This window comes from Mesocricetus auratus, unplaced genomic scaffold (assembly GCF_017639785.1).
Source record: "Mesocricetus auratus isolate SY011 unplaced genomic scaffold, BCM_Maur_2.0 Super-Scaffold_100006, whole genome shotgun sequence".
NCBI classification, from domain to species: Eukaryota; Metazoa; Chordata; class Mammalia; order Rodentia; family Cricetidae; genus Mesocricetus; species Mesocricetus auratus.
Window position 1 is genome coordinate 21591070 of NW_024429190.1, and position 144179 is coordinate 21735248.

General features: G+C 39.0%; 2 protein-coding genes across 5 annotated transcripts; one reads left to right on the forward strand and one right to left on the reverse strand.

The window, feature by feature from the left end:
• Window positions 1-15528: 15528 nt before the first annotated feature.
• Rab28 (RAB28, member RAS oncogene family) lies at window positions 15529-110833 on the reverse strand. Of its 3 annotated transcripts, XM_005068817.4 has the most exons (8): window positions 110700-110833; window positions 106424-106520; window positions 101390-101478; window positions 88950-89079; window positions 23588-23691; window positions 20845-20922; window positions 17558-17652; window positions 15529-16419 (listed from the first exon to the last, which is right to left on the reverse strand). In XM_005068817.4, exons 1-7 carry the CDS (start codon window positions 110772-110774, stop codon window positions 17563-17565), a joined length of 663 nt encoding a protein of 220 aa, XP_005068874.1. In that variant the 5' UTR covers window positions 110775-110833; the 3' UTR covers window positions 15529-16419; window positions 17558-17562. The 3 variants fall into 3 exon arrangements, with proteins under 3 accessions (XP_005068874.1, XP_005068873.1, XP_040602958.1); XM_005068816.4 differs by lacking the exon at window positions 17558-17652; XM_040747024.1 differs by lacking the exons at window positions 17558-17652; window positions 20845-20922.
• On the forward strand, window positions 110786-111832 carry LOC121140805 (homeobox protein Hox-C13-like). 2 transcript variants are annotated; one of them, XM_040747026.1, is made up of 2 exons: window positions 110786-111064; window positions 111516-111832. In XM_040747026.1, exons 1-2 carry the CDS (start codon window positions 110786-110788, stop codon window positions 111552-111554), a joined length of 318 nt encoding a protein of 105 aa, XP_040602960.1. In that variant the 3' UTR covers window positions 111555-111832. The 2 variants fall into 2 exon arrangements, 1 of the variants encoding a protein (XP_040602960.1); XR_005877726.1 differs by having other exon boundaries at window positions 110957-111359.
• The last annotated feature ends 32347 nt before the right edge of the window (window positions 111833-144179 follow it).

Here is a 144179-nt window from a genome sequence, read left to right on the forward strand (position 1 = left end):
AAACACACTGGCATCAGGCTGCTTTCTCTAAACATCAAAGCCAAGCCTGAAACACTTATGGTTAGAAGATTAGATTTCATAAAGGTATTAAATTTATGGTTTTTTGAACAGCATCACTGGAGGAGGCACCGTGGTTACAATTCTCTCATCTTGAAATAGACAGAGAGCAATTTCCTCTTTTGCTGGCTGTCAGCCTGGCTTCCAAATCATTCCCCCCAGACTTGGCGGAATTTCAATGACTCTAAAATTAATCTGTTGGCCAGAGAGTGTGTCCAGTGCCTTGAAATTCTGGGAGCTTTGCTGTGGTCTCAAAGTTGGTGCCGAGATGAGAGGTCAGAGGTGAAATTCCACTATTTTGTCCAATTGGGGAACACTGCAAACACATTTATCCCTTGACTTTCTAAAGGGGAATTCTATAAAATACTCTGAATTGGAGTGGAGACAGCTATGAGAGAATACTAAACCATATGGATGGTGTTTTTATTTATTTATTCAGTATTTGTTAAAATTCTCAGGGTAAACAGATAAACAATGGGTCTCCTCTAAACAAAATACATGTGCCAGATGTTGGGTCCCAAAGAATCTAGGTTGATAAGGCAATGTTTTCTACAATGGGTGAGGTTTGATGTTAGGTTTAAAGGGAAATGAACATGAGTAAGAAAGTAAGGTGAGATGTTATAGACTGAGGAAGGATGGGAGGTTATGTTTCAAGTGGTCCAGTTGTTAAACTTAAGTTGTAAGTACCGGAGAATCAGAATGGTACCAAAGTAAGCAAGGGCAAAGGGGAGAAGGTAGATTGGACATCATACTGGAAGCCGCATGCAATGGGAACTATCCCAAGTTTTATGCAGGGGACAATATAGGCACATTTGTGTTTACAAGCCATCCTAAGGTCTTGAGATCAATGAAGAGCTTTTTGGAAAAGCATATGCAGAAGAGGAAGATAAAGACTGGGGAGAAGACCAATACCCAGAGCCTGAAGTACTATGGACAGAGGTTGAGGATATTGTTCTTTGTTAAATTGCATGCCTTGCAAGCCCAAGGACCTGAGTTTGTCCCCAAAATCCCACTTCTTTAAAAAGCTAAGTGTATTGCACATGCTTGTAGTCACAGTGCTGGTGAAGCAGGGACAGGTTGCTCCCTGGGGCTCACCAGCAAGACACTCCAGCAAATTTGCAAAGAGCCATTAATATATATTTGTAGAATAGAAGCATGAGAGTCTGACTAAATGTCAGCAGAGGGTAGGTGACAGAAATATATCTGTAATACATTGTGGGGTTAGCATTGTTCTGTTTGTGATAGGATAACACTGTACATCAACATGAATGGGTTAAGATGTGCCCAGAATGTTGGCAAAACCTCACCTCTGAATGTTTCTACAAGGAAGCCTCAAGAAGCACTACACTCCTCACTGACATGGGTAGACATCAGCTAAGGATTGAAGAAGGGCAGATTCTCTCTTTTTTCTTTTTTCTTTCTTTTTTTTTTTGGTTTTACGAGGCAAGGTTATTCTGTATTGTTTTGGAGGCTGTCGGTCCAGCCTGGCCTCGAACTCACAGAGATCTGCCTGCCTCTGCCTCCCGAGTGCTGGGATTAAAGGCGTGTACCACCACCGCCCAGCTCTCTATTTTTTTCTTAAGCTGGATAACCATCACCTTCTGACTACAGACATTAGAGCTCCTGGTTTTTGGACCTTGGGGCTTTATGGCTTCAATTGTACAGGCTGTCAGCCTTGCACTGAATTTCACAACTCACTTGTCTGACTCTTCAACTTTAAGGCAAAATAATGTGGTACTCCTCTGCCTCCATTGACACATGAGATCAGTTCCCATAAGTGTCAGACTCTTTATCCCTCCATCCATGCTTTGATATCTAAAGAACCTTGGATAATAGATACATTGAGAATGGCTAAAGCCAGAATGAAAAACTAAAGAATTAGAAACTATCTGGAGTAAGAAGAGAGGCAATATCTTAGTTAGGGTTTCCATTGCTGCAATGAAACACTATGACCAAAAAGCAAGCTGGGGGATGGGGAGAATTTATTTGGCTTACACTTCTAGATCATAGTACATCACTGGAGGAAGTCAGAACAGGAACTCAACCATCACTGGAATCTAGAGGCAGGAGTTCATGCAGAGGCCTTGGAGGGCAACTTCTTATTGGCTTGCTTCCCCTGGCTTACTCAGCCTGCTCTCTTATAAAACCAAGGACTATCAGCCCAGGGATGGCACTACCCACCATGGGCTGGGCCCTCCCCCATTTATCAGTAATTTAAAAAATTCCATACAGCTGGATCTCATAGAGACAGTTCCTCAAATGAGGCTCCTTCCTTCTCTGGTGACTCTAGCTTGGGCCAAGTTGACACACAAAAGCAGCCAGGTCAGGCAACAAGAGCAACCTTTTGGGAACCAACATGAAATGAGTGGGCAAGAGAGACAGGAACCATGAGATGGGGCTGAAGAAACAAATACTGTAGAATGGATGCAGAGACCAAGGGCATGGGTCCACCATAATAAGGACATACCAGTTCCCAACACACACCCTAAGAAAGGCATCAAGGGTCCTGTGTGACTCTTTCAAGAATTGCTTTAGGGAGTTGGAGGAAATGGAAGTCAGAACTCCTTGTGACCTAACATGGAAGTGAAGTGTGAGACTCAGTACAGAGAGAAGTTAGGAGCACTCAAGGTGAAGGGTTTCAGAGAATAAAATGTACGTAATTTGATTTAAAAGCACAAGGGAGACGAGATTGTCTCCTCTATATAAAATCCCATAGGAGGTGCACGGGCAGAAGACAGATACCACAACACAGAGAATGGGCTGGTAAGCAGCAGCTGTCTGAGACTGGTAGCACCGCAGGCATGGAGACTGGCTTGTCAGTGTTGAGGGTGGACACTGACCATTTACCGCAGAGCTAGGAAAACCAACTCTGTGGGAAAATATCAGAAATGGTGTGTAATTATGACTTACAAAAGGAAACAGTCACATGCACAAAAGAACACATAATAGAGTCACACTCACTGAAAAGTTTGAAAGATGACAATTATTTTTAAAGGAAGTTTCAAATAAGTTTTAGAACAAAAGTACTAGAAAACCCATCCTCATGTCAAGGTAGATGGATTATTGTGGTTGTTTCCAACATATGTACGTGTGTGTGTGTGTGTGTGTGTGTGTGTGTGTGCACGCGCGTGCGTGTGTGTGGTTGGGTTTTGGGTTTTGGAGAAAGGGTTTTTCCATGTAGCCCTGGCATCCTGGAACTGGCTCAGTAGACCAGCTGGCGTCAAATATTTTATTTGCTACTGTTTTACTAGATTTGTCTTGGAAAGATTCTAAAAACTGAAGGTAAAAAAGGATGGACTTGACAGTCACCAGGTTTTCCATAAGCAATAATTCTTCTATGTTAACCTTGCCAAGAATCTGAGATTCTGATAGCCTTTTCCCCTCTCAGAGATCTCTCTCCCATCCATCAAATTAACATATGATGGGACCTTCCCTCCAACCTCATAATTCGATGAACTGCTGGCCTGAGGGTCTTTTGCCCATGGAAATAAGGCATCTCTATGGTAATGCCCACCATCAAGAATTGAGGGCGAGGTAGGACAATGAGAATCACATCTGGGACACTGGTGAGGACAGGAGAGAAAATGCTGGATGAACTGGCTTCTTACATAGTTTCCAACAGTGTCCTGGTATGTCTTAACACACGGCGCAAATGCACGCACCCTCTGCACACAACCTCTCATCCTTCATCCCTGTTCTCTAAGCCTTTTAAAGCTGGAGGACTCTCTGCACTTCTGTGGAATCTCTGACCCCACCCCCACCCCAGAGGCAGCATGAAGCTGAGGTCAGGTGGTGACACATGAGTTGGGAGGGGTATGGAGTGGGCTGAACTCAATGGAAAGGTCATCTGGACAAGCAGTGGGGGTTGTGGATAGGGATTCTAGGACAGGTGGTGGATGCCATTCATTTTCTTAGGTTGTATATGCTATAAGGAGCTTATCAAGGAGTGTTTACAAATGCAGGGACCTTGCTGTTTTAACAGATTAACTATAACATATTGGTTCAGTAACCCGACAGCCCATTTACATGAATGGTTAGTTTACACTTGACTCTTTTCCTGGACAGTAGGCAGATAAAGAGGCCATTGGGTTGATGGGGAGGAGGCAAGCCATGCCCAGAAGTTCCATTAAGCAGTTAAGAATGGGATATTGGTACTCTGTCCACCCTGAAATCCACACAGAACTCACAACTCACTCTGTCCTAAGTAGAAATAGAAATCTCCTCAGCCCTGCCTGGGCCCATTTCCAAACAGCTCCAAACACTGAGGAATTTCACCACTGACAAAAAATATCATAGCCACCCCACGACGGGCCAACTACATTTTCATTATTGAACTTGAACAATCTGTACCCCAGTAAAATTAACTACATGTGCTGTCTCTTCATCTCACCTCCATGATCTCAGCTATGTTGAAACATGAAATGTTCTAGACAGAGTTATGCGGTGAGTGCAAAGCTTCTACCTGCTAGCAAAGGATGGGGCTAAAGTAGAGGAGCATGTTCTGGCCCTTCCTACATTTTCTCTTCTGTGTTTCCACCTACCATGAGGTGAACAGCATGGCCAGTAAGTAACTATTAGGTACCCTGAGAGCTACATGCAACTTACCAAAACATACAGTGCACACCATGTAGAGTGCCACAGCATGCCTTTTCACCTCATTCTTTTTTTTAACTATTTTGTAAATTTTTCTCCTTTTTTAAAATTTAATTAGAAACAAGCTTGTTTCACGTCAATCCCAGCTCCCTTTCCCTCCCCGCATCCCCCACTGCCCTCCGCCCTCCAGTCCCCCCAACTCCCCACCCAATCCCCACTTCGCTCCCCAGGGAGGGTGAGGCCCTCCATGGGGATCTCTGGAGTCTGTCATATCATCCTGGGCAGGGCCTAGGCCCTTCCTCGTGTGTCCAGGATGAGAGAGCATCCCTCCATGTGGAATGGGCTCCCAAAGTCCATTCAGATGCCAGGGATAAATACTGATCTACTACCCAAGGTCCCGTAGATTGTCAAGGCCTCCTCACTGGCACCCAAATTTATGGGGTCTGGATCAGTCCCATGTTGGCCTCTCAGCCATCAGTCTGGGGTATATGAGCTTGCCCTTGTTCAGGTCAGCTGTTTCTGTGGTTTTCACCAGCCTGGTCTTTATCCCTTTGCTCATCACTCCTCCCTCTCTGCAACTGGGTTCCAGTAATTCAGTTCAGTGTTTAGCTGTGGATGTCTGCTTCTGCTTCCATAAGTCACTGGATGAAGGTTCTAGGATGGCATATATAAGGTCGTCCTCAAGCTCATTATTGTGGAAGGGCTTTTAAGGCAACCTCTACACTACTGTTTAGTTTGCCAGTTGGTGTCATCCTTATAATCTCTGGAAATCACATTAGTGTCACATCTCTCCTTAAATCTATAATGACTCCCTCTATTATGGTGTCTCTCATCCTGTTCTCCTCTGTTCTTCCCCCGACTCAACCTTCTTGCTTCCCCATGTCCTCCTCTCACCTCATTAAAATTACCTAGAGATAAATAGTGATGCTGACACCTTAAGCTCACACTTATTAAGAAACTGAAGCCTAGAGTAGCCAGAATCTCTTATCAAAAATACTGAAGTTCCTAAGTGGAAGAGCCAGATGCTAGTCCCAGTCTGTCAGGCGCTCAAGTTGTTTCCAGAAGACCATGTTGTTTCATTTTCTTGTGACTTATGAAGCTCTGAATGTTCACACGTTCACCCAAGTGCTTAACGAAGCGAATAAAAGGCATTTGTCATGGTAATCCCTAATGGAGATAACAGAAATATTAGCAAAGGCCCAAGTGAAAACAGTTCAAGTGAGGCCTAATTTTTTACAAGGCCAAAGAATGATTTACTTTATCACAGTAAAGAATTTTATTTGACAAACACATACTTTATCATCTCTGGTCTGCTGAAAATGTAAGTTTACATTTTTCCCAGCCATAAAATTAAAATAATTTTGGCTCCAGAAACTTAAAAGAAATCTCATTCTAGCTTTCTTTCCCTGGAAATGCAGATTCTAAATATGGAACCTGTAAAAGCATGAGTACTGTCAGATAAGGCAGATGCTTGTGGTAAGGGAGGCAAGTTCAAATCTCACTCTTGTCTCTTGCTGATGGAGTGACCTAGGACAAGACATTTGTCTCCTCTACTTCACAGCTTTCTGGTCTATAACTTAAGAATCTCAATCTCACTGTAGCCTAAGGCTACAGCTACATCAGAGGGCTCAGGTGAACTGCATGACAGAAGGAGCGAACTGTGGAGCTTGGCCATTATAAAAGCTGTATGTACCTAGCTTGTGGTACCTGGTGTGTTACAATTACTTGGTACATTTTCAGTTCTCCCGTTCTGCCTTCCCACCTCTTCAAGTGTCTGAGTGTTGGCCTAGAAAGACAATGCCAAAATCAAGGTGGGTTCTACCAACTGGTTGTGAAGGAGGTGAGGAAACACCTCAGTTTACTCAACTTTTTGACAACATTTTAAACCACCATTCCTGCCTCCAATCCAGCACAGAAAAGCAAGCAAATCCATTAGTGTGTCATTGGCCAATTTGGAAGACAAATTTGGGTGAGTCAGGACATAGAAATGAGAAGGCAGGAGGCAGGACCAGTGTGAGAAAATGGTTGACTCAGGTGCCATGACCTCTGGGAAGCTGGAAAGACACAACCTTCCTTGCCCAACTGAGAGTACATTTGGAGGAGACTCTAACAAATGAAGGGACTTCAAGTAAACCTGGACTGCTGGTGCAAGATGAAAAGGGCAGCGCCTCTCATGGGATTAAGTTTCCATAACAAAGAAGACCTTAGGTTGCTAGTGGTATCTGGTTTCCAAAATGACACTTCCAGTCTCACTGAGATAAGCAGACTAGCAGTTCACCTACTGATTTGGAATTAAGTCTTTTAGATCCTGAGTTCCACCCCCTCATCTCAACCCTAAGCAACTTTTAAGAAATGTCATCATGATCACTGTCCCATTTTACAGATTTGCAAACAGAAGCTAACCATTGCCAATACTACTGTGCATGTAAGGGAAAGGTAGACATAAAGAACTGTGCACAATGATCCCGGACAAAACCCAGAAGCCTGTGTCTAGGCTGAGCCCAGGGATTAATGGTATTTTCAGCTTCCCTGGAAATTGTGATCAAGCAGACCCATGACACTCTGATAATGCCCAACAAATTCACTGCAGGTAAAGAGAAAGAGGCTGGCAGAAAAAGAGAGTTTTGTTTCTAAGTCAAAATTTGTCCCTCTACTTAGTTTCCACAACAGAGCAGGCTATGCTCACTCCTAAACTCTGTGTGGTTCTTAATAGTCTGCACTGCAGACAGGTTTCATTTATTCAATAAACCTAAAGTATATATTGACCTTAAGGGAAGCAATAGGACAACTAGCCTCCTGGAAGCAGTGTGGTTCTATGGTTCTTCAAGAAGAGAAGACTTGGTATACTGGTGACAGGGAAAGGAAGGAGGTAGTAACCTCTGCCTAGGAATCTTCAGAGGAAAGACTATGACAATAAGGACAAAGGCTTCTTACATGCAACAATCGTTACTTCTGTTTCAACAACTACATGTCTGCTATGAATTTATTCAATACAAATATTTCTAAGGTATTTACATTGTATATAAGAATAGCATGACAATGAAATATTTTGATGTGACAACCTGATAAAAGAAGTAATGTCCTCACAGGCCTGGCTTTTCATTGCTGTTCCGTCTTCCTGCTTTTCCTGACTCTACTGTCGAATGCTAGCCTCCATCAACACTATGCAGAAGAATGAACAAGTATGCATAACCAGTAAGTCCGCAGAGCAACTTGTGGCTTTGAAAGGTGTTGGAAGTTATTATGTCCAGTGTATTAACATACAAGGTCATGGGGAAACATGTAGTCTTATTTGGACTGGCAAGACAAGTTAGGACATTACTTCTAGAGGGCAGTTTGTCAAAACTATGAAATTGCACATTTTCTAGCTAGCCTTATGAACAACCATTCTACTTCTAGGAGCTTACCTTAAAGGTAAATATATAAAAGTACACATAAAGCACTGCACAAAGATCTGGGCATCGGTGGCACACCCCTTTAATCCCAGCACTCAGGAGGCAGAGACAGGCAGATCTCTGTGAGTTTGAGACCAGCCTGGCCTACAGAGCGAGTGGCAGAGCAGGCTCCAAAGCTACACAGAGAAACCCTGTCTCAAAAAACAAAACAAAAAAACAAACTAACAAACAAAAAACATTATACGGAGCATGGTTTTTAATAATGTGAAGGCAAGAAAAACTGCCCACTGGTAAAATGAGTAAATGAATATTATCATATAACAGCCACTGACAATGATACTCATGGGTACAAGAAAATGTTTATAATGTTACCCATCAAAAAAAAAGCAAATCTCACTGCTTATTTAGTAGCATGTAACCTATATGTGAGTACAGCTTCTGGGGATGTGTATTTATGCAGATGCCTAGAGGATGGCACTTCCACCAAATGTTATCAATAAGGAGCAGAGGAAGAAGAGTTCTTCATTTCTTCCCTGTGCATCATTTCTACAATCAGAACAAATGATGGAGCTGCCTTTATTTGGAGAATCATTTTCTTAATTAGTAATAAGCCATAAGAAAATCCAACTTAATGGAGACCGTAGATATTTGTTCTATATCTTTAGTAACATCCTTATATGTGCTCATATAATTAGTTGCTCTAAGAGTCTGTTCATTCATTTGAAGCTATGTAATCAACACAAGTATGGGGACAGTTGAGGTCAGGCTGCTGCACTGCACAGTCTGGGTTAGTGAACACATAACTCACCAGCTTCAAGTCATGAATAGCTTGCCAAAATGTGCTAAGCCTCAGTTTCCTCATCTGTGAAAAACACTAATAGTCATTATTAGCTATATACTACTATGCAATAAGTTACTCTAAGGATTTTGAATTTTAAGCCACAATTACCTCTCCTAGTTCTATGGGTCAAGAGTTTGGGGTGTTCAGCTGGGAACTTATGACTTGGTGTGGTGATTTGAATAAGAATGGCCCCTATAGGCTTATATATTTGAATGGTTGGTCATTAAGGAGTGGTGCTACTTGGGGGATTAAGGTGTGGCCTTGTTGGAGTAGTTGAGGCTTCATTAGAGGGAGTCTTGTCACTGTGGATAGGCTTTGGAAGTTTAAAAGTTCAAGCCAAGCCCAGTGTCATTCTCTTCCTGCTCTTTTCTGATCAGGATGTACAACTCTCAGCTCCCATGTCTGCCTGTGCCAGTGGCCCACTGTGAGGATAATGAACTAAAACTCTGAAACTATAAGAAAGTACTTTCTTTTATAAGAGTTGCCATGGTCATGGTGTCTCTTCTCAGCAATAGGACACTGACTAAGACACTTGAGTTCTTCCCTAAGGTTGAACTCAGTTAGAAAGCCAATGCTGCAATTACATTAAGGCCTGCCTGGTGCTGGAGGATGTGTCTAAGCTGGTTGCACTAAAGGACTGTCGGCTTTGACTGCTGGTGGAACTTCTTTACAAGTCAGTGTGCTACAAGATTCCTCACAGAATGGTGCCTGGCTTTGCCCAGGAGCGATTCAAGAGGCTGTTGTGAAAGTGGCACTATCTTCAGTGGCCTGGCCTTGGAGATGAGTTATCACCATTTCTTCAGTTCATGGTCAAGGGGTTATGCAATTTAATGAAAAAGATGATACCAAGATGCGAAGAGAATCCTAACAGTCATCTGGAAGACATACGTAATGTTGGGAACATGCTTATAAATAGTATAGGATACCTGCATTGCACTAAATGAGCTACTGGGACAACTAACTCAGCAAATGGGTCCCTACAAGTGCTCTGGTCCAGTGGCTCTAGTTTCTTCTGATGAGAAATCAAGTTGGAGGGGTTAGGTGGTTTGACTGATCGGGAAGGCAGTAGGCTTTCTGACAAGTAGTTTCCCATCTGCTCTCTGCAGTGTTTCTCTTTGTCCAAAGGAAATCCCAATGAAGACAAGAGAGTGGGACCCACCTGTTAGAACAAAGTGCTCACCAGAGTTGAAGAACAAGTGCTTCAGCAGCAAGGGTGGGAAAGTTGTTAAAGGGTTCTGAATGTCACACTGGGGAGTTCACTTGCCTTTGATGCTGAAGGCCATATGGGGCCTTAGAGGGACTCTGAAAGAGTGACTTAAAGTCATGGGCAAACTCATTCCCACAGTGGTGTGTACTGGTCAGTGGTGGAAGCCTCTGAAGAGGCTTTTGGAGTAATCCAGGTGTCATAGACTGAAGGCTTCACTGGTGGACAAGGTGAGGCTTGAGAGACTTGGTATTAGCAAGTCGCACCACATAAAACCTGTGGGAGCCACTCACTAAGGATTAAAAGGGGCAGTCCCAAGGTAGAGCCAAGGGCAGCTAAATGTGGTGACGTCTGAGCATTCTGGTGGCATGTTCCTCCCACACTGTGTACAGATGGTTCTACTTCCATGTGCAGTGTGGGAGTAATGCAAACCACCTGGAATCGTGGAGGCAGTCTGTTGTTTTCTCATTCCTAACTTCCCAGCCCAAAAAGCTGGTACACTTGTAGGGCTAAAAAGGACACAAGGGTGAGAATCTAAGTGTAGGTACAAGACTGTCAGTGCATAGACAAGTTCATTTCCTATAGCAAAGGATGTGGAGAGGGGCTGTTGCCCTCAGGTGGCCATCACTTTTCTTCTCCTCCTCACCCCCGCCCTCCATTCAGGTAAACTCTCTTGCTGTACGTGGTTCAGTTTGCCACATTTCCTGTGGAAGGAGTCTCAGGAAACCCAGGATGACATAAGGCTACTCTAGCCCACATGATTCCTCCTCTAGCCCAGGAGTTCCTTGAGGCAGACACCTGTCTGTGTGTCCTGTGTCCCCAGCCCCAGGCTGAATATTGTGATTTTTTGCCTTCTGACAATGTTTGACGAATAATTTTCTCTAATGTCATCAACTTTATAGCCCAAGTCTGAAGTTTACAAGCACAGGGCTGCAACCTGATCTGCAGAGGTTCGTTCCAGGCTACCCACCAGGCCACCATCCACAACCCCAGTCTGCAGATACTTCAGTGGCCCTCCAGGACAGAAAAAATGTCTTGTTCCAATAAAACAGTTAAAAGGTTCCCCAAGAGACGAAAGTAAAGTGGTCTGAGATAGGAATGTATATTTTCTGGCTTCTATGAAGGTTCCATTTGTACCAAGAAAGGCCTTATTCACACATAGCTTTTAGTTGGCCAAAAGAATGTATTAAACTGAATTAGAAGACTTTTATTAATTACTTATCACTACCACTCCTCATTGTCTTATACTTAGTTTTTCTCATTCGTGTTACAAACATGCAATAGAGTGCAACAATACAAAAAGTAAAACTTCCATCTTTGGGAAACAAACAGTTGAAGGTTCTTTCCTAGACCAGACTGAATCTTCTCCACTTCGTCCTAGTCTTCCTCCTTCTGGAAGTATAGCACTCTTCTCCTAGAGCTCATTCTAATCTGTCTGAATACCATTATCTTGGCCATGTCACTCTGGCCTTGTCCTTCTATACTAAGTATAGTCTTCTTTCAACTATTTCATATGTCATCAAATCCCCTCAGCTTACTAACAATGTGCTGTTACCCTCTTAAAAGAAAAGCATCTATAAGGGGGAAACTGTAGGCACAGTCCAATCTCTTGCAAATCAATTGTAATCCAAAGACCAGCAGCATAAGCATCACTTGAGAGTTTACTATAAATGCAGAACCTCAAGCCCTGCTACCCAGCTGGCTCCAGACTACCCAAGTGCTCAGACTGAATGCAGCCTCAGATTACACTGATTCTTGATAACTGTACTATGCTACTGGTCCCGTTAGTAACTATCTTAACCCTGCTTTTAAGCACACTTCTCCTTAAGGGACATTTTATCATAATAATGGATTTTAAACCTTGATAAATTATGCATGTGCCTAGATTTAAGGTGCAAAAGATAAGATCTAGCTTCATGTCTGTCTGGGAACCCAAGCAAAGACCAATAGTACAAACCATTCTAACAGGAAGAAATTGTTTTAAAAGAAATAAATAGTAGACCAAATGATAAAGGAAAATTGACAAATACTCTTTTTTAAAAAAAAAAAAAGAAAATTGACAAATACTCTTATTAAACAACTCACAGCACAACTTGATCCCAGGATGCATTATTGCTCACCCTCCCCCATCCTGCTCCTATACAGTGAGTCCCACTCCTTTCCTTGTGCAGGTTTTCCCTTTGTGATCTCAAGAAGGCTACAAATGTCCCTCAGAGCTACATCCTTTTTCATCCTACCCCACTGGTAGGTAAAGAGTCTTCTGATATCTCCTCGGGTTTTTCTGTTTATTTGGTTGGTTGGCTTGGGATTTTTTTTTCTTCTTCTATTTCAGAAAGCTCATCAAACATCCCCTTGTTTGTTTAGTCCTGAAAATTAACAGCTTATCTCTGAGGCAACCACCAATACAAATGGAGTCTATATGCTAATGGGTTTAAGCTAATGAAGGTTCTAGAACTAAGAATGGCTGGAAAGGGGAGACTTCACCAAAGAACTGTGGCTGCTGCTGATGGACAGACAACTACCATAACAGACATGCATTTTTCTTTCCTTGAATCTTGAAACTGTTTGGACATCCAGCATCCATATTAACATAGGTTATGGGAAAGCGCTTTTCTATTTTAAACATCACCAACATTTAAACATTGTTATTTTATTTTATAATGCTCTATCACCGTTTCAGTGATCAACTCTAAAGGGCCCTGGCTTACCTCCTCCCAGAATAATAAAACAGTCACAAAGTTCTTCAGCCCACTCCAAAAACCACTCCAGAGCGGTTTGCCACACATAATAGAGGGTGCACTTGAGGGGCAGTAGCCAATGACCAGTTCTGGCTAAAGACCTTTGTGTTTTTCAAAAGTTCAATAAACAACTGAAGTGACCACAAAATGTTTGAAACATTATAGCATGTTCCTTCAAGAGACAAAGTGTCTATCTAAAACTAGATGGAAAAAACTTATAATTTCTTAAATTAAAAACTGTAGACAGGAGAGGTTAACAGCAAAAGTAAAATAAGCATGGATTCTACATTATTGTTTCATAAATAACCCTCAAGGTATAGGGAAACTCAGTAAAGCAGAATTCAGAAACCTGCTTCCCCTGTGTTGTTCTGCATGCAGCTCCTGTTTGCTTTACCTGAACTGAGGTTCTCAACACCTGGTCACTAGTCACACTTAACTGACATATAGAAAACCAATAGAGCTGAAGGTGGAGCGGGGGAAGGGAGCTAATTTATCTTCGTCTTAGTGGTCAAGACATGTGCTGCTGGTCAAGGTGGCTGGTGTGGACGGAGCCTCACAGGACAATCACCATTTCTCAAAAGAACCAGTAACACCCCAACCACCTGAATTTTCCCAAATGTAAAGGCAATTCTGTTTGTTCCCAATCAAAAACGTTTTGCACGGATCTTGGCTCTCCCATTTACCGAGGATACTGGCTCTCAGCTCCAGTTTCCTTCACGGCAGAGGATGACTCTTCTCTCATCAATTGGCATAAAACTAATACAGTTCATGTGACAAGTCCTGGAAGCCTCCATGACCCCCCAGCAAGCCTACAAAGTCCATCCTCTTCCTCTCCCTTATCATTCACAGCCAGTTAATACTTTACAAACACACGCAGAATTTCCACTGTCCCAGTCCTTTTTGATTGCTGCCCTTTGGTGTTCACAGTGCTCAGCTTGTATTATAAACTTCTGAATGCCTTCAAATTTCCATGTAAAAATAGATGCAAAATTGAACAGAAAAGAACCAAAGAGGCATGGCCTATCCCTTAACTAAAGGCAAAGCCTTAGCAAATTTAGTTCAGCCACGGGCTTCAATCAACCACAGAATTTAGAACAGCACCACCAACAAATATCTCTCCTAAGAGGCCCTGTGCCCGAATCCTTGAAGGTTCAGATCGCACTCATTCTTTATCTTCTCTTAAATGCGGTTGCCTACAAACATTAGGCACTTTCTGACAGGGATAGCAAGCTGGAAGAGGATAAAGGGATTATCACCTTGAACAGATTAAAAGGGTGTCAAATTATTTAAAAAATCAAAATAGTAATGAAATTTAAAACTAACAGATTAACCCACACCTAATCAGTAGAGTCAGAGGCAGACACAGATGGTCCACCAGATCTAGGTCTCACATTCCATCATCTTGGACAAATGCTTTTTCTTTCCTCAGTTTAGTTTCCTTAGACATTCAGGATATGAACTTTTCTAAAATTTCTTAACAGCTCTAAACTTAAGTGTCCAAAATTTCTGCACACACTTATAGCAAGTTTCCAGAGATGGGAAACTTATTTAAACTGAAGGACTTGAAGGAGAAGAACCCAAAGCTGTCCTTTACTGAATACTCTCAGGGGCTTATAAAAATAATATAAGACTCATAGAGATACAAAAATTGTGTCTTATGTTGCAAGACAGGAAGGGGAAAGAATCATCCTAGAGGTACTGATGTTAAGTTTTCAGCTGTGGAGTTGGGGCTAGCTTCATGTTTCTGTGGATTGAGGGTTGGCTCTTTCCTACCTCAGTAGTAAATATGTGCTAAACCCTGGAACTTAGCACCAAACACAGCACAATTATGACCAAGACAGAGCAGGCAGCAGGCACTGTGGGAGAAGGGGGAAGGGAAAGAAAGGGAGTAGTATGGTGATATATTATTTATGATTTAATAAAGCTTTTCTGGGGGATCACAATGCAAAGCAAGCCACAAGACAGCCAGCCAGGAAATGGTGACACACCTTTAATCCCAGCAGCCATACTAGCAAGCCATAGAGCCAGGCAGTGGTGGCACACACCTTTAATTCCAGGACTCAAGAGACAAGCAGATGGATCTCTGTTAGTCCAAGGCCATACTTAGCTACATGAAATTGATCCAGTCTAAAAGAGAAACAGCTCACACACACAAACGGTGATCTCAGCACTTGGGATCAATGCTTTTAATCCCAGCACTTGAGGTATATAAGATAGGAACAGATACTCAGGCTGGGGCATTTTGGTCTCCAGTCACATACAGGGCAGGATTGCTTCAACCTGGGTAGAGGTAAGAGCTACTGGCTTAGCAGCTTTGTTTCTCTGACCTTTCAGGCAAGCTTTATTAAATCATAAATAATATATCACCACGGGAAAGTAGAGAGGACAAGAGGGAAGGATTCCTGGCAGTGGGTAGAGAATGAGCCAATAGCTAGGAATTAGTACACAGTTTTATGTGTACAGAGGCAACAGTAGCATGAGCTAGGTAGAAAAAAAGAGATGGAGCTTAAGGAGCCCCAGAAATGGCAGGCTGTGGGTTCAGGACTATAAACAGGCCAACAAAATAAACTAGGAACTCTTAAATGACTTGACTGAACACTAGACTTCACAGGATTGCTACGCATGTTCAAATCTACTTTGTTTACTACTTTGTTTACTACTTTGTTTACTAAGAATATGGATGAATGAAAATTCCAGAAATGTAATTTAAATAAATTTATTTATGAAAGAAAAACATCTGAACATCAGGTACAATGTGATCGATCCACAATAATCCAAGGATGTCATGACTCATCTGGAAGCACTCTCATGCAGTCTGTAGAAGATCCATGTGGAGGATCAACTGAACCATTTATCAAAATTCATAAAGTCATCTAAGCCAAATATGATAAAATATGCAATGACCATGATACAGTAATAAAAATACAATATCAAATACTCACTACTTGTGAGATATAAGCTACAATACAAACAAGTTAGGCTCCTTTTAAAAATGAAAAAATATTTCTATTACAGCCTCATTTGAAGCACTTTCAATTAAATGCAGCTTTGTATATTTTACTCTTAATAGCCAGCAAAGGAACACCTTCTTGTGTAACTGGTTTCCCGTGCTCTGAAGTATACTTTCACACACAGGAGTTCAGATAGAAAATGATGATCAAAGCTTGGAGCATCTTCATATCTGGTATATATATATTTTTTTATATTCAGGAAAAAAGAAGCAAGCATGTAAGAAGCAACATGGTTCTTCTGGATCGAGGAGAAGTTCTCAGTCCAGAGAATGGACTCTCCATTTGGATTTCAAACGGTGTGGTCCCGAAGCCGAATTCCTTCCAGTTCAGGAGCTGCCTGCTACTGTGAGGCAGCTTAAGGATGAAGGAGCAGAATATGAGGAGAGTGTGAGCTGACTATAGAAATGGTCACTGATAAAACATGTTCTACACGGCCTGGGCCCAATCCTGGGGAAGAACAGCCAGAACTATCAATACAGTGGTGTGTTCACTGAACTGCACACATGGAACTCCGAGGTGGGTTAACAGTTCTTGACATGGGCTCCTGGTTGTAGTTTACAATATCTGCCTTCACCACCCTCTGCCATGAAAGAAAAGAAATATCAGGACATCAGTAAAAGCTCCTGAACATCTATTGTTTTCTGAGCTCTAGTGAACTTCTAAGGACAAACATTATAGATGAAATAGAAGTTGTTATTAAAAACAATTGAGCAGAACTAATAAACAGTTACATTTAGGGTTTTCTTGTTTGCCTTCTTTTTTTTTAAGGAGGCAATTCAGTTATGAGTCATGCCTGTTTCTTTTTGTTTGTTTTTAGCATTAACTGAGGTTATCACAAGTCCTATTAACAACTCACAAGTCCTATTAACAACTCACAAATCAATATGAAGATTTAAATTCGGGTTTTAATTTTAGTTAAAGTTAAATCATTCATGCAGGATAAGACATCAGCATTCCTAAGATTTTCATTATGTTTTAGTCTTTCATGATGATTACACTTGGCTATAACTTTACAGATTTGAAAAGAAGTGTATTTTGAAGGACCCACAAAAGTATCCCAAGCAACCCCACTGTTAAAAACGTTTCCAGTTTTCAAAACATTCCTCTCAAAATACTTCCAAATAGTTCACTATGGGTTAGGCATAATGACTCTAATAAAATATGACATAGTGAGGAATTTAGAAAGTCACCTCATACCCATACCTATATATCAATTTAAACCAAGACACTTTCACTCTTCCTTTCATTTCATACTCAGTCGAAAACAATGAATTTAGCAAAATGTCTAATACTCATATCTCTGCAAAAATTGAAATTAAAACAAACTATTGGTTTCAGCTTTTACTAAGTCTATGTACATATAGAAGAGCATTTCAAGCCTTTCTTTAAAGTAATTTTAAAAACCCTTTCAATTACCATCTATTTCAGGGGAAAAATGCTAAAGGAATTACTAAGGAAATAACCACTTCAATCCCCTGCACCGCATGTGTGATAAACACCCATAAAGATCAACATGCTTGAAAGTAATCAAAATGGTATTTTAATTTGATCTCAAATTCTTGTTTAATTTGTATGTTCCCTGGCAAAGGACCAACTTTTCAAAACTCTAAACCATGACTTATGCCATTTTATTTATAATGTTCTTTCATAAGGAAGAACAGAATAACATAACTAGCCCCCAACCCCTCCCCAAATGGCAGCAATTCACCCATAAGTACCTGCACTATTGTATTGAACAGACTCTACTCTGAGAAGAGTTGGGGTGTTGATTATCTTCTTCCGGGTACTTGACTATTTCTGCCCTGACAATACGCTGTCAATTCCATACAACATAAACAAGAGGAAGGAGAAAGAAAAAAAAGAGAAAAAGAGAAAGACAAAATGAAAAGCATGTTTAATGACTGACAATAGACGGGAACAGGAAAGAGAAAAAGAAAATTAGCACATGAATTTAACCATGTCACAAAAGAATCAGCAGGATGTTTACACATAAAAGGAAAGAAAAGTAGGAGAGATCCAGTAAGCATAATTCAGATGCCCCTGAATTTCTTGGTATTACAGAGGACTATGAAGAATTATTGGACTTGTCTATGCTAAAGGGCAATGGAAGCATTTGTTCATTTCCTTTGACAAACATTACTGATGCTCTACTATGTTAGTCACTCTGTGCTAGTCACTCTGTGCTAGTAAACCACCTGAAAGATTTATTCACATGTTATTATAGACCTAATGGGCAAAGAACACACAACCAGTTGTCACACAAGTGCTTTGGAAGTGAGTGTAATGCTCTAGGGACACAAAGGAGGACAGAAACTCTGTTGTTTCAAAAATCAGAGGAAGATGTGTTCTTTACAGCTTCCATTGTTATACTTATTACTCTCCCAGGGTTTCTTCTGCTGCTTACTTCCCACTCTTTCTAACCCCATATTTCCAAATTTCATATAGAAATCACTTCAAATGCAGTCGTGAGTCATGTAAACAAAAGTTCTCAAATACACCATTAAAGTACAACAGCTGTTTCAAGAGTTTTGCTAACTAAACATAATCACGGTACTATATGCTAGTTGTTCTCTCCTTAGAGTTAGGACTCTGTGGGATAACCATGTATAGACAAGTAAGAAGCGCCTCACATCTTTAGATGTCAAACCAGGAGTACTCTGCATGACTACACGGACCTGTTTCAGAAGGCTCTCCCTTCCTAACCTCTAGTATTCGTTTATTCACATGTACATAAAAACATACTAGCTGGAGTGACTGTGAAGACATGTCTTAAAGATTTGATAAACACTGAGAGGGAGTGAGCAGGACTCTGTAGTATACAGATGTGTGAAGGTAGCTGGGTTCTGCATAAGTACTATAGTGAGCAGTATTGACTTCTGGACAACAGTATTTACTTAGTAGGCACTTAGCCTGATGCATTACCAACTAACAGATGGAGTGCAAGCAGGGTACATCAATGAAATGCCATTATCTGACTCCCTCAACCTAACTGTTTCATGCCAAACTATGGATTACAATGGAAAGGGGGATTTTCACAGCCAGCAAATAAGTCATTGATCAGACAAAACACTGTTTTAAGCCCTATTTGTAAATACAGCCAGGTTACTGACCTGTGTGCAAGACACTGGAGTCAAAGTACTAACTAATATAAATGACTATCTTTTATCATTCATTTTGTCTGATTAATTAATAATCTACAAGGTAAGTTTTCCTTGGGGTCTTGACTGTTGGACATGAAGCTATGTGCCATATTTCTAAACCTGAAACATCAAAGACTACATCAAAGGCTTTGCTTATTGTGAGTAGAAAATTGTCATTTCCATATCATAAATGAACTATCTCTTCAGACTCATAAATGAAACCATGCACTGCTGATTAGAATATAAGTTATTCCAAACAGTCTGAAAATAGTATGGAGAGTCTTTAAAGAACTAAAAAATAGACTTACCACATGATTTAGCTATATTACGGTCCCTAAGGCAACATACCAAAGATCCCTGCACAATGAACTGTCTTTTTGGAGTCCATTCCCTATGGTGTAATATCTTGCTCAGTCTTGATGCCAGGTTTAGTTGACTCCCCATGGGAAGCCTTACCCTCTCATGAATTGGAGTGAGAGGGAGGGAGAGAGGAGATTGAGAGGAGGGGAGAGAGGAGGAACTGTGGTTGGTATGTAAAAATGAATAAAAATTTTATATAAAAATAGATCATTTATTCCTGGCATACAAATAGACTCTGGGAGCCCATTCCACATGGAGGGATGCTCTCTCAGTCTGGACACATGGGGAAGGACCTAGGCCCTGCCCTGACAGACTCTGAAAACCCCTCATGGAAGCCCTAACAGTCCCTGGGGAGCAGAGGGGGGATGGAGTTGGGTGGGGGGCTAGGAGAATTGGGGAGCCAGGAGAGGAGGGGAGGAAGAAGGAACTGAAAGTAACATGTGTAAAAAGTTAAATAAAAAAAATTACTATTAAAAAAAAGACTCCAGTATATCTGTGTTTACTGGTGTATGAATTCTAATCATTCTTAATAATAAAAACATGGAGTCATACATTAGGGAGGGGGAGCTGAAAGATCAGAAAAGCAGAGCAGCCAGCCACTAGCTCTTACCTCTACCTCAGACCTAAGGGATGATGATCCTGTCCTCAGACTGCCTCCTCAGACTGCTTCAGACTGACTGCCTCAGACTAACTGCTACTCAGACGGCCAAGACTGTCTAGACTGCCATGAGCTCCTGTCTCCTCCCACCTTATATTCCTATCTCCACCCAGCCAAATCCTTTTCTGTCTCCATCTCCTTAGTGCTGGGATTAAAGACCTATCACTCAACATGCTGGGATCTTTGTGTAAGCTCTGCTTCTCTTTTAGATTGCATCAATTTCATGTAGCTCAGGGTGGCCTTGAACTAACAAAGATCTGTCTGACTCTGTCTCTGGAGTGCTGAAATTAAAGGTGTGTACTACCTCTGCCTGGCCCCTATGGCTAACTAGTATGGCTAGCTTTGCACTCTGATCTTTAGGCAAGCTTTATCTGTTAGATCATAAACAAAAAATCACAGTTTACTGCAGCACTTTTCACAGAATATGTAATGAGGTAATCAGAGACATATACAGAGACACAAATGACCAGTAAATGCATGAAAATGCTTCCAACATCTGTAGCCATCCAGAAAGTGCAAATCAAAACTACACAGAGGCTACACAGTGAGGGTATCTCTCAAACAAGAAAGAAGAAATACAAAACAGTATTCTCTGAACCTTAATCCATTAAATAAGAACTGATAAAAATTTTATTCCTATTTTTCCACCAAAAGGGACAAAATAACAAGACTATTATTATTTTTAAAAAATTAATTTTCCATGTTTTTCAATAAACATTATACATATAATCTATTTCCAAGGTTTTTGGTGGTTTTTACGTAAAATAAATGGGAAAGAACTGATGCATAAAAATTAATGTCACAAGAAATTTGTTACTTTTTAAAATATAAATTTTAAGATAATCACCTGTGACTGTTCTATTTCTGCTTTGTTTAACTTGATTCCCAGGATTTCTGCAGCAACTTTCTGAAAACACAGGAAGACCTATATAACAAAATAGGTTTAAATGATTTAAAGCAGGTATGCTTCAGTTACCTTCAAATACACTAAATTTTCTAAAGAAGGATAAACAAGTACTCCAAAAATGTCCCACTTGTTAAAAATGGCAACACATAAAATGAAATCATTTTAAAAGTTTAAACCACAATTTGAAAATTCAAGTAATTCACTGAATTAGTCTAAACACACATTTATTACTAAAAACATTTTTAAAGAATTTTAAAGATCTATTCTTATTTTATGTGTTGGAGTGTTCTGCTTGCATGTATATATGTACTGCATATGTACCTGGTGCCTGTGGAAGTCAGAAGCAGGTGTCAGATTCCCTAGAGTTTATAGATGGTTACTTATGAGGCACCATATGGATGCTGGGAACCAAACCAGGTCCTCTGCAAGAGCAGTAAGTGTTTTAACAGCTGAGCCTTCTCTCCAAGGATTTAACATAAAAATCACAATGGCAAATGTAAAAAGCACACCAATGCATCTAATAGCATAATATAACCCTACAAATCTTGAGAAAAATGAAAATAAGTTCATATATACTTTATTACTCTAGTGTTTGATTGTCAGTTCTATGCTGGTCTCTTGAGCTGGCTTTACTCTGTTTTAACAGGTCTTTCTCTCCAAACTATGGAACAATTTTGATTCTCTTATCAATGTCAAAACTATCCATAATTCCCTAAGTAAAACAACTTGGTACTATTTACTGTATTTTATCAGTTTGGTGTAAAGGAGTGATAGAGTCCATTACAACTATACATTATGAGCATTTCTATAAACAGTCTTTCATAAGTGGCTGGCTTTCCCCAGGTCTTCTACAATCTCGGGAGCTTCAGGCCTAACTATTTCTGCTGACCATTTTCTGACCATTCCTGACCATTTTTGCTCCATAACTTTCCTACCAGGTTCCTACTCCAATTCATCTCAGGATTACTTACTGAATACAATCACAACTTTACTAACTTAATTATTTCTTGAGGATTGGAGGAGAGATGGTTCAGAAGTTAAGAGAAATTAAGAGAACCTAAGGTCATATCCCATCACCAACATGATGGCTTATAACCACAGACTAACTCCAGTTCCAGTGTATCCCATGCCCTTTTCTAGCCTCCATGAGGTCCTGCATACACGTGAGACACACAAAAAACAAACAAACAAACAAACAAACTTCAAACAGGCAAACATATACATATAAATTTAAAAATAAAAACCTTTAAGCAATTAATATTTTCTTTACAATTAACAGTCATAAGGAAGGCCCTGGATTTGAGCCCCAGCAACAAAAGGAAGGAAAAAGAAAAACTAAATCAAACAAAACCTACACACAGCAGCTGGGCATGATGACTCAGGTCTTTATCCCAGCACTCAGGAGGCAGAGGCAGGTGATCTCTGATTTTAAGGCCAGCCTGATCTAGAGCAAATTCCAGGACAGCCAAAGCTACATAAAGAAGTCCTGTCTTGAAAAGCAAACAACAATAACAAACCAAAAAAAAAAAAAAACTGGACAGTGACAAATAACAGTCTGTTATTGTCTATAATATGAGATGCGGACATAGTAAAACCAATGGAAAATATATGCTGTTAAGTAGAAAGTGAATAGCTAATAAAATTTTATAAATTTCAACCTAAACTCTCATCAAAGAAACTCAAGATTAGTGAGGGGTTTTACTGTTGTTATTGTTATGTTCTTATCTGTACTGATCTCCAATTTTAGCAAAGTTTTCAAAACAATTAAATCCTTATTATTCTTTAATCCCAGCACTCGGAAGACAGAGGCGGGCAGATGTCTGTGAGTTCGAGACTAGCCTGGTCTACCAAGCAAATTCCAGGACAGGCTCCAAAATAATACAGAGAAACCCTGTCTTGAAAAAAAAATCCTTAGTATTAAAAGAATTTGTATAATATTAGGGAAAAAATAGGTTAGTTTAGTTTTTCTGGTGAGCATGTGACAACATGCTTCAGTCCCCTGTCTTATCTAAAGGAAATAAAACATCAAAAGTTATTAACAAAATTTCATAACAAAACTCACGTTTGGTACCCTACATGTCCAACAACAATAGGGCATGATTAAGTATATTTTTGAGCATTTAGTAGATAACTACATCTATTTTATGACATTAAATGGCATGGAAAACTTTTACAGATAAAAATAATAAGAGCACACTATAAAACTATTTCTAGATTAGGCTCTGAATGTTTAATGAACATTTGTTATGGTTAAAATGGTGGGCCTGGAATATCACTGCTTGGGCTCACAAACCCTATCTCTAGAACATAATACCTATGTAGACTGAGGCATGTGACATGAGCTCTAGAAGATACATCTACAAAATAGAGATAATCAGAATAACATAACACCCATCACAAAGTAAGCAGCAGTAATTACAGTGAGGTCTTTGGACAAAGAACACTAAAGAATCCTATGGGACTCTGAATGGGCTTCTCTGGAGGCCAGGCTATGGGTGACTTGGGTATTTTATAATTCTTGTTAAATCAACTATAAAATTAATCAATCCAAAACAAGCATTTTCACTATCCTATTTATGTCTTCCAAACACATCCAGTGTTCCTTGTTAGGAAGCAGAAGTGTACTCCCAGTAACACTAAAAGACAAAGCATCACTTACAATACACTCTACTGTTTTACTTACGGAATCTCCTGTCTTGGCTGAAACAAAGTGGCTACTAAAACCATTTTCCTGGCAAAATCGTAAGTGTTTATCAGGTTTCACTGTTCGCATATGCTCCAAGTCAACTAGAAAACAAAAATGTTAAAGAACAAAAATCAATATTAGAATCAACAAAGGTATTTTTTTAACATGTTGAAATTTGACTTACTTCCCAATATCATTTCCCACTGTGTAATCCTAGGCAACTTTCTAATGTCTTTGTGCCTCAGTTTCCACATTAGTAAACTGTGAATAATAAATACACCTATTTAATATGTATTCTTTCAGGATTAGTCCATGAACAGTGAACAAAGACTGGCAATGTACTCAAAAATATGTGCTGTTACTATTACTACACCATCACCTATATAAATTCACACACCATGACAAAGTTCAAAACACATCTGCACAATATAGTACATTAAAGTACAATTATTAACTGAAGACAGGATGTACAAACATGAGGTGTTTGGCTAGAAATAGTTTAATTACTTACAAGATAATTTAATAATTAGAACAGTTCTGAAATATTTTGTATTACATAGCTACTTTAACTTATTCAAAAACACAGTTCACTTTCACAAAGAAGCACCTGTTTTCCAAATCATTAAGACCCACTTTGCAAATAATGAGCAAGATCCACTTTCTGGGCTTTAAAGCAATGTGTAGCAATAACTAAGGAATCAGAACACATGAATTTGAGGTAAGGGACATGTTGGGAAGAAGTGGAGTAGGAAAATGATGTAAATACAGTACTCATGTATAAAGCAATAAATCTCATCTTGTTTTCTCCCTTTTATTCAGTCCATGACTCCAGCCCATGGAATGGTGCAATCCACAGTGGGCACCTCAATCAGCCTAATCTAAATAATTCCTCATAGGCATGTCCAGAGATTAGTCTCCTAGGAGATTCTGGATCCCATCAAGATGGCAATCAAGATTAACCATCACATGAGGTATTAGAACTAATTATGCAGTGTGGTAGATTTGTTATTTACACTAAGCAGAGATAGTTTGAACAGGCCAACTTTAGGTATTTGCTAGATTCTCTTTCAATGCTGAAATCAAGGAAAATGACATTCTGTGAAGAAATAAAGAAAAAATGCTGTATATTCTCAACACAGTTAAAAATCAATTGTTTGACTGGGATAAAAATATAATTCTAAAAACATAGCACTACCATCCCATGAATACCAGAAATCATAGTGCTTTTAAAGATACTGTCTTTTCAACACAAATTGTTAAAGAAACTACTTACTGTTCCTTCTCTGCTTCAGCACAGTAAGAACTACTCAAGAATCAGATAAGCCTTCAAATGCTGAGAGTGCCATCACATTTGCTAAAATGCAGCCTTCTAATGGCAACATAGAGAGCCTGGAGAAGAGCTCACTCATATGCCAAGACAATCTCTAACAAAAGGGTCAAGACCATTCAGTTTAAAGGACACTTCTTCAAGAAATGATACTGGAGAAACTGGATATTCACTTGCAGAAATAATGAAGATGGAAGCTGTACATATAAAAACTCAACTCAAAATGGATTATATACCTGAATGTAAGATTCAAAACTCAGCCGGGCAGTGGTGTTGCCCGCCTTTAATCTCAGCACTCGGGAGGAAGAAGCAGGTGGATCTCTGTAAGTTCGAGACCAGCCTGGTCTACAAGAGCAAGTTCCAGGACAGCCTCCAAAGCCACAGAGAAACCCTGCCTCGAAAACAAACAAACAAACAAACAAACAAAAAGATTTAAAACTCAAACTGTTGAAAGGAAACAGGAAAAAGCTTCAAGACACTGGAATTAACACGAATTTTTCAGATATGACATTGAAAGCACAGCAACAGAAAAGGAAAACAGACAAGATGAAACAACTATATCACACTTACACATCAAAGCACAAATCAACAAAGTGAAGAGAGAATATGCAAAACAGTAGATACATGCAAATTACATGTTTGATAAGATATTAATAAGCAAAAGATATTTTGTATTTTAATTTTTAATATATTTTTAAAGTCCTGCAGCTCAGACAACAGAAAATACACTCAACAATAGGCCAATGACTTTCTAGACATTTTTCCAAGGTAATAGTATCATTTAAGACGTAAAAGATGGCAAAGAGAATACCTCACATCTGTTAGAATGACTACCATAAAAAATAGTAGTAAGTATTGGTGAGAATGTACAGAAATTGAAACCTTTATGCACTATGGTAGAACTATAGAATGGCACAACGGTTGCAGAAAACAACATGGAAGATATTCAGAAAATTCAAGGTCTAGCTACCATATGGTTCATCAATTTCACTTCTTCATGTAGCCCAAAATTGAAGGCAGGGTCTCGAAAAAAATTCTGCATACCCACACTGCACTAGACACAAAAGCCAGGAGGTAGAGATAAACCCAAATATTCAACAATGGATGGATATAAAAAATGTTACAAAATATATTCAGCCTTAAAAATGAAGGAGCTCCTCTCAGTTTACAACATGTAGTTATCGGGCTACTTGAAACATGTCAGTCATCAACAGAACAATAAGACTATATAATTCCAGTTGCAGCAATTTTTTATATCTGAACAGATGATCTCTATTGTTGAACTTCATTGATCAAGAATGATGAGATCACATACAAGAAGCCATCTCATTTAATCTACAACCAGGCTGGAGAGATGGCTCATCAATTAATTGAACTTGCTGCTTTTCTAGAAGGGCTGAGTTTGGTTCCTAGCATTCACATTGCAGCTCCTAATTGCCTATACCTCCAGCTCCAGGGGATCTCTTCAGTCACCCACATATACATTCCATACACAAAGAGACATATGCACATAAAAACAGAAGTAAATCTTTTTTAAAAAGTAACTAATACTAACTTCTACATTGTCTGTATTAAAGCAAATGTAAAGGAAACCCGGGCTGAATGTATCCATAGTTCTTCCCTGGACAGGAAGTGAAGTGTGATAGTAAAAAACACACTCTTGTCAGACCCGGTGGCTCAAGCCTTTAATCCCAGAACTTAGGAGGCAGAGGCAGGAGGTTCTATAGAGCGAGATCCAGGACAGACTTGGCTTCATAGTAAAACCCTGTCTCAAAACATCAGTCATCCCTGAAAACATACAAACAAGTAACGTTATACAGGCTGAGCAGGCTGTGCTTACATATTTAGGAACATACAAACTCCTTGTGGGTAACATGTATCAGAAAACCTTCGAATATCCTTGTTTATTCAAAGCATTTCCACTGGCCACATCTGTGTTAACTGTTTCTAAATTTATAAAGTATTCAGAAGAAAATTATAAATGATAAAAATGTTGCATGGCCACAGATGTCATAAATGTATACAGAGATGTATACACATATGATTGTCATCATAACCTTTAAAGTGTAGAAGACAGTATGTATATACACAGGCAGTCAAGCTTTTTCTTCCTCCAAGTCATAACAATCCTACACATTTACTAGCCTAATGATTCAGATTAACTGCAGGTTGTGAAAACCAAACAGAACAACAAAAATTATAAAAAGTATTATAATTATTTATTTAAAACAAGTAATGCAGGTGGCTCAGTGGGAAAGAGTAGTGTACTGCTCGTGTAAAGGACCCAGGTTCAATTCCCAGCACTCAGATCACAACTGTCTATAACTTTAGTTCCAGAGGATCTAATACCTTCTTCTGTTATCCAAGGACATCAGGCATGTGCATGGTTCACACAAATGTATGCAGGTAAAACAAAAATAAGTAAATCTTAAAAATGAACAGGTAAAGCTATATCTTAAATTTAGGGAATCAATAGGAACACCTGTTTTGCCACATGCTAGGCAAATGAACACAAACAAGAAATAGGTGAACGCTATAAACATTACCCTTCATGATTGTGAGAATAGACTGATAAACAAGGTGACATGTAAATGAACGTATCTTCTGAGCATGGTGGTGTACATCTGAGATTCCAGTACTCAGAAAGTTATGGCAGGAAGTTCATGAGTTTAAGGCCAACCTGACCTATGCTGTGTAAAGTAGGTATCCTGGGCTTCATACAAAAGGTCTCCCTTCAAAATCTACCTAAATAAGTAAATGAGGGAATTACAATTATCATAACCCAAAATTGAGAGGCAAAAGGTGACCAGACAAGAGTATCATAATGAAGAGAGGAATGAGGTGAGCAACTATATGAATATATCCGAGAATCATGGGGCTGTGGAAGGAAGACCTTCCTCCTTTCTCTCAGATCTAGTTTATTAAAATAAGTCAAACAAGTTAGGAGGTTGCATGAAAACTGCATTTAGGATTTCCATAGTAACTGCCTACACGGCTACTGATTATTGTTGTCAAAGACCAGAGTATTCAATATAATAGATTTTAACACCTAGATACACAAAATGTAATCAGAGCTACTGATAAGATTAAATGATGCACAATTTTCAAGTCTGAAAACCGTTTATAACAAACTTGCATTATTTTTTTTATCCTGGCTTTAACTTCAGCAGCATTCTGATTCCCCATATACTTCTTTTCCAACGTCCTATCATAACATAATATATAATTAATATGATTTTTTCATTCAAATCAGTTACTTCATGCTTTAAAAAAAAGGGAAAGTGCTCTATGATGCTAATTAGTTACAGAATTAATGTCCAATGACTGTCAAAGCAGGATTCAAAATATCAACTGTTGTTTGTCGTTACACATCTAACTGCAGCAACAGAATATTCTCTGTGAAATGATTATAAAAGCTCCCACATTGAACTTAAAGAAGTAAAAGCAAAATATAAATACAGCACTTGTGCAGATTTTCACAGTAATTTTTAGGTTATCAAGGAAACATCTAGAGTGTTGATCTGGTTATACTCAATTCAAACAAACTACTTGTCACATTAACTACCTCCAGGAAGTTACTCCAAACACAAAATAAACTGTTTATGCCCCTACTCAGATAGATAACATGACAGATTGTTATTAGTTGAAGACAGATGAGATACATTAATTTGATTGTGAGCATGTGTTTAATTTTACCCTGCCATGCACACTCTCTAATGCTGTCTTTCTATGATACCATAGTAAATCATGCCATATTAGAAGAATTGCTAACTCAAGAAAATAAAAATATAACTAGAACTTGACTTTAACTTTACAGCTCCTTGACCAATCTTCTTACCAAAGAAACAGCCTTGAATATTACTGAGTTTCACACAGGGATAAAGCAGAACACTGAAACATCCAAGAAGCTACTTTAGTTCCTATTATCAGTTTAAAGGTGGGAAGGCAATTTAACATTTTTCCTATTCACTAGCTTTTTTTTTTTTTTTAACTGAGATGTCTCTTCTTGCCTGTTTCTACACTGGCCTGTGTATTCCCTAGTTTAAGCACATCCTATAATGCCAAACTTAAAATGCATGTTGCATGCATTCTCCTCAGGTTAGTATCCTCATTTCAGATAGTTCATGATACTTTTGAGAAACAAAAATTAAGATTTCATAAAGTTCAATATTCTTGAAATAATATGGTTTTTCCACAATGCTTATTGAGTTCTTGTTATGCAGTTGAAAACAAAACAAACCAGTAAGCAAAGGAATTTCCAGGTACATTAATCACTTAGAAAGTATTGATTGGGTGAAAAAACTTTTTAGGCTCTTGAAATAAGAGAAAATGATTCCCTGAGAACCTGAAGGCCATCCCAAACAGGGAAGCAGACGGACTAACTGCAGATCTCTACCTCTCCCTCCATTCCTCCAAATCCAATCCCCCAGTCTCATCCCCAGCTCTGTAGCAAACCACCTGCTGCAGCCTCCCTTCGGCAAGACCCCCATCCTAGTTTGGCAGCAGAACACCTGCTGAGGTCTCCCCTTTCTCTCTGAACCCTATCACCTAAGATTATTTAGAACTTCTCCTACAACCTTCTTTGCACTCACTCATTGCCTTATCCCTGCCTTCAACTCCAGCAGATATTCCCTAGGAACATGCCAGCCAGGCCTGCCAGAGAGGCAAGTAGGCAGGTGAAACAGATAAGTAAGCTTCAGATTTTCATTCACCTCTTCTCCATATCCAATTCCTGAGTCACATCCCAAAGTCTGTAAAAGACGGTGTGTTTTGGCCTCTCCTCACTCTGCCCCCATTCCCAGGGGACTAAGCAGATCCTAGAGGAATATCCTGTGTTTCTCCCTCCTGTGGATCCTCTCAGAGTCCACTAGCCCATCCCCATTACTAAGTATCAGTTCCCAATACCTAGACACGTTTTACCTGGAGCTCCAGAGGCCATACCTAGCAGGATCCCCAAATTTCTACCAGGCAACACACACCCACCACACTCTTCTAAGAACTACAGAGGCAACAAAAGAACAAGAAACAACACATCCACTCAACAAAGATAAGACCAGATATCAGCACCTAAAACTCCAAGATCCCCAAACCCAGATAGATACCGTTTAAAAACATAATCAATACCAGCCAGCAACCCTACCACAGTAGATTCTTGAGTATTTCAACATAGCTGAAGCACAAGAGACGGACTTTAACATAGCCTTTATGAATATGACAGAGGTCCTTAAAAAGGAATTGAATAAATTCCTTAAAGAAATCTATGAAAACACAAACAAACAGTGGAAGGAATATGTAAGAATTCCTATTATTCAAGTCATCCTTTCACCACTGAGTGAAAGCTTTTACAGAGATGCTACTTAACAAGTTGAATGTTCTTGCAATTCCTAGTTTGTTGACAGCACTTTCCAAAAGTCAGGAATGGGTGTTCAACTTTATCAAACGTTTTTTGTGTATCTATTCAAATTATCCTGTGGCTTTTCTTCTTTAGCCTATGAGTGTGATGTATTACATTATTTCATATATGAAGCCAGCCTTTCATATGGAGTATACAAAAATAAAGCCCACTTGGTTATGATGTAGTGCCCTCTTTAAAATACTGGATTCAATTATTAATATATTGTTAACGAATTTTATGTCGATCATGAGGGTTACTGGCTACAGTCTTTGTTGGGGAAGTCCTGTTATTTGCCTGTGCATTTGTCAATAAAGTACTGTCTGGCCAATAGAAAACCTAGATAGGAGGGGCTAGGAATCCAGGAGGATTCTGGATAGGAGAAACACAAGAGAGTCGAGATGTACCGCCATGAGGTAGGACCCCGGAACTATTCTCCGGTAAGAGACATACTTAGATTAACAATTATGGGGTAATTACTTAAAGCAGAGCTAGCCAGTAAGAGACAAGCAAGGCCAACAGCTTCATAATGAATATAGCCTCCTGTGTGTTTATTTGGGACTGATGCGGCTCTAGAACCAGGCTGGCGGGAAGGCATTCTCTCAAGGAAAAAGCATCTCTTAACAAGTCTTTATCTGGTTTTAATATCAGATTATCACATTAGTGTTACAAAATGAGTTTAGGGCAATGTTCTACCATTTTTGACTCTCTAGAAAGGGTTTACATGCAGTTAGTATTGTATTTCCTAATACATCTGGTAGTGAATCTGTAGTTTTCTTTGTGGAAAGTCTCAAATTGTTAAAATTTTCCATTAATATAGCAGATACTACCAGTCATATCTATTTCAGTGGATTCCAGTAGTCTATGTTTGCAGTAGAATCTGTCAATTTAACCCAAACTGTTAAGTGATTAAACTAAGTCCTTCAAACTACCAACCCCCTACATACCTCTTAATAACTGAAGAATTCGTAATGACTTCCCGTATTGTATTCCTGATACTGCAATGCGTTTTAATAGCTAGTGTGGATAGAGGCTTATCATTTATTATTTAAATGAACTATGAATTCTGGGATGAAACTCAGGTTAGTTATCATGATTGTTTCAGTATGAGCATTATCACTAAGCCTTCTTACCAGACAATGTTTTTTTTCCTTTTGTTGTTGCTTGCTTTTTTTTAACTTTTGCTCTTAACCTTCACTTTTTCCTTATGTTTTAATTTGTTTTCTTTTTCCTTTTCCTTTCTTAAGGATCACTGATTTGCCAAGTCTTTATCTCCTTAAACAGAAGCACTTAATAATGCGAATCATACTTCTTCAAATACCAATTTAGCTGCATAATGTAAACTTTGGTACAATGTTTTCATTTTCTGGTCAATTCAAAGTAAGTTTTGTTGATTTCTCTATTCTCCAATAGCTTGTTTTGAAATGAACTGTTCAATTTCTGAGCGTTTTGGTACACTATAGATATTTTTTAGTACTGATTTCTACTTCAATTCCATTACTGTCATAGAAGAAATTCAGTTATTTCCCCACATTTGAAACTTTTACCATAGTTACCTCATTCACTTTTGCAAATAAGATTCATTCTAACCAGTTTATATAAAATATGTTCATTAAAATGATTAGTGGAATGCCAAAAAGGGAATTTCCTTGCTAATTCTCTGTAAATGAGAACGAGTTCTATCATGAAAAATACCTTGTGTAAATTTGAAAGCAACATCTATTTAGTTGTGACATACAAAGTTCTTTTTCTTCCATTCATTGTTTTATTGTTTTTTGCTTTTTTTTTTACTTTTGCTTTGAAGACAGGGTCTTGCTCTGTAGCACAGGCTGAAGTCAAACTCCTGTCAATCCTTTTGCCTCAGTCTTCCAGGTATGAAGCTTGTAGGAGTGAGTCATCATGATCAATTTATACCCCACATTCTAGCTCTAGCCTATTTCCTAAATTCAGCATGTTTACTTATCTTATACTCCTTCCCTGTACGTACCAGGTACATCACTCTAAGATAATTCTATTATATCATCTCTCCTACCATTATAATATATATATATATATATATATATATGAGGCCCTCATGAATGAATAATAAATGAGTGAAGGAATAATTTTAAAAAACAAGAGTAAACAGTATATGGAGATGTCTACTACATAAGAACTAAATTGTAGTGATTAAGTTTTCTAAATAAATACATTCTAATCAAGTTAATTTTAAATTCTAATAAGGCTGAGCTCATTTATAGAATTTCCTTAGGTTGTAATGGTAAAATGTGGTATAGAAAACTTCTAGAAGATACTGCTATCCCAATATGCCAAGAATAAATGAAACAAATATCAAAAAAAAAAGACTCTTCTAAGGAAAATAATGCATCTATTTAAGGAAAAGGCAAAAAGTAATTTCAAGCAAAAGAAAATAATTTTCAAAAAGAAAAATTAATTCCTGAATAAGCCTAAAACTAAGAACAAAAGTTAATTTTCAGTAATTAATATAAAAATAGAGAATATTGGCCTATAATTTTAGTGCTTAAAAAGAAAATATACTGAAGAAGCAGGCAATTCGATTTCGAGCCATAAAAATATTCTCCTCTGCAAAACTTTCAGTTCATAGTTCCAATATATTAGCATATCAAATTATAACTCTGTGGATATAAATGGCATTGTGGGGAAGAAGTTAGCATAAAGACAGAAGAAAATTATACTAGCCATCTTTGATGTGTTCAGTTTTAAATAAAAAATATTCCTTTTTAAAAAAAAATGAGAAGAGGCTGAAGAGATGACTCAGCACTTAAGAGCACATGTTGTTCTTGCAGAAAATCCAAGTTCAATGTCCACTATTATCATATGGTGGTTCACAACTGTCCAAAACTCCAGTTCTACAGACTACGATACCCTCTTCTCACCTTCACAGGCATGCAACACACACATGATATACACACACATACATGCAAGCAAAACATTCATGAACATGAAATAAATCTAAAATATTTTAGGAAAATAAAATGTACAATTTTACATTTTAATGTTTGTGGTAGTTTGAATGTAATTGGCCCCCATAAGCTCATAGGTAGGAAGTGGCATATTGAGAGGCACGGCCTTGTTGAAGTAAGTGTGGCCTTGTTCAAAGAAGTATGTCACTGTAGGGAAGGCTTTGAGGTCTCGTTTGCTTTAGCTTCTCTCAGTGTCACTCCATTTCCTGTTGCCTTCCGATCAAGATGTAGACAGCACCATGTCTACCTGCCATGATAATGGACTGAACTTCTGAAACTGTAAGCAAGCAACACCAAGTAAATGTTTTCCTCAAAGAGTTGCTGTGGTTATGGTGTCTCTTCACAGCAAAGAAAACCTGAACTAAGACAATTTTTTAACAATATCAACTTCTTTTTTGCTCATTTTTAGACACCTGCCATACTATTACATGTTTCTTAAAACTAACTAGCCTCTTTATGTTTTTGGTTAATGCCAAATTATAAATAATTCTGAACACATATTTCAGAGTCACTACTAAGAACTATGTAAACTCCAAGTTCAAGTGTTCATTTTTAAAAGTTAGTGCTTTGTGTAGAACATCTTTGACCAGTAATAACAATTTGAACTCTTACTGAAAAGAGCTTCTGTTAAAATGTCAGAAGACACACAGGGCCAAAATCTCAGTTCAAGAATACCTAACTTAACACTAGCAGCCTATCCCTTACAGAGATGTCTTCAAGGAAATTACATACTGTGAGAAGTAGACTCAGATATAGCACATGATGCTCCTCTCTCAGCAAGAAACCCCAGTGGTCCAGCTCATAAATGTAATATGTTCTCTGAAGCTGAAATAATAAACATGTGGGTTTGCACCAAAACGGAGTTAAAGAAAGCTGTCAGCCTATTTGGGACAGACAGGAAGCTAAGGAAACTTCTGAAAACCACAGTTCTTTCACTCAGTAGCTTTCTCAATGTGTAACCATGCTCTGACATTGTTATATAATAGATGTCTTTCATTGACTAGTGTAAGAAAAATATTCAGAAAAGCTGACAAGCTTCTATTAAGTCAAAAATACAATTATTATTTATGAATAGCATTTACAAATTTCACAGTGCATGCTTTAATTGTGGGGAGCAATTACAGGGGAAGTAATCAATTTTGATTCACATTTTTTCTAATTAGTACCTATCCAAAGAATAGAGGAAGACTACAGTCTGGGAATGTGCAATAAAAGTACGATAGTAATATTGGAGGGGTTGGTGGGAGGGCGTGAGAGGAGGGGAGGGAAAAGGGAGAGGGACCTGGAATTGACATGTGAAGCAACCTTGTTTCTAATTTAAATTTAAAAATTAAAATTAAAAAAAGTGTAATAGCTATTCAGGTACCAACATCAATGAGAATGTTTCACTAAACAGCCAATTTTCTTACTTCCTCAGCTTACTGAAGTCCAATACTCACCAAAGTATAGCTCTTAGTTCATGTTTTTCCTTTTATAGAACATGGTAAAACTCATTTTAATTCAGAAGTCATCATAAAAACAAAAATAAGTAAATTATAGAAAATTCAATCAATGAAAAAATGTGGGTAGCCTTTCAAAACAGTTTCTTAATTCTACATGATAATAAATTGGGTGGCTGTAGCACACACCTTTAATCCTAGCAATGGGGAAACAGAGGCAGGTGGATCTGAGTTTGAGGACAGCCTGGTCTACAAAGTGAGTTCCAGGACAGCCTGAGTTACAAAGAGAAATCCTGTCTTGAAAAAAAAATCTACATGGTAATAACATAATGAGCTAAAAACATTGAGTGAAAACAGTAATACCAGGAAAAAATTTAAAAAATAAGTTGGTTCTATGCAACACAACTATGAGTGATTTTTTTTCTTCATTGATGTCTACATTCCCTAGACATTTATAAGCATGTACTGACTGTTTGCTACTTTAAAATTTCACTTATATTCCTCCCATCCCACCTTCAACCTCTTGAGACTCAGCCTTACAGTTCAGACCCAGACCTCCCTTAGTTCTTCCCAGCTGCCCCTTTCAGCCATCCCATTTGGTCTACCTCCATTCCTTTGTGTCTCATATCCAATACTTAGAACAGCTTTCTACCAGGGGCTCACAATGGCCACACTTAGCTCGAACCCAGACTGGGCAATGGCAACCAAAGAAAAGGACAACCACCCAACTAAGGCAAAACCAGATAATTACACCAAGAAACACTACAAATATCATTATCACCAGATGCCTAGATCAAAGCACGAAAGCACAAACATGAATAAGAAAATATGCATCCTGCAGAAGCCAGCAATCTTATTATAAAAGAGTCCATGAAAAGCAATTTAACTGAAGCATAAGGATTTCAAACAGCAATTATATGTCCAAGGATCTTGTCTTAGTTACATTTATATTGCTATGATAGGACAACATGGCCAAGGCAACTTAGAAAAGAAGGAGTTTAATTTGAGATTCACTGGTTCAGAAGATTAGAGTCCATGGCAATACTAGTGGGGAGTAACATGGCAATCAAGGCAGATATAGCACTGGAGCAATAGCTGAGAGCTCTTATTAGGATGGCTTATTAAGCCCCACTTATAGCATTCAACTGCTTTCTTTGTCCAAAGTCTCAAGGTTTTCCACATTCCTCAAAAAACAGCATGGTCAGGTCTGTCACAGGAATGCCCCAATTTCTGGTACCAACTTCTGTTTCAGTTCCTTTCCTATTACTGTGATAAGAAAACAGAACAAAGGCAACTTAACAGAAGTGTTTAATTTGGGGCTTACAGTTTCAGAGAGTTATTATCCATGACCACACTAGTAAGGAACATGGCTGCAAGCAGATAGGTATGGTACTGGAGCAGCAGCTAAGAGCTCACATCTTGAGACACAACCCTGAGGCAAAGATGGCTAACTGAGAATGCTGTGGGGTTTGAATCTCAAAGCCCACTCACAATGGCACATCTACTCTAACAAGCCCACACTTCCTAATCCTTCCAACACCTAGTGAACAAGTATTAAAATATAAGAGCATATGGGCATATGAGGGCATATGGGAGCCATTCTCATTCAAGTCACCACAGACCTTAAAGAGAATGTGAATAAAAGCCTTAATGAGGACCATGAAAATACAAACAAAAAGCTGAAATAGTGAAAACAATCAAGGATAAGAAACAAAGAAATAGAATCAATAAGGAAAAACCAAACTGAAATGAAAAATTCAGAAGGTCAAATAAAAGGCTCAGAGGTAAGCCTCACCAACAGATTTTAAAGATCCACAGTTAAGTGTAGACCCCACCTCTCATCAAGGATTCTTCTATTTGCAACAGAGACCATTACAGAAAACCATGAACCAATCAAAATGCAGTTGTATAACCTTGTCCCAATGAATACATCTACAAAGCATTCTCATACCTAAAGCTAAGGAAACACTGCCAAAAGGGGATTATAAGAGCCTGGAGAGCAAGGAGTTTGCTATGAGACTGTCTCCCAGTAATGTCAGAAGTTACATCCATATACCAACATGGCTGCCTAAATATTAGCTGAACAAGGACAAGAATGGAGAGTCAAAGGGGAGGGTGGAAAGACCACAAAGCCTCAGCCCTACACAAAGAACTAAGGAATGCTAAGAGTAGGAGAAATAGTCTTCCCTAGGGAAGAGCATACCATTTGCTAACCAATAGCAAATGATCAGTTCTGGAAACAAGTATACGAGTATCATTTATATTTAGGAGTGTGTGTGTGTGTGTGTGAGAGAGAGAGAGAGAGAGAGAGAGACAGAGACAGAGACAGAGACAGAGACAGAGACAGAGACAGAGAGAGACAGAGAGAGAGACAGAGAGAGACAGAAAGAGATATCCAGTGTAAGGAGTGGGCAATACTTTGCCAAGTTGTTGGCCAAGCAGATCCCATAGACTACCACCCGCCCCCAAACAGGTGTTCCAACTTAAAAAGGAAAACCTTAGATTTTGGTTTATAATTGGCCTCATTGTATACACTTACATAATAGAAAGCATGTACGTATACACAAAAATGTAGAAGGAATGGTAATCAAAGCTAGTATCTCATTTTTCATTTTCTTTTGTTAAAGACTGGCTTATTATTTTCTTGTGTGTGTGTGTGTGTGTGTGTGTGTGTGTGTGTGTGTACCTGTATGTGTTTATGTGTACCACCATGTACAGGATCTGGAAGAGGCAAGAAGACAGCAATGTATATTCTGCACTGAAGTCATAGGGAGACTTGTGAATTGTCATGTCATGGGAACCTAATCCAGGTCCTCTGCAAGAACAGCAAATACTAGGAATAACTTGAGCCAGCTCTTCAGTCTCAAATTTTCCATTTTCAACAATGGCTACAAATTTGTAAAGGGGAAAGAATTTTGAACTAAAAAAGGTCAAAATAATTCTTTTAAAGTTAGAAAACTTCACTAACTTTTAGACAACAACTTCAAAGCACGATGTCTAACAACAACTGTGAAGAATGACTGACTGACATAATCAGGCAAACAGGCTGTCTGTTACAGAGGTCAATGTACAGAAGCCAACAAGTCATGATAACAAACGCTTTTAATACTAGAATTTAGGAGGCAGAAGCAGGTGGACCTCTGTAAGTTTGAGGCCTACCTGGTCAACACAAGTGACCAGGACAGCCAGGGGACCTGTCTTAAAAACAAACAAACAAAAAGCCAAATGAAAGAAGGAAAAGCTATTGATATGTGGTCATAAAATAAAGTACATTGTAAACCAGGGTAAAATTAATAGATTATAAGAAAAACTAGGGGCTGGAGAAATGGCCCAGAGGTTAAGGCAATCTGGCACTCTCATACAGACATACATGCAGGCAAAACCCCAAAGTACATTAAAAGAAAGGGAAAGGAAAAGAAAGCTAATATAAAACTATTTCAAGAAAAAAAGCAAAGGTACAGAAAAATCCTTCTGTTTGGGGGTAAAGTATGTAGATTCTGTTTATGCTGATGATGAAATTTTGAATTTAATAAATGATCATTCTAAATATTGCTAAATATGAAGGGTACTCCTTGTTGAAATGTACTGCAAGCCTGGCTGCAGTGCACAAAAAAGCAGCATCTCTGCTTCCAGTCTGGGTAGCACGCTAAAGTTGCCCTTTGTTGTGATGCTGGTGAGCCAGCCCTAAGGGCTTGAGAGCAACAGGGGTGACCATTCCCCTCCTATCTGCCATGCACTGGCATGGGTCAGAGAAACATACCGTCCCACCTCTGCCCCCTTGCTACCTGCAGTAGGTGAGAGATGGCCCCAAGATTACAGAACTAGTCCTGCCCCACACCAACTACAGCACACAGTAGAATGGGCCTTGTAGGAAGCAGCTATTCCTGCTGCAGCATCAGGGACAGCATCAGGTAAACAGGCCAGCTTCCTGGCCTGTGTTCCAGTGCCTGCGGATTGCCTGGGAACTGCACAGAGCTCCCAATCCCGGCGGAGCCAAGCACCCAAGACTCAAGGTCTTCTCTCCCACCAACGAGACCAGGAAACCACAGGAGGCAGGGAGTCCAGGGAAGCAGCTATTCCTGGGGCAGCATCAGGTAAACAGGCCAGCTTCCCAGCCTGAGTTCCAGTGCCTGCAGATCACCTGGGAACTGTACAGAGTTTCAAATCCCAAAGGGAGCCAAGCACCCCAGACTCCAGGTCTTCTCTCCCAAAAACGAGACCAGGAAACCAGAGGAGCCAGGGAGACCAGGGGAGCAGCTGATCCTGATCAGGTACAACAGGACCCAGCATAGGGTCCAGGGGACCAGGTAGGAGGCTAAGCGCCCCAGATTCCTGTTCTTCTTCTCCACCCACGGGACCAGAACGAGGACAAGGAATAGAAGAACCACCAGATTATTGGACTTGCTAGCACCCACCAAAAGGGAACTCTGGTCCCCAGACCAGTAAGGGGCTATTTCTGCACACACTAGAAGAAGAGATGGGAAAGAGACAATACAAAAACACACACAGCAACAGCAAAACAAATATGACACAGCCTGATTCAAGAGACTCCACACCAGCAAGACTCCAGATTCCAATGCGAATGAAGCAAAAGAGAACGACCTTAAAACCACTTTCATGAAAAGGATAGAGGCCCTAAAAGAGGATATAGGAAAATCCCTCAAAGAAATGAAAGAAAAAACAAACCAAAAAATGCAAGAAATGGAAGAAAAAACAAACCAAAAAAGGCAGGAAATGGAAGAGGAAACGAAGCAAAAAATGCAAGAAATGGAAGAAAAAACAAAGCAAAAAATGCAAGAAATGGAAGAAAAAACAAAGCAAAAAATGCAAGAATTGGAAGAAGAAACATACCAAAAAAGGCAGGAAATGGAAGAAGAAACAAAGCAAAAAAATGCAAGAAATGGAAGAAAGAACAAACCAACAAATTCATAAAAGGCAACAAATGGACGAAAAGATAAACCGAAAATGGCAAGAAGCAATGCAAACACTGCAAGGGTTGAAAACTGAAATAGAGACAATAAGAAAAACACAATCTGAAGAAAGGCAGAAAATAGAAAAGCTGGGCAAACAGTCAGGTACTACCGATATAAGCATTACCAACAGAATAGAAGAGATGGAAGAGAGAATCTCAAGTGTAGAAGATACACTAGGAAAAATGGATTCATCAACCAAAGAAAACCTTAAGTCCAACAAATCCTTAACACAAAACATCCAGGAAATATGGGACAGCATGAAAAGACCAAACCTAAGAATAATAGGTATAGAAGAAGGAGAAGAAATCCACCTCAAAGGGGCAGAAGACATATTTAACAAAATCATAGAAGAAAACTGTCCCAACCTTAAGAAAGACATGCCAATGAAGGCACAAGAAGCCTACAGAACACCAAATAGAGTGGACCACAAAAAAAAACATCCCCTCGCCACATAATAATAAAGACCCCAAACATACAGAAATAAGAAAGAATGTTAAGAGCAGCTAAGGAAAAAGGTCAAGTAACATATAAAGACAAACCTATCAGAATTACACCTGACTTCTCCATGGAAACTCAGAAAGGCAAAAGGTCCTGGATAGATATTCTACCTACACTAAGAGACCATGGATGCCAGCCCAGACTACTATACCCGGCAAAGCTCTCAATCACTATAGACGGAGAAAACAAGATATTCCATGACAAAACTAGATTCAAGCAATACGTATCCACTAACCCAGCCCTACAGAAAATTTTGGAAGGAACACTCCAACCGAAGGAAGCTAACTACAACCAGAAAAACATAGGCATTAGAGAATCCCTCTCTACCAACAGCCAAAAGAACAAAGGGGTGAAATTCCACACATAATTACACCACCCACAACCACTGGAAATCAAAGAAGGATAAGCAATCCATGGTCATTAATATCCCTCAGTATTAATGGCCTTAACTCACCCATAAAAAGACACAGACTAGCAGAATGGATTCGAAGACAGAACCCTTCCTTCTGCTGCATACAAGAAACACACCTCACCCTCAAAGACAGACATTACCTGAGAGTTAAAGGTTGGGAAAAATTTTTCAATCAAATGGACCCAAGAAACAAGCAGGGGTAGCAATCCTAATATCTAACAAACTAGACTTTAAAATAAAAACAATCAAAAGAGATGAAGGAGGTCATTACATACTCATCACAGGTGAAACCCACCAAGATGAAGTGTCTATCCTGAACATCTATGCCCCAAATACAAAGGCATCCACATTCGTAAAAGAAACATTATTAGAACTTAAATCTCATCTAAAGCCCCACACAGTTATAGTGGGAGATTTCAACACACCACTCTCACCACTAGACAGGAATACCAGACAGAAACTCAACAAAGAAGCAAAGGGTCTAATAGTAGTAATGACCCAACTGGGATTAACAGACATCTATAGAACATTTCATTCACATAAAAAAGAATATACCTTCTTCTCAGCACCACATGGAACTTTCTCAAAAATCGACCACATACTTGTCAACATATCAAACCTCAGCAGCTACAAAAAAATTGGAATAACTCCATGAGTCCTATCAGACCACCATGCTTTAAAATTAGAATTCAACAACAACACAAATGGCAGAAAACCTACAAACTCATGGAAATTGAATAATGCTCAACGGCACCATCCCTGAGTCAAAGAGGAAATAAAAAAAGAAATTAAAAACGTCCTTGAATTCGATGAGAATGAAGACACAACATACCCAAACCTATGGAACACTTTGAAAGCAGTGCTACGGGGGAAGTTCATAGCACTAAGTGCCCACATGAAGAAACTGGGGAATAATCACACTAGAGAATTAACAGCACAGCTGAAAGCTCTAGAACACAAAGAAGCAAACTCCCCCAGGAGGAGTAGACACCAGGAAATAATCAAATTGAGGGCTGAAATCAATAAAGTAGAAACTAGGAAAACAATACAAAGAATCAACGCAACAAAGAGTTGGTTCTTTGAGAAAATCAACAAGATAGACAAACCTTTGTCCATACTTACCAAACAGCAGAGAGTGAACATGCAAATTAACAAAATCAGAAATGACAAGGGGGACATAACAACAGACTCTGAGGAAATCCAGAGAATCATCAGGTCATACTTTGAAAACCTGTACTCCAAAAAATTCGAAAATTTAAAGGAAATGGACGACTTCCTGGATAGCTATCACTTGCCAAGACTAAATCAAGAACAGATAAGCAATTTAAATAGACCTATAACCCCTATGGAAATAGAAACAGTCATCAAAAGTCTCCCAACTAAAAAAAGTCCTGGTCCAGATGGCCTCAGTGCAGAATTCTACCAGAAATTCAAAGAACAGCTTATACCAATTCTTCTCAAAGTATTCCACACAATAGAAGCAGAAGGGTCTTTGCCAAACTCTTTCTATGAGGCTTCAATAACCTTGATCCCCAAGCCAAACAAAGATACAACTAAGAAAGAGAACTTCAGACCAATATCCCTCATGAACATTGATGCAAAAATACTCAATAAAATACTGGCAAATCGGATCCAGGAACACATCAGAACAATCATTCACCATGATCAAGTAGGTTTCATCCCAGGGATGCAGGGATGGTTCAACATACAAAAATCCATCAACGTAATCCACCATATAAACAAGCTGAAAAACAAAAATCACATGATCATCTCACTAGATGCTGAAAAAGCCTTTGACAAAATCCAACACCCCTTCATGATAAAGGTCTTGGAGAGATGTGGGATAACAGGGACATACTTAAACATAATAAAAGCTATATACAGTAAACCAACAGCCAACATCAAACTAAATGGACAGAAACTCAATGCAATTCCTCTAAAATCAGGAACAAAACAAGGCTGTCTACTCTCTCCATACCTTTTCAACATGGTACTTGAAGTTCTAGCTATTGCCATACGACAACAAAGGGGCATCAAGGGGACACAAATTGGGAAGGAAGAGGTCAAACTTTCACATTTTGTAGATGATATGATAGTTTACATCAATGACCCAAAGAACTCTACCAGGGAACTCTTACAGTTGATTAACACCTTCAGCAAAGTGGCAGGCTACAAGATCAACTCAAGAAAATCAGTAGCCCTACTATATACAGATGATAAAAGGGCTGAAAAAGAAATCAGAGAAACATCACCCTTTACAATTGCCACAAACAACACAAAATACCTTGGGGTAACGCTAACCAAACAAGTGAAAGACCTGTATCGCAAGAACTTTGAATCTTAAAAAAAAGAAATTAAAGAAGCCCTAAGAAAATGGAAAGATCTCCCATGCTCTTGGATAGGTAGGATCAATGTAGTAAAAATGGCAATCCTGCCAAAAGCAATGTACAGATTCAATGCAATCCCCATTAAAATCCCAGCACAATTCTTCACAGACCTTGAAAGAACAATAATCAATTTTGTATGGAAAAACAAAAGACCCAGGATAGCCAAAACAACCCTGTTCAACAAGGCAACGTCCGGAGGCATCACCATCCCTGACCTCAAGCTCTATTATAGAGCTATAGTCCTGAAAACAGCTTGGTATTGGCACAAAAATAGACAGGTAGACCAATGGAATCGAATTGAAAACCCAGATATTAACACACACAGTACGAGCATCTGATCTTTGACAAAGAAGCTAAAAATATACAATGGAATAATGAAAGCATCTTCAACAACTGGTGCTGGCATAACTGGAGACTGGCATGTAGAAGAATGCAGATCGTTCCATGTTTATCGCCATGCACAAAACTTAAGTCCAAATGGATCAAAGACCTCAACATAAATCCAGCCACACTGAACCTCTTAGAAGAGAAAGTGGGTGGTACCCTTGAACGAATTGGTACAGGAGACAGCTTCTTGAACATAACACCACTAGCACAGACAGTGAGATCAACAATTAATAAATGGGACCTCCTGAAACTGAGAAGCTTCTGTAAGGCAAAGGACACAGTCAGCAAGACAAAAAGGCAGCCCACAGAATGAGAAAAAACATTCACTAATCCCACATCTGACAGAGGGTTGATCTCCAAAATTTACAAAGAACTCAAGAAGCAAGTCTCCAAAACATCAAAGGACCCAATTAAAAAGTGGGCTGCAGAACTAAATAGAGAGTTTTCAATAGAGGAGTCTAAAATGGCTGAGAGGCACTTGAGAAAGTGCTCAACATCCTTAGCCATCCGGGAAATGCAAATCAAAACAACTCTGAGATACCATCTCACTCCTGTCAGAATGGCTAAAATCAAAAACACCAATGACAATTTATGCTGGAGAGGATGTGGTGAAAGGGGAACACTCCTCCATTGCTGGTGGGAGTGCCAACTGGTTGAGCCACTTTGGAAATCAGTATGGAGATTCCTCAGGAAAATGGGAATAAACCTACCACAAGACCCAGCAACTCCACTCTTAGGCATATATCCAAAAGATGCCCATTCATACAACAAGGGCATCTGCTCCACTATGTTCATAGCAGCATTATTTGTAATAGCCAGAACTTGGAAGCAACCTAGATGTCCCTCAATCGAAGAGTGGATAGAGAAAATGTGGTACATTTACACAATGGAGTACTCTAACCCTAACCCTAACCCTAACCCTAACCCTAACCCTAACCCTAACCCTATTCAGCAGAAAAAAAAAAATGGAATCCTGAGATTTCCAGGCAAATGGATGACACTAGAAGAAACGATCCTGAGTGAGGTAACCCAGTCACAAAAAGAGAAACATGGCATGTACTCTCTCATATATGGATTTTAGACATAGATCTGGGGAGTGGCAGACTACAATCCCATGGCCAGAGAGTCTGGGAAACAGAAACTTCATTTAGTAGCTGATCGAAGAAGAGGCAGACTCCCTCGGTTAAGTACTGAGCTGAACTCAAGAAAGCCAGTAACAGAGAAGGAGGACTGAAGACCAAAGGGATTAAGACTGGGCTGGTTTAACCCCCAGAAACAGCTGACCTGACAAAGGTTAACTCTTGAATCCCAGGCATCAGCCTGGGAATCCAGCATGGGACTGATCCAGACCCCCTGAATGTGAGTGTCAGTGAGTAGGCCTAGATAATCTATTGAGCCTTGGGCAGCAGATCAGTACCCATCCCGAGTATACACATGGACTTTGGACTCCCATCCAACAATGTGAGGTGCACTCTCACCCTGAACTCTTGGGGAAGGGTCTAGGCCCTGCCCTATATGAAAAGACAGACTATGGACACCCCCATGGAGGGCCTCACCCTCCCTGGGGAAATGAGGGGATAATGGTGGGGTTGAGGGGAGGGCACGGGAGGAGGGGAGGGAAAGGGAGAGGGACCTGGAACTGACTTGTGAAGCAACCTTGTTTCTTATCTAAATTTAAACTGAAAAAAAAAAAAAAAGAATGGGCCTTGTACCCTGGGCAATACATTAGAGCTGACCCTGTGGTTGGGGCCAAAGGTGAGCCAGACCTGAGGGGATGAGAGCAGGAGAGCTAACACTATCCCCCCAACACACATATACACCCATACCCCATTATAGCAATCAGGAGAAAAGGCCTTGCATCTTGCCTCAGGAGAGCTGGCCCTGGTGATATGAGTGTGGGGCACCCAGATCTGAGGACCAAGAGCAGGAGAACTGGCCCTGCTCCTTGCTGTAGGCTGCATTGGGTGAGCTAGCTGAGGCAGGGCTGGCGAGTTCATCCATGTAATGACAATGAGGGAAAGCTAGCAAGATGACCAACCCAGCTTCCACCTAGGTCCAGAACCAGGGATGAGTTGGCCCACCCCAATATCCTCTGAATCTATCAACTGTTGGAGCATGAAGGGGATGAGCCTACAAATCCAAAACAGCAGGATTTCCATGACACAGGACAACAAGATATCCAAAAGGAGCCCCAGCGAGAGCCCATTATCAGTGGTGTAGCAAAAACCAGAGGCATTGATCCAGACCAATGACAATGAACACTGGCAAGTAAAGATGAATGGACAAAAGGGTAAACTGTGTGGCTCAGCGGGCTACACTACAGCTTCTACAACAAGGTTTTTTGTTTGTTTGTTTTTGTTTTGCTTCTTTGTTTTATTTGGGGTTTTTGGTTTTCTTTTAAATTTGGTTTTGATTTGGGGGGGTAGGTTGCAAGAGCACAGGGCAGATGGGAGGAGATGTGGAGATAAGTGGGATTTAAATACATGATGTGAAATTCGCAAAGAATCAGTAAAAGTAAAAATAAAATTTAAAAAAAGAAACGTACTGTAAGCATTAAAATAGGTCCATGTAATTAGACAATAGGAAATACATTTTTAAGGAAAACCTCAAGTCTCCATGAAGAACTTAAAAAAAAAAATGTTGATCTACAGAAGGACAATGGGGGCCGAAAACAAATATGACATATGTCAGATAAAACAATATGAAAAAAATAAAACCAGGAATAGTAATTAATAAAATGAACAACCCATTTAAGAGACAGCAAGGATTTTATCAATTTTGTATGGAAAAACAAAAGACCCAGGATAGCCAAAACAACCCTGTTCAACAAGGCAACGTCCGGAGGCATCACCATCCCTGACCTCAAGCTCTATTATAGAGCTATAGTCCTGAAAACAGCTTGGTATTGGCACAAATATAGACAGGTAGACCAATAGAATCGAATTGAAAATCCGGGTATTAACCCACACACGTACAAACATCTGATCTTTGGCAAAGAAGCTAAAAATATACAATGGAATAAAGAAAGCACCTTCAACAAATGGTGCTGGCATAATTGGAGACTGGCATGTAGAAGAATGCAGATCGATCCATGTCTATCGCCATGCACAAAACTTAAGTCCAAATGGATCAAAGACCTCAACATAAATCCAGCCACACTGAACCTCTTAGAAGAGAAAGTGGGTGGTACCCTTGAACGAATTGGTACAGGAGACAGCTTCCTGAACATAACACCAGTAGCACAGGCAGTAAGATCAACAATTAATAAATGGGACCTCCTGAAACTGAGAAGCTTCTGTAAGGCAAAGGACACAGTCAGCAAGACAAAAAGGCAGCCCACAGAATGGGAAAAAATATTCACTAATCCCACATCTGACAGAGGGTTGATCTCCAAAATTTACAAAGAACTCAAGAAGCAAGTCTCCAAAACACCAAAGGACCCTATTAAAAAGTGGGCTGCAGAACTAAATAGAGAGTTTTCAATAGAGGAGTCTAAAATGGCTGAGAGGCACTTGAGAAAGTGCTCAACATCCTTAGCCATCCGGGAAATGCAAATCAAAACAACTCTGAGATACCATCTCACCCCTGTCAGAATGGCTAAAATCAAAAACACCAATGACAATTTATGCTGGAGAGGATGTGGTGAAAGGGGAACACTCCTCCATTGCTGGTGGGAGTGCCAACTGGTTCAGCCACTTTGGAAATCAGTATGGAGATTCCTCAGAAAAATTGGAATAAACCTACCACAAGACCCAGCAACTCCACTCTTAGGCATATATCCAAAAGATGCCCATTCATACAACAAAGATGTCTGTTCCACTATGTTCATAGCAGCTTTATTTGTAATTGCCAGAACGTGGAAGCAACCTAGATGTCCCTCACCTGAAGAGTGGATAGAGAAAATGTGGTACATCTACACAATGGAGTACTATTCAGCAGAAAAAAATAATGGAATCATGAGATTCGCAGGCAAATGGATGACACTAGAAGAAACCATCCTGAGTGAGGTAACCCAGTCACAAAAAGAGAAACATGGCATGTACTCTCTCATATATGGATTTTAGACATAGATCTGGGGAGTGCCAGCCTACAATCCTATGGCCAGAGAGTCTGGGAAACAGAAACTTTATTTAGTGGCTGATCGAAGAAGAGGCAGACTCCCTTGGTTAAGTACTGAGCTGAACTCAAGAAAGCCAGTAACAGAGAGGGAGGACTGATGATCAAAGGGATTAAGACTGGGCTGGTTTAACCCCCAGAAACAGCTGACCAGACAAAGGTTAACTCTTGAATCCCAGGCATTAGCCTGGGAAGCCAGCATGGGACTGATCAAGACCCCCTGAATCTGGGTGTCAGTGAAGAGGCCTAGGGAATCTACTGAGCCTTGGGCAGCAGATCAGTACCCATCCCAAGTATACACACGGACTTTGGACTCCCATAGAACAATGTGAGGTGCACTCTCACCCTGAACTCTTGGGGAAGGGTCTAGGCCCTGCCCTATATGAAATGACACACTATGCACACCCCCATGGAGGGCCTCACCCTCCCTGGAGAAATGAGGGGATAACGGGGGGGGGAGGGCATGGGAGGAAGGGAGGGAATGGGAGAGGGACCTGGAACTGACTTGTGAAGCAACCTTGTTTCTTATCTAAATTTAAACTGGAAAATAAAATTAAAAAAAAAAAAGAGACAGCAAGGATTTTAAAATTAAGTCATATAAATTATGAACTAATATACCAAAATGTTATTAGGATTTTATTAAATGAAATAAGATAGACTCAAAAAGACAAATATGACATGTTTCTCTCACTTGTGGATCACAGATTGTATATGTGTGACCATAATTAGCATGCATGTAAAAAAGCCAAAAGGAGGGAGGAGGAAAAAGAGAATGAAGGAGAGGTTATGGCAGCCGATATAGTCAAAATACATGACACACTTGAAAAAAACTGCCTTCATGAAACCCATCACTATGTATATGAATATACAACCAATAAATAATAAACATGTAAATGTATAAGCAAATCCCACCTGGAAAAAAACATTTTTGATGTTGCTAAAGATAAGAAAATTAGAATCAAAACTCTAATATAAAGTCAGGAATCTCTAGGACAGCTCTGTACATTAAAAATGGGCCTAAAGCAAATCTCTGAGTTTGAGTACAGCCTGGTCAACAGAGTGAGTTCCACGACAGCCATGGCTACACAATGAAGCCCTGTCTTAGAAAGAAAGGAAGGAAGAGAGGGAGGAAGGGAGTGAGGTGGGAGAGTGAAGGGGAATGGAGGGAGGGAGGAAGGAAGGGAGGTGGGAGAGTGAAGGGGAATGGAGGGAGGAAGGAAGTAAGAGAGGTGGGAGAGTGAAGGGGAATGGAGGGAGGGAGGAAGGGAAGGAGAAGGGAGGAAGGAAGGAAGGGAGAAAGGGAGGAAGGGAGGGAGGAAGGAAGGAGAATACTGGGGGTTGAAGAGATGATTCAGTGGTTAAGACTACTGACTGCTCTTCCAGAGGTCCTAAGTTCAATTGCCAGCAACCACCTATAATGGGACCTGATGCCCTCTTCTGCCATGCAGGCATGCATGTAGACAAAACACTCATATATGTAAATAAATGTTTTGTTTTGTTTTTTACTGGGCCTAAAATGTTAGGTGTGTGATGTACACACCAGTAATTCTTGCACTCAGAAGGATGGGGACGGGAAGAAATGCCTTTAAAGTCAATCTGAGTTTCCATCAGAAGATAGTCTCCAAGGTAGCATTGGGGATATCACTATCCCCAACTATGAAAGCACGGAGAAGCTGTCCATGAGGAAATACAATATGAAAATATACACATGAGATAGCAAAGCACTCCTATTCTCAGATGGACATGGTTGGCTTCCAAGAACTATTATATCAAAGTAACACAAATTGGTGTCTCAAAACAATAGAAACGTACTCTATTATAGTCCCCAAAAGTCAAGGTGTTGACAGGGTCAAGATTCCTTCAAGGGCCTCAAAGAGCCCTTCCTTCCTTTTTATGTAAGCACTAACTAGCAAAAGGGGTGAATAAAAACAAAACATAGAATATTTATGTATAAAATACCATAGGGAAGCCCATTACTTTATTACTCACTATACAAGTGCAGGTGCTTAATCTTACTGCAACTTGATATGCCATGCTTTGCTGATACCTATGGGAGGCCTACCCTTTCTGAATAGAGGAGGAGTGGGTTGAGTGAGGAAATGGGGAAGAGAAGGAGAGAAAGGAGGGGAAACTGCCATCTGGATGTAAAAATAAATTAATCAAATTACAAAGATAAGAACAATGATAAGAACTCTGGCAGACTTATACTGCTCAGATGCCTATCACACCAGTCAGAACAGATGAATGATCCATCTGCCAGATGAACTACCCAACTCCCAGTTCTCAAAGACCATTGTACTGTCCTCCCCCTTCCCATGTGCCCTGCTGACTTGTCCTTACCCCCAACTTCAGAAGACTTTCACCACCCAGGTGCAGGCCACACCAATCAGAAGAACTGGTGCAGGCTACTACAGTTTGAGGAATAGATGCAGACCAAGCTAACCAGAAGAACAGATAGGCAAACTCAAGCAGAGAATCCCTACTGGACCAGAGACCACACTTGACAACAGAACCACAGATAGGTGGCCCACCAGCAGACCTATTCCACTCACTCAGTGCTCCCAGTCACAACTCCATACTCATCATCATATCCCACTGTCCAACTCAGGCAGAGACTCCCTGCTGCACCAAACGCCAAGCTAGCCACCAGAAATCCAGCCCCGAACTTGGACAGAGACCCCTACTGGATAGAAGTCACCAGAAATCCAGGTCACAAAGACCAGAGGAGGAGGAGGAAAAAGAGGAGGAGGAGGAGGAGGAGATGACACAGAAGCCAAGGCACAGCACATCCATCCAACAAAGACAAACTCAGAAATCAGCATCTAGAACTATAATTATCCCAAACCCAGATGCCCAAATGCCAGTTTGAGAACACAATTTACATCAGCCAGGGTAATACAGTACCACCAGAACCCACCTATCCTAGCACAGAAAGACCTGAATAATCCAAAGCAGCTGAAGCACAAGAAATTAACTTTAAAACCAACTTTATGAAGATGATGGAGGTCCTTAAAGAAGAAATGAAAAAAGCTGTTAAAGCAATCCAAGAAAATAGAAAGAAATTGGAAGAAATCAATAAAATCACTTAAAGAAGACCAAGAAAGCCAAACAGAAAAAGAAAAGAAAAGAAAAAAAAAAAACAGAGGGAGAAAAATGGAAAATAGAAGCAATAAAAATGGAAATAGAAACAATGAAAAACAAACTGAGGGAATACCTGAAATGAAAAATCTAGGTATGTGAACAGGAACTACAAATGCAAACATCCCCAACAGAATGCAAGACTTGGAAAAGAGTATCATGCATGGAAGATACAACAGAAGAAATAGATTGATCAGTCAAAAAAATGTTAAATCTAAAAAATTTCTAGCACAAAACATCCAGGAAATTTGAGAAGAATAAATATATTTAACTAAAAAAAAAAAGAAGAAAAATTTCCTAACTTGAAGAAGCACATGACTATAAAGGTACAAGAGCTTACAGAACACCAAATAAATCAGATTAGAAAAGTCCCATGCCGCATAATAATCAAAGCACTAAACAGACAGAAAAAAGAAATATTAAAAGTGGCAAGGAAAAAAGGCCAAGTAACATATAGAAGCAAGCCTATTAGAATTACATCTGACTTCTCAATAGAGACACTAAATGTCAGAAGGGCCTGGACAGATGTCTTGCCTTGCAGACACCAAGAGACCACAGATGCCAGACCAGACACTTATAGCCAGCAGAACTTTCTATCACCATAAATGGAGAAAATAACATGTTTCATGACAAAGCCAAATTAAAACAGTATCTATCCACAAATCTAGCCCTACAGGAGGCACTAGAGGAAAATTCCAACCCAAGGAGCTTAACTACCCCACAAAAACACAGGCATAAAAAAATCTCACACAAGCAAAACCCAAAGAAGGTGATACACACACACACACACACACACACACACAAACACACACACAAAACCAACAACAACAACAACAAAATAACAGAAATTAACAATGTCATCAATATCTTTCAATGTCAATGGACTCAATTTGACAAGACAAAGCCATAGGCTATCAGAATAGATATGAAAACAGGATCCAACAAACAAAAAACACACCTCAGGATAAAAGATAGACATTACCTCAGCGTAAAGGGATGGGAAAAGATTTTCTAAGCAAAAGAACACAAGAAGCAAGCTAGTATTGCTATCCTAATATTTAATAAAATAGACTTCAAACCAAAATTAATGAAAAAAGAAATGGAGAAGGACATTTCCTGTTCATCAAAGGAAAAATCCACCAGGATGACATATCAGTTCTAAAAATATATGTCCTAAATGCAAGGGCAACTACGTTTGTAAAAGAAACATTACTGAAGCTTAAAGCACACACCGAACCCTACACATTAGTAGTGGAAGACTTCAACACCCCATTCTCACCAATGGACAAGTTGACAACACAGAAACTAAACAGAGAAATAATGAACTTTTTTACTCATATGGAGCTAACACATATCTACAGAATACTTCATCTAACAACAAAAGAATATATATACTTCTCAGCACCTTGTGGTCTCCAAAATTGACCATGTTCTAGGCCACAAAGCAAGTCTTAACAGATGCAAGAAAACTGAAATAACCCTTTGTATTTTATCAGGACACCATGAGTTAAAGCTGAATTTCAACAACAATAGAAAGCCATCAAACTCATGTAAACTGAACAACTCTCTACTGAGTTACCATTGGGTCAAGAAAGAAATAAAGAAATTGAAAACCTCCTAGAATTCAATGAAAATGAAGGAACAACATACCCAAAATTATGGGACACAATGAAAGCAGTGTAAGAGTAAGGTTCACAGCAATAAGGTCCTTCGCAAATAAAGCAGAGATCTCATGCTAGCAATTTTAACAGCACACCTAAATCTCTAGAATAAAAAGAAGCAAACACACACAAGAGGAGTAGATGACAGGAAATAATCAAACTGAGCGCTAAAATCAATACAAATAGAAACAAAGAGAACAATACAAAGAATCAACAAAACAAAGAGTTGGTTCTCTGAGAAAATCCACAAGATAGATACTAAACACTTATCAAAATTAACTAAAAGGCAGAGAAATAATATCCAAATTAACAAAATCAGAAACAAAAAGGGAACATAACAAAATATACCAAAGAAATCCAGAGAATCATTAGATCATACTTTAAAAATCCATACTTCACAAAATTGGAAAAATCGAAAATAAACGATTTTCTTGGTAGATACCACTTACAAAGTTAAATCAAGATCAAATAAACAATTTAAATGCATCTATAACCCAAGGAAATAAAGGCTGTTAGGAAAAGTATCCCAAACCAAAACAAGGCCAGCACTAGTTGATTTCAGTACAGAATTCTACCGACTTTCAGAGAAGACCTAACACCAATACTCCTCAAATTATTCCATAAAATAGAAAAGGAACATTTCCAAATTCATTTTATGAGGCCACAGTCACCCTAATACCTAAGGCAAAGCCTCAAAAAAAGAGAGAATTACAAATCTGTGGGAACACCAGACCTTGAGTAGAGACCCACTTCCCCTTCTGCCTGGGAGTAGGCAGCTGTAAGACAATGTTTAGTAAAAACATGTTTACTAAAAACGATACAATAAGTTTTTGGCCACTTTTCCTTTTGCCTGGGAGTAGGCAGCTGTAAGACAATGTTTAGTAAAAACATGTTTATTAAAAACGATACAATAAGTTCCTGGAAAAGGCCTTCCCACGGAAACCGCCCTGACCTCGACCTTGTCCAAAGACTAACCGCACCTTCAAGAACCCACACACATCCACCTCTGGGTCAGAGCAGAACCAGCCAGGGTAGAGGAGAGAGCAGAAGCTTCTCTGGTGGGAGCTTTTCTTAGGAAGTTTTTCTTGAACCTTTTTGGAGCCTGTTTAAAGTTCTTTATATCGTTGAACGAGTCTCTGTGTTGTCAATCCCCGACACCCTCCGCACGTTCTCGGACACAGGCCACGCAGCAGACGTGACAATTGGAGGTTCCACCGAGATCGTGAAAGCAAGGTAAGTGGACAGGGTTAAGAAACTATGGGGAATAGTTCCGGGAAGCTAGAATCATTACAGTATCAACTAAAAAAGTTACTTAAAGAACATGGGACTGCAGTCAAGTCTAAAACCCTAGAAGGCTTTCTAAAATCCATCGAACGAGCCAGTCCATGGTTCATTACTGGGGGAAGCTTAAATATTCCAGATTGGGAGGAGGTTCGCCGTGATCTTCATAGACTTTTACGAAAAGAGGGATCTGAGTCCTTGCCCCCTACGACATTCTCCTTATGGAGATTAGTGAGGGGAGCACTTTTGACAGATAAGGTTCGTCACCACCAGGTAGTTCAGGACACAAAAGAGGCTTTTTTAGAGTTACAAGAGACTGAGACTCAAGCCTCCTTGAGTTCAGGGGCAGAGAGTGATGATAAAGAGACCGTGACTGAAACTAGAGGCTCCATTGTTAGTGAGGATGAGGAGGAGTCTCTTAGTAACAACAAAAAAACGGGTAGACATCTCCGGGCGCGACCCAAAAAGAAGGACTCCGGTCAGAATCGGTTATATCCTTCTCTATCAGACCTAGAAAATGGAAGTAGCTCAGACTCAGACTCGTCACAGTCTGAAAAGAAACGGTTACTTGCTGAGATTGCGGCCCTTAAAAAAGAACTAAAAAAGATTCTAATTAAGGAAAGACAGGACAGGGAGAGAAACCCTTCCCCATACTCTGAAAAAAGGGACTCCTCCTATGAGATAACCCAGTCCTTCTCGGACCTGGAGGGAAGACCCAGGGGAGGGGTCCAATGCTGCCCGGTGGTGGCCCCAGTAATGGAAGTTCCAGATCCGAACAATTCTGGACAGGTCATTCGACATCATAACCCTTTAAATTTTAAGGATATAAAACAACTTAAAGAGGCAACTTTAAATTATGGAGCACAGGCTCCCTTTACACTTTCCTTAATGGAATCTTTTGCGTCTCTTAATTTGACACCTGGCGATTGGCAGCAGCTTTGCAGAGCAGCTCTGTCGGGGGGAGATTATTTGATTTGGAGAGGTGAGTTTCAGGAAAGATGCAGCCAGACAGCCCAAAGGAATGCACAGGCCGAACAGCCCCAGAGAAATGTGGAGATGCTTACCGGGAGTGGTCAATACGCCACCATTCAGCAACAAATGCAATATGACATCGCAGTCTATGCCCAAGTGGCAGCAGCAGCCCAAGGGGCTTGGAAAGCATTGCCTTCCAAGGAAGGAGGGGATCATCTGTCCAGAGTCCTTCAAGGACCCTCTAAACCTTTTCAAGACTTCATAGACCGTCTCAGTCAGGTAGCAGAAAGAATATTTGGGGGCATTGGGCCTGCGATGCCAGTCATAAAGCAGATGGCATTTGAAAATGCAAATAAATATTGTAAGGAAGCCCTTCGCCCCTATCGCAATAAAAGTCTAAATGACTATATCCGGATCTGTAGGGACATTGATGGGAACTTCATCCAGGGCCAAGTGTTAGCTGCTGCTATTCGGCCCCAAGTGGGGAAAGAAAGACCTACTCTGGGAGGGAGAAAAACATGTTTTAGCTGCGGTAGGGAGGGACACTTCCGTAGAGAGTGCCCTCAAAATAGTACTACGGGTCTCAAGAGACCTGGTTTATGCCCCCGTTGTCGAAGGGGATATCATTGGGCCAATAACTGCTACTCTAAAAGTGACAGGGAGGGAAATTTCCTTTCTGCTAATAATAATCAGGGAAACGGGAGGAGGGCCCCGCCCCAGGGCCCCAAAACCAATGTGTACGGGGCAATGACCCCTGCTCTGGGCAGTGGCAGGACTCATTTTCTCCCCCAGAGCAACCGCTTCATATCTCAGACCTCCTTAGAGCCACCTCGGGGAGTGCAGGATTGGACCTCGCTCCCTCCGCCCGGGCAATCCTAACACCAGAAATGGGGATCCAGGCCCTCCCTACTGGGGTGCATGGGCCATTGCCCCCAGGCACGGTCGGACTACTCTTGGGACGGTCCAGTACTATTCTTCGAGGCCAGGCTGGACTGACAGCCTCCAAACAATACAGAGAAACCCTAACTCAAAAAAAAAAAAATTGGTACTGGTATTAATTAAAGAAAAAGACAAAGACAAAGGTATATGGAATGAAAAATTTTGTTTACATTTAAGTTCTATTTTGTGAGTCATCTCTAAAAACTTTTGGCCAAAAGCCTGGCCTCTCCACCTTGCATCTACAGAGTTACAAGGAGTAGGTACGGCTGTACCCCATGACTATAGCTCAAATGGAGAAATGATAAAAAACATACAGGACTTTTTAACCTTTTTAGTTCAAGGATTGGCTGGAGTTGTTCTTTTACATAGATTTCAATTAAGGAAGCCTCATTGCAACAAACTAATCATGACCTAGGAAAAAAGGATGACTAAAAGATGCATGTATGTTCTGAATGTATGGTGTGGCCACACCGGTATGTATAAAATGTGATTGTGAATGCGTGAGTGTAAACTGCTTATATGATTAAAAGGATACTTAAATCCCTTCAAAAATAGTTAAGAAGCTACCTAGATTGCTTTAAATATAGCCAAAAGAAACATCCAGCCAGTCTGTTAATGTTTTAAAAAAAAAAATTTAAGATACAAATGAGGCCTTGTCAGCTAGTGAGAACTCTGCAGGTTAGATTGGGAAAGACTGCTCACAGACTTCAAATAATTTTCAAAAGTTATTTGGACACAATATAGTTTACAATCTTTGAGTGATTTTCAGAAGTTTTTGGAAAATATTTAATGGATATGTCCTTTTTAATGGACATCTACAAATAATCTAAGTAGTAATCCCAATTTACCTAGATAGTTAACCAAGGAGGGTAGACAAATCCTTCTACTGTTATGGTCCAGCTTCAACAGTTCAAAAAAAACCTTTTTTTTAAAAAATAAAAAAGGAAAAATAATGTCCCCAGTCCCCACATGACTCATCAAATAATACACTCCTCATTTAAAAATTTTATAATGTGAATGCCAGTGAGCTTCAGACAGATTCTGGCATGATGGAACTTGAGCAACCATTGCTCAGGTCAAATGGAGACATCCATACACTAGACAGTGGAGAAGACCCTAACTTGGGGTCGAGGGCATGTTTGTGTTTTCTTACAGGAAAAAAATAAAGCTTCGACAACTGTCAGACCATTTAGTGAGATGCATGGAGCAGAGAAAAACTGGACCTGAGACCATGGGAGCCTACCTAAGCCAGTTTGAGTGAGATCTCCTAAATCAGTGTTCCTGACCCTTGATGTCATCGAATCTACAGCCCAAGAAAGAAAGAAAACAGTCGGTTCGAGATTTCCAGTTTCTCAAAAGATCTGCTGTATTAACCTTCCGGACCCGTGAGTTTCATCCCAAAGCCAACAGAGAACTGGAAAGACTAACTGTCTGCCCTTGACACACCTTGAAACAACAGAATTCATTTTGCCAGTTTTCCCTTTAGGGGAAAAAAGAACCCATTTAAAACATTTAGACATTGGTATGGACTATGATGAGTGGCAAAAGCCTCTTTGCAGTATTTGAACAGGACATGGTCACTTGAAATATCAGACTTGATGGTTCCTGTTTCTGGAATCACGACTAGGCCAGTGTATTTTTCTAGAGAAATGCAACTTGTCCTAATGCGACAACTATTGTTCATATTTTTCGTAATGCTACATGTGTAACATCAATGATTGTACCTAATATATCTGTGCAAGTGCACTTTCTAAATGCTTTCCTGAGCAGATCTTAAAACAATTGTAAACTTTATCAAATTGTAAATGTAAATCACATGCAGGTTACCCTTGTAACAGACGAAGGCTGGTAGAATGTTATGGCCCAGATCTGGTGATGGGTATGGTGATGGAGAGGCGCTATGTCGATGGGGGTCCTGGAAATGGTGGCAGTAGCAGTAGGCATTCTGGCTTTATGCCGAGCTCAAACGTGCCTTGTTCCAGAGACAAGAGATCCGTAACCAAGTATTGCTTAGCTTAGCCCATGGCAATCCCGATAGCCATAAAGGTTGGTTACAGATGATTTAAGGTTGGGGTATCTCCGATGACGGGCAACCTGTGGGGAAGACCCCTCCCACCTAAAACAGGGGTTCAAGGTCCCCCAAAGACGGGAAAGGGAGGGTGACCCTACTTAACCTAAGCCAGGAGTGCCTCATTTGAAAATAAAAAGGGGTGAATTGTGGGAACACCAGACCTTGAGCAGAGACCCACTTCCCCTTCTGCCTGGGAGTAGGCAGCTGTAAGACAATGTTTAGTAAAAACATGTTTACTAAAAACGATACAGTAAGTTCCTGGCCACTTCCCCTTCTGCCTGGGAGTAAGCAGCTGTAAGACAATGTTTAGTAAAAACATGTTTACTAAAAACGATACAATAAGTTCCTGGGAAAGGCCTTCCCACGGAAACCGCCCTGACCTCGACCTTGTCCAAAGACTAACCGCACCTTCAAGAACCCACACACATCCACCTCTGGGTCAGAGCAGAACCAGCCAGGGTAGAGGAGAGAGCAGAAGCTTCTCTGGTGGGAGCTTTTCTTAGGAAGTTTTTCTTGAACCTTTTTGGAGCCTGTTTAAAGTTCTTTATATCGTTGAACGAGTCTCTGTGTTGTCAATCCCCGACACCCTCCACACGTTCTCGGACACAGGCCACGCAGCAGACGTGACACAAATCAATTTTCTTCATGAACACAGATGCAAAAATACTCAAATACTTGCAAACTGAATCCAAGATCATGTCAAAAAGATCATCCACCATGATCAAGTAAGCTTCATCAAAGAGATACAGGGATGGTTCAACATACAAAAATCTGTCAATGTAATCCACCATATAAACAAACTGAAAGAAAAAAAAAAACACATGCTCATCTCATTAGATGATAAAAAAGTCTTTGACAAAGTCCAACCACCTACATGACAAAAGCCTTGGAGAGATAAAAGGGACATACCTAAACAAAATAAGGACAATGCACAGCAAACCAAAATCCAACATCAAATTAAATGGATAGAAACTTAAAGCAATTCCACTAAAATCAGGGACAAGACTAGGCTGTCCACTCTCTCCATATCTATTCAGTGAAGTACTTGAAGTTCTAGCTAGAGTAATAAGAACACTTAAGGAGATACAAATTGGAAAGGAAGCCGTCAAAGTAGCATTATTTGCAGTTGACAGTATACATAACTGGCCCAAAAATTCTACCAGGGAACTCCTACAGCTGATAAACACCTTGATAGAAGTGGCTGGAAACAAAATTAACTCAAGCTGGGTGGTGGTGGTGGTGTATGCCTCTAAATCCCAGCACTGGAGAGGCAAAGGTAGACAGATCTCTGAGTTTGAGGCCAGTCTGGTCTACAGAGTGGGTTCCAGGACAGGCTCCAAAGCTACACAGAGAAACCATGCCTGGAAAAAATCAATACAAGACAAAAAACAAAATTAACTGAAAAAAATCAGTAGTCCCCCTATAAACAAATGACAAATGGGCTGAGAAAGAAATCAGGGACACAACACCTTTCATAATAGCCACAAATAACATAAAATATCCTGTGGTAACTCTAATCAAGCAAATCAAAAGACCTATATGACAGAAACTTCAAGTTTTTGAAGAAAGACAATGAAGAAGATGGATTGGTAGGTTAAACATAGTAAAAATGGTCATCTTACCAAAGCAATCTACACAGTCAATGTAATCCCTATCAAAATCCCAACACAATTCTTCACAGACCTTGAAAGAACAATACTCAACTACATATGGCAAAACAAAAAAAAACCCAAGGTAGCCAAAACAAGCCTGTGCAATAAAGGAACTGGCAGAGTAACTAGAAACTTTGGGGTCCAGCCCCAAGACTATCTTCAGGGTTCAGGCAGGATGCTACAGCAAGTGAAAGAAACCTTTTTCTTAGGATTTCTGAGGGTGAATGAACTCTCTCACATGTGCTTTCCCAAATCAGTCTCCATATTGTTCTGTTTCTATAATAATTATCTTGTCCTACTTCTAATTTCTCCTAGCTTCTTCTTTATAGCATCTTCTCCTGGAATCTAAAAATTCTCAAACAGGAGCCTTGAACCAATAAAGAAATTACAAGAATTACCTCTCATTGGTTAAAAACACATTCGTAGGGTAAGCAATAGGGAGCTAAGCCATTGCTGTGACAACACAAAGTTCCAGGGTTACAGGAGTAAGACCATGACCAGAGGGCAAGGATACATTGCCCAGTGAGATAAGCTTTGAGACATAGGTCTTTTGTTAGCAGACTTGCAAGCAAAGAATTGGCATGTTTTTCTTAGGGTGCTTTATGTAGCAACCTGGTTAGATGTCTCTGACTCTGATCCTGTGCATATCAGTAAAGATTTAAACTCATGATTTATTTACCAAAAGCCTTTAGTCTAGCTTGAACTTGCTCTAAGGTGAAAGTGAGATAATTATGTGTAGTTAGTCTGGGCAAAAGAAACAAGCAGGTTTTTAAGTGTCTACAGTCCTCATGGCACAAAAATAGGCAGGTAGACCAATGGAACCCAATTGAAAACCCTAATTTTAACCCACACACCTATGAACACTTAATTTTTGACAAAGAAGCTAAAACTATACAATGGAAGAAAGAAAGAATCTTCAACAAATGGTGCTGGCATAACTGGGTATTGGCATGCAGAAGATTGCAGGTAGATCCATGTCTATAACCTTGTACAAAATTTAAGTCCAAATGGATCAAATATCTCAACATAAATCCAGCCACGCTGAAACTTTTAGAAGAGAAAGTGGGAGATACTCTTCAATGAGTTGGTACAGGAGACCACTTCCTGAACATAACACCAGTGGCACAGACACTGAGATCGACAATTAACAAATGGGAGACCTCATGAAGCTAAAAAGCTTCTGTAAGGCAAAGGACACAGTCAACAAGACAAAAAGGCAGTCCACAGAATGGGACTCACTAACCCCATATCTGACAGAGGGCTAATCCCCAAAATTTACAAAGAATTCAAGAAGCAAGTCTCCAAAACACCAAAGGATCCAATTAAAAGGTGGGGTACAGAACTAAATAGAGAATTCTCAATACAGGGGTCTAAAATGGTCAAGAGACACTTAAGAAAGTGCTCAACATCCTTAGCCATCAGGGAAATGCAAATCAGAACAACTTTGAGATACCATCTTACTACTGTCAGAATGGCTAAAGCCAAAAACACCGAAGACAATTTATTCTGGAGAGGATGTGGACAGAGGGTAACACTCCTCCACTGCTGGTGGGAATGCCAACTCGTACAGCCACTTTGGAAATCAGTATGGAGATTCCTCAGGAAAATGGGAATCAATCTACCACAAGACCCAGCAATTCCACTCTTAGGCATAAATATCCAAAAGATGCAAATTCATACAAGGACATCTGCTCCACTATGTTCATAGCAGCATTATTTGTAATAGCCAGAACCTGGAAGCAACCTAGATGCCCCTCAACTGAAGAGTGGATAGAGAAAATGTGGTACATTTACACAATGGATTATTACTCAGCAAAAAAAAAAAAAAAAAAAAAAATGGAATCTTGAAATTCACAAGTAAATGGATGGCACTAGAAGAAACCATCCTGAGTGAGGTAACCCAGACACAAAAAGACAAATATGGTATGTACTCACTCATATATGGATTTTAGACATGGATCGGGATAGTGCAGTCTGCACTTCCACTGACTGAAAGTCTGGGAAACAGGAAAGAACCTGAGAGATATGCATGGTACCCCAGAGAAGAGGAATGAGGCAAGATCTTCTGAACAGATTGGGAACATGGCGAGGGGTGGGGGGGAGTGGGAGCTGGGAAGAAGAGAGGGGGAGAAGCGGAAGAGAGAGTAGGTCATGGGGGAACAGGAAGGTTGAGTGGGGGGTGCAGAATAGGGGGAAGAGGGAATCATAGGTTAGAAGACAGATCTGGCACCAGTGAGACCTCTAGTGATCTAAAGGGATGACATCAATTGGCAAGCTAAGCAATAGTGGAGAGACCACCTCGAATGCCCATTCCTGATAATGAACTGATGTCTATAACTATCCTGGAGCCTTCATCCAGTGACTGATGGAAGCAGAGGCAAACACCCACAGTTAAACACTGAACTGAACCCATGGAACCCAGTGACAGAGAGAGAGGAGCAATGAGCAAATTGGCAAAGAATGGGCTGGCAAAACCAGCAGAGACATGATCTGAACAGGGAAGAGCTCTTGGACCCCAAACCGACAGCTGGGAGGCCAGCATGGGACTGATCCAGACCCCTTGAGTGTGAGAGTCAGTGAGGAGGCCTGGGCAACTTATGGGGCCCTGAGCAGTGGATCAGTGTTTATCCCTGGCATACAAACGGACTTCTTTGTGTTCATAACACAAAAAGGGATGCTCTCTCAGCCTGGACTCTTAGCGGAGTGCCTGGACCCTGCCCTGAGTGAAATGACAGACTCTGGATATCCCCTATGTGGAAGGAAGTGGGGATATGGTGGGAGGCTGGGAAGATGGAAGGGAGGTGTGGGAGGAGGGGAGGGAGAGGGAACTGGGATTGACATGTGAAGCAAGCTACTTAAAATAATAATAAAAAAACTGAAAGTTCTGCTAGGAAAGTGTTTCACTCACACTAAAAAACGTCTACAGCAAGACTTTTAACTTTCCCAAGAGCAGGAATCATGACATATTTCTTAAAAATCAGCTGTACTGGATAGTCAAGTGGTCAGACCTGAAATTATATAAGTACATTATACAAACTGAGCATGTCATATTTATATATTTAGGAATATACTATGTAAATGTATATTAAACAATTTAAGAATAGAGGCCATGAACTTGGGGGCAGTGCATGGAATGGGCTGGAGGGAAGAAAGAGAAAATAATATAAATACATTTTAATTTTTAAAAAGTCTTAAAATTGTAAACCACACACACACACAAACATACATACATATATATATATATATATTTTCACAGAAGTGGTTCTTCATGCATTGGCTTTACTAAATAATGATACAAATCTTTCTATTTCTTTTCAGTGCTACTTAATTTAAAGGTATTTTAAATTACAGAGACTTAAAAACATGTTCTTCACATGCATACAGCATCCAAAAAAAAATCCCATTATAGAACAGCTCACTTAATATACCTAGTTCTTCAATTATTAAATAAAATGAAACCAATCATATTGTCATTTTCCATTATCAATAATATATCCTTTTAGTCTACAGTAGTAGACTATCATTCCCTACTATTCTCTAAATGATAAGGACAATATATTTTCATAGTAGCAATTTGTGACATTCCTATAAACCAGTTTGCTGCAATGACACCTAAAGAAAAGTTTATTTCACTATAATGATGCTTTCAGGTTTCCCTCAAGTCAGGTGGTTACTTACAGTTAATGATCTGTAACATACCACACAAGAAGTCCTAAAAAGACTTATTATCCATTGCATGTGAAACAATATTTGCTTTATGGATGGCTTAATGAATGAAGACATTCAATGTAACTGTAAAAGTAAAATCAAAAGAAAACTTACAAGTAACATGTTTCCTTTAAGTAAAAGGGCTGTGACCATTTTCCATTAATACTTAACCTTTCACTGGAGAGCATACCACATAGAATACTCAGATCCACAAAGCCCAAGAGCTGTTCTAGGTTAATGCTAACTGCCCCCAATCAAAGGAGTAGTCACTTTACAGAAATGTGAGATCATCAGTCTTTCTTGTTGGAGTCAGAGCCACATCTCAAAATATAACAGTGCAAAAGAGACATGATTTATACATAACTGTGGAGAACATTTTAACCAAGCCATACACACACACACACACACACACACACACACACTCACTCTTAACATAAACATGCCTAAAATAGTATTGATCTGCACACAAAACTTGCTAATCTCAAATACTTGATTTGTCATAACTGCCTGACTTTGTAGGCACTTACATCTTTACCATTTATAATTTTATACCATTTATGAGACTCAGCTTTTGTCCACCATATGTCCACTGTGGATTAACTATTCCCTTAGGTACAATTAAGGACTTTCCATTTGTTGTAAGAAGAGCTAAGTATGAAGAACACAGCCAGAAATAACATTTATAACTCAACCAAACACAGAAGCACATTCAAGCTCAAGCAGTGGTTTGTGCACCATCTTTTTTTTTTCATTAGACACATGTCTGAATAGCAAAATAAACGTGAGATAGAAATCCACAGCAATGTACAGCAGCTTTCATCATTCAGAGTAGCTATCAAAATTGTATCGCCTCCACAAGTAAATTTTTAAAGTTAAAAATCTCTTCTATAAGTTAAAAAGTTTTGATTTCCAAACATTAATTATAATAAACATTTTAATCATTACATTTTCAAAGACATCCCACAAAAATTTCAGCTTTTGGTTTTTAAATCTTTATATAATAAAAACATACACTGACTGAACACACAATTCAGTGGCAGAGTGTTTATCTAGCATGCATCAGGCTTTGAGTTCAAACCTTAACATTACTCAGGAAGAAAAGAAAAGAAAAAAGGAAATACATAAATTTAGCAGAGTTGTCTGTTATTGCTTGCACTAGATGACAGGATTTTGAAGACAGAACAGAAAAGACAATAATGATAGCTAACACAATAGCTATATTATATAACAGGAATGATTCTAGGAGTTTTGTGCATTTATTTGTTACAATAATCTCCTAATGAATTAAATGTTATTAGTTCCACTATGCAGATATGAAAACTAGGTACAAAATGGTAACTTACCATAGTCACAGAGTTAATACCTCATTCCATATTTGCATCTAAGTATCTTGATTATATGTCTGGAGCATATACTGCAAAATCTTCCTTCTCTCAGTTAAGGTAAATGAAACTTTCCAGAGGTTTAAGTTTAATATTTTTCCCATTAGCTTGCACTTTTCCTTTACTCCTCTACCAATATGAGAAAGGCTAACAGTTCCCAGAACTGAGCACACAGTGGCTCACAACCATCCATAACTCCAATATTATTGGATCTGATACCTTCTTCTGACATTCACTGGCATCAGGCACACACCTGGTGCACATACATACCTTTAGACAAAACAGTCAGAATCTAAAAACAACAAAATTGAGAAAATGTGGTACATTTACACAATGGAGTACTACTCAGTGGAAAAAAGCAATGGAATCTTGAAATTTTCAGGCAAATGGACGGCACTAGAAGAAACCATCCTGAGTGAGGTAACCCAGACACAAAAAGACAAACATGGTATGTACTCACTCATTTATGGATTTTAGACATGGATCAGGGGAGTGTTAGCCTACAATCCCAGGGCAAGTGAGTCTGGGAAACAGGGGGGTTCCCAAGAGATATGCATTATACCCCAGGGAAGCGGAAAAAGGCAAGATCTCCTGAGCAGATTGGGAACATGGGGGAGAGAAGAGAGGGAACCAGGAAAAAGAGAGGGGAATAAGAGGAGGGTAGAAGAAGACATGAGGGAGCAGGAAGGTTGAGTTGGGGTAAGAATAGAGGAGACCAGGATGATAGATACCATAATAGTTGGAGTCATTATAGGTCTGAGGAGAGAGCTGGCACTAGTGAGATTTCCAGAGATCTACAAGGATAGCACCAACTGGAAAACTAAGTAATAGCAGAGAGACTACATTAATAGCCCCTACCTGATGATAAAGTTGATGACTTCCTTATATGATATCCTAGAACCTTCATCCAGTGACTGATGGCAGCAAAGACAGATATTCACAGCTAAACACTGAACTGACCCGCAGGAACCCAGTAACAGAGATGGAGGAGTAATGAGCAAAGGTGTCAAGACCGTGTTGGTGAAACCCACAAAGACAGCTGACTGGACAAGGGGGAGCTCTTGAACCCCAGACTGATAACTAAGGGGACAACAGGAGACTGATCCAAGCTCTATGAATGTAGTGTCAGTGAGGAGGCCTCAGAAATCTCTGGGGCCTTGGGTAGTAGATTAGTGTTCACCATGGCTTACAAATGAACTTTAGGAGCACATTCCACATGGAGGGATGCTCTCTCAGCCTGGACACATGGGGAAGGGCCTAGGTCCTGCCCTGGATGAAATGACAGACTTTAGAGATCCCCCCCAAGGAGGGCCTCATCCTCTTTAGGGAAATATGTGGGGATTGGGCTGAGAGTAGGGGTGGGTCTGGGAGGGAGAAGGGGGGGGAGCTGGGATTGACATTTGAAGCATGCATGTTTCTAATTTAAATTTTAAAAAAAAAGAAAGAAACCAAAACACCCAGGAGTAAAACACATCTCACTAGTTCTGCTGTTATACTGGCCCACAGAACCATTGATTCTCACCTGGGTTTTATTAGAAGCCTCCCACCTGGTCTCCTTGCTTCTACTCTTAACCACTATCAAATAGTCTCAAATGTTATAGTACTCATTTTCAAATACTAGCTAAATCACTTTACTCAAATCCTTCAGTAGCTGTCTTAGTTAGGGTTTCTATTGCTGCAATGAAATTCCATGATCAAAAAACAAGTTGGGGAGGGAAGGAAGACATGACAGGAACTCACACACAGCAGGAACCAGTAGGCAGGAGCTGATGCAGAGGCTGTGAACGAGTGCTGCTTACTGGCTTGTTCCACATAGCTTGCTCAGTCTGCGTTATTATAGAACCCAGGACCAGCAGGCCAGGGATGGAACCACCCACAATAGCGTGGGTCCTCCCCCATCAATCACCAATTAAGAATAAGCTTTATAGCTTAATCTTATGGAGGCATTTTCTCAATTGAGGTTCCCTCCTTTCAGCTAACTCTAGCTTGTATCAAAGTTAACATAAGACTAACTAACACAGTGGCTATCCATCACACTCAAGGTAAAAGCTGTCCTCTTCCTGGATTTTTCTCTCTTAATATTTTAACTTCATTTCCTACCCTATTCCTAAACTCCTATCCCCTACACATAACTATATATATATATACATATATATATATATACAAACTACTACACATAGCTATATAAACATATACACAAATGTGGAACATTCACACCCATTGCTTTGTGGTTCCCAAAAGGAAGTAATACACCCCAGGTCCTCTGTTCCATTTGTCCTCCTGTACTTGAACTCATCTCCAGATTATCTCTCCTCTTTTACAACTATGCTCAAATGTCATCTTCGCAGGCTGTCTCTACTATACTCAGAATCTTAATTAACATTGTCCAATTTTTTTCTCCCATCTTTACTGCCTTATCTACCACCATAACAATAATAACCATCATTTGACATATATTTTGACATATATTTTACTTACTTCCTTATTAAACTTGTCTTTCCCTATAAGAAGACTTCCTTATTAAACTTTGTCTTTCCCTATAAGAAGACAAGTAGATGAAGAGTAGGGTTTCGTCAGTGTGTTGTTCACTTCTATATCCCCAATTCCTAAACCAATGACTAATGTACTTGGCAAATATTTACTGAATGAATGGAGATTCTAATAATAAGTACCTACTGAGTTGCTATATTTACACTATAAGACTAGAAAACAAACATAAGAAATTTTCAATTCTAAGTTCAGAAACTAAACATATATATTGGCCACATTTCCAAGGAATGCCTGGCCAATTATAAAAATTCAGCAAGTCTTTGCTAAACTTATCATTATTATCATCATTGGTATTATTATTGTTATTTATTATCATTATGTATCTTTTTACATAAACAGTCACTTGTATTTCTTTAATTTAACAAGTAAATGATAGAACTAGTTAAAAGAGTCGTCCATAGAACTGAGCACATAGCACAGTGTTATAATACTTGCCTAACACAACTGAGGACCTTAGTTCAATCTCTAGTATCACAATAAAAGAAAACAGTCTCATGCCCAGGTATGCAGCAGAAACCCACTATGGTCTCCCTTTCCTAGCCAACCCATCCCCAATGGATGACAAGGATATTCTCCAACCTGCCTTTCCCCCTCATCATCTCATTATCGCAGCCCCCAACTCCAGCAGATAACCCCTGCTAACCCACCGGTCATGCTTCCCAGAAAACCAGGTAAACTGCCCAAAGACTTTCTCTTCTCTATTTCCCCAGATCCAAACCCCAGCTCTGCAACAGAACACCCATGGCAGCCTTCCCTGTCCCCTGCTCCTATCTCCTGTGGACCCTACAGATCTTCCCCTTCTAACCTTCTTCCTTTCACTCACTGCTTTGTCTCAGACCCAACCCCAGCAGGCATATCCTGCTAATAAATAACCCAAGGACAGCTCCTACAAGGACAACAACAAGCAAGCTGAAGGTAGCCCACACCTCTCTTACTGAGATCCAACCCTCCCAGTCTCATCCCCATTTCTGTTGCTGAAAACCTGCTGTAGTCTCCCTCATATCTGATCCTATCCCCACTTAAATACAAAGACTTTCTTCAGAACTTTCCTCCTCTAAATCAACCCAATTATCCAGCCTCCAACACTAGCAAGCATTCCCTGTCAATACACCAGCTGAGCCGGCCAATAAAACAGGCAACATATAACCATCACACTCTCCAAAAATACAGAAAGGAAACAGAAACCAAAGAACAAAACAGACAGGACAAAAGAAACCCCAGCATCTAGAACTACAATCACCCTAAGCCCAGATGCCTGGACACCAGTATAAAGACACAATAACAGCCAGGACAATAGGTCTCCATTAGAGCCCAGATAGACTACTCTGGAAATACCTGAATATTTCAACATAGTTAAAGCTCAAGAAAAAGACCTTGAAACAACTTATGAAGATGATATGGGTCCTTAAAGAGAAAATTACTAAATCTCTTAAAGAAACTCAGCAAAACACAATTGGAGGAAATTAATAAATCCCTTAAAGAAAGCCAATAAAACAAAAATAAACAGTTGAAGGAAACTAATAAAACTGCTCAAGACCTGAAAATAGAAACAGAAACAATAAAGAAACATAAATTGAGGGAATTCTGGAAATGAAAAATTTAGGAATTCAAACAGGAACTACAGAGGGAGGCTTCACCAACAAAATACAAGACATGGAAAAGAGAATCGCAGGCAATGAAAATACGATGGGAGAAATGGGTATATCAGTCAAAGAAAAATGTTACATCCAAAAATTACTGACACAAAACATTCAGGAACTCTGAATGTTGAAATTCACTATTGAAATACAAAAATCTAAAACTAATAGTCATGAAGGAAGGAGAAGAATACAAAACCAAAGGCCCAGAAAACATTTGCAACAAAATCATATAAAGAAGGAGAAATAACATAAAGAAGGAGATGCCTATAAAGAGACAATAAGCAAACAGAACACCAAATAGATTGGACCAGAAAAGAAAGTACCTTGCCACATAATAGAGCAAAACACCAAACATACACAACAATGAAAGAATATTAAAAGTTGCAAGGGGAAAAGATCAAGTAACATGGAGGCAGACCTACTAGAATTACACCTGACTTCTCAATGGAGATTCTAAAAGTCAGAAGGGCCTGGATATATGTGCTGCAGACTCTAAAACACCACAGATGCCAGCCCAGACTACTATACCCAGCAAAGTTTTCACTCACCATAGATGAATCAAAGATATTCCATGATAAAGCCAAATTTAAATAATATCTATCTACAAATTCAGCCCTAAAGAAAGAGCTAGAAGGAAAATGCCAACCTAAAGTAGTTAACTACAACCATGAAAACAGGAAATAAGTAATCTCACACAAACAAAATCAAAAGGGAAGCATACACAAAAACTCTCTCCTCTATCACACACACACACAAACCACACAAACACACACACACACAGACACACACTAACATACCAACAACAACAAAAATAACAGGAATCAGTACTCATCACTGATTCCTCTCATCAGTAGTTTCAATGCTCCAATAAAAAGACACAGACTAACAAAATGAATTAACAAGCAAGCTCCATCCCTCTGCTACATCAAGAAACATACCTAAGCCAGGTATAGGTGGCGCACACCTTTAATCCCAGGACTCGAGGGGCAGAGGCAGGCGGATCACTGTGAATTCCAAGTCAGCCTGGTCTACAGAGCAAGTTCCAGGACAGGCTCCAAAGAAATACAGAGATACCCTGTCTCAAAAAACAAAAGAAAGAAAAAAGAAAGGAAGGAAGGAAGGAAAGAAGGAAGGAAGGAAGGAAGGAAGGAAGGAAGGAAGGAAGGAAGGAAGGTAGGAAGGAAGGAAGAAAGGTACCTTAACAACAAGGATAAAGGGTTAGAAAATGATAATCGAAGCAAATAAACCTAAGAAGCAAACTGATATTAAATATTTTAATACCTAACAAAACATGCTTACACACTATATTTGGAAACAGAAGTCATCCAAGGCAGCATTCCCTAAAGTGCTATATACATGTAAACATTGTGATAGAGGGCTGCTTCTCATCTATGCTCAAATACTTTCTTCCAATGACTTCTATTAAGCAAATAATCACAACTCTGGTTTAAAAATGTACATGTCAAAAGAAAAAGCAACAGGAACAGCAGCACCAGGCCCACTTCAAATGACACCTGGGTCTAGTGCTCTGGACTGCTACTATCCAAAAGAAAAAAGAAGCAAAGTGTTAAACAAAATAAAAAAAAGAAGATGAAAGCTTCAGTTTAGAATTATAAATAAAATGAACTGCACAAATCCACAAAAGAGTTGTTCATAATTTATACATTAGCTCTCTTAAGTAAATGTATTTCTATAATACTGAAGCTGACAAATTTTTAGGAGTTGATTAACCCTTCAGGGTAAGAATCAAATGTTAACTATTTAGTAGTCCCACCTATTTACTGTTCAGATAAAATAAATTTTAAAGTCTCAATGAATAAATACTATAGTTAAACATGTTTCTATGAATTCTACACAGCTTTTTCTTACACTCTTATTATAAAAAGCAAAGGCTCTTAAAGGCCTTGTTGTAAGTTTATTTAGAGCATCAATACAATTCCCAACTTCAAATGTACTTATTTTTCTAATACATATCCACTGAGTACACAGACACAACTTATAGGGTATGTTAAAATGTAACCTTTCAACTTCCCAATGTAAAACATCACTTCCTGGGCAGATAGTACTCCAGGAACGATCAATCACTGTTAGGAAGAATATACACTCAACATTGTTAAATAGTCCTGATGCACTCTTCTCTATGCCCTCATCTGTCATGAAGATTGTTTAAAAATCTGAGTTATTAGTCTTTATTTGGGAAAGGATCTGGTTAATATCTTTAAGAGCAGAAATCATTCATCCATCCACTCTATGCTGGTGCATGATAATTTCCACCCCCAATACATGTTCCTGATAACCACCACTAACCAAGAAGCTATAAATCAGTACTAGGGCAGCTCCCATGCAACCCCTGTTAACTCTGTTTACAATCTGTCCACCTCAGAATGTGAGCTAGCTGGGGAAGACGCTAGCTGATGGATCAGATAGTAAGAAAAACTAAGAGATTAAAGATAGAAAATGATGAATTAAGATGGTACATAATTATAATGTGTAGAATGAGTTTTTTAAAAAATCATTAAAAGTTAACATTCATAAATTTTCATTTTATTTGTTATAATCTTGCCTAAAGCACTGAAGAAAATTAAAACTATACTTCAATGCAAACAAAAATTAAAATCTTGGAAATAAAACTAAAATATAGGTTGCAAACATGAAAAATTCAAGTTAGGTAATAGCAAACTTTCTAATTTTTTTATATTTATATACTCTAAGAAATGGCATGAAATCTATACTTTGTTTCAAACATGACCCAACATAACACAACTGTGATGCAGTTTCTAAGAAACTCCCACTGATACTATTTCCTGAGATGAAATCCAGTGAGCCAATTGGCCTTTAAGCCATCTAAAGATTACATTCTATATTGAGAATGCCATACATGTCATATGCATGTATGAAGTTCTTAAGGTACTTTAAAAAAAAAAGAATGAAACTAATTTCCCCTAACACTCTGGGCAACAAATACTTATAGTTCCAACAGTCTTCATGAATAAACTTTTATCCATTCTTAATTTTCATGAAGCTTAGTTTCAGTGTAGAAAGACACACAAGACACAGTATCAGATGACAAAGAAACTACACAAATAACTGAACATAATGACAACATAAAAGCCTAGGTGGCTCCTTGAGAATGAGTTGCCAAAAGCATTAACTTTAAAATGACTTTTAGGACAAGATGAGAGTGACAAAATAGAGATAACAGAAAGAAAAGATCAGAGGGAAAAGCATTTCACACAGAAGAAATTCTAAGGTGCAAATGAACTGGGAGTAGTTAATTAAAAAAAAAAAGGCAGAAGTAAGGACCAAACCTTGAGGATAGGAAATTTAAAGATGATGAAGTCTGCAAAGTAGGCCAACAGTCAGATGGCCAAAACCTAGAAAACTTGGAGACTGGATTTCACTCTAAAAACAGTGAAAAGAACAAAGGTTTAAATAGGAGCAGCCTATGATTTTTCTTCTGGAAACTAAGTGAACAAAAACAAGGGAGCAGGAACACCACTCAGGAAGCTATCTACATGACAGGCATGGCTAGACCCACCAAGGTGCCCGTAAGTGAACATAATAAATCAAATACTCGTAACATGAGGGCTCTGCAACATGCCCTATTCAAGTAAGAGTTCCCCAAAGCTGGAAAAGCAAGATTTTCAAAGGCATAAAAACATGGATTAAGCCAGGTAGATTCAGCTCCCTGCCTTTTATGTATATAACTGTTCCCAGACATAACATAGCTAAGGATCTTAACAGAATCACTAACCACTTCTTGAGACTCTGGCTCAGTCTTTGAGAAAATTAACAATGGCCAGCTTAACATGCCACAGCTAGCATTTTAAAGTTTGTTGAATAAATGGCCCTCTCTCAGCACATAGTGAAAAACATTCTTTTTTCTCTCTCCTTTTAATGGTATTGTTTTACTAGCAAACATTCTCTCCCTGTCAATTTCATAGGACATCTATTTCTGATCTAATAGACTGTAATTTGTGATCATAGATAGGTGGTACACACAATCATAATTTTAAAAAGCTATTATGATTAATACTAAAATAAAAATTGCGTGTTTCCTATGCATAAAACAGTCATTATTTTTCATACAATATTTCATTTAATCTTCAAACTGACCTATCAAACAGAAACTACTATTCTCATTTCCAGATTTAAGGAATTAAATGTAAAGCCATACATTTCTGTTAAATGTAGAAATTGTATTTATAAATAAAGTCTCATATCGAAAGCCCTGTGATCTTAAACTCCACTCTATACTTCAAGCACTATCTTAGGTTGTATAAAAAAATATCACTAGCTAATGTCTGACACATCTTTAGAACAGAATAGGCTAAAACAAATTGTTTAAACTATTATATACATTTAAGTACTGTATATTGAAATAAGTATGGCCCTATATACCAATCATTCTGTCCATTTCTTTAAAACAAGTTCCTTTCTCTGTGGATATTTCCTTGACTTATACTACGTAGGTAAGTATAAGAACATACATAAAGAATAAATTAAATAGATAAGTAGTAACAAAATTAAATTTAATTTTCTATAAAAATAAGTCCATAACTAAACAGCACAAAATTATTCTCTACTTTCAGCCCAAATCTCTATTTCTTATTTTTTAATAAAGAGCAAGTAATCATATAGTCTAAGGATAAGTTCACAATGTTATGACATATATACTGTCCTATTAACTTTAGCTAAAACTTAACTACTGCTGCTAATATTTCTCAGCCTATATTTCTTTTCAATGAATTCTTTATCCTTAAGTTGTAAGGAACATAGCACAACAGTGAGTTTATCTTGAGATGCAGCTCCACCACTCTTGAACATATACCCAAAAGATGCTTCATGATACTGTAGAGAAACTTGCTTATCTATTATTCATAACAGTCAGAAGTTGAAAACAACCTAGATGTCTGTCAATGGACAAATGAATAAAGAAAATGTGGTATATTTATACAATGTAATATTACTCAGCCATTAAAAATGAAATTATGAAATGGATGGAGACAGAAAAATAATTTTAGTGAGGTAACCCAGACCCACAAAGACAAATATGGTGTGTATTCACTTGAATGTGGATGTTGTAAGCCCCTAGAGAAGCATGAGTGGCCAGACCCAATTCTTCAGAATAATCTAATAGCCTGAGGACCTCCAACTATCAGGGTCCACACACAAAACACTCCAAAGGTCATAAAGGCTGGATTCAGGCCCTCCAAGGCAAGCAGCCAAGCTCTATCCCACAGAATAAAAGGCCCAAGCTCAATTATGAAGACTAAAATCCCACCAATTGTGGGGAGCCGCGCCAACATTCTCCGTTACAAGATGGCGCCGACATTCGTTGTCAGTTGGAGTAAACAACCTTGGTGCGCACGTGCCTGCTACTTTTCCATCCCTTACTCTCTGCCTCTCCCATGGTGTCATATGGGCTGAGGAGCAGGAGCCAGTCAGGAGATGACACGTCCGAGGCGGGGACTGCTGAGCTATATAAGGGTTGGGCTTTTCGCTCCCCGGGTCTCCGCTCTGTAAGCTTATGCTCTCCCTCTCAAGATGCATTAAAGCTGTTCTGCAGAAGGATCCTAAGTGTGCCGCGTCATTCTTGCTGGCGAGACGGTAGCGCGGGACAACCAATCCCTGAGCTCAAAAACCTACCAATCTCTAATTTGTTGCTTTTATTGTTTGATGAATAAAACTGTTTTGTCCAATGGCCAGGCAGAATAGAGCCAGGTGGGAAATCCAAACAGAGATACAGTGAGAAAGAAGGCAGAGTCAGGGAGACACCATGTAGCCACAGGAAAAGCAAGATGTGATGTAATAACAAGTCACAAGCATTATGGTAAAATATAAACTAAATGGCTTAATTTAATTGTGAGAGCTAATCAATGGTATGCCTGAGCCATTGCCCATACAAGTATAATTAACATTAAGCCTCTGAGTGATTATTCGGGAACTGGCTGACGGGACAAGAAAATTCCATTTACAAAACTCTGAGCTCACCCCAAGTTCAGGGCTTAAAAATCCCTACCCTGGAAGGTTCTGCCCCCAAAAACCTTATATAAAGCCTGCCTTCAACTCAGTTCTCTACTGCTTCTTGCCCGAGGAGAGGCAGCCACCTTCTTGTGTCTTTCCAAATAAATCTCTTGTGCGATGTTTGTTATGTTATCTGACTTTGTGATGGTCTGGATACCTTTCCCCTAGAGCTGCTTCATTTGCATCGGGGAAACCTTTTTGCTCAGAGCTGTAACAGTTTAAAAGTTAGCTGCAAGTCACTGATAAAAGCAAGCTACAGTCCATATATCCACAGAGGTTAGGTATACAGTAAGAGATTAGGGAAGAGAAATGGATATGCCTAGGAAAGGTAATAGTTATACATGGAAAGAAGTCTGAATGGGAGGATCAAACAGGAAGAAGAGAAAAGGAGGCATACAGGGAGAGACCATCTGAGGAGTTGTATGGAAACCTAATACAACAAAAGTTCCCTAAAATAAATACATATATGGAGGTCCTATAAATAAAATCACCAAAAACCAGGGGTGACAGCCCCAACTCGACATCTCTCAGGCAATATACCACTACAATCACCAAAAAAGCTTTCAAAACTGGGAATGAGTTACACCTAAATAAGCTGTTAGCCAAAGAGGTTGCTTTGGAACCCCAAACAACCCAGGCTATTAGGTGCTCTCCACAAACTAAAAGAAATGCTGCGTTGCTAAAGACAGTACTTATACAACTCAAGAACAAAGAGAAGTTGAGTTGGTGCCTACCTGTGGGAGTTACCACCCAATATCTGACTTGACTTGAATCCCACTCAAGATGGAATCTATACACAACACTACTCGAGTGACGAAAATCCAGAGACTAGACGGAATCTGCAGACACCTGTGGGAAGCCAAACAATCCAGCACTGCATTTGCTGCCTTCGGGGCCTTGGGCCCTCACCCACCAGGAAAAGTGAGTGTAGGGCCTTCTCCTGTCTCCCTTCCTCCCCTCCTTGGAGGACCTTGACTGGGGCATGCAACCCTATCCTGACTTGGGAAAAACCCCAAACCATCCAGCACAACATTGGCCTCCATTGGAGCCTTGGTCCATCCCCACTGTGAGAGGCCACAACTGCACTCACTGAAGGAAGAGGTGGGAAGACATAACCAACAGAATACAAGAGATGGAAGAGAGGAAACATTAAAGAAAATGGATTCATTGACCAAGAAAATATAAAGCCGAACAAATCCTTCACATAAAATATCCTGCAAATAAGGGACAGACAAAAAAACCAAACCTAACAATAATAGGTATAGAAGAAGGTCAAGAAGCCCAGCTCCAGGAAACCAGAGGAGCCAGGGAGACCAGGGGACCAGCTGTTCCAGCGGGTCCAGGTAAAACAGACCCTGCATATGGGCCTGTGTTCCAGTGCCTGGGGATCGCCTGGGAACTGCACAGAGCTTCCAATCTTGGCAGGAGCCAAGCACCCCAGATTCCAGGTTTCCTCTCCCACCAACGAGACCAGGAAACCAGAGGAACCAGGGAGACCAGGGGACCAGCTGTTCCAGCAGGTCCACATAAAATAGGCCCTGCATCTGGGCCTGTGTTCCAGTGCCTGGAGATCGCCTGGGAACTGCACAGAGCTTCCAATCCCGGCAGGAGCCAAACACCCAAGACTCCAGGACTTCTCTCCCACCAACGAGACCAGGAAACTAGCTGATCCAGGGAGACCAGGGGACCAGCTGTTCCGGCGGGTCCCCGTAAAATAGGCCCTGCATCTGGGCCTGTGTTCCAGTGCCTGGGGATCGCCAGGAAACCAGCGGATACAGCAAAGGGTCCAGGGGACCAGGTGAGAGGCTAAGCACCCCAGATTCCTGGTCTTCTTCTCCACCCAAGGGACCAGAACTAGAACAAGGAATAGAAGAACTACCAGGTTATTGGACTTGCTAGCACCCACCAAAAGCAACTCTGGTCCCATAACCACCAGACCAGTAAGGGTCTCTTTCTCCACCCACTAGAAGAAGAGATGGGGAAGAGACAATACAAAAACACACTCAGCAACAGAAAAACAAATATGACACCACCAGATTCTAGAGACTCCACACCAGCAAGACTCCAACATTCCAATGCAAATGAAGCAGAAAAGAATGACTTTAAAACCACTTTCATGAAAATGATAGAGGCCCTAAAAGAAGATATAGGAAAATCCCTCAAAGAAATGGATGAAAAAACAAAGCAAAAAATGCAAGAAATGGAAGAAGAAACAAACCAAAAAAGGCAGGAAATGGAAGAAAAAACAAACCAAAAAATGTAAGAAATGGAAGAAAAAGCAAACCAAAAAATGCAAGAAATGGAAGAAAGAACCAAAAAATTCATAAAATGCAACAAATGGACGAAAAGATAAACAGAAAATTGCAAGAAACAATGCAAACAGTGCAAGGGTTGAAAACTGGAATAGAGACAATAAGAAAAACACAATCTGAAGAAAGGCTGGAAAGAGAAAAGCTGGGCAAATGATCAGGTACTATCGATACAAGCATTATCAACAGAATAGAAGAGATGGAAGAGAGAATCTCAAGTGTTGAAGATACACTAGGAGAAATAGATTCATCAACCAAAGAAAATCTTACATCTAACAAATCCTTAACACAAAACATTCAGGAAATATGGGACACCATGAAAAGACCAAACCTAAGAATATTACGTATAGAAGGAGAAGAAAACCACCTCAAAGGGGCAGAAAACATATTTAACAAAATCATAGAAGAAAACTTTCCCAACCTTAAGAAAGACATGCCAATGAAGGTACAAGAAGCTTACAGAACACCAAATAGTGTGCTGGTGGGAGTGCCAACTTGTTCAGCCACTTTGGAAATCAGTATAGAGATTCCTCAGAAAAATGGGAATAAACCAACCACAAGACCCAGCAACTCCACTCTTAGGCATATATCCAAAAGATGCCCATTCATACAACAAGGGCATCTGCTCCACTATGTTCATAGCAGCATTATTTGTAATAGCCAGAACTTGGAAGCAACCTAGATGCCCCTCAACCGAAGAGTGGATAGAGAAAATGTGGTATATTTACACAATGGAGTACTATTCAGCAGAAAAAAACATTGGAATCCTGAGATTTGCAGGCAAATGGATGACACTAGAAGAAACCATCCTGAGTGAGGTAACCCAGTCACAAAAAGAGAAACATGGCATGTACTGTCTCATATATGGATTTTAGACATAGATCTGGGGAGTGCCAGCCTACAATCCCATGGCCAGAGAGTCTGGGAAACAGAAACTTCATTCAGTGGCTGATGGAAGAAGAGGCAGACTCCCACAGCTAAGTACTGAGCTGAACTCAAGAAAGCCAGTAACAGAGAGGGAGGACTGATGACCAAAGGAGTTAAGATTGGGCTTGTTTAACCCCAGAAACAGCTGACCTGATAAGGGTTAACTCTTGAATCCCAGGCATCAGCCTGGGAATCCAGCATGGGACTGATCAAGACCCCCTGAATGTGAGTGTCAGTGAGGAGGCCTAGGTAATCTATTGAGCCTTGGGCATTAGATCAGTACCCATCCCGAGTATACACATGGACTTTGGACTCCCATCCAACAATGTGAGATGAACTCTAACCCTGAACTCTTGTGGGGAGGGTCTAGGCCCTGCCCTAGATGAAATGACAGTCTATGGACACCCCCATGGAGGGCCTCACCCTCCCTGGGGAAATGAGGAGACAATGGGGGGGTTGGGGAGAGGGCACAGGAGGAGGGGAGGGAAAAGGAGAGAGACCTGGAACTGACTTGTGAAACAAGCATGTTTCTAATCTAAATTTAAACCTAAAAATAAAAAAAAAATTAAAAAAAAAGAAGCCCAGCTCAAAGGTACAGAAAACATATTCAACAGAATCATAGAAGAAAACTTTCCCAACCTAAAGAAGCACATGCCTATGAAAGTCCAAAAAGCTTACAAATCACCAAATAGACTAAACAGAAAAATAAAAATAAAAACGTCCCCTCACCACATAATAATTAAAAGACCAAACATAAGAATAAAAAAAGAATACTAAGACCAGCAAAGAAAAAAGGCTAAGTAACATATACAGGCAGACCTATCATAATTACACCTGACTTCTCCATGGAAACTCTGAAAGCCAGAAGGTCCTGGATAGATATTCTACCAACACTAAGAGACCACGGATGCCAGCCCAGACTACTATACCCAGCAAAACTTTCAATAACCATATATGGAGAAGACAAGATATTTAATGACAAAACCACATTTAAACAATACATATACACTAATCCAGCCCTACAGAAAGTTCTAGAAGGAAAACTCCAACCCAAGGAAGTTAGCTACACTCACAAAAACGTAAGCAATAATTTCACATTACCAAAAACCAAAAAAAAAAAAAAAAGTAGAAACACACACACACACAATACCAAAAACAACAACAAATCCAAAACTAACAAGAATCAAGAATCAACTATCATTGGTCATTAATATCACTTAATATCAATGGTCTTAATTTGCCTATAAAAAGACACACGCTAACAGAACGGATGCGAAGACAGAATCCATTCTGCTGTTGCATACAAGAAACACACCTTAACTTCTAAGACAGACATTACCTCAGAATAAAGGGCTGGAAAAAGATTTTCCAATCAAATGGACCTAAGAAACAAGTTGGTGTGGCTATCCTAATATCTAATAAATTAAGACTTCAAACTAAAATTAATCAAAAGAGATGAAAAAGGGCATTTCATATTCATCACAAGAAACATCCATCAAGATGAAGTCTCAATTCTGAACATCTATGCCCCAAATAAAGGCACCCACATTCGTAAAAGAAACATTATTAAAACTCAAATTACATATAAAATGCCACACACTAAAGTAGGAAACTTCAACACCCCACTCTCACCACTAGACAGACTACCAGACAGAAACTTAACAGAGAAATAAAGGAACTAACAGAAGTTATGATTCAATTGGGTTTAACATACATCTATACAGTATTCCATCCAAACACAAAAGAATATACCTTCTTCTCAACACATGAGACCTTCTCTAAAATCAACCACATACTCAGGAACATAGCAAACCTCAAGAAATACAAAAAAAAATTGGAATAACGCCCTGTATCTTATCGGATTACCATAGTTTGAAGTTAGAATTCAACAACACAAATTGCAGAAATCCTAAAAACTCATGAAAATTGAACAATGCTCAATTGCATCACTCCTGGGTATAAGAAGAAATAAAGAATTCAATGAAAATGAAGGTGCACATACCCTACATTAAAAAAAAACAAACAAACAAAAACAAAACTGGAAAATAGTCACACTAGAGATTTAACAGCACAAATGAAAGCTCTAGAACAAAAAGAAACAAACTCACCCAAGAGGAGTAGATGCCAGGAAATAATCAAATTGAGAGCTGAAACCAATTAAAAATAATAATAAAGAAAGCAATACAAAAGAATCAATGAAACAAAGAGTTGGTTCTTTGAGAAAATCAACAAGATAGAAAAACCTTTATCCAAACTAACCAAATGGCACAGAGAATATGCAAATTAACAAAATTAGAAATGAAAAGGGGGACATAACAACAGACACTGAGGAAGAACCATCAGGTCATACTTTGAAAACCTGTACTCCACAAAATTCGAAAATATAAAGGAAACGGACAACTTTCTGGGACAGATGAATTTAGTGGAGAATTCTACCAGAAATTCAAAGTAGAGCTAATACCAGTACTCCCCCAATAGTTCCACACATTAGAAGCAGAAGGATCCAACCTCTTTTTATGAGGCTATCATTACCTTTCTATCCAAACCACAAAAAGACACAACTAGGAAAGAGAACTACAAACCAATATCCCTCATGAACACTGATGCAAAAATACACAATAAACTACTGGCAAATCAAATCCAAGAATACATCATCCACCATGATCAAGTAAGCTTCATCCCAGAGATGCAGGGATGGTTCAGCATATGAAAATCTGTCAATGTAATCCACCATATGAACAAACTGAAAAAAAAAAAGCACTACATTATCATCTCACTAGATGCTGAAAAAAGCCTTCAACAAAATCCAACTCCCCTTCATGATAAAGGTCTTGGAGAGATCAGGGGTAACAGGAACATAACTAAACATAATAATAAAGGCAATATACAGTAAGCCAACAACCAAGATCAAACTAAATGGAAAGAAACCCAATTCAATCCCTCTAAAATCAGGAACAAGACAAGACTGATATATAGTACTTGAAGTACTAGCTAGGGCAGTAAGACAACAAAAGAAGATCAAGGGAAAAGAAGAAATCAAACTTTCACTATTTGCAGATGATATGATAGTTTACAAAAATGACCCAAAAAATTCTACTAGGGAACTCCTACAGCTGATAAACACCTTCAGCAAAGTGGCAGGATACAAGATCAACTCAAGAAAATCAGTAGCCCTACTACTTAAAGATAATAAATGGACTGAGAAAGAAATCAGAGAAACATCTCCCTTCACAATAGCCACAAACAACATAAAATATCTTGGGGTAACGCTAACCAAACAAGTGGAAGATCTGTACAACAAGAACTTTAAGTCTTTAAAGAAAGAAATTAAAGAAGATAACAGAAAAATTAAAAGATCTCCTAGTCTCTTGAATATGTAAGATCAACACACTAAAAGTGGCAATTTTACCAAAAGCAATCTATACATTCAATGCAATCCCCATCAAAATCCCAGCGCAATTCTTCACAGATCTTGAAAAAACAATTCTCAACATTATATGGAAAAACAAAAGACCTAGGATAGCCAAAACAACCCTGTTCAACAAAGCAACTTCCGGAGGCATCAACATCCCTAACTTCAAGCTCTACTATAGAACTGTAGTAATGAAAACAGCTTGGTATTGGCACAAAAACAGACAGGCAGACCAATGAAATTGAATTGAAGACCCTGATATTAATCCACACACCTATGAACACCTGATTTTTGACAAAGAAGCTAAAATTATACAATGGAAAAAGGAAGGCTTCAACAAATGGTGCTGGTATAACTGGATGCTGACATGTAGAAGATTGTAGATAGATCCATATCTGTCACCATAAACAAAACTTAAGTCCAAATGGATCAAAGACCTCACTTAACCTCTTAGAAGAGACAGTGGAAAGTACCCTTGAATGCACTGCCCAGGAGACCACTTGCTGAACATAACACCAGTAGCACAGACACTTAGATGGACAATTAATAAATGGGTCCTCTTGAAACTGAGAAGCTTTTGTAAGGCAAAGGACACAGTCAATAAGACAAAACGGCAGCCCACAGAATGGGACACAGAGTAAAACCAAACACTACTGTTCTACTCAAAGTATATATAACAATAAAATGACTCCTATGTTCTACTATACACATAGATCAGTGTTTTGCTCAGCCATCATCAAAGTAGTCTCCTCCTGCATCAGTTGGAAAAAAATAAAGAGTCACAGTCAAAGTTCAGAGAGTGAAAGACCTTGAAATATCATCCCTAAATGAGATATCTCCATCAAATCTCTCCCCTCAGAGCTCAGGGAACCCTGCAGAAGAGGAAGAACAAAGAATTTAAGAGCCACAAAGAATGAAAGGTACCAAGAAAACAAGCAATGTGTGATGTATACATAGGAACTCAGAGACTGTGGGAGCACGCACAGGAACTGCAAGGATCTGCCCCAGATGGGGTCCTACAACTGAAGGGATGTGAACACAGGCCTCCACCCTTAATCAAAAAGATAGCTCCAGACCCTGAGAGACATACATGGTCCCCCAGGGACAAGATCTCCTGAGCAAATTGGGAGCATGGGGGGAAGGGCGAGGGAGTTAAGAGAAAGAGAAGGGGAGAAGAGGAGGGGAGAGGAGGACATGAGGAAGCAGGAAGACTGAGTCAGGGGATGAAGAGAGAGCAAAAATAAAAAAGAGATACCATAATAGAGGGAGCCATTATAGATTTAAAGAGAAATCTGGCAATAGGGAAATGTCCAGAGATCTACAAGGATGACCCCAACTAAGAATCTAAGCAATAGTGGAGAGGCTACCTTAAGTGCCCTTCTCTAATAATGAGATTGATGACTACCTTACATGCCATCCTAGAGCCTTCATCCAATAGCTGATGAAAGCAGAAGCGGACACCCAAAGCTAAACACTGAGTCTAACTCCAGGAATCCAGTTGCAGAGAGGGAGGAGTGATGAGCAAAGGGGTCAAGACTGGGCTGGTGAAGCCCAAAGAAGCAGCTGACCTGAATATGGGGAGCTCATGAACCCCAGAAGGATGGCTGAGAAACCAGCATAGGACTGATCCAGACCCCCTGAACCTGAACGTGGGTGTCAGTTAGGAGGCTTGGGCAACCTATGGGGCCTCTGGCAGTGGATCAGCATTTATCTCTAGCATACGAATGGACTTTGGGAGACCATTCCACACAGAGGGATACTCTCTCAGCCTAGACACACGAGGGAGGGCCTTGGCCCTGCTCCAAATGATATGACAGACTTTGAAGATACCCTATGGAAGGCCTCACCCTCCCTGGGGAGCAGAAAGGGGATGGGATAGGGAGTTGGTGGGGGCAGGGAAGGAGGGGAGAGAGAGAGAACTGGGATTGACATGTAAAACATGATTGTATCTAATTTAAATTTTTTAAAAAAGCTAGCTCCTACTGACAACCTCTTGCAAATGAAAAATGAGGTTTCTTCAAGGGAATGTCACTGGGGAAACAAACTGCTCTAAAGTACAGGCTCCAAGCACAGCTGTAGATGGCAAATTCAAAATGAAGTCAACGGCATATTTGGAACTTTTGTTTCATAAAGTTGTGTCAGTGTGTTTGGTTTTTTTTTTTTTTTTAACTTAAAGGCCCTTTGTGTTTTGTGGTTTTTATGGGATTCTTATATATGCGAACATGTGTGTCTTATAATCATTCCTTAGATGACTTTGTTTTCTAAGGAGAGACAGAAGGGGTTTGCATTGAGATGAGAGATGAGGGGAAGAAATGGGAAGGGTTAGGGGAGCAGAACCCATAATCAGAATACATTATATTTAAAAAATCTAGGGGCTGAGAGATGGGGCCATGCCCAGCCCTCACTGATGGGGGAGAAAGAAAAGCGAAGCCATTTGTGCACTGTGAAGATGCACAACTGGAGATGTGATGGGAAGTGAACAGCCTGATGTGAGAGGACTGTGCTGTCACCTGAGGCCACGGTGATGTCAGGGCCCATGCTGCTGTTGAGGGCCATGTCTGGGTCTGTGGTCTACAGTGGGGTCTATATCAATGCCCATGTCTGTACTGGCTATGATGATGCCCTATGTCTGTACTGCAGCCTGAAGTCATGTTGATGTCCGAGGGTTGCGCTGAGCGGGCTAGCCCCTTGCCTAGGTGGGAGAGCTAGCCCTGATGGTGTGAGCATGGCAGAGATGGCTCCAGAGGTATGGGAAAACCGGCCCCACCTTGCTTGGATGGCATGGCAGAGCTGCCCCTGGAACTGTGGAGATAAGAGAACTGGCCCCAATGGTGTGGATGTGGGAGAGCTGGTGAGCTGACCAAATCAGCTACTGCCCAGGCCTAGATCCAGGGTTTTTAATTGGCCCATCCCAAGATCTTCCCCATCTATGAGCTGCTGCTGGAGTATGTGAAAGAACCAGCCCTTCAGATCCATAGCCACAGGATCTCCTCAACTCAGGGCAACAGATAATCAAGAGTCTCTATGAGGGTCTAGTATTGGTGTAACAGAAGCCAGAGGCCTTGAACTAGACTAATGACTCTTTGTAATAAACATTTACAAGTAAAGCTGCTTGAGCAAAAGAATATACTGAATGACACACCAAAACTTCCAATGCCTCTACCATGAGCAAATAGATGATGGAAAGACAGAGGAGCAGTCTTGCACATGAATAGAATGCTGTGGTTGATAAGAGGAGCAGGTCATTGCCCAGAGAGTCAGGTAAATGGCTTTTTTTGTTTTCTGTTTGTTTGTTTGGTTTTTCTTTTCTAATTTTTCTTATTTTTTTTATTTTCTTTTGGGGGAAAGGTTACAAGGGTGGAAGGTAGATATTTAAAGACTAGGATATGGGTGGGGTTAGGGTGCATGATGTGAAATTCCCAAAAACATAAAAAATTATGTTTAAAAGAATTTACTTTGGGGTTGGAGAGAAGGATCAACAGTTAAGAGCACTGACTATTCTTCGAAAGGTCCTTAGTTCAATTCCCAGCAACCATATGGTGGCTCACAACCAACTGTAATGACATCTGATGCCCTCTTCAGACCTACAGGGACACATGCAGGCAGAAAACTTATACATAATAAATAAATAAACTTTAAAAAATAATCTATTTTCAATAAAATAAAGAAAATAAAAACATTTCACCCAAAGGTTTAAATAACAATGTAACATCAATCCACTTTCCACTCTTAATCCATCTTGTTTCTCTTGCTTCGACAATGTGTAGTCTTTTGTGAAATTTCCTGCTTTTTAATAAAACTGTATTCTCAAAAAGGAAATAAATACACATGACTACATTAACTAATGTAACATCAGTTTGGAAACACAAGTTGTAAAATAGGCAGGAGATACAGAGTTAAAGACCTAACAGGCTTAACTGTAGCATAATCTTTCACTATATAATCACAAGAAATTGGGCCAATGACAGATTATAGAGTAATAATAGCCAGGAAATAATCTATAACCTCTTTGTTTTACATAAGTAATAGTCTTTGTGACTATATACTCTGTTATATGTCATACTAAAGGGACATACTGTAAACACATTTAAAAATGGGGTTACCCCAGCATAAAATTCACAGCCCCAGAGAAGCTAGACAAAAAGGAGAACCCTAAGAGGGACACATGGATCCCCTGGGAAGGGGAAATAGATGAGATCTCCTAGGTAAACTGGGGAGTAGGGGCAGAGGGGAAGTAATGGGGGATGGGAACATGAGTGATCCAGGAGGTCCAGTTGGGGGAGGGATGGAGAGGAAGAGCAATGTAAAGTTTATCTTGACAGATGTGGGCATTTTGGGTTTAGAGGGAAACCTGGTGTCAGAGACACTCCCAGGAATCCACAAGGATGACCCCAACTAAGACTCTAAACAGTAGTGGAGAGAGTGCCTGAACCAGCCTTCTCCTATAATCAAATTGGTGACTGTCATCATAGAACCTTCATCCAGTAACTGATGGAAGCAGATGCAGAGATCCACAACCAAGAACTGGACCAAGCTCCAGAAGTCCAGTCAAAGAGAGGGAGAAGGGATTATACAAGCAAGGTTCAGGTCAAAATCATGATAGGGAAACATAAGAGACAGCAGCTAACCCTCGCTCCTGGGAGCTCAAGGCCTTTAGGCAGTTAGGGAGCTTGCATGAGACCTACCTAGGCCCTCTGCATGTGTGTAACAGTTGTGTAACTTGGTCTGTTTGTGACGTCCTAGTAATGGGACCAAGATCTTTCCCTAGCTCATGAGCTGGCTTTTTAGAACTCATTCCCTATGATGTGATTCCTTGCTCAGTCTTGGTGTAGGGAGGCAGAACTTAGTCCTGCCTCAACTTGATAGGTCAGGCTTTTTTGACTCTCCTTGAGAAGCCTTACTGTTTCTGAGGAGTGGACTGGGGAGGAGGGCAGATTAGAAAGGAGGGGGAAAGGAGGAGAGGAGGAAGGGGAAATTGTGGTTGGTATGTAAAATAAATAAAAAAGTTTAAAATTAAAAAAAATGGGGTTATCACTAAGTCAAAGATGAAAGGGTGCTTTTGTAAAAGTAAACTTCAAATACAGCAACCTATTTTCTGCAAAAATTTTAAAAACTTACATACGGTTTTATCTTATTTTTAATACCTGGACATAACACCACTAGCCTAGACCAGTATTTCATCTAGTCGTATATTCTGTTGTTGACATTAACCAATGGTGGATGTGTCACAGGATAACCTAAACATATAGCATAATATATATAATTATATACTACTATGTCATTATCTCAGATGATGGTTAGATTATATCTTGAAAGAAATGAAAACAAATGTCAATTCCACTCTCTCCTCTACAGATTCCCATATGGTGATGGGAAACCTCCAACAAAAGTATAAGCAGAGTTGGAGTTAATGCTTTAGTAACATGACAACTGACCAAGAAATTATCATTTAAAATGAAAAGTTGCAAACAGAAATATAATCCAAAGTGACCAAAACCTATTATTTAGAAGGGAGATTTCAATGAACTACAAATCATGATTCACTCCAAAAGAATTACTTATAAAACAGATGTGTGATTTTTAGTCAAAGCTAAAAACACTAGAATTTCTACCAAAGGACATACCATTTTGTGACATGTAATACTTTTTTTTTCTAGACATCTGAGTATTATTTTTAACTCTGCAGACAAATGGCTTCACACCTGTTATGTAATGGTTTTAAATTAGGGATTAGGTTTATTAAATGCTCATTTTGGTGTGTAAAACTACATAATGCAAAAATCTAGTTGGAAATACTATTTCCTAAATAATTACAGAGAATATGTATTGCATTTTAGAGAACATAATTCTCTTGGTAGTATATATAAGCACTGATTTAACAACCCTTGTAACTCAGAAAACAGTTCCCAACTAAATCCTCAATGGTATAATTTGAATTCATTTTCTCTTTCTCTGACCTTAAGTAACCTGGAGACTAACAGATCATACCACAATATCTCATGTATCTAAAACCTCTTTTTAATGTCTTCTTTTCAAAATTACTACAAGTCTATGAATCAAATAGTGGCTGAGTCCAGGTTCAGTTTTATGATTTCTATTCAAGAAACTGATCTCAAAAAATTACTTATGTTGAGGAAGTCCTGTTATTTGCCTGTTATTTGTCAATAAAGTACTGTTGAGCCTATAGGGAACCAAGATAGGAGGGACTAGGAGTCCAGGAGGATTCTGGGAAGGAGAAACACAAGAGAGTTCGAGATGTAACGCCATTGGGGTAGGAAGCCCGGAAACCTCTCCAGTAAGAGACATACTTAGATTAACAATTATGGGGTAATTACTTAAGTCAGAGCTAGCCAGTAAGAAACAAGCAAGGCCAACAGCTTCATAATTAATATATAGCGTCTTGTGTGTTCAGTTGGGGACTACAAAGCGGCTCTGGAACCAGGCAGGCGGGCAGGAAGGCTCCTTCTCAAAGAAAAAGCTTCTCTTAACATACTTATCCATACTTTTTTGTCAAGGACTGTACCTTTCCCTAATATAATACTCTTCCCCCAAAAATTACCTGCATTTCAGAAATAAATCCTAAAAATTCAGGAAAGGTTTATTTTTAAAAAATGGGAATGCAGAATAATTAAACTCAACCCAGGCACTATTTCTTCTTTAGAACAGACATTTAGCGAAATGTCTCAAAGTCACTGGGACAGAGCTGAAACTATAATGTAGTGTCATAAAATCTAAGCTGCGCTGCTGTTCTTAAGAGTCCATGTTGCATAAGAGATGCAATCTCACCCTGAACTCTTGGGGGAGGGTCTAGGCCCTGCCCTGGATGAAATGACAGGCTATGGACACCCCCATGGAGGGCCTCACCTCCCTGGGGAAATGAAGAGATAGTGGAGGGGTTGGTAGGAGGGCGCGGGAGGAGGGGAGGGAAAGGGAGAGGGACCTGGAATTGACATGTGAAGCAACCTTGTTTCTAATTTAAATTTAAATTTAAAAATAAAAATTAAAAAAAAAGAGAGAGTCCATGTTGCTTCCTGAACACCACAGAAAAGCAAAAAAAAAAAAAAAAAAAAAAAACCATATCAGTCTTGAACTTACCTTTACAAAAGCTGCAGATAAATTAGGGCAGAGCAAGCCTCAAAATAGTTATTGAAAAGTAGAGAATGTCTTAATTACACTGAAATAAGGGTTCAATTCACATGTTTGAAAGTTATTTCTTAAACTGCGACATGAGCTATGTGGTATACTACAAATTTCAGAGATCAAATGTCACGTATGGAAAAAAAAAGTTGGCTATGTATATTCATAAGAATTTTCTACTTAACTCCAAAATAAGCTGTTTCCAGATTTCAATTTTTTTAGGAAAAAATGATCAATAAGACAGGCAAGTACCTTTGTAAAATCTCAGTTTAGACCACCATAACAAAATACCAAAGGCCAGTGAAAAAGCATTATTTCTTATAGTTCCAGGGACTGGTAAGTCCAATATGAAGGTGCCAGCAGATGTTACTGAGAGTCCTCTTTCTGGTTTGATGGCCACCTTCTTGCTGTGTCTTCATATCACAGAGAGAAAAAAAATCCTCTCTTCTTATAGGGTGTGAATCCCATTCACGAGGGCTCCACTACCATGACACAGTGACTTAGTAAAAGCTATACCTCCACTAACAACCACATTGGGAACTCAAGTCTCAAAATGCTAGTTAGTTGAGAGGACACAAGCATTCAGTCTTCAGAAACAAATAAACTTTACTACACATAAATAAGTAGCACCAACTTACTTTTATTGCCCACCAAAGCAACCAGGGGCTGAGTTTCTGACTCTTCGCTCACTGTCTTCACCACCGAATACCAATCTTCTAAATTCTCAAAGCTTTGATAATTTGTAATGTCATACACCAAGAGGATTCCCTGTCACAAAAGATATACAAAATATTTATAACATACTTTTGAAATAATATAATACTTTTTATGCTTCACCTATGTCAGGTATACCATAAAATGCAATTGTGTTTTTAAATATAAACCAATTTTAACTTAAATGTGTTATTAGTAAAAACAATGACAAATGATCACATTCACAATAAATCCTGAAACAAAGACAAAATTCTATCAAAATTATAAGTAATTTCCCAATAAGATACCTGAAGAACTCTTAGTAGATTTAGGATAAGAAAATCTTTCACAAAAAAAAAAAAAAGCTGCATACACTAAAATCCCACCTCTCCCTTTCACAAGGTCAAACATTTAAACTTTTCAATAAGTAACCATCTGCTGCTTCCCCAATTTTAAATGTCTTCAAAAATGAGATTCCATGATGTCCCTTGATGGGCAATTTTAGTGTTTAACACAATTTTCTTTAAATGAAATGGGAATTTCCTCTCTAAGTCCTCTGTGCATTTAGAGAACAACTGGAGAGTATCCTCCCTTTAATAACCCCTCGTATACTTCAAGACAGTTAAGTAACTCCTTACCAGTCTGCTTTCCAGAGTAAATAAACTCAGTTCCTTAAAGCCGCCTCAAAGGGCCTATTTTCTGTCCCTTTAATCACGGCTGTTGATTCTTCCCAGGACACACTACATAGAGTTTTTTGACATCCTCTTTAAAATGAGCAATGTAAAACTGGACATGATACTGTAATAAGAGTCCAAGAAAAGCTGAATATAAGAGAGGGGTTGCTTCCTGTCTCTTATATATTATATTCCTTTTTAATTTATCCCATTATAAGAATGAGAAGTATATACATACTTGATTTTCATCCAGTTTATGGTGAAACACTTAATATGAAGGTCTGCTTACAGGCTAAGTCACTCATGGCATTCATGTCTACTTCTTTATTATAACTATTTTTGCATCTGCTGTGTATCAAACAGATATAGATCTTTATATTAATCCTTACCACAGTCTACAGAGATTGGCATTATTATCCCCATTTTATTGATAGAAGGGTTATAATAACCAAGATGACCCAGACAAATAACTGATGGAACCAGGACTTTAATTAAGGACTAAATGACGAAATGTTTTTGTCTGCAGACTCTATGCCATGCATTTTATTGACTGCTAAGGATATGAATGCTAAACTTCAAGAAACTCAGCCTTTCAGGAAAACTAGACATAAAAACAGGTGAGTATACAACACAGCAGACACAGCAAGTAATAAGTTAATAATTAGTGAGCTTGGAGTTCCACTGCAGCTGCTATCAATGTGACATTATTGAACTAGGACACTACTCCATAGCATTTCTAACCTACACATAAACTCTAAAGTGATTACCTTGGGATCCCAGACAACAGAAATTATAGTAATTAGTAGAGAATTCATTTTGACCACATAACATCTCTAGCAATACTTTTTAGTTTATATAAAAGAATTAATCATGAGTGTATTCAACATCTGGCTCATAGAAACTGCCAAAAAATTAAGAGTTGAGGGTTTTTTAAGAGCTGAGTTTTTAAAAATATAAGAAACTGGCTGCTATTATGATCTTCCAGTATTGAGCTTTTATTAAACCACATTAGTCCTTAACTCACCTATTTACTGTATTTAAAAGTAAATTTCTAGAGACTAGAGAGATGGTTCAAGGACTAAGAGCACTGGCTCTTCTTCCAAAGAACCTAGGTTCGATTCCCAGCACCCACATGGCAGCTGTCAACAGTCTGTAACTCCTGTTTCAGAGGATCCAACACCTTCTTCTGGCCTCTGAGGATACTTCAAACATGTGGTATACAGAACATGCAGACAAAATACCCATATACATAAAAAATAAATCTTACAATTAAATTTCTGGTGGTCTCCAAGATTCTTTTCAATTTCAATATACTGTAATTTTAAAGTCAGGTGTGGTGGCTGACAGCTATAATTTCATGACTAAAGAGACTGAGGCAGATAGACTATTCTGAGTTTGAGTCTACCACTATACAGTGAACTCTATAACTGTCTCGACTACAGAGCAAGACCCAGTCTCAAAAACTTTTTAAATAAAGTACCTAAGTTTGCCAGGCATAGTGGCATCCACTTGTAATACCAGTACTCAGGAGGCAGAGGAAAAAGGATCAAGAATTCAAAGCCAGATTTAGTTACACAGTAAGTACAAGACCAACCTAGGCTAGATGAGAGCTTGTCTCAATAAAACAAAAATATAAATGTTGTATAATTCTACATAAAACCACTTGTCTGAGGGGGGAGCTCTTGAACCCCAGACTGATGGCTAAGAGGCCAACAGGGGACTGATCCAAACTCCATGTAGTGTCAGTGAGGAGGCCTCAGAAATCTCTGGGGCCTTGGGTAGTAGATTAGTGTTCACCATGGCATACAAATGAACTTTAGGAGCCCATTCCACATGGAGGCATACTCTCTCAGCCTGGACACATGGGGTAGGGCCTAGGGCCCTGGATGAAATGACAGACTCTGGAGATCCCCCCAAGGAGGGCCTCACCCTCCTTAGGGAAAGATGTAGGGAATGGACTGGGGGTGGGGGGGTGAGGGTGGGGCTGGGATGGAGAAGGGGGGAGCTGGGATTGACATTTGAAGCATGCATGTTTCTAATTTAAAGAAGAAAAAAAAAACACATCTGATTTATTTTGGTAACATCTATTTCTTTCATCCAAGATTACTTTGGCCATTGACCAAAATAGAGTTATCTAAAACAAGAAGTGCAATTTCAATTTCTTGAAAAATATAGCTCTAAAACTGAACTCTAGAGCTAGCCAATCCTTATTTTACTGACTCTACCTCTCACTGTAGTAGGTGATGGTATAAAGTTCTATCCTTGGATTCCAGGCCTGGTTACATCATCATCTTACCTTAAATAATTAATTATTTTTGCTGTCCCACTTTTAAAATGTTTAATGAGCCTATATGGTTTAGAAAATAAAAATAAATAACAGATTATTTGAAATTAGTAGTTTATATAACTACATGACTTTTATTACTCAATGTGAATCACATTCTCATGGTAACTTTGAGGTATTTTATATTAATTAAATAAAGTTCATACATGTGATAACTAATCCTTGAGATATTAGAACCTTTTGATTAACACATGAAAATCTTTACCCAATTTAGATGGAAGTTTCTGTCCTACCCAGTTGTGCAGCCCTTTAGTCCCAAATAAACACACAGAGGCTTATATTAATTATAAATTGTTTGGCCTATTGCTCAGGCTTATTACTAACAGACTCTTTACAACTTAAATTAAACCATAATTCTTATTCATGTCTAACCACATGGCTTGGTACCTTTTCTTAGTAAGGTATCTCATCTTGCTTCCTCTGCGCCTGACTGGCGACTCCTCTCTGCCTTTCCTCTTCCCAGAATTCTCCTAGTCTGGTAGCCCCTGCCTGACTACTGGTCAATCAGCATTTTATTAAACCAATATAAGTAAGAAATCTTCACAGTGAACAAGAACATTATTGTTCCAACCCAAGGTGAAACAATAGCTGTGTAAGACAAAACACATGCAAGTGGAACATGCATGCCACCATGTAGTGATGGCTAGCATAATAGTGCATGCCTTTATACCTAGGATTCAGGACAAATAACTGATGGATGCATGTGGATCTCCAACAAGGTTCCAGTCCATGTATATTCCAAGTAAGCTTATCTTTGGTGCAATTATACTCTTTTACTTAAGAATTATCAGTGGCTGTTTTAGTATTACAACTACAGAGCTGACTCACTACAACAGAGACAATCCGGTAACATTTACATCTAACTATACGAAAGTCTGTCAATCCCTACTCTAGGTCAATGTGTATTTTTCAGTAATTCTTTTGAATCTTTTTAGACTCATAAGAAGATATACTTCATTCACTAACATAGCTATCCTATCCTTCAACCCAAATATTCACAACACAAATATAAAAACTTTTTTACATGTAATTATATTTTACATTTATTATTTTGTCTTTATTCTTATCATAATTATAACTGATTGTGACCTTCTGTGTTATACTAAAAAATCTGAAAAGCTGTTATGAAAAAAACAAAAACAAAACAAAATACAAAAGAAACTTGAGGAGTTTTGGCTTCTAACATAGAAAGAATTTTGGTCATCATCTCTGACATTACAAAATAAAGATCAAATTTTTCAGGGCCTCATCAGAGAACTGAGATTGGAGGACAAATCACCGCCCTGAACCCTGGAAAGCACAGTAAAAATTAAGAGAGTACAGACAAGACCTTCTTCCCTGGATCAGAAGTTGCTGGAGATGGTAATGTAGGACACGGTAATGCTTACAACCTGCAGGAAGCTGTTGCCTGGTTGAAACATGAAGGACTCTCAGGATTTACCTGGAGGAACTTTCAGAGCAAAGAAAGGTCCACTCTTGTTCTGACATGGAGAAAATAACCATTACAATACTCTACAAAGCATTAGATCCTGTGGGTAAAGTGAAGTTTCCAATTTCTGACTCCTCTAGCCATCCCCTCATTGACCTGAGGCCCACTAAGAGACTGACATGCTTTCATTACAACACTGAACTTTCCCTTTCTTCCATACTTCAGCACAGTATCAACAGAGCTTCAGGATAACAGCAACTATAAGCAAACACTTCAAGTAAAAAGAGTTCTTCAAAATATCTATAAAGGATCGGATGAAATAAGCAAACATACTAGAGAAATTGTTATCTCTGGCACCTGCAGCTGTAAGTGAAAGAGAACAACACATTCGGGGCCAAAGCAACATAAAACTTCATACCAAAGGCCCATTTACCTGAATTCTTGTTATTTACCTCATTTTGTCCATTATTTCATAGAAAATTATAAGGAATTTACTACAGGAACACTTTCCATGGGGGATATAAACAAAAGATCTACCATATGGGGATGGGGCAACAATGACAAAATAAAGTATATTCTAACAAAGTCCAATTTAAGGCACCAATGAGCTTATATGGCTTACTTACAGAGTATGTATTACTTACAGGAATATCAGTAGCCCTGAAACAGCCATATTACCACATCTCCCTCCAGAAGGGATGATGACTTACCCATACCATATGGGGAAGATGAAGTGCCTCTTCAGTTAACCTTCTACATACTACATACTCTAACACCTTCCAATACCAAGAGGCCATGTACAATTAGGACAGAATTATATACAAATGGCAGGCAGATATGGAAGAGACCTTCTGGAATCTCACTTGAGGATCCAATAACCCTCCACCCACCCTACTCTTTTATAAAAGAACATCAACACGTCAACAGTCGAAAGCTTGCTCTTGAGGGGCTCTTCTAGGGAATCACCACCACTCTGGTGAGGATGCTTTGTGTTTGCTGTTGAAGATGTGATATTTCAGCTTCCTGTCTTTGCAACTATGCCTGTCCCCTGCTGTTATGCTACCCCACTGTGATAGACACTTAACCTTCTGGAACCATATGCCAAAATAAACTTTTCTATAAGTGGCTTTGGTCATGATGGCTTATCACAGCAGCAAAAAAATAACTAGTACATTGCTTTGTGATTGAATACATTTATTAAGAAAGAAGAAAGACCAATAACCTAAGTTTTCATGGTAAGAAACCAATATAAAGATAATTTCACACTAAAACAAGTGAAGGGGAGTAGAAATAAAAAGTAGAGCACAAATCAATGAAGTTGAAAAGAGAAAAATAGTACAAAAAGTATCTTTGAAAAAGCAATAACAGAAAGAAAAAGTGAACAGTATCAGAATTGATAAAAAGTCATCATGCTGACATCACAGACGTCAATAGCATGTTATCAATTTTATTGCTACAAATTTGGTAATATAGGTAAAATGGAACAAATGTCTAAGTTCATTATCAATTTTTTTTTTACTCCCAGGGCCACTACCACCAGCCTCAGGCCCCAAAAGTCTTTGTATACTCAGTTCTTCAGAAAGACCCTCAAAGCTGAGTCTCTTGACATTATCAGCCAACCCAGGGTTCTGCTGATTCCCTCCAAAAACTACAGAATCTTCCCTGTCACAAACAAATACACCTTTCTCAGAAGCTTTAACTTTAACTCAAGGCCCAGAACAATCCTAGCAACTATAAAATCTAATTTTCTTTCTACACTGTAGCCATCTAAAGCCATCAGCATTTCTCCTGTCTCAGACACCTTTTACCACCCACTTACCATCATCTTTCTCCTATCTTCACATCCATGCCACCCTTCTCTTTTCCACCCTCTCCTTCCCAAACCTTTCAAATGACCTTTGGAAATCAGATTTCAACTTTGAGAGATGTTTCTTCCAGTGCTCCAGTGTCTTCATGGTACTACACCCTCTTTTCCAGTTTCAAGAAGATATAAATTCTCCTTGTAACATTCAAGACTCTTCTACAAAAATTAAGAGGTTATTTTGTGCAGTTGATTGTTTGCATTTGTTTCATGTATTTAATAAGCATGAGTCAGTACATCCAATGCACAGCAATCTCAAGGTAATAACTGCTATCTGAAAGTAATAAACATTGGTGGCAATACTTCATATCCTTTTTTCTCCATTTTTATTATAACTGGCAAATGGCATCTTAATTTTAATTATACTATTTTATATTCGTAATAAATTTCCTAGTGACTGCCTTTAAGTTTAAATTTAAAAAATTTATTTTTCATTTTACATACCAACCCATTGCCCCTCCATCCCCTTTGCCTACCCTCCCTTACCTTCCCTCTTTCCCACCCCCTCATTAATTTCTCATAGGGGGTAAGGCCTTCCTTGGGGAGTCAACAAAGTCTGACATATCAAATTGAGACAGGACCGAGTCCCTCCCCCCTGTATCAAGGCTGAGCAAGGTATCCCACCATAGCGAATAAACTTCAAAAAGCCTGTTTACACCCCAGATAGGACCTGATGCCATTGCCCCATCCACCCACCCAAACAGATCAAGTCACATAACTATCACCCACATTCACAGGGTCTAGTTCAGTCTCATGCAGGTTCCCCAGCTAGTCCATGAGCTCCCACTAGCTCAGGTCAGCTGTCTCTGGGGCTTTCCCCATTATGGTCTTGACCCCCCCTTGTTCATATGATCTCTCCTCCCTGTCTTCAACTGAACTCCAGGAGCTCAGCCCAGTGCTTGGCTGTGGGTCACTGCATCTGCTTCTATCAGTTAGTGGACGTAGGTTCTTTGATGACAATTAGGGTAGTCACTAATTTGATTAAATGGGAAGACAGGTTCAGACATCCTCTCCTATAAAGCTAGGAGTCTTAGCTGGGGTCATCCTTGTGGATTCCTGAGAATTTCTCTACCATCAGATTTCTCCTTAACCCCATAATGCCTCCCTCTATCAAGATATCTCTTTCATTGTCTCTGATTATTCTTAAAATGCAGGTTTTTTTCTTCCTAACCTGCAAGAAAAATAATTTATTGTATTTTTTAATTATACAGAGAAATTAATTAAATCATAAATACTATGCAGTAACTACAATATAGTATACTTACAACCTATAAAATAATACTACAAATGGACTCAGCACATTGTATTTTTATATTTATAAATACATAAGAATGATTACAGAAAAAGAGACAATGAATTTGAGAAGGAACCAAGGGAAGGGGGAATATAAATGATTAGAGGGAGAGGGAAGACAGAAATAATATAATTAAGTTTAATTTTTAAAACTGCAAATAAAAAAATTAAAGAAATGCCAGTGCAAGGTTATAAATATAGCTGTATGTGGCGAATATCCAATAAAAAAAATCATAGTAAAAGACAGCAGAATGTTTCAGGAGTCAAGCTTTTAGATATAATCTGTCCCTAGTTGTCAAGCTGGCACCAAATCATTTTGTTCGTGGTTAACAAGCAGGCTCATCTATGTAGGGCATTGATGCATAAGAGCAGTTGTGTTCTACCTCACAAATGACTACACTTCATTGAGTTTATGCTCAGTGGAGCAGTGTTTGCAAACCACTTAGATTCCAGGATGGAAAGAGCTACGAAAATGAAACATCCAGTCCTTCTCTGAGGTTTGTTATTAGCCTCTGTTAGCCACAGGTTACAGGGCACTAAACACTATGTACTGTGTATTTGCTCCTAACCACTAGGGAAAATAGCCTATAACATCTTACTCAAGACTTCTAGACATTTTCAAGTTAATTTAAAATCCAGGCATTTAACTGGGACTTATTTTCATTTTTAAAACTAGCTCTTGTTGCCTAGGCAATCTATGGGGCCTTGGGTAGTATATCAGTATTTATCTCTGGCATACAAATGGACTTTGGGTGCCCATCCCACAAAAAGGGGTGTTCTCTCAGCCTGGACTCTTTGGGGAGGGCCTAGGCCCTGCCCTGAATGAAATAACAGACTCTGGAGCCCCATGGAGGGCCTCACCCTCCCTGGGGAATGGAGTGGGGATTGGGTAAGAGGGTGGGGGGTTGGGGAGCTGAGGGGTTGAGGAGGAGGGGAGGGAGAAGGAACTGGGATTAACATGTGAAGCAAGCTTGTTTCTAATTTAAATTAAAAAAAAAAGAGAAAAAAGAAAAACTAGCTCTTGTCAAAATACCTTAATTCTTTCTGAAGGTCAAATCACTTGGTTTCAACCTACACTGTCCAATGGACTTTTGCTAAGTTTATTGTTACTAGGATAAAAGTAAAGAAGGTAAAATAGTCAATTTTATCTAAAGCCTAGTAAACTTCCATCTTTCAAATAGATTTCTTCCTGGATACTAACGCTTTAAAAAAAAATTCACATGCACACAAGAATACTCTACAGCTTAATGACCCAGACTTATAGAAGATAAATGAGAAATGTGTAAGATAATTCTATACACAATGCACAAGTCAGAAAGCCTCAACCAGAATGCTAAGTAGCATATTAAGTTGGTATCCTAGAAGCAAACTGCCAAGACAGAATGTGTAAAGTTTATGTCCCGTAAAAAGTCACACTCACCCAAATGCTGGCATCCCTGACTGAGGTGTATAATTACATATATCTTAACAAAACAGCCTAACTGATAAATGTGCTTTTACGTATTCTACATGCTATTTAGGTTTATAATTTCTGGAGAGCACATAAAAACATTATTATATTGTCATTAACTTATGATAATTTATTTCATCTTCTCAGAATTCCAAGTTTCTTAGGATGAATTTCTCAGAAACACTGTACTACATTGTTATTCATCATAGCAGGGTACATGCTTGGTAACAAAATTATGAATAAAATATCAGCAAAAGAAAAAATAGTCAACATGTACTGCCAAGATAGAGCCATTCAAGACACCTAATACTCGGACATGCTTCTAGGAAATGAAGTTCATTTCACCAAACCAAAGCGTTCTCAAAAAAGTAAAACCAAGAATTCTAGCACCAAGTCTAGTTACATATACCTTTAATCCCAGCACTTGGGAGGCAGGCAGATCTCCAACTTCAAGACTAGCCTGGTCTACAGAGTGAGTTCCAAGATAATCAGAACTATACAGAAAAACTGTCTCAGAAAAAAAAAGGAAACGAAAGTCAATAAATAAAATCCTGAAAGAAATTCTATACAACCTCACATTTTAAGCAATTATGTAATAATATGTACAAACTTAAGGATATTGTTGCACAATATTAGGAATATTATACACCTGAGAATGGTTAGCATATTTTGTGACTTTCACAATACTTACATTTATGTAAAGGTAATAAATTTTAAGTAACTTAAATGATATATTTTATATGATTTAAAGTAAAGCAAAAATAGAATGCAGTTCATATACATTATATTGTACAATTTTGAAGCAAAGATAAAAATAATTTTTATATTATCTGTCCCAAGATACGTAAAATATTTCTATTTGTCTAGCACAAACAAAGCTATTGTGAACTAACAAGACAGCTCAACAGATAACCCACACAAAGATGAAAGGAGAGAAAAGACTCCACAAAGCTGTTCTCTGAACTCCACAGGTGCACCATGGCATGTGTATACACATAAGCATAATGAAATTAAAAACAAAAAATTTTAAAGCTGCTCTATGTGACATACTGAGAGTCAAACAACACTAGAAAAGAAACCATCTTGATTTTTATTAAAAAGAAAACAAAACAGGTATGTGACCTAAGCATAAGCAGTTTAATAAGAGAGAAAAGGGGCTGGGGATGTAGGTCAGTGGGATAGCACTTGCTGGTATATATAAGGCTCCAGTACCACAGCAAAACACAAAAACAAAAAAAGACACACAAAAAAAACTTTAAACAATAGCAAAAGGGAACCAAAAAAAAAATATAAGCTTTAAAAAGTGCATGTATATAAACTATCATGCCATATACTCACAAGTATAAATGTGACACATGAGCAGAAAGACTTTACAGAAGAAACAAGATAATGCAGAAAAGACAAAGAATAAAGTTATAAGGGACAAACATAGGTAAAAACACCCTTCTCTGGAGCTTTCACAAATGATTCAGTACCCTGTCTGTCTCATTTATACTTCCCAATATTTTGTAGAAAATTTGTAGATTCCATTTTCCATGGCAGTTAATGAGAGCCAAATAGTGTACAGTATTGTATTCATCCCACAGATTCATTTTTTAACAAGAAACATAGTTTTCACTTAACCAAATTGTGCTTTCTTTTTGTTTGTTTTTGCTTGTTTATTTGGGTTTGGGGGGAGGGGTTGGATTGTTTTTTGTTTTTGTTTTTGTTTTTTTGAGACAGGGTTTCTTTGTGTAACTCTGGCTATCCTGGACACTTACTCTGCAAATCAGGCCGGTCTCAAACTCAGAGATCCACCTGCCTCCCAAGTGCTGGAATTATGGACATGCACCACCACTTCCCAGCTCCAAATTATGTTTTCTATACTTAAAACATTAAACTCCAATAAATAACTATGAACATTTAGAGATTACTCTCATGTCTCATGATGATGGAGATGTACCCTAAAACCATGAGCAAAAGCAAAAATAAATAGTACATACATAAGTCCCATGTAAGAGTTCAGTAAGTGCACTTCCTCACCTACTTCAGTAGACAATCACATAAATAGCATTACTGCATTCCTAAAGTCTCTATCCAAAAAAAGAAGAAGAAGAAGAAGAAGAAGAAGAAGAAGAAGAAGAAGAAGAAGAAGAAGAAGAAGAAGAAGAAGCAACCCATCAAAGCATTAAAACAGTAATTATTCTTCACTGGAAATAATTTCTAAAGTGTTTTGCTAGCATGTGCATTTTCTGTTTGGATAATTTTATTTAAATACATAAACTGTAGCCAGACATAATGGTTTACACCTGTAATTTCAACTCTTGGGAGGCTGAGGCAGAAGGGGACTGCCATGAATTTGAAGCCAGCCCAGGCTATAAGTGAGTTCCAGCCCAGCCTGGGGCATAGTATTAGATTCAGTCTCAAAAAAAACACACAAGCACAAATTATATCTGTTACAAGCTCAAATCGACAAAAAAAAAGAGGCAATTATTCAAGTAACATTTCTATATAAATTTTCCTCTGAATATTATATTAAACTATTACATTACTTCATACATATAATCATATCTATTTGCCTGGTGAAGAGTAAGGTTACATATATTAGTCTGAATGATAATTATTTAGTTAGCCAATACACAGATGAAAAAGATAGATATATAGAGATTATGTCTTTTGCTTTTTCCAACTTAAGATGAAATAACCCCTTTAATATTTTTCATTCAGTTTATTGATAGTAGTCACGTAACCAAATCACTACATTTATTCAATTAATGACAATAGTATTTAGTAAGGTTTTTTTAAAGAGTTTTCCAATTCCCACCAAATCATTCCAAACGTAGCACATATAAAAATTAATCTCCACATATCAGATAAAAACAAATTAGCAGGCCATTGGTGGCATGTGCCTTTAATGACAGTACTTGGAAGGCAAATGCAGGCAGATCTCTGAGTTCTAGACCAGCCTGTTCCAGCCTGAGATACACAGTGGGGTATCCTGTCTCAAAACAAACCAAAAATAAAATAAAATAAAAATATTAGCCAACTCTTAAAGAATGGCACTGGCTGCTTTTCAAGAGAACCCATGTACACTTCCAGTCCTCACAGAGCAGCTCAGAATCATCTGTAAGTCTAGTCCCAAAAAGTCTGATGCCCTCTTCTGGCCTCCTTAGGCACTACATGCATGTGATACAGACATACCTGCAAGCAAAAAAAAAGCCACATGAAACAAAAATAAAAGAAAAATTAAAAATCTAAGTTCCGTGTTTATATGTGTATGATGTGTACCTGAATGTTTTTGTAAGGAAAGTATTTAAAATATTAGGATAACCATAGAGTTCATGGCATACCATACCTGTGCTCCATAGATGTATTTATCCAACATCTTGCCACCTATTGTCTGCCCTCCTATATCCCAAACTTGAAGAGTAACATTCAAATTTCCTAGAATATAAAAATAATATAAAATAGGAATATAAAAGACTAACAGTCCAACTATTAAGCACAGTATCACAGAACACCAAGTAACAATGACAAACTCTAATGCCAATTTGCACTTCATTCTACAAGTTCACATGGTCAGACATTTAAAACTGAAAACAATGCTGTCAAACAAATCATGGTGGAAAAACTTTGTCACATTTCTTTAATCCCAGCACTCACAAGAAAACCTCTGTGAGTTGGAGGCCAGCCTGATCCACATAGTGTTCTAGGACAGCCAGGTCTACATAGTGATAACCATTTCAGAAAACAAAAATAAAATAATAAAATACTCTATGCATTCATTTACTAATTTAAGCCTTAACAAAATTAAATATTTCAGGGAATGGATCAATATAAAGCACATATACACAGAGAAAGAAAAATACTTTGAAAATAAAGACGGAAGTTTTATAAATCAACCTACCCAACCACACATGAATTGTGCTGTCAGTTCTAATTTCTGTGTGTTCTAAAACACACAGAGTAACAGACTATAAAAAAGCACCCATAATTTCAACTCAAATGAAGCTTTAATTTGAATGTCAGTTATTATATATAAAGGTAAACACAGTAATTGTGTGTTTTTATATTTAATCACATAGATATATATGTTAGAGCTCTATGCAAAGCCCAAGACAGTATTTACAAGTATATTTCTAAACTTTATGATTCATACCTGTACAAAGCATGATTGAAACAAATTATTATGTGCCCTTCAAAGTCTTCATAATAGTCTAATGTTCTTCCCTATTACAAATATTATAAAAACATCCAAAGACTAAAAGGCAACCATTGAAATTCACTTACGCATTTTGCAAAATATTGGCATGAACAAAAATTTAATTAAGCAAATTTCTCCCTCTTAAGAATACAACTAATTATTAAACTACAAAAGACAAAAGACTATGTATGATACATATTAGTTAAACATTTCAAACATTTTCCTCATAAAATTATATTTTCCCCAAAGTCTAAAGTGGTACCTTCTGAATGATTCATAAATTAGAAAAATTTTAAATAAAAATTTAGAACTGCAAAATGATCTCTTCAAAAATAAAACAAATTTTAAAACATGAATTTTTAAACCAATATAAAACACTAAAATCAGAGAACGTCTGTTAGACCACTTGACTACATTGCTAGAAAGAAAGCATGACAATGAATTAATCACCAAAGTTGTACACTTCAGTTTAGTTTGTGTGGACTTGTATTACAAGATTTCCATTATTTGGATGTAGATCTGTTCCATCTGCCACAGTGCAGAGATGTCCAGGAGGAACATCCATTAGCACTAATGAGAGCTACTGAAGTTTATCGTCATGATCATTGCCACACACGCAGCTCTGGTGCTATGAGTAACAACAAAAATGTTCTTAAAGCTCTATGAATTTGAAATCCAAATATCACAGGTAAAAAATTGACCAACAGACTGTATAAATCCAATTTCTTAAAATTCTAATTTTTGTGAAAACTAAAGCTAAACTTGTCCTTTCAGATGCTATCTCACATAATCAGGTAGGACTACGGTAGCTGTCACTACAGATAAATGAATGAGGTTCTGAAGCCTGCATCCAACAGGCAGGAGTTTATTCATTTTACTTGCAAAACAGCAGTCCTGGGTTTACAGCAAAAAACAGTGATCCCCAATAGTAATGGTCAGCATAAGATTTCAGGCCACATATTAATAATTACTAAGAGGTACTTAGTACCATTCCCTCAAGCCCCAATAATCCCTACTGCTTAATTTCATAACCTGATATAAAGCCTACCCCCCGCCCCGCTTCCTTTTTATTCTGATATCCAGAACCTCTCTGAATTACATATTACGAATACTTCTACTGTAACTTCAGGAACATTCTTCAATGTATGCTTCCAAATTCTGGTAGTAGTCAAAGACCTAGCTCAGATAAGCATTTTTCTGCAACCTAGATTTACATTCATGTGTTGAGGGCACTTTTTAAATCTTTACCATTATGAACAAATACTTTCAGTTATCAGCTTGCACTTTATTTTCTTAAGATATAGATTCCAATGATGAAGAATTCCACTAGAATTATTAGTAACATAACTTTTCTTGTAAAGAACTAGCAAAAAAAAATTACTGAGTTATACCACCTTCAATGAGTAATAGTGCATAATTACTCTATATACTTAGAAAAATATTTTAATATCTAATTTCAATTTCAGACTTATTAATACACAAAACTAAAAATAAAACGGATATTCTATTTGAGAACCAAAATTAACATAATACTGTGATTCAAACTTATTTTCATTTAAGTTTTTGTAGGAAAATCATGTGACAGCCATTATATTTTCAATATGATATAGTTACAAAGCTATAAAAAGTATATGCAGTTAATCAATGTAATATTTTCTAACATCAAAAACCCATCTAAACCAAATTTCTAACAAATTTAAAGAACATTAAACAAACTATCAGCATTCTAATCTCAAATACAAACCATTACTAAAATGTCTTCTATAAGAAATGACATATAACCAGGAAAAAGTTTAAATGGAGTGGCATTTATATTAAGAGATAAAATACAAGTAAGTTATATTTGGTATGAGGACACCACCACAGGGATTCAACAGTAACCTTGTATAAGTACACTTGGTGCCTTGGTTAACCTTACTTAAAGTGCTGCATAGTCACGATGAAACTCAAAACACAAGACTGCCCACTTCTTGTGCCAAAGATTCAGAACTCCTTTTCACAGTAGAACGCTGTTTACTGGACTGTACCACAACTTCCTGAAGGTATTTTGACTAAGGCTCTTAAGAAGCTCTATCAGCAGAATCTCTGACTAACAGATACACTATTTTAAGCAGCAAAATCTGCACAGTGGTTGCATCCAGACTATACAGCATACCAGATTGTAAAATACACTAAAATGGATCAGTATCAGCAAAGTAATGACCTTGAAAACTTGCATGAAAAAAAATGTGACTATACAGACAGGGAGTTTACAACCCTACCAATGTGACTGAACTCATAACAAATGTTAGATTCATATGCTATGCTACATTACCATAAATTCAAAAGATGTTTTCTGTAATGTTTTAGTTAGCAAATGAGATAAGCAATGCATTGAAACTGGGGTTAGCATAAGCAAAGAATATATTTTATTTATAAAATCTAATAGTTTTATTATATTAAATCAAAATATACTAAAATATTTTTCAAACTGAAATAACTGTGATAATTTTGAGACCATTAAGTAGCTAAAACTGTCTTCTAAAAATATATGATTATTTTGTAGAACTCTGCTCATCAAACTTCATCAGGAAAATTAAAACATATATTCATTAAAAACATACATTCCCTAATGACATTTTTAACCTAAAGTTTTTCTAAGTCTAAACATATTCTAAATTTGTATTTTAAAACTATCAACAATATTTTACAAAGTAGTCACAATTTTTGAACTGGTAGCATTGTTCAACAGTTCAGAAATCATCACAAATACCATATATATAAAATGCCCATTAATTAATTAGTGCTTATAATATTAATATTTGTTTAGGCTTTTGTTCCTTTATATCAGTCTTACAACTAAAATGTTAAAAAAAATTTTAAACAAAATTAATGAGATAAGTTAGTGCTTTGACTATGTAATCATTCCAACAAAATACTGGTAACAAAATAGTACATTGAGGCGCTCTGTATCCAACAACTAGCATCAATAAGATAGGCTTGCACCTTTTCAGTATGCATGTATCCTACTAGCAACTGCTCTGAGTATACAGCTAAAATGATATTCAATCTTGAATACACGAAAAAATATATATAAATGAAACAAAGAGCAAACTACATATGCTTCTTATTAACCCTCTGAAAATGATCAATAGTGGAAAAATTAGAATTTACTTTTTTCCTCATGTTGTATTACCTAATCCATTTTGGATTGAGATCCAAACATAAACCATCACAAAATATAATAGGGATTATAGTAGTGAGATATAAATAACATCTCTAAATACCAAAAACTCTATCATTTCCATAGGGAGTTAACAATAGATGGAGCATTTGAGAGGGGAACTAATTTCAATAATACTGAAAACCATTCACATTTCAGTATAGGAATCTGATATTACAAGTGCAGTCACTTAATTCACAGAAATGAGGATTACGGTTTATAAAATCAGTCAAGATAACTACTTTTAATAAATATTTAAAACATGTCATTTAACCATTGAAATTGAATGGGTACACCTTAAAGCTCTAATTGTTCAGAAAATAACCTAAAACATAAACCACTCTTTTTGTGTTATTATTTCCCTGTATTTACCACAAAATGTGCTGCAACTGGCATCTAAATAGTTTCTTTGCATGGTGAACTGAAACATCGTGAATGCTCAAACTGTATTTTTATGAGTGCCTAGGGACCCTAAATTTTAGTGGTCTATTAAATGCCAGCAATTTCATGCTGCCTTGCATAAAACAGCATTCACATATTAGAGCACAGAAGTTCCATAGCTACATTATACTTCTGTTCCAACTTCCAAACAAAAAAAAAAAAAAAAGAAGCAGAAGCTAATCAAAATAATATTTTTAAATCCTTCCCGGTCTTTTCACATTGAATTAATACAATAGCTGTCAACAAATGTATAGTATTTGATTTTTTAAAAGCCTTCTGGAATTTTTTGAGCAAATATTGTTTATACTCAAAAAAGAAAAATGTATAGTTGCCAGTAACAGCAATAGACTAAGAAGTGTATAAACTTTTTCTTACCCCATGGACAACGTACTCTCATAATAGATGCTAATGATAGCTAATTTGTTGTATATATTCCTGTGAGAATTACATAACCTCACACAGGTAAGGCTTTATAGTCTCTTACCTAGAAAGGTTTTCTTGTGAGTGAGACTTAAGCAATCTCATAGGTTTTAGTCTCTCACCTGGTAAGGTAATTCTTCTCAAAAAGAAATCCAGTCCTACAGTCTGCTTGTACTGTTTCCCAAAAGTCTCTTGAGCAAAACATGTCGCTAAGGAGGTCTAAAAAAAATGGATGCATAGAATAGAAATTTTAATTTCTTTGCTTAAAAATAAACATAAGACCACTACTAAACTTACTAAGTAATCTTAACATTTATACACTAATTAATCAAACAAACAACCTTCAGTAGTTCTAATCAGTCATTAGGATAGACACACACTCTCACCAGGAAAATGCCTCTTGCCCACAACCAGCAGAGGAAACAGTAGGCTAATCTAATCAGAATTCATTAATTCCCCTGACTTTCAAGATTCTTCTCCTTGATGAAAATAAGACTCGAAGAATTGTAAATGGGAACTAAAGCAACAATATGATTAAGATCTGAATCTTATACATTGCTTCAATAAAAATTTGAGAACTCTTTAAAGTTTCCTTCTAAGGCTACATATCTGAGGGTAATTGGACCATTGGCTAATAATAAGAAGCACATATTAGGGAAGAGATGTTAGAATCTTCCAGTTTTCCTATAAGAAACATTTTATTTTCCTCTATACTTATGATAGTATAAATAATTATACAGGATTACCAAGATAATATGCACCATTTCAATAAAAAGGTTAAGAATATTAGCAGCAAGCAGGCAAAATAATATTTTCTAGCTGAAGACAGCACTAAAAAGTCACAAGATAGAATAACAACAGATATTGATATACTTTTTCAATAAAAGCTCTAAGCTTCACTAAAGGACTCCAGGGCTGTCTTTAAAGAGTCATTTTTTTATCAAAGCAAAAAAAAAATCTTCTAGCAACAACTGAAATGAGTCCAAAATCAGAATGAAGCATTTCGAATACACTGCTCTCACTTGGAAGCATACCCCAAAGGACAGAAAGGAAGCTCCACTAAGCTTCAAGACAGGTTGTTGGAGTTTTGACAAAACAGAAAAAAGAAAACTTGTTTTATCTTAAAAGTCAAAATTTGAAGTCAACTGGCAAAATAAAGAAAACCAAGATAAAGTTTGCAAGATAGCTCATTATAGTTATGATAAAAGAATAGCAATTCTAACGAACACTTGGCCACATTTCAAGTACTTTTAGCAAGGTGAGTTAAATTTCTTTTACACAAGGGCCATATTTTTCCCACAAAGAACAATTTGCATACTCTAACTCCAAAGTCTTTAATATTCCAATGATGTAATTATAATAAATTGCTAAGATTTGGCATCAAGTATTCATTGAGCAATCCCATATGAAAGATATTCAACCAAACATTTAGAAATAAACTCACTACATTTATTATATCATTTAAGTATAAAAACAGTTATCAAAATGAGAAACCAGAATAAAAGAGTTAAGTATTTGTTTTTTAAAGATCTTTTGGTTTTCCGCAAACTTTAATTATTCCATTGAGCCTGAATCTCAGAGGTCTAGAGAAAAATACCATTACCTACATTACCGCAAGTATTTTCAAATGTTTCACACATGAATGGCTGAAATATTTAAAAGTCAAGGAAAAACAAGGCACATGTAGCAGCATAATGTTATTTGAAGTATTTTTTCACTTTCATTTCAGATTCTCAAATTATATTTCTATATTAGTATTCAGAAACGGACACAAGTGCAAGTGGGAGAGCACAAAGCCAGGGATGAAAAACAACAAAACAAATTTTGTTTGAAAAATGAAATAATGAAACCTAATACTTTATTTGCTAATAAAATACATAATTGGAAAAATTCTGAGTTCTTTCCCTGAAAACAGGATTTCCAGATTTTAAAAGCTCTGCCCTCAAAAATCTGAGGCAAACATAAAGCCTCAAAATCACAGGGTTTTCACATTTAGAGCAATAAACTCCAAGTGTCTAGGTCATAAGCCACTCACAGTATCAGTGTAGGTTCTTAAATCATCTCCCATTTTGCTATAAGAATTGAGAATCAACTCGATCAGTAAGTGGCATTTCCTTTCTCTCCAGTTCTTTATTCTTAGTGTCATTTCTCATAGTCAATGATTTATCACATTATTGTATAAATACTCTTCTTAAAGTGAACAACCAGCTACAATATCGAAACTTTTGATTTGGTTACTGATGTACATACATACAGGGTGTTTGTTTTGGTTTGGGAAATGTTCTTTAGCCAAACTATATACTTACTAACACTGAAATGACACCAAAAAAAGATATCACTGTGCTTGCTATGATACCGAAAAGAATAGTTTGTTTCAAAAAATCCTAAGAAATGTGAAATTAAATTGAATATATGAAATAACAGGAAAGATGGTACTAGAGGGACACACTACATCTTTTCCAGAAACAGTTACTGATGTTCCCAGTGCTATTCTTTATTGCTTCTGCCTGTGGGTATAAAAATGCTGATAGTTCAAACATCACAAAAATGGCAGAGTTAAATGAGGAATACAAGTAAGAATGAAAGAAAGCTGTTTCATAAAGCAAAGGACAGTAAAAGAAGCAGAATGAGAATGGTGGTATCAGCAATTTGAGAGCCGAACAGACTTATGAAAAAATTTTGCTACAGTAATAATGGAACACAGTTAAAGTTCAGCAGCTCATTTCAGAAAGTACATAGCAGGAAAAATTATGACATTTTAAAATACATTACTTAGTCAGCAGGATAAAGACTGAGTCAGAGTACCATAAAAGAAGTTTACTCATTCTTCAATGCAGAATGATAACCCTAACTCAACCACACAGAAGAGAAAAAAATTATATATTGTTCATCATTGGACAGAACTTTAAACAGGTGAAGACCAATTACACTAAACTAGCAACAAAGACAAAATAATGTGTGACTGGCTACATTTGTTAAATATAGAAATAAAACTATGAATAAATTTCATCATGCATTAAATAGACAAATGAGCAAAACTTTAAATATGATCAAATATTAACTATTTTTAAATTGGATGAATTATATTCAAATTTAAATGTAAAAATATAATATGTAGACTTAATGGGTAGTTTGGGGGTCTTTTAGATAATATATTAGTATTATGAAGTGTCATGGTTTTAAATGTAAAGCTCAGTTGGTCACTGAATGCAACTGAATTTACGAGATAAAAACACAAGGTGGCCTTCAAAAGAAAAGCTAATGCAACCTATAAAATAATCTAACTTTTTGTTGAATGAAAGCTTAGAAATGATACTGATTTACAATTTGCTTACTCAAAAAATGTAAGTTTCATACACTATCTAAAGAAAAGCAGTCAAGTTCTGTTCTTTGCGCAAAAATAGAATCACATTAAGCTGTTTGGGGGGGGGGTTGCGCTGTACAGTATTTCCCAAGCATTCTGGGAAAATAAGAAAGGGATAAACAGAAGACTCCAAATTGTGCAGAAGAATGAAACCTTCCATAGTGACCCTAGGAACCCAAATTTCAGAAGCAAAAGCACGAAAGCGTGTGCACAGCTTCCTTCCGGGAATGATGCATGAGCCGTCACCACAGAAACCAGGTCCAACTCCACCAGTCACAGACGCGGCAGAGTGGTTTCCAAAGAAGACTCTGGCTGCTGGCTGCGCAGAGGAGGAAAAAGTTTAGCTATCTTCCCCCAGGAGTGTCGTGCTTTTTTAACTGGAGCGATTAGTGAGGGCGCCCAGACAAAGGTGCGTCGCTTGATTTGGGAGGTAAACCCCATCCCTCCAAGGCACCTGGGGTCCCCGTCCCTAGCGAGGGACCAGGCGATGAGACAACAACGTTCCTGCCATTTCAGGAGTGCATAACTTCTGGTCAAGAACTCCAGCCTAGGGCTAACTGCCTGCGGGGATTCTCCGTGCGCGCGCCCATTCATTCCCGCCACCAACGGTCACAGAAGGCTAGGTTTTAAGGCGGAGGTCCTCGTGTCCCCCGGCATCCCGCCCACCACGTGAGCTCCATGGCTACCTACTGAATGAACTGACAGGTGCCAAGGACGGAACTGAAGTGAGGCGGGACACTAGCCGGGGCAGCTAAGGTGTAGGGAGCGCACTCGGCCTGTGCATCGTCACGGTCTGGGCCTGCGTTAGCAGTGGCCCACCACCCCGGGAGCTAGCCATGCCAGGCGGGCGGCGGGCACGCGCACAGGGCGCAGGCGCGAAGGAGGCCGCGGCCTGAGGCGAGCCAGGCCAAGTCAGCGGGACGGCCGAGGGGGGAGGCAGCGCTGGACAGCGCTCGGCTCCCCAAGGGTCCGCCAGGCCTGGCCGCACCCTGGTTTCCTGCAGCCCAGGATGCCGGGCCTGCCCGAGGACTGACCTTCCCGGAGGTGCCGTCCCCCAGCACGACGATTTTCAGTTGCCGGTCCTGGCTCTCCTCCTCAGAGTCTGACATGGTGTCCGGGGATGGTGGCCCGCCCCCAAGGTGGAGGAAGGGAAGGAGGAGGCCTCCGGGGGCGGGGGAGAGGAGGCCAGCAGGCAGGTCGAGCGGGACCCCCGCCCCGGCGTCTCCTCAACACTGAAGGAACCCAGGGAGAATCACTCACGGGCCGCCATCTTGCCCTCCTCCCCACCCCCGCGGAGCTCCGCCCCCTGAGCCCCGAAAGCCCCGCCCCCCGTGCGTCACTCGTGTACGCTCCGCCCCCCCGGCCCAACCACCACGCTGCAGTCGGGGGAGAACAGGAGGTACGGGCTGCTTGTCGCGGTGTGCTTGCAGGGGACATTGGCTAGGAGACGAAAGCAAACATGTCGTTAGAGGGAAATGGAACCACACCGGAGCACAGTAGCCCTCAGACGTTCTGTCCTCCGTCCCTGTTTCTGAGAACATAACTTATGCGAGTGATTTGGTCCAAGGGGCGGGGACCTGGGGGAGTCTCGGTTGCCACGGAAGCCGGGAGGCTGGAAGCCGCAGAGGGGCGGGGTCTGTCACTTGGCAGCGGGGGACGCTTCGGGCTGCGCGCGCACAAGAGCCATCCAGCCGGTGAGATGGAGCACCGGCCCGGTGGTTGGGACGCAGCAGAAGGCTGTTAAGGCCTCAGCGGAAGGGGAGACCTGGTTGTCGCCTCGGAGTGTCCTTCCTGGGCCTCTGGCGCTGGGTCCTCTTTTACCCTCTAACCCTTCGCGTTCCTCTCAACAGCCAGACTCCAAAGTTCATCAGTACAGCAGAACTGAGTGAACTGAGCACCATCTTACTGGCCATGCAACCTTCAGCTTCAGGCTGCAAGCCTCAGCATGTGGTCCTGAGAACCCTGCAGTTCCCGTGAAGTTAAAACAACTTTCCATAGTACAATCAGTGCCTTCTTGGCCTTTTTCACCTTCAGAATCTCACAAGAGTAGTTTCCTGGAGGAAAACTTGTGTATGAAGTTCCCTAGGAAGGTGCTGCTATTCTACGGCCATACCCCCCTGAACGTGCCCGATCTCGTCAAAGTAAAGGAAGGTGCTGCTATATAAAATGTTGTGTTATAACAGTATTTTAAAGATCTGTGACAAGTTGAGAAGGTTTAAATGAGAGTTTGAAAACTTAGAGCCATTTTTTTTTTTGTAAAAAGGGTAAAGATCTTCTCCTTGTATGGAGAACTATTAGGCTTGAACACTTCCAAGAAACAATCTAAAGAAAAATAGAACTAATCCACAAAATATAAAAATGTCATGTGGATTCTCAGTTACAGTACTCATGACAGGATCCCATACTAAACCCCTTCAAAGAATAAACAGAAAGTTTTGAGAAGAATCCCAGGCGTTTTTATGAAAGCAGGGATCCTAGAATGCAGACTTTAGCATATCTTTCCAGGCTTATACAAACTGTATTTTAACACCGCCGCATACAAGAAGTGTTCATTCATGAAACACCTAGACAAAGGAAGGGCAAAACCTAATATTTAGAATAATCCCTCCAAGTTTCTCACTGTAAATTCCAACTAGCTGTACCCTAATACTGTTGCTTTCCATGCATGGCTTCTCAAATCAAACAAAAGTCCCCACTCTAAAGGTAACTCAGTAATTCTTAATCTGTCAAGTATTACTGAATATTGTTTTCATCACAACTCATGCTAGCACTGAGGACACAGAACTGAACAAACCCATGAGCACTCTGCTCCTTATGACTTAGTCTGAGGGAAAAGTCTAGTAGGCTACAGACCAGTAAGATAACATTGTCAGGACCTCCTCAGTAAATATTGACCTCTCTAGAAGAAGTGACCTTCAGCTATAATTAAACGAAAGATCTTGTAACAAGAAGACTATCTAGTAAGATTTCAATTCATTCATATATACCCTTATAAGGGGAAAATGGACTCTGAACTGGCTCAGACAAAAAAAGGCAATATAACCATGAAAACAGAGATGGCAGTGATGCGGCCACAGACCAAGGAATGCTGGTGGCCAGGAGAAGCTGGCAAGGAGAACAAATTCTCTTCTGGAGCCTTCAGAGGGAACACATTACCCACACCTTGAGTTCAGTTCAGTGGTACTGATTTAAAACCTCTGTCCCCACAACTACAAACAACTTTGTTAGCTTCAACTAGCAAGTTTATGCTAATTTGATATAGCAGTCACAAGAAGCTCATACAAAAAGGGACACTAATAACAAGAAATTTTCAGATAGGTTAAAAATAGTAAAAACTCATAGGTGGGTAGAGCAAGACTATTCAAATATTGCAACTCATCACTAATGAAGGTAAAATAATTTTAGAAAGTAGCCTTCTGCTATGGTCTTTTTCTTTTTAGACAAGGTCTCACTGCATTACTATTGGCTGTCCTGGAGCTCACTGTTATAGACCAGGCTGACCTTGAACTCACAGAGCTCCATCTGCCTTTGACTCCCACATACTAGAATTAAGGAAGTGTCACTGTGCTGGACTTCCTTTGCTATATTCTTAACAACCTAATAGTTGCTGTTTTGATTTGAAACTGAAATGTCTCTCAGAGGCTCAAGAGTTTGTTCTCAAGCTAGTTGTTATTTTGGAAGTCATGGAGCCTTGAGGTGGGACCAGGAAGAAAAAAGAAGGTCTCCAGGAGCAGGTCTTTGAAGGTTATCCAACCAGGGGATCTGACCTGATCCCCCATGTTTTGAGGAGAATTCACAACACACTCCCTCTATCCCAAATGTCATCATGGCTTTCCTGCCATGATGGATGAAGACCCTCTTCAACAGTGAGCCAAAATAAATACTCCTTTCAGTACATTGCTTCTCTTAGACATCCTCTAGTATATTTACCCAAAACATTTCATAATTTGTTGTTTTGTTGTTGTTGGGTTTTTTTTCGTTTTGGTTTTTGTTGTTTTTTGGTTTTTCAAGACAGGATTTCTCTGTATTGTTTTAGAGGCTGTCCTGGAACTCGCTCTGTAGACCAGGCTGACCTCGAGCTCACAGAGATCCGACTATCTCTGCCTCCCTGCTTGGATTAAAGGCATGTGCCACCAATGCCTGGCTAACATTTCATAGTTTTAAAGATGTATCTCCTATGACTAAAGTCCACAAGAATATTGATTTGGAAAAAATGATAAAACATTGGTGTGTGAGGGAAAATTATGGCCATGTTCCTAACTTGTATACCTCTGTATCTCTGCTGTAAACATAAGAAAAAACATAGAATATAGAGATAGAGCTCAGCTGGTAGTGTCCAATCAGAAGTTTATGGTTATTCTAAACTACACCATGAGTTGAAACCAGCTTTGCCACACAAGATTGGTTGTTTGTAAATATACATACATAGAATATGCATACATAGAACTTCCGGGTGGTGGTGGCACACACCTTTAATCCCAGCACTCGGGAGGCAGAGGCAGGTGGATCTTTGTGAGTTCGAGGCCAGGCTGGTCCGACAGCCTCCAAAACAATACAGAGAAATCCTGTCTTGTAAAAACCAAAAAAAAAATGCTATCATTTGGTCATCACTTGCATAATGGTGAGTACTTTTCCTAACTCTTCAATCAATAGAACAATTCATGAGAGCCATCTGTGTTTTATGTACAGTCATAATTTGTAATTTTCCATTGCTATATTCCATTGTATAAATTTACCACACTTGATCACTTATTTATTTATTTATTTATTTATTATGTATACAATATTCTGCCTACATGTATGTCTGCTGGCCAGAAGAAGGCACCAGGTCTCATTACAGATGGTTGTGAGCTACCATGTGGTTGCTGGGAATTGAACTCAGGACCTTTGGAAGAGTAGTCAGTGCTCTTAACCTCTGAGCCATCTCTCCAGCCCCCCAGTTGATCACTTCTATGGTTGAGGGACATATAGTTTGTTTTCAATTTGAGAATATAATGAAGAAGGCTGTTTTCCAGTTTGAGAATACCATGAGAAATGTTCCTTCATTTACCCCACCATTCCTCCAAAGGATGTCAGTCCACAAACACCACACTATTCAACACAAATCTCTATTACATTTTATGGCCATTATATGAATAAGCAATGGTTTTGGATATGCACTCTGAGCATCTGCATTGAGCAGCTAACTCTTGGAGTATTTCATTTGCTGTGTGGTAACCTCTACTGATTCACATACTGCTTTGTTCACCTTTATACAGTGTCACTTCTACACAACAATAAGTTTCAGTCAAAACTTCCCTCATATATTAATAAAATGATACTAACCTTCATCTGGAAAGAAAAACAGAACAACTAAGTGAGGAGTAGGGGTGAGAAGTAAAGCTTTGAGCCACAAATGAGCAACACAACTTTTTCAGGATACCATTTATAACTATAGTTACAGCATTAAACACATAGGAGTTGCTTGTAAATATGTGAGCCAGTGTCCTATGCCTCTAATTCCAGTACTCAGGAGTTCAAGATCAGCCTGGATTTGGAACATGAGCTATACTATGGAACTGCATTAGTTACTTTTCTTTTTCTATGATAAACATGACCAAGGTAAATTGCAAAAAAGTTTAATTGGGCCAACAGTTTCAGAGGGTTAGAGTTTATGATGGCAGAACAAAGATCTGGGGGTAAGTACTGTTGATGCAACTGAGAATTTACATCTAGATTCATAAACAGAAAACAGAAAGCACACTGGGAATGTGAGTCTTCTGAAACCTTAAAGGCCACCCCACAGTGACAAACCTCCTCCATTAAGACTACATTTCCTAATCTTGGATAAACAAACACCAACTAGGAAGTATTCAAAGGTCCAAGAATCATGGGGAACACCTCATCCAAATCACCTCATTCTATTCCAATCTTATAGCCACATATTAGTCTAAAATATATTTAGTTCAACTTCAAAAGTCTTCATAGTCCTTCATAGTCTCAATACTGTCTAAAAGTCCAAATCTCTTATGAGACTCAAGGAAATCTCTTAATTGTAACTGCCTGTAAAGTAAAAAGGAAAATGTCATACTTCTAATGAACAATGGTGCAGAATATATATCCACTATTCAAAAGGGAGGAACTGGGGCGTAGTGAAGAAATGCTGAACCAGAAGAAGATTGAAGCCTTAGCAGTGCAAACTCCATATCCTTTAACTCCAAGTCTGTTGTTAGAAAACATAGATGGGTCTTCCCTCCCAGCTTTACTGCCTGAGGTATCCTTTTCCTCTTGGACTGGTTCCATTCCTTGTATTTTTGTATGTAGTTGTCCTTGCAGATATTGCACAGTTCTAGCACTACTAGCATCTTGGGGTCTCCAATGCAATCCAAGCTTCACTTGGACAGCTTTACTCAGTGACCTTTCAAGAGCCTCATGCCTTCTCATGACCTTCATGCAGGAGCTGTCCTGCCACACATTTCCTAGCCTCAGAGGGTTTAAATGTAGAGGAAAATTCCATACTCCTTTATTCATGTATCCTTCCACTCTAAAGCTAGAATCACGTGGATAACACTAGCAAGTTTGAGTGCCCACTTGGGAAGATCCTGCCCCCCACAATCACATTTACAGCAACTTTTCTTCTTGCTATAGACCTTTCCTTTTACAAGTTGCATTAGTCTTCTGAATAGTCCCTTCCTCTAGTCCATTTCCAAACAGGCCTTTGTATTTTCATCTCTTTCAACACAAGTCTTGACTCAAACATTCAATTTTCTGGTGATCTTTACATTCTAGTGTACCTCACATGCTTTCTTTCATTTTAAACTTGCATAAGAGTGATTATAACTACACAACAGAGTCAGAATAAGGCTAACTTGTGGTGGTTTGAAAGAAAATGGCTCCCAAAAGGAACAGCACTATTAGGAGGGGGTGGCCCTACTGGAGTAGAAGTGGCCTTATTAGAGGAAGTGTCACTGTGGGGGTGGGCTTTGAGGTCTCATGTGCTCAAGCTACACCCAGTGTCATAGTTTACTTCCTGTTGTCTGCATATGCATATCAAGATTCAGAACTCTCAGCTCCTCCTCCATCACCATGCCCACCTACATGCTACCATGCCCAGCCATGATGATGATGGACTAAATCTCTGAAACTAGAAGCCACTCAAGCTAATTTTTTTTCCTTTGTAAGAGTTGCTGTGTCCCTTTCCTCAGCTGCTGCCAAGGTGCTTGGTTCTTCCGAGGAAGCTAAGGCTGCCTTGGGGTGAGGCTCTCACTTCATCCGGCAACTAGCACCATGCTGGCAGTCTGAAACATGGCCTCTGTTTCCGAGCTCGCCTTCATCTATTCCATCCTCATTCTTCACAAAGATGGAGGACAAGGTCAATGCCCTCATTAAAGTGACTGGTGTCAATGTTGAATCTTTCTGGCCTGGCCTATTTGCAAAGGCCTTGGCCAATGTCAGCATTGAGAGCGTCTTCTGCAACATAGGGGCTGGTGGACCTGCTCCAGCAGCTGGAGTCGTACCAGCAAGTGGTCCTGCCCCCTCTACCACTGCTGCCCCAGCTGAGGAGGAGAAAGTGGAAGCAAAGAAGGAAGAATCTGAGGAGTCTGATGATGGCATGGGCTTGGTCAGGGCTGTCTCAGCAACAGACTTGTTCTTGGTGCCAACTTCTATTTTAGTTTCTTTTCTACTACTGTATGACCAAGGCAATTATGAAAGTATTTAATTGTGCTTACAGTTCAGAACATTATAGCCCATGGTGGCAGAGGCAAGGCAGGATGGCAGAAACAGATGACTGCTCACATCTCAAACTAGAACCTGGACCAAGAGCATGCCATGTATTTTTGAAGAGAAAAAAAAAAAGATCACCTTTGTAATAAACATTTTCCAAGGCCATGCCTCTTTATCCTTTCTAAACATTTCTGCCAACTGGGGGCCAATTATTCAAATATGAGTCGATGGGGATCACTCTCATTTAAACCACAAAGATTCTGCTTCAAAAAAATTAACGTATATTTTATGGGATAAATATAATATTGAAAGACATTAAAGAAAAGCTAAATGGGTTATTTACAAGCAAAAAGCAATGTAAATATGTCAGTTCTATCAAATGATTTATAGAGTTAATACAACTTACATTAAGCCCTTTTATGGAATTTGAAATGAATTTGTATGAAAACGCAAAGAAAGATCCAAGAGATGCATAAAATATTTAAGAAGAAAAAGATGGAAGAACTTGACCTACCAAATACCAAGACATTGTGTAAAGTTGTAATAACTCAAAAAAGTGTCCTACTGACACTGCAGATGGACAGCCAAGAAATAGAAAATCACATATGATGAATACTTTGTACATACCAAAATATGCAACACTTAATCCCTAAAGCTATTTTCAGATATTTCTCAAAGAAACCACTAAGATTTTTATCATAAATTAAAATATCTAGAAAGTCAAAAACTATTGTGCACTAGAACACACTATAAAAAGTGGAAGTATAAGTCATAAACTAGAAATTTTTCAATACATAAAAATGTAATTTAGCCATTTGCCATCAGAATCTAAAACTTAAAAACTATAAATCCATAAGGAAAAAGTCCAGGAGGAAAATAAGAATCAGCATAAAAAAGGCATTTCAAAAGAAAGACATCATGTAAAAAATTCAACTTATGCTAACAGAAGTGGCATCTGCCTTTGATACTAGTACTGCGTAAGCAGAGGCAGGGAGACCTCTGTGAGTTCAGGGCCAGTCTGATCTATATAGCAATCACCATGCCAGCCCCAGTTTTATAAGGAGACCTGTGAAGTTTGCAGGTAAGTGGACAGAGTTAAAAATAATTATCCTACCCTGAATGTGGGTGTCAGTGAGGAGGCCTAGGTAGTCTATTGAGCCTTGGGTAGTAGATCAGTATTTATCCCGGGTATACAAATGGACTTTGGGCTCCCATCCAACAATGAGAGATGCACTCTCACCCAGGACTCTTGGGGGGAGGGTCTAGGTCCTGCCCTGGATGAAATGACAGACTATGGACACCCCCATGGAGGGCCTCATCCTCCCTGGGGAAATGAGGGGATATTGGGGGGGTTGGTGGGAGGGTGCAGGAGAAGGGAGGGAAAGGGAGAGGGACCTGGAATTGACATGTGAAACATCCTTGTTTCTAATTTAAATTTAAAAATAAAATATATAAAAAATAAATAATTATCCTAAGTGAGGAACCCAGATCCAAAAGAACAAGTATTTCATGTTTTCTCTTCTCCAGTTTCAATAAGAATAACCATAGACATTAGGTAGCTATTAAGGGACTCAGGTGTAGAGGGAGGGGAAGAAGAGTTCTTTAAAGGAGGGTCAGCTAACCATAAAGATTCTGCTTCACAAAACCTGTGCTTATAGTAACTTTACTGCCAATCCTACCACTTTAAATCCCAAGCAAGAAAAAAAAAAGATTATGCTTCAAAAAAAATTTAATGTGTATTTTATGGGATAAATATAATATTGAAAGACGTTGAAGAAAAACTAAATAAATGGAGAGATCACAAAGCAAAAAGCAATGTAAATATGTCAGTTCTATCAAACTTGGCAGGCTATTGCTAAGGCTGTTGATAAGCCTACACAACCTCAAGGTGGTTACGAAGGGTCATAATGGCTGAAAATACCTGTGGTTGGCTGTGTTTGCAGGGCAGCATTCAGAGTCAGCCGACTTGCCCGGTTAGTATCTGAGAGGGGGACTGTGGGTTGAGAAAGGGTAAGTAAAGACACTAAGAGAAAGACAGAGACACAAGATAGAGTCAGAAAGGCAAATCCAGTGAATACTGAAAGCCCTTAGTTTAAATCTTCTATATTTCTACATTTTTAAGTACCCAACCAAAATTGTAGACAATGGCAGAAGACTTCTATTATCATGTATAAGGAGCAAACAGACTTAATTCCTTTAATCCTCCAGGTAACTGGCAGCCACACCTGTTATCCAGCCTTCAGAATCAAAAGTAACAAGTCTGTTGTTATTTAGATAAGATATCCGCTACTGAGGCCAAAACATCCTGCCATAGCCAAGCGTTTAGATCATTAGGTCTAAGGAAACTCTTGAACTCTCTGATCTGGAGGCAAGACGAAGCTGACCCATCTTTATTGGTTCTGACAAATACCTCTATGTCAACAAATATGGAGAAATCAAACTGGTGCCCAGCTAGAAACTTCACCCATAGTGAATAGTGTTCATGACGCAAGAAGGTACTCTGCATGCTACCAAGAGAAAAATGTAATCAGTATCACCCAGATACAAACCCTGTGACCTACAACAGCAGCTTGCCTGCAGGGTACACTGATGGAGTGGCAGCACATCATTGGGAGTAACCAATCTTTTTTTTCTTCTGAATTTAATGCTCAGTCTATGTGATGGAAACTATACCTGATACTGTTAATGAGACCAAGAAACTGAGACTACATTGGCCATGGGCCCTAGAAGGAAACCTACAACTATTATTCTGTTAGAGGAACATAGTAATAAAATGACTCCTAATGGTGTGTTATATTTATAGACATTTTAAAATTTATAGATCAAGATCAGTTCATCACTCAGCTCTCATCAGAGAAACTTCTTCTTGCCATAGACAGCAATTAACACTGAGACCATAACTGGGTAATGTGCAGAAAGCGAAACATCTTGGATCACTCAACACTAGCTAGTATGTCTTTATCAAAAGCCTCCTCTCAAGCTTCCGAGATCTATGAAGGAAAGGAGGCAGAATGATTGTAAAATCCAGAAATGACTCCAATGAAACAGTGCCTTCCAGAAACAACAGGGCTAATATACATATGAACTCACAGAGACTGCGATTTCACGCACAAGACCTGCTCAGATTTAAAACCAGACAAAATACTAGCACTAAGAAGGGGATAAAAGTTCTAGGCCCAGCCCCAGAAGCCAGCCAACAGAGCCCAGAGAGCAGGCCACTCCACCACCTCTGCCACCCATTGTACCCTGTAACCTACAAGACCAACTCCACTGCCCAAATCCATCAAACCCATCATCCTCCTCCTGGTCTACCATTCCCACAGCATCAGCAGATCACTAGAGGCACAAGCACCATCTGCATCAATTGGAAGAAAAACCCCAGCAGCAGACCAGCATGTAAGAGTCCTATAGGCAGCTGCAAAATCACCTCTGCCACCCATTGGACCCTGTAACCTTCAAAACCAACTCTGCCACCCAAACCCATCAAACTCATCATCCTCCCCCTGGCCAACCAGCCCCTGCAACAGCAGCAACCCCTAGAGGCACAAACACCACCTGTACCAATTGGAAAAAGAGCAGCTTCCCTGTGAACTGCCCTCTCCAGCACAAGCATCACCCACACCTGTTGGAAGAACAGACAAAAATAAAACTTACACCACTTGGAAGAGCAAAATTCATAGGTGCATGCACAATCCACACCAGTTGGAAGAACAGACCTCATAGGCACAAGTAAAGCCCACACAAGCCAGAACCAGACAATACACTGGATATGAAATGTCCACTGGATCTAGGCATACAAGCCCTCACAAAACTCAGCTGAGCCAACACTACTAGACCTGAAAACCAGTCAATCATGAGAACCCCTGGCCATTCTGGACAAAAGACAATGAGGGAACAAAAGACCCATCCAACAAAGCTATCACAAGAATCGATACCTGTTCCTATGATTTTCCCAAACCCAGATGGGTAAACAGCAGTGTAAGAATACATTCAACAGCATAAAGAGCGATATGATATCACCAAACCTGAACATCCCAATGCAGATGAAGCAGAAGAAAATGATCTTAAAATAACTTTATGAAGAGTCCTTTAGAGAGAAAAATGAAAAATTCCCTTAAAGAAATCAAGAAAAAGACAAACAAAAAATTGGAAGAAATCAATAAATGCCGCAAAGAAAACCAAGAATCAAACAGGTGAAGGAAACAGTTCAAGACTTGGAAATTGAAATAGAGGCAATAAAGAACACACAGACTGAGGAAATTCTGGAAATAGTAAATGATACTGAAGAGGAACTATGGAGGCAAGCATAACTAACAGAATACAAGAGATGGAAGAAAAAATCCCAGGTGTTGAAGATGCCATAGAGGAAATACATTCATTGGTCAAATAAAATGTTAAATCGAAAAATTCTTAGCACAAAACATTCAGGAAATCTGGAATACCATGAAAAAAAAAACTAAGAATAATAGGGATAGAAGAAGACAAAGAATTTCTGTGCCTTTTAGCACAGAAAATATATTCAACAAAATCTTAGAAGAAAACTTTCCTAAACTAAAGGACATGTCTATGAAGATACAAGAAGATCATAGAACACCAAATAGACAGAATCAAAAAAAGACCCCTTGCCACACAGTAATCAAAACACTAAACATACAGAAGAAAGAAGGAATATTAAGAGTTTCAAAGAAAAAAGGACAAGTAACATAGACAGACCTATCAGAATTACACCCGACTTCTCAATGGGATTCTGAAAGCCAGAAGGTCCTGAACAGACATTTTACAGACACTAAGAGACCATGGAGCCAGCCCAGACTACCATACCCAGAAAAACTTTCAATCATCATAGACAGAGAAAACAATAAATTCCACGGCAAAAACAGAGTTAAACAATACCTATCCACAAATCGAGCCATATAGAAAATACTAGAAAGAAAACTCCAACCCAAGGAAATTAGCTGTGCCTACATAAACACAGGCAATAGATAATCTCACACCAGCAAATTCTAAAGGAAAGGAACACACACACTACCACCACAAAAAACAAAAACAAAAAACAGGAATTAACAATCACTGGTTGTTTAATATCTCTTAATATCAATGGACTCATATTACCTATAAAAAGACACATGCTAACAGAATGAATAAAAAAACATGATCCCTTCTTCTCTGCTTTCAGGAAACACACCAACTTCAAAGACAGACATTGCCTCAGACTAAGGGGTTGGGAAAAATTTTTTTGACCAAATGAACCTAAGAAGCAAACTGGTGCAGCTATCCTAATAACTAACAAAATGGACTTCAAACTAAAATTAATCAAAAGAGATGGAGAAGGACATTCCCTATTCATCACAGATCACAGGACAAAATACATCAAGGTGATGTCTCAATACTGAACATGTATACCCCAAACACGTGGGCACCCACATTTGTAGAAGAAACATTACTATAGCTTAAATCACACATAAACCCCACACACTAATAGTGGGAGGTTTCAACACCCCACTCTCACCAAGGGACATGTCTGCCAGATAGAAAATTAACAGAGAAATAAGAGATCTAAAATTTTATGACTCAAATGGACTTAACAGACATCTATAGAACAAAAAGAATATACCGTCTTCTCAGCACCTCATGGAACCTTCTTTAAAATTGATCACATACTGGGTCACAAAGCAAATCTGAATATATACAAAAACATTAGAATAACCCCCTGTATCTCATCAGATCACCATGGATTAAAATGAGAATTCAACAACAATACAAATTACAAAAGCCTACAAACTCATGGAAACTGAAAAATGCTCAGCTGAATCTCCACTGTGGGTCAAGGAAGAAATGAAGAAAGAAATTAGACTTCCTAGAGTTCAATGAAAATGAAAGCACAACATACTCAAACTTATGAGACACTATGAAAACAGTGCTAAGGGAAAAGTTCATAGCACTAAGTGCCTATATAAAGAATTTGGGGAATCTCACACTAGTGACTTAACAACACATTTGAAAACTCTAGAACAAAAAGAAGCAGACTCACCCAGGAGGAGTAGATACCAGGAAATCTAACTAAGGACTGAAATCAATAAAATAGAAACAAAAAGAACAATACAAAGACTCAATTAAACAAAGGGTTGGTTCTTTGAGAAAATTAAGATAGACAAACCCTTATCTAAACTAACAAGAAGGCAGAGAGAATATCCAAATGAACAAAATCAAAAATGAAAAGGTGATCATAACAACAGACACTGTGGAAATCCAGAGAATCATTAGGTCATATTTCAAAAACTTGTATTTACAAAATTGGAAAATCTAAAAGAAATGGAAAATTTTCTGGATAAGTACCACATACCAAAATTAAATCAAGAAGAGATAAACAATTTAAATAAACCCATAACCCTAAAGGAACTAGAAGCAGTCATTAGAAATCTCCCAATCAAAAAAAGCCCAGAGCCAGATGGTTTCAACACAGAATTCTACCATGATGTCAAAGAAGAATGAATACCAATACTCCTCAAATTGTTCCACACAATAGAAACAGAAGGAACATTGCCAAGCTTTTTATGAGGCTACGGTTACCCTTATACCTAAACCACACAATTATGAACACCTGATTATTGACAAAGAAGCCAAAATCGTTCAGCAGAAAAAAAAGAATGCATCTTCAACAAATGGTGCTGGCATAACTAGATGCTGATGTGTAGAAGAATGCAAATAGATCTGTATCTAACCCCATGCATAAAACTCAAGTCCAAGTGGATCAAAGACCTTAACATAAATCCAATTACCCTGAAGCGGATAGAAAACAAATTGGGACATACCCTTGAACACATTGGCACAGGAAACTACTTCATGAATATAGCACCAATAACACAGACACTGAGATCGACAATTAATAAATGGGACCACATGAAACTAAAAAAAAAAACTACGGTAAGACAAAGGACACAGTCAATAAGACAAAATGGCAGCCCACATAATGGGAAAATATCTCCACCAACCCCACATCTGACAGAGTGCTGATCTCCAAAATATATAAAGAACTCAAGAAATTAGGCATCAAAATGCTAGATAATCCAATTTAAAAATGGGGTACAAATCTAAACAGAATTCTCAAGAGAAGAAACTCAAATAGCTGAAAGAGATTTAAGGAATTGTTCAGTATTCTTAGCCATCAGAGAAACACAAATCAAAATGACACTGAAATATATTATACACCTATCAGAATGTCTAAGATCAAAAACACTGATGACAGCTTATGCTGGAGAAGATGTGGAGAAAGGGAAACACTCCTCCATTGCTGGTGTGGGTGCAAACTTGTACAGCCACTTTGGAAATAAGTATGGTGGTTTCTCAGAAAACTGAGAACCAATATACCTCAAGACCCACCAATAGCACTCTTGGGTATACACCCAAAGGATACACAATCATACCACAAGGACATGTGTTCAACTATATTCACAGCAGCATTATTTGTAATAGCCAGAACATAAAAACAGCCTAGATGCCTCTCAACCCAAGAATGGATAAAGAAAATGTGGTACATTTACACAATGGAGTATTACTCAGCAGTAAAAAAACATGAAAGTTGCAGGCAAATGGATAGAACTAGAAAAAAAAACATCCAGAATGAGGTAACCCAGACACAGAAAGACAAATATGGTTTGTACTCACTCATAAGTGGATATTAGATGTAAAGCAAAACCATCACACCCTATGGAATCTCTTCTGTGTTAGCTAGCTAGGCCTGGACATAATCGGGCTGCAACCACAGCTCTAGATTAACTAGGTAACAAGGAAGATCATAAGAGGGACAGACATATGCATTGCCATAGGAAGGGTAAATAAATGAAATCTTGGGATACACTGGGTGTTTGGGGGGTAGAGGGGAGGAGATAGGGAATGGTAGCATGAGGGATCAGGTTGGATGAGTTGGGGAAGGACAGGAGAGGAAGAGCAATGAAAGAGATATCTTGATGGCCATTACTTCTAGCAAATGTGTAATTACCAAGTCAGCCTTTTCTGAACTCAAAGCAGTTGCCCACTGAAAACCTGGATTGGTATCAATGACATGGTGTCCATATTTTAGTTTTCCAAATTTTACAAAATGGAATACATCCAACTGTCAGATTTCATTCCTTTGAATACCCTTTGGGTTACTTCCTACAGGTAATGGAGTTTGGTTGTATAAAGGACAAGTAAGACATTTCCTTATGATGTCCTTGGAGTGTTGCCATGGGATGGAAAAGTCTTTTTTCAAACCTTTGCTACTGACATATTAAGAATGTTAGCACATTTCCTATCAATAGTTCATCAGTTTCATCATTACCTTGTGCTAGAAGGATTGGCAGACCCATATGAGATTAAATGTGTATTTTATATATATGGGATGATTCCTGTCCCTTATTATGTCTTTTAACTGAATGAATAATGATGTCAAAAAAGAAAAAAAAGAAAGATATCTTGATAGAGGGGGCTATTATCGGGTTAGAGATAAACCTGGTACTACGGAAACTCCCAGGAATCCACAAGGATGATCTCAGCTAAAACTCCTAGCAATAGTGGAGAGGGTGCCGAACTGGCCGTCTCCAGCAATCAGATTGGTGACTACCCTGATTGTCATCATAGAACCTTCATCAAAGGATGATGGAAGCAGATGCAGAGATCCACAGCCAACTACCAGGCTGAGCACACAGAGTCCAGTCAAAGAGAGGGAGGGGGGAATATAAGAGTAAGGGGCTCATGACAGGGAAACCACACAGACAGCTAACCCTAGCTTGTGGGAGCTCATGGCCTCTAGACTGACAGCATGAGCTGGCTTTTTGGAACCCATTCACTATGATGGGATGCCTTGCTCAACATTGTTGATACAGGGGGAAGAGCTTGGTCCTGCATCAACTTGATATGCCTTGCTTTGTTGACTCCCCATGGGAGGCCTTACCCTTTCTGAGAAATGGGTGGGGGAGAGGTAAAGAGGATGTGGGTGGAGGAACAGGAGGAGAGGAGGGAGGAAAACTCGGTTGATATGTAAAATTTTTTTAAAAAGAGTAAAAATTCCTCGTTCTTGCAAAAAATTATTCTACCCCTAGTGAGGAAGTTATTTGCAATTGATGCCTGCTGGAAGTATCACTGAGTTTATCAAATGTACTTCATGAAATACCCTATATCCATGCATAGCTAGCTAACACAGAAGAGACTCCATAGCGTGTGTGTGTGTGTGTGTGTGTGTGTGTGTGTGTGTGTACACTTTGTTTTATTTTTTGATTTACTGGTTTTCATTTTTTTTTTGACCCTAGTGCACAAATGGACTTTGGGAGCCCATTCCTTATGGAGGTATACTATTTCAGACAAGATACATGGAGGAGGTCCTAGGCCCTCCCCCAAATAATGTGACAGACTTTGATGATCCCCCATGGGAGGCCTCATAGTCCTTGGGAGTGGGTGAGAGTGGGTTTGGGAGGGTTCATAGGGGGCATGGGAGGATGGAAGGGAGAGGGAACAGGGGTATTGATATGTAAAATTATTTGTTTCTATATTAAAAAAAGAAAAAATGTTATCTATGGAAATGTTATCCATAATTCTCCAAATTGGAACTAATCCTAATGTCAATCAATCCTTGAGATGTGACATAATCACACAACAGAATATTATGCAGCAGTGGAGGTCAATGGGCAGCTATACACTACATTATGAAAGAATCAGAATGTGACTTTTTGTCAGTCTCATACATTTATATATACTAAGTTGCAGATATTTCCAACCCCTGGAAGGTGTTAATATAGACATTTTATTTAGGGACACACACTCCATCATCACTTATCTTGTCCCTTTAGTTATTTAATATGACATTGGATAAAAGAATCCAATGATATTCCAAATGAGAACAGCTTCTATGATGATTTTCATGCAAAGCTTAAAAAATCCACTGCTGATAGAAGTAAAAATAACTGTTGCCTCTGCGAAATAAGGTTTTGGGGTAACAAGAATGTCGTTTCTTGATTTGATCCACCGTCATGTAGCCATGTAAACTTTTGGATGATCAAGATTTACACCTAAGATTTGTGTAAATGCATTACTTAAAATTATATGTGTGGGACCCATGGAACCCAGTGACAGAGAGAGAGGAGCGATGAGCAAATTGGCAAAGAATGGGCTGGCAAAACCAGCAGAGACAGCTGATCTGAACAGGGGGAGAGCTCTTGGACCCCAGACCGACAGCTGGGAGGCCAGCATGGTACTGATCCAGAACCCCTGAATGTGAGAGTCAGGGAGGAGGCCTGGGCAACCTAGGGAGCCCTGGGCAGTGGATCAGTGTTTATCCCTGGCATACAAACAGACATCGTGTGTCCATAGCACAAAGAGGGATGCTCTCTCAGCCTGAACTCTTAAGGGAGTGCCTGGACCCTACCCTGAATGAAATGACAGACTCTAGATATCCCCTATGTGGAAGGAATTGGCAATAGGGTGGGTGGTTGGGGGGGGGGGGGATGTTAGAGGTTGCGGGAAGAGGGGAGGGAGAGGGAACTGGGATTGACATATAAAACAAGCTATTTAAAATTAAAAGAAAAAATTTATATGTGTGTGATTATAAATGAATACATAGTAAAACTAAATCTAGTGGGATACAAACTAAGCTACAAATCTCTATTAATAATAAACTATAGAGAATTATGGCTTCCCACAGTATATACTTTAGTATAAGATACTGTACAGTCAATATAAATGTCACTTAGAATTGGTAAAGAAAGGATGAAGAAAAATGAGCCAACAATAAAAGAAGAAAAATAGTTAACATTAGCCCTTCCTAGGGAACAGATGATAAATGTGTGGTATGGTAGTACATTGAAAAACTGTTAACAATTATAAAGGGTACCTCTTGAAACTGAAAAGCTTCTGTATGGCAAAGGACACCAACATCAAACCAAGTGGTAGGCAACAGAATTGGCAAAGATCTTTGCCAATCACACAGTTGTTAGAGTTAATGTCTAAAATATTTAAAGAACTAAAACAATGGATATCAATAAAAATAACCCAACTAAAATGGGATACATATCTAAACAGAATGTTCTCAAAATAGGAAACACATTTGGCTTAGACAAACCTAAAGAAATGTTCAGCATCCTTAGACATCAGGGAAATGCTAGTCAAAACTACTTTGAGATTTTATCTTACACCAGTCAGAATGGCCAAAATAAATAACACAAGTGACAAGTCATGCTGCTAAAATCTGCATGTGCTATTTCACTGATTTATTTTTTCCATATAATTTTTATTTAACTTTTTACGCATGCCACTTTCAGTTCCCTCTCCCTCCCCTCCTCCCCCACCCCCAATCCTCCCAATCTATCACCCCCACTCCCCCCACCCCCACCCCCTGCCCGCTCCCCAGGGAGGGCAAAAGCCTCCATGAGGGATTTTCAGGGTCTGTCACATCATCCCAGGAAGGGTCCAGGTTCTTGTAATGTGTCCAGGCTGACAGAGCATCCCTCCACGTGGTATGGGTTCCCAGAGTCCTTCTGTATGCCTCACTGGTTTATTTTTTTTTTTTTGCCTGTTTCTTTTCTAAAGAGATGGGGAATGAGACATGGTGTTGAATGAATGGGGAGGTTGGGAGAATCTAGGAGATGGGTGAGGTATCAGAATATATAACATATAAAGCTTCATTTGAAAAAAATGAAAGAAAGAAAAAGAGACAGGAAGGAAGGAAGCAGTTCAATAAAGGCAAGAATAAGGCAAAGGGACTTATAGGGAGGAAGAAGGGAGAGAGGGTGGGAGGGAAATAAGGGAAGACGGGGTTGAGCATAAACATCATGTACTATATACATATATGAAAATTGTCAAAGAACAAAATTAATAAAAATAAGATCTGTTGGATTCACAATTCTCTAAAATCATCTGTTAGAAGAGAAAAAGTCATGCTTGTGACAAACCTCAGGGTGGTTTCTGAGCTTCCCAGCTGTCCACAGTTCTGCCTCATTGCTTGGAGGGTATGCTTCACTGATTCCCAAAGCAAAGCTCCAGACAAAACCAAAAAATGTGTACAACAGGAGACTTCTCAAATCAACTCTACAGCTGTGAAAACCAAACCCACCAACCAGGCTGGCATGCTTAAATCAGGTAATATGTGTGCAAGTGCTTTGAAAAATGAGAGTTGGGGTGTAAATACAGTGAAGTTCAGAACTTGGTTGTGCGGGCTGTTAGGGTGGGTATTTCCCTGGGTTTCAAGAACCAGAATAAAGGACTGAGTGACTTCGTGGGCATTTCCAGGTTCCACAGGACGGTGGTGTGTTCACAAGACAAAACTTTCTTTCCTTTAATCCTACCGAAGCCTTTTTTTATATAGGCCTCCCTATCTGTGACGGTGCCTCCCTTGGTGGCCTCTAGCCATGACATCTGGACTTCCAGTTTATTCATGCTGTTAAATTTAACTTTTACACATTCAGACAAGTATGATGCTATTATCTTAACCTCTGAAGAGTGAGATCTTTGGAATACTTGTACCATGGATTGCTTTCCAAGCCAAGTTCAAGGAAAACAAAAGCTATCACTACACCACTTTTGAAAAGTGACTGTGCAGGAGAATATCATACTTTTGTTACTTGCAAAAGAGGTTCTTTCCCAGGTAAAATTTATTCATATCATGTACTACAAAAGTGTCAGAAATCATTATTTCCAAAACACTGCTTTAAAACTGAAAATTTTCAGAATAGAACATTTATGACAAATGATTAAGAAACTGATGCCTAGTGATTAAATCCTCATTTCTTTCTTTTCTTTGTTTTCTGAGATAGCTTCTCTATGTAGCCTTTGCTGACATGGAACTCACTATGTAGACTAGACCGGCCTGAAACTCATAAAGATCAGCCTGTCTCTACTTAAGTGATAGGATTAAAGGAGTGTGTCAACATGCCCATCTTAAACCCACATTTCTTTTTTATTAATTCTTAAATTATTTAACTTTTTACACATGTTATTCCCAGCTCCCTCCCCCTCCCCTCCTCCCCAGTACCCCCAGTCTCCCCAACCCCCAACTACTCCATCCCCTCTCTGTTCCCCAGGGAGGGTAAGGCCTTCCATGGGAGGGATTTTCAAAGTCTGTCACATCATCCAGGGCAGGACCCATGTGTTCAGGCTGAGAGAGCATGCCTCCATGTGGAATGGGCTCCCAAAGTCCATTTGTATGCCAGGGATAAATACTGATCTACTCTCCAAGGTCCCATAGATTGCCAAGGCCACCTCACTGACACCCACATTCAGGGGGTCTGGATCAGTCCCATGCTGGCCTCTCAGTCACCAGTCTGGGGTCCATGTGCTCCCCCTTGTTTAGGTCAGCTGCCTCTGTGGGCTTCACCAGCCAGGTCTTGATTCCTTTGTTCGTCATTCCTCTTTGCAACTGGGTTCCAGGAGTTCAGCTCAGTGTCCAGCTGTGGGTGTCAGCCTCTGCTTCCATCAGCCTAGGATGAGGGCCCTAGGATGGCATATAAGATAGTCATCAGTCTCTTAAACCCACATTTCTAAAGGTTTTAGCTTTTCCTTAAATCTGCATGGAGTTCCATCGCCTGAAACACAAATGTTGGTACCACAGAAAGATGAAGAGCTACTCTGGCACAGACACAGTAGCAAAACAGCTGCTTAGACCTGAATGAATCTGATTTTCATCTGCATCATGCTTACGGACTTGAACCATCAACATTAGCTCTGTGAGTTTCCTAAAGAGACTGCAGTAACAGAGCTTCTTTCTCAGGGCTGCTATGCAGCTTCCTGTGGTGCTTTGAACTTGAATGGCATCAGGGAGCACATCATAGCCCACATACACAAAGAAGATGAGCTACAAAACTCATAGCAAACCAGTGAGGCCAGTATAGTGGCTCATATATATATATATATATATCCCCAGAATACAGGAAGGAAACTGAGTCAGAAGGATTAACATGAGTTTGAAGCAAGTCTGGGCTATGTAGTTGAGTTCCAGGTCAACATAGGCTAGACTATGACTCTGTCTCAAAAAAAAAAGGGGGGGGGAGGAAGGGAGGGGGAGGGAAGGAGGGAGGGCAGGAAGGAGGGAGGGAGAGAGAGAGAACTAAAAATTTGTTTTCAAACAGAAAGGGTAAGCTTTGTGACTAAATATGGCAAAAGGTTTTCTATAGTTACAAGAGATACATTGTCCTCAAGAAACCTAAGTAAATTCAATTAAAAATGATGGATTTAGCCTATATACTCACACTATGATGGGTTAGTATACATACTGTGTGATAGCTCATTTTCAAAAACTGGGGTTCCCTGTAGAAGAAATTCTACATCATGGTGGCCATGGTCTAAAAGTCCCACTTGAGTTGCCTACTAGTCTCACAAACTGCAGGTATGTCAACATTTACAATCATGTGACCCACTTATCCCTACACACACACACAGAGAGAGAGAGAGAGAGAGAGAGAGAGAGAGAGAGAGAGAGAGAGAGAGAGAGAGAAAGAGAAAGAGAGAGAGAGAGAGAGTGTGTGTGTGTATGTGTGTGTGCTCTGCTTCTCTAGAGAACTCTGATGCCTGCTGTGAGGGACACAAAGATGAACTAAGACTTTATTTGATTAGCATTCTGATAAAAGAATTTCCAGATGCACTTTTCTTAGGTAACCAGTATGAAGCAGCAGATATCCTGGTGAGATCTGATATGCATTACCAAATTTCATCATCACAGATCTTGGACAAAAGTAGGATCAGATCTTCAAGTGTCACAAGCCACAGCTTATAAGCTGCCTTTCAGAACACACAATCTTGAAAACTGGAAATGGGGGGAGGACTTTAAGGAAATGAGGGGACTGAAGTAACAGTGGCAGCAAAGAAATAATCTTGAAAATCCCATGTCATTCACCCAGTAAACACTGAGTTTGGAATTAAGCCTAATTAATTTTTCTCAAAGAAAAATCTATTTCTATATAATAGAATAAAACACAACTTTTCCTAATTATCAGCCCCTCACTCTCCATATTCACAAAAATTACTATATGGATATTGTGAAAGGAATAACACATGGGTTTCATTTCAGCTCTCCTCATTACTAACTTGGTGGCCTAGACAGGTCTGCTGGTCTCAGTCTTGTTATGTGTAAAATGGAACTATATGTGACCTCCTGAAAGCACAGTGAGGCCCAAATTGGATCTAATTATTTTCAACAGCTCTGAAAACTATTTGACAATAGTCAACTACTTGTTCTTCATTTGAGGGCCTAGCCGTGTCTGTACTTTCTTTATTCCTAAGTTTACTTATAACAGAAGGAGGCTGGAAAAGAAAACAATAGAGACTAGAGAAAAAATCCTGTTTCTCATATATTTAGTAAATTATAAACTCTATAAAGTCCTTCTACCACAAATCTAAACTCTAAGTTTTCTTTAATGGAACTCTTAGAAATACAAATTACAATCACTGACATTTTAAAATCTCAGTGAATGCATTAAATAGCCCTTTTGCAACAGCTCAGTGACCAGGAAACAGATACAAAAAAATCACCCAGGACCTAAGACAAATATGACAGGATATTAAAAACATGCAAGAGAGACTGAGAAACAGGATCACATGAGAAGGTACAACAGACAACTATAGTTCAAAAGAGGAGAGTGGGAATGTGGGAAGGCAGTATTAACATAAAGCCTTTTTCAGAACTAATGAAAGATTAAATGTGCATAATGTGCACATAGAAAACATAATATACTGGGATGGAGAGGTAGCTCAGAGATGCAGTGCTTGCTTAGCCTATTTAAGGCTCTGGGTTCAATCCTCAACACTGCCTGCAAACACACACACACACACACACACACACACACACACACACACACACAAACAGGAAGTGTAAAGAGAATAATTGTGGGAATACTTCACAGCTTATCAAAGACCAAAAATACTTTTATATTATTCTGTATATGCTAATCACAGGCTCTATGTTTCAGCAAGCAGGAAAATGTAAACTAAGTTATATTACCATGATATCTTCAAGTTAAAAGCATTTGGTGTTTTTCTTAATTTTTTTTCTCTTTTTCTGTATCAGGTCAATTATTTGCTAAAAGTCATACCCCAGGCATTTTTTTGCCAACTATTTATGTTCCTTCTTTACTTAAGAAAAGCAAATCCAATACTTTCTCCATGGGGTTAAGGTCAAGACACTGAGGGGAGCCACTCCTTCCTAATTAGTTCCCCAGACTCCTCTTTTCTCCCCTTCCCTTTAAATGGCCACAACAGTCTAGAAAAATGTTTGGAGTCATAATCCCCCTGATAAATGAATCCCCAATCAAGCAGCTGGTTTCCAGAAGGGGCCCCTCGCTGGGCTGCAATTATGCTGAGGCTGAACTCCAGTAGTTCAGGTCACAGCTGAAGTACTTCAGGGAAAAAGACCTATCTCCAAGCTCCGTTATGCGATTCACCAAGCTAAGAGCCTCCTGCCTCTCCCCTCCGAAGCCCTGTCACAAGATGAGGAACCTTGAAAATGAGAAAAACACTTAATGAAGTGAATGCAGGAGAAAGTCCCTTACTGGTGACCCGTGGCAAGAAAAGACTCTCATGTTCAGATAGTACTGGTGACTTTAAGTTCCTCCTCGAAATCCTGACAGTGATTTCCTGTTTCTTAGGCAACTCATTTCTGAGCTAAGAAGTCATTCAGTAATAACTAGTGGGGCCATCTTATTTCTTTGAGACTCCTCAGTTAAAATCACTCTAAAGAGAAAAAAAATGTGAAAGTGCAAAATTAACCATCAGGCCAAAAATTAGAAGAGAGAAGAGAGAGAGAGAGAGAGAGAGAGAGAGAGAGAGAGAGAGAGAGAGAGAGAGAGAGAGAGAGAGAGAGAGAGAGAGAGAGAGAGAGAGAGAGAGAAATTAGGAAAGACTTTGTCCTTTTTATTGATTGTTTTGTAATTCCCCTTTTGTAATAGTTTTATTAATCCTTTGATATTTTTAATCATATTCACCCCCTTATTCTTCCCCAATTCCTCTTAAACCCACCCCTACCTCCCCCTCTCCTCTCCTTCCTGCAACCCTATGTCCTTGGAATGGCTGTTGCCGTCTACTCCAGAAATCATGGCAATGCAAAACACTAGGACATTCCAGAGCTTGACTTCCTTTCCATAATGTTGTAGACTTATTTTCTCTCCCTGAGTCTTCTAAGATAATGGAAATCCTGTCTCATATTCCACATGAGGGTACAGTCTTTCATCCCTTAATATGTCAATGATATTGCATTTCTACTTATGCCCAAAGACACATAACTTCCTTACTAAAATTGATCCTCAATAGCCGTGCTTTTCTTATTTTGAGATTGCAATAACTCCACCTAACCTTAATTTGAAAAAAAAAGGTAAGTTCAAGTCCTTCTGGGAAAAATACGAGATATTTTGGGGGGAAACCAATAATATTCTGTGTGAGAACTGCCAAATGCTTCTATTCAGATGTAAAAAACAAAAGATGTCAAAAGCCACTTGCAACATATAAAATAGAAGAATAAGCAAAATAAAGAGTATCAACTCACAAGAGGCATGCCTTTAATCCCAGCTCTCAGGAGACAGAGGCAGGTGGATCCCTGTGAACTCTAAGCCAGGGAGGTCTACATGAGTGAGTTCCAGGAAAACCAGAGCTACACAGAGAAACCATGTCTTGAGGGGGAAAAAAGAGTAACAAGTCTAGCTGAGTTGTTCTAGGATTTTTCAGGACTTCAGTAACAAATTCCCATAAGCATGGTACTTAAAATTGCTGAACTGTATTATTTTTCAGTTATGAGTATAGGAAGTTACCAAGACAGCTGCCACCCTGGGGAAGCTCCAGCGGATATCCTCCTTCTGTCCTCAAGCTCCTGGTGCTCTTGTGTTTTACTGGGAGTCACCGTGTAATTCCCTATCAGTCTCCATCCCCTAAAGACCTCTCCCTTCTCCAAGTACACTCCTCCTTTGTGTGTGGCTACATTCAGAGACCATCTAAAGAGAAGAAGGGAATCTCCGATAAATTCCACCGTCAAAGGTGCATTTTCAAATAACTCACAGGTACAAGGAAGTACACGGACGTGTCCCTCGGGAGGTCTCCCATCAGCCACTCCTATAAACAGACTTACAGCTGGAATGGTTCCCTACGCTTTTTATTTGAGGTACTCTTTCTATGTCCACATAATATTAAATATAAGAGGTGTAGAAAGAGAGCTCGAAAGAAAAATCAGAGTGAATCAGAAAAGTGAAGCAGTAAGTGATATTAACTCTGTGGGTATAGATGACTCGAGGGCAAATGGCTGACGACTACCTGTAACTCCTGCACCAAGGAGATCTGATGCCTCTGGCCTCTGTAGGCACTGCACTAATGTGTGCATACCACCCTCAATACCCCTCATACTCATAACTAAAAGATAAAATGAATTGCAGAAGTCAATGTGCATTCACTAAAAACCTGTCTCATACCTGATTTATTTCCCAACTCTTAGAATGAGGAATAGAAGGAAACTTATTTAATCATATTTGCTAACTAACTCTGGAGAGACTTAACAAAGAGGACTTTTGAAGTATCATCAGAAGAACCAGAAAGAAGGAGACAAAACTCTCTCTGTAGGTGGTATGGTCACCTACATAGAAAAGATTAGACTATCTAACAGAGTCATAAACCCACATATGCTCCTTTAAAATAAGTCCTATGCATTTTTATTTGTGTGTTTGTATGCATGTGTGTTCCACTGCATGCTCATAGAGGTCAGAGGACAACTTGAAGAAGAATAGCTCTAAAAACATTTGTCTGTTGATTTATTTATTTATTATTGAATGCCTTTGGATGTTTTTGCCTGCATGTCTGGGCATTACATGCATGAGGTGCCCACAGAGGCCAGAAGAGGGCATCAGACACCTTGGAATAGAGTTACAAGTGGTTGTGAGCCACCTGGTGCTGAGAACCAAACCTGGCTCCTCTGCAACAGTAATGAATGCTCTTAGCAACTGAGCCATCTATTCAGCTTCCTAAAAAGACTGTAAAATTGGTAAGAGCAAGATCTGTCTACAGCAAGCAATCATATTCATTTGCACTGGTAAATCAACTAGAAGGTATAGAAAGAACAAAGAGAGCTCAGGAGAAAAAAAAAGAGAGAGGGAAAGAAATTATGTTTGGGGACCATAGAGATGATTCAGCAAGTAAAAGCTCTTACCACTCAAGTCTGACAACATTAGTTCAGTCCTTAGGATCCACAATGGAAAGAGAACTTGGCTGCTGTAGTCTGTCCTCTGTGTGTGTGGAGGCCAGAAGTCAATATTGAGTGCTTTCCTCAAAAACTGACCCACTTGCTCTTCTCACCAGCTTTTTAAAATTTTTCTAAAAGGGTTTATTCACAAGGGAGCAGACACATATAGAGATAAGCAGAGAGTATCTGGCCCACCTCATCAAGGATTGTGATCTGAGTCATAGAGAAGTGTGCTTTGATCAAATTTCACCAGCTCTTAACCATCACAGCCCACATGTCAGAGATGTTTTCAATACAGTCAATTAAAGGCAGTAGATGAGAGCAATCAAGACAAGTTACCTTGAAGAAGAGGTGAACCTTAGAGCAAGTGGGTTGTTCAGGTTCCAACCTGTTTTTTGACATGGGTGCCCACTGTATATTAAGCTCACTGATATGGCTAGACTGATTAGCCAGAAAGACCTGAGGACTGCCCAGAGTAACCACTACGTAAAACAGAAAGTTCACTAGACTTTAGTCACAGTTCTGTCGAAACTGTGTGTCCTGAGAAAGAGTGTCCCATCTTGGCCATTAAGAATGTTTATTGCTCGGGGGGGGGAGAATTTGGGTTCCCGCACCCACATCAGGGAACTTAAAACTACCTACAGCTCCAGTTCCAGAGTACCCAACACCCTCTGGCCTTCATAGTCACCAGTGTGCACATGGTATACATATACATAAAATAATATTTAAAAATAAATATTTAAAATATAAAAGAAGATTATTTCTCTATACCATGGTTGCCTCAAGTATAACCTGGGACAACTTCAACCCAGCTACAGGTATTCATTCTAGAGCAATAAACTTACCTATACAAGAAGGAATAATCAGGGAACATAATTATAATAATTAAACATTCAGCAGTGAGGAATTTCCTTACAGTATATTTGTATTCTGCAGTTTAAGAACATTAAGTACACTGGGCAGTGTGGTGCCCACCTTTAATCCCATCACTGGGGAAGCAGAAGAAGGTGACTTTCTATTGTGTTCGAGGCCAGTCTGGTCTTAAAAGAGGTGGGGGAGGGCATTAAGTACCATGTTCCATGTCTACACGTACGAATATGGAAATCTACATAGTATATGCGTCCTAATGTGGAGGTTCTGTAAATAATAACACAAGGCAAAATTAAAAGCAAATTGCATAACAAGTATGTAACGATTTCATTTTGTGCAGTAAATCACACAAAACAGAAACTGTGTATGAAAACACATTCCTGTCTGGAAGTACAAATACCAAAGCACTATCAACAGCAACTACTGAGAAGGGTCTGGAATTGACACTGGGGGTGGGTGAGAGAAATAATTATTTTACACTATGTAGTTTATGACTTGTAATAGCCACACATGGAATTTGGGAGAAAGGGCAGACAAATTAAATTAAGATGATTAAATACAAACTCTAAAATGCCAGCTCTAAAAACTTCTGTTTTCCCTCCAACTCCATCCTTTCCACAGTTCCTAAAACACAGTTGCCTCTGGGTTCATGGGTTTGGATCACAAGCCTCAAGGGATATAAAAATCTGAGGATGCTTGCCAGATAATGGTGTCACAGCTCTTTAATCCTAACACTCCAGAAGCAGAGGCAGGTCGGTCTCTGAGTTCGAGGCCAGTCTGGTCTACAGATTGAGTTCTTTGATAGCCAAGACTACATAGAGAAATCCTGTTCAAAAATAAAAAAATAAACAAACAAACAAATAAATCTGAGGATGCTCAAGTGCCTTATATAAAATGCCTTGGTATTTGCATGCAATGTGCACACATATCCATGTATACTTTAAGCCATCTCTAGATGGTTTCTAAGATGTAACTCAAGGTAAATGCTATGCAATTAGTGGACATAATGCTTCTGAAATAATGAGGACATAAAAACTGTTCAGTACAGATTCAATTGCAGTTTTCCTTTATTTTTCCAGATAGACAAATCTGCAGGAGTAGAATGCATACATAAAGAAGGCAGACTGGGAGCCAATGAGATGACTCAGCAAGTAGAATGCCAGCTATGCAAGCCTGACAGCGTGAGCTTGATCCCTGCATCCTATTATAGTTATCCTCTGATCTCCATGCATGTGATATGTTACAAGCACACCTGTAAACACACACATACACAGCACACACACACACATACACATCACTCACACACACACATTTTTGTTTGTTTTCAGGGGCTGAAGAAATGAGTCAGCAGATATGAGTACTTGGTGCTCTTCCAGAGGAACAAAGTTTGGTGCCCCATACCCACATGGTAGCTCATAATCATCTATAACTCCAATTTCATTTTTTTTAAATATTGCTGGATATAGCGATGCACATCTTTAATCATAGCACTTGGGAGTCAGAAGCAAGTAATCTGTGAGTTCAGAGTCAACCTGATCTATAGACACATTTCTAGGCCAATCAGGGCTACACAGTAAGACTCTGTCACAACATAAAAAATTTTAAATTAAGAAATTTGACTCTATTGAAAAATTTCACCCGAGCAGGAATTGACATTGACTACAGAGTCAACCAGAAGAGATGGCAGATAATGAGGAAGCCAGAAATAAAAATGATCTTAAAAGTGACTGTCTCAGCATGGTAGTGATGGCACAAACCTTTAATCAGAGCACTGGGAGGCAGCAGCAGGTGGATCTCTGAGTTTGAGATCAGCCTGTTCTACAGAGTGAGTTCTAGAACAGCCAGGACTATGAAGAGAAACAACCCTGTCTCAAGAAAAAATGGGGGAGAAAGGAAACACTAAAAAAAGTGACACATCTTAAAAATAAAACTGTAACATATATCCTCTATATTTGACTGGAGTTTCAGTTGTCAAACCATGGCAATATAAAGACACATTAAGTCTGTAATAGCTTCAAGTTAATGTTAACTGATCCAGAGAGGTCTTTGAACAAGGATTTAGACTTTTAATATGGAAAGCAAAGCATGCCCCTTAAAAATGTAATTACTAACTTTGTAATCATATTTTTAAATATATATAGAAAAAGATAGATTACTATAAATAATTCTTGATTTCTACCATCTTAAACTTGGGATATTGAGTGTGTATTTAAAATACTAAAATATAAAACTATGTGAAGGAAGAGTCTATGCACATCTCAAAGGGTGTTTTTAATTAATTATAAATGAGAAAACACTCTGATGAGAATATGCACACTGGGTTTAAATTCACATTGACAATGCACAGCACACTGTAGTATTCTCCAGGGGCTTGCTCAAAGAAAGGAGGATTGTCTCCTCTATTTCTGCCAGAATGAGACTATTTCATGGAGCAGGCTCCTTAAAGTAAAGAAAAGGGTCAAATCCAATTAAAACTGCAAAGGAAACTTTGAGAGGACGAACGCCATTAGCACAAACTGGAATGTGGCCAAAAACCGGGTTATACTTCAACTCTTAGAAAAAGTGCCAGGGGGACGTTTAACAACTGCAGGTGGCCAAATTCTTTCTCCCAAGTCTCATCAGGAAAGTCATTTATAGCAACAATGTTCAGCACAGCAAAGTACTATGACTTGACAAACTGCATATTCAATTATCATGTTTCTCTCTGACTTTAATCTGGTATCAGTTAAAACGGGATGATCAGTGCAGAAATTAAACATGTCTGTTGTTAAGCAAGGACAAAGCCTAGGAATGATTGCTGTTAATATCTAATATTGGTCTTTCTTTGCTTGAAAAACCAATTATCATTTTGGCCGGTGGACTGAACCTTGATTTATGCATGTTTTAATTTCCTCTCTATATTTTGGAACTCTCTATGAAATTTTAACCAAGAGTTTATTCCCCACAATAATTTCTCACTACAGGCTTATTTTATGTGAGCTCAGTCAGTTAGCTGTTTTCTGTAACTTGACATAAAACGGAACATGATTTTTTAAATACACAAATTTTCCCATGTTGGGAATTATCACATGATACTATTTCTTATTTCTTTATTAATTTACTTTTAAATTTTCTTTAATGCATATTTCCATTTAACTCTCCACATTCCCAAAACCTCCACCGGGGTCACACGAGAAACATTTCTTTAGCTGGAATAGAAAAAGGCAACGGAAAACGCAGGCCTGTCAGTGACATAACCCATCCATCTTGGATCCTGCAAAGGATATTATGTGAGCAAATGCATACACTGAAATGGAGAATGGCTCCCGGCTTTTAAATGTTGAATGCATGAGAGTTCTGCTCTGCCTGCTGTGATTTAAAAGGCTAAAGGCCTCATTTCGAGCCACTAAAATTCAAAGTGACAGAAACCTACAAATTTTTATTGCTGTGCATTTAATAAAATTTACATTTACAAGCTGTCAGTTTGAAATGTTGAATAACTGGTACTTTTGCACGCACACAAGCAGATTGGTGTGTGCTGTGGGTTCATTACTACCTACTTACTCATTCCTTAAATACTCAGAATAATCCTTCAATCTATGACTTTTGATATCTCCTAATTCAACACTGCACAAAAACACCATTGAGTCTGCAGCAAGGTCAACAAAAGGAATTTATTGTGCTCCCATAAAGCAAAGTGTAATTAAGAGCCCCTTTCTGCTTGTTTTAATGTGCTAATACGAGAACATTAGAACCAAGGTACAGACTATTGCTAGGTGTCTGTAGCAGCTGCTTAGGTTTTTGGTAATTTACTTACTCAATTATGTCGACTCTCTTAAATCCCCAAGACTGGTGGGTGGTAAGGTAGAGGGATAATAAAAAAACATAGAGTAGGAAACCCCTTTAATGCATCTTTTATGTGCATCTTGGGTAACTTTTTTTTTCTCTTTTGCTTGTTTGTTTTTGAGAATCAGGATTAAAGGTTGTAATTTCAAGAAACTCTCAGTACAGGAATAAACATGCATGAGTCCAAAACACCTCCCCAAATTATGAGATGTTTAAATCCGGTGATTACATGCTTTGTGCTGAGAAAGAATATGAAAGTGAATGTTTGACTCGGGACTACAAAAACAAATTATCTAATGGCTTCCAGGGGGGAAATATGAGAAAGATCATTCATAAAGTTACTACAGAGTAGTAAATTATGCACACTTCCTTATTCTGCATTAGAACTGAAAGACAAAGAGAAACTCGAAAGAGGATGTGATGTCACAGGTCCTTAAGGTCACCTTTAGCAGAATCTCTCTGAGTTGTTTCTAACAAAGCAGATCCAGTATTCTTTCAGATGTATATCAAAAGAAAAAGTTCCTTACACTTACAAAAACACCCAATTCTTCCTAATAGTCAAGACATTTTTAAATGTCAGCTCAAAGTTCTAGTTTTGCTTTTTTCTGTATTTGTTTTATATTGAAGTCAAAATGTAAACTTCGAGAAAAGGCCACAGCAAAAAGCTCAACCTGGTTTACCAAGACATCACTCCTGCTCTGAAAGTTACAATTACACCAAATACAAATTAGCAACTTAACATTGAAAACCCAAAGTGTCTTACTTTTAAATTTTATTTAAATTATCTCTAAAATATGGCCTTCATGTAGCAGGGCAAGTCACAATCTGTCAACAAAAATTAAAATTTCAGGAAGTGTTTAAGTAATTTATTTTCAAATGTTACATGAGTTTAGTACTAATCTGATTTTTTTCAATATGTTATGATTTAAAATGTCTGTGATAAAAGAGTAATTTCCATTTTATAGCTCAAATATTACAAAGGGACTTGTACATATCAACTTATTAATGCTGGCTGCAAATTTTATATGTTTAAATTTTCTTCATTAAGACTTGGATTCTGCTGGGCGAGGTGGCATCATTAAAAATGAGAGAAAGCAAATAATCTACTTTGCATAATTGCTTTTGGATCTTTGAAGTAATTTTATTAATATCTTTCAGTCTTAAGAGTTCATTTTATTTATTTGATCACAAAGAAATTGAGATTATAAATATTATAGTGTACTAAACTAAATCCCATACAATGATAAGTTCAATAACAAGGATAGTTTAGTTCCCAGAAGAAAGTGTCTTGCTTTACTTTCTACTGTTAACTTTCAAAGGTGAATTCAAATAAATAAATCTGTGAAATTTTTAAAATGGAAAGTGAAACCTAAAAATAGTTGAGAGGCTAGAGGATGGCAGAAAAATGTGTAAACGTCGCCTCCTTTCCCCCTAAGAATGAACTCAATGAGCTGGAGGACCTAAGGAGTTTTCCCTGAACCAGGCTCTGATTGTGTGATCGTTGCATGTAATGTGAGTTCATTGATTTGCCTATTCATTAGTCCTTTCCAGAAAGACATGCTAAGAGATGGGGTCAAAATAAAATCTATAATTTCACCTCTTCATAAAACTAAGAAACACAACTGTATGTCTAAACATGGCAGTGACATTATCTAAAAGAGAAATTCCAAAAACTCATTTGCTTTAGAGTAAAAAGATAAATGGTTGGCCTTTTTAGCAGCTCAGAGCAAGTTCAGACTACACACTGTTTTTATGCTCACGCTCTCTCAAACGCTTAGTTTAAATGTCTAGTAAAATGTTAGACTTATTGGTGTAATGTATGCATTGAATATGTCAGGTCTCTATTAATTTGGCTGCCTGCAAGATAACTAAATACTAAGTAACTAAAATAACATCAATATTAATATAATTGTATTTACTAACCTCTAGCTACTCACTCCTGCCTGGCATAAATGTTGGAATTATAATTCAGACAGGGCTGAACAGCAATCTTCAGGAAAATTGCTTTAAATTGGCCTTCATTAGCTCCCAAAGTCCTGAAAAACAACTCCAAGTGCCTGACTATGGAAGGCAAGCCAGTAGCAAAACCTCCCTATTAAAAAGACAGCACATTGACCTGTTCAGCCAGCACTCATCACATTCAATCAATACTATTAAATAATGTTCAACCACAAAAGAATTCTGTGCTCCTAAGTATTGGGACTATTAAGACTATATTTAAAACCCAGCCTGAATGTCACATGTGTTATTGCAGTTTGCTTGCTTTTTACAACAAGAGAGAATTGGAGGCGATAGCTGATCTTTTAAAGTCTTTTACTTAATGTTGCTTAGTTATAACAAATCATCATCACACTGAAACAAAAAGCAAAGAAGCTAAAACCTTTATAGGAAAGGCAAAGGTAATTTAGATACCAAATGCCAAGAGGGAAATCTGTTTCAAAGAGAAGAAAAATGTCCAGTGTTCCAGGGCTTTGCTTTGAAGGGTGCGTTCCTCCTTGCCATCTGCATAGTAAAGGGAGTTCAGTTTCCTTGGTCAAGTGTCCTTTCTGAAAAACCCTGCCTTGGCAGACTTGCAAATGGAAGGAATTTTTCTGAAGGATTAATTCACAGCTCTTCTTAACACTCAAAACGTTGAATATCTTCTGTATACAAGCCAGGGAATCAAGTCCTGAGAGCTACACACTTCAGCAAACAAGTGTTTTAGCATACTTTCCCAACACAAAACCTATCAGAAGTATGCATTATCTGATAGGAAAGTGATAGGTGTGTATTACCTCCCCCTACTGAGCTCCCTCTGATTTACAACTTGAAAATGTGCCAGCACTTTTTCTTTCATATTGGCATTTCCATTTCTGAGCCTAACCACTGGTTTTGTTCCAAAAAATAACATTTCAAAACAGAACAGTAAAGCAAAATATTTCAGGCCTACCAACTAAGACCA

Bases quoted from the DNA above. Each gene is read 5' to 3' on its own strand.
- Rab28 (XM_005068816.4), bottom strand. From the start codon at position 110,774: ATGTCAGACTCTGAGGAGGAGAGCCAGGACCGGCAACTGAAAATCGTC. The intron at 106,521-110,699 runs GTCAGTCCTCGG...CATTTTTTTTAG, and splicing joins GGGACGGCACCTCCGGGAAG to ACCTCCTTAGCGACATGTTT. The intron at 89,080-101,389 runs GTATGGTATGCC...CTTTTGTGACAG, and splicing joins AATACATCTATGGAGCACAG to GGAATCCTCTTGGTGTATGA.
- LOC121140805 (XM_040747026.1), top strand. From the start codon at position 110,786: ATGGTGGCCCGCCCCCAAGGTGGAGGAAGGGAAGGAGGAGGCCTCCGG. The intron at 111,065-111,515 runs GTACGGGCTGCT...TCCTCTCAACAG, and splicing joins CAGTCGGGGGAGAACAGGAG to CCAGACTCCAAAGTTCATCA.